This window comes from Xenopus laevis, chromosome 8S, assembly GCF_017654675.1.
Source record: "Xenopus laevis strain J_2021 chromosome 8S, Xenopus_laevis_v10.1, whole genome shotgun sequence".
NCBI lineage: Eukaryota > Metazoa > Chordata > Amphibia > Anura > Pipidae > Xenopus > Xenopus laevis.
Window position 1 is genome coordinate 83,704,806 of NC_054386.1, and position 144,179 is coordinate 83,848,984.

The 144,179-nt window shown below is 40.3% G+C and overlaps 5 protein-coding genes and 1 long non-coding RNA gene across 6 annotated transcripts in view; 3 read left to right on the top strand and 3 right to left on the bottom strand.

Moving 5' to 3' along the window:
• The first annotated feature begins 20,584 nt into the window (after window positions 1-20,584).
• LOC414539 (putative Kunitz-type serine protease inhibitor) lies at window positions 20,585-44,750 on the top strand. The gene is made up of 10 exons (XM_018233292.2): window positions 20,585-21,189; window positions 31,800-31,862; window positions 34,855-35,013; window positions 37,127-37,180; window positions 38,536-38,706; window positions 38,913-38,960; window positions 40,659-40,712; window positions 41,534-41,704; window positions 41,911-41,958; window positions 43,362-44,750. The coding sequence occupies exons 1-10, from the start codon at window positions 20,835-20,837 to the stop codon at window positions 43,529-43,531; spliced, it is 1,293 nt and encodes a 430-aa protein (XP_018088781.1). The 5' UTR covers window positions 20,585-20,834; the 3' UTR covers window positions 43,532-44,750.
• Window positions 44,751-47,636: 2,886 nt separating this feature from the next.
• On the bottom strand, window positions 47,637-53,075 carry LOC108700255. Its single transcript, XR_001932969.2, has 4 exons — window positions 52,921-53,075; window positions 49,210-49,399; window positions 49,040-49,084; window positions 47,637-48,254 (listed from the first exon to the last, which is right to left on the bottom strand). It is a non-coding gene; the product is annotated as an uncharacterized LOC108700255 (long non-coding RNA).
• A 4,245-nt stretch (window positions 53,076-57,320) lies between these two features.
• On the top strand, window positions 57,321-62,678 carry c19orf33.S (chromosome 19 open reading frame 33 S homeolog). The gene is made up of 4 exons (XM_018233294.2): window positions 57,321-57,451; window positions 60,418-60,542; window positions 62,119-62,190; window positions 62,433-62,678. Exons 1-4 carry the CDS (start codon window positions 57,367-57,369, stop codon window positions 62,556-62,558), a joined length of 408 nt encoding a protein of 135 aa, XP_018088783.1. The 5' UTR covers window positions 57,321-57,366; the 3' UTR covers window positions 62,559-62,678.
• A 4,994-nt stretch (window positions 62,679-67,672) lies between these two features.
• Window positions 67,673-80,347, bottom strand: yif1b.S (Yip1 interacting factor homolog B, membrane trafficking protein S homeolog). Its single transcript, XM_041575286.1, has 8 exons — window positions 80,196-80,347; window positions 78,406-78,632; window positions 77,132-77,236; window positions 76,602-76,680; window positions 74,799-74,856; window positions 72,715-72,870; window positions 71,263-71,356; window positions 67,673-70,165 (listed from the first exon to the last, which is right to left on the bottom strand). Exons 1-8 carry the CDS (start codon window positions 80,221-80,223, stop codon window positions 70,010-70,012), a joined length of 903 nt encoding a protein of 300 aa, XP_041431220.1. The 5' UTR covers window positions 80,224-80,347; the 3' UTR covers window positions 67,673-70,009.
• Window positions 80,348-88,158: 7,811 nt separating this feature from the next.
• Window positions 88,159-110,151, top strand: kcnk6.S (potassium channel, two pore domain subfamily K, member 6 S homeolog). The gene is given in 4 exon segments (NM_001096874.1): window positions 88,159-88,416; window positions 92,685-92,998; window positions 106,084-106,479; window positions 109,716-110,151. Coding segments are annotated over 3 exon segments (927 nt in total). The 5' UTR covers window positions 88,159-88,416; window positions 92,685-92,691; the 3' UTR covers window positions 109,940-110,151.
• Window positions 110,152-132,518: 22,367 nt separating this feature from the next.
• Window positions 132,519-144,179, bottom strand: part of LOC108700257 (zinc finger FYVE domain-containing protein 1) — a 17,664-nt gene continuing 6,003 nt past the window's right edge. Inside the window, exons 5-11 of the mRNA XM_018233295.2 lie at window positions 142,858-142,966; window positions 141,056-141,153; window positions 139,883-140,000; window positions 137,104-137,274; window positions 135,674-135,851; window positions 134,972-135,079; window positions 132,519-133,302 (exon numbers count right to left, since the gene is read on the bottom strand). Of these exons, the coding sequence (XP_018088784.1) occupies window positions 133,070-133,302; window positions 134,972-135,079; window positions 135,674-135,851; window positions 137,104-137,274; window positions 139,883-140,000; window positions 141,056-141,153; window positions 142,858-142,966 (1,015 nt within the window). The 3' untranslated portion in view covers window positions 132,519-133,069. The remainder of the gene's footprint in view (window positions 133,303-134,971; window positions 135,080-135,673; window positions 135,852-137,103; window positions 137,275-139,882; window positions 140,001-141,055; window positions 141,154-142,857; window positions 142,967-144,179) is intronic.

The following is a 144,179-nucleotide window of genomic DNA, read 5'->3' on the forward strand; positions in this document are numbered from 1 at the left end:
CCTGACGAAGGGGCCTTGGTGCTCTGAAAGCTTGCAATGTATTTTTATTGTTAGCCAATATAGGTATCACTATACCATTGTGTTTGTTTTGTATTTGTTATTTTTGCCACTGGCTTTCATGGTACCACACTTTTATTGCATTACCCTCATAATTTTCCATTGATTTAAAAAAAAAAAAAAAGAATATGTACGGTATATATATTACAAAGTCCTTAAATAACTGCACTCTGATGTATCAACTTGCGGGGTGCACGGTCAATCTTAAATACACAATCTGAGGGTCTGCTATAAGAAGCAAAATGTTGCTCCCACTAGCCTTAAAACAGATGCTCCTTTTTGAAGACAAGTTTTAGAGGCATGAAGAAGACACAAGCATACTATCACACTGACCAGGAATATTTTTAGCTTATTTAGCTCCCCAACACATTCTATGGTCAACTTTCTACTGATAAAATTGACTCTCCTGTGTGTGAATGTGATATTTATCTCATATAGGGATCTCTATAACAGCAAATAATGGTTATAATATAAACGTTGCCATAGATGAGTCTTACCAAAGTAGTAGGTGCACTGTCCAAAAATTTCAGCTAGGGGAGCAGGTGAGCTGTCAAAAAGAAAAAGAGGGACAGGCACCATAGACAAGGCAATTATGAAAAAAGGATAGGCACTAAAAAAAATGTGATCGACAAACTAGATATGTAGAATCAGAAATGTAATTTATTATAAAAGTTAAAAAGTACATGGTCTAATAGACTGATTACATTTTAACTTTTCAGCTATATGTAGAGTAGATTTTTATAGTACATAATACAAGTGATGAAAGGCTGACACTGCTGTGGAGATATGCAATAGATAAACAGGTTTCAGCAGTAGTGTAATGTTTGGGGCCCCCAAAATATAATTTCCCAAGGCCCTCCCGGGTCGTGCAAAATTGTGTATCACCTGCAGCTAGCAAAAAAAAAAAAAAAGCGAGTATCTCATGGTGCTCAAAAAAGTTTTGTAAAAAAAAATGTCTTCTCATATGAAAAACATTTCTGATGTCATTGTTATTTATAGCACCAGCATATTTATGCAGATCCCTGTCCTAATGGAGCTTACAATCTAAGGTCCTTGACATAGTCATACAATATAAACGTCTATACACAGAAAACAAACGGTAGCACCCTCCATTGGATGGAATGTGAAAAACAAAAAAGTGGTGTGTAGGGTCAACAGATATATAGAAAAGAAATCTATAGATCTATAGATAGATCTATATAAAGAAAAAGGCCTTTGACAAAGCTTGCGTATAGCGAGTGAAACACGCGTCAGGCGCTGATACCTTTTAGTTTATTAGGCAGGGTGATGGGAATTTCATTGGAAGGGTGGAACGGTGGATGTGGGTAGGCTTTGCACTGATTGGGTAGAACTCATCAGAGGTTATTGTAGGCAGGAGTTAGGTAACTCCAATAATGGCATCTGAGATGTCCGTACTAGCTAAAGGTGGCCATACACAGGGAGATCCACTCATTTGGCGATGTCGCCAAATGAGCGTATCTCTCCCCAATATGCCCACATTGAAGTGGGCGATATCAGGCTGATCCGATTGTGGGCCCTATGGTCCCACGATCGGATCAGAACGGATGTCAAACGGACGGTCTGATCGCGGAACCGCATCAATGAAAAGATGCGTCCGCGATCCGACAGGATTCTCTAACCTGCCCAATCCCCATCTACCCTATTTTCGGCCAAATATCGATTGGGAAAGCCCGTCAGAGGGCTCTACACACGGGTTGATAAGCTGCCGACTTGGTCTGCCAGCAGCTTTTATCGGGCCGTATAAGGGGGGCCTTTAGGGAGCAGTGCGGGTTGAATACAGGGCTGGCTCTCGGACGCTCACGTGTCACTCGCACACTGGCAGGGAACGGTGCGAGTGCAACGGAGTGCGGCATTTCGGTTACTTATGCGGTTTCCTGCATATTGGCAGGATTGATTTAATGCACGGCTTCTGAGGTGGTAACAATCATTTTAATGTTCCACTTTGATTCCAGCTCCCTAGCATTACCGTATAACTACTAGGGTCCTATTCCTACAATATCTGCAAATCCCCAATACCACAATAATAACCAAACACCACCGAATAGAGGATATGAAGTTATTGACTGAGATCAGTCACCCATTAATGGTTTATTCCTCTAGAACCCGTCTATAAGCTGCTGAACTTCAATTAAGCTTTCTCTCCTAACTGTATTAACCTTGTTGACTTCTGGACAGATTATTTTATTTTTCATGATTAAAGGTTAGGTTTTAATTACGTTCATATGGTGGGAACCGTTGACTGATACAGTGGGGGGGGTGCAAATATGTAGGTCAAACTTTTTCTTTATGCTACCTGTTCCTACACTATGAACAATTTTATCAGGTACCATTTAATCTACTTTCATTTATTTGGACTGTAAGAGGAATCTGCTGTGCCTGAATAACATTTACACCATCTATCTAGCCTTTTGCGTCTTTTGTACAATGGGTTGTCAGACAGGTGTATGTCGATAACTGGTTGAGTTGCCTCTTTGAATTAGCTACTAGCTCTTGCCTTCGGCATCAGATTTCATGGTTAGTATGATCTCTCTAGAACAAAAACAATCTAGTACATAATAAACTGCACGCTTACATCCCGCTTTGTCTATTTCATGGGAGCAGATTTTCACTGAATATACCAGGCCTTGTATAGCAGTCAGTTTTGGCAGGCATAACTGGTTTTATAAAAGTGACTAACTGTGATAACACTAGCTATAAAATGGCACTCAAGGTCACAGTATGGATGCCAATAGAGTTTGAGACTAAGTGATATTATGGCAGCAGAAGGTAAACAAGGTAATTTGCTTTTGCTGGCCACAGTAAAAAAACAACATGACCTACCATAAAATGATCAAGGAAATAGGGCACGGTGTGAGAAGTAGCGAACAATCATTGTCCTATTTAGGGTCTAACCAGGAATTAAGGTGGCCATCGGGGCTGCCATCAGGGGCGCACAGGGGGTACTCCGGTAGTGGGCCCGGACCTAAAGAGAGGCCCCTCTGTGCTGTACTTTTCGAAATTGCAGGGCCCCCCTTGACTGCGCGAAGCCCTACAGCCTCTTCCGAAGTCCTGAACTGCCGAAGTCCCGAAAAGCCGAAGTCTTAAACTGCTGAAGTCCCGAAGCCGCAAAAAGACCCGAAGTCATGAAAAGAGTCGAACTTGAAGTCCTAAAGCCGCGAAAAGACCCAAAGTCACGAAAGGAGCCAAAGTTGAAATCCTGAAGCCACAAGTTCAATTCTACTGAATACTGTTTTTTTTTTTTTTAAAACCCCCTAGCCACCAATGTATTATTTTAATACTCTATAAACCCCTGCCACCAATGTTTTTTTTAACAAAAATATTCTCTGCGGCCCCAATGTTTTTATTAACTTGTAAGGGGGACCCTGGTGCCAACATTTTTTTTAAATTCTGGGGGGGACCTGACCATCAATGGCTTTTTTAATTTATGTGCGGGGGGTGGTTTACAGTTTTTAGCGCTGATGTCTTTGTGTTCTTTTAACTGTAGTGTGGCGGGATCTGGAGTAGGGCTTGGGGTCCGGGGTGGGCAGGGCCTCAGGGGGCCCTGAAATTTTGTGATTTCTAACAGTGGCTCTGGTGGCCATAGACACATGCTGTATATATTATCATATGACAAAAGTTTTGTATGATATTCGGTGCTTGTATAGCAGCAGTTTTCCCTCTCTGTCTTGTTTGTTGTGCTCAAAGTGGAGTGTGCAAGTCAATAAATCGTCAAATGGCAATGTGTGCTTCTGAGGGAGATGAAAAACTAACTGCTACAATGAGAATTATAGGGAACACGTTTATACCAGCAAGGCTTTCTGCAGTGAAAAAAATTCCATGTTAACATTACCAAAACATGTTATTTCTTACTTTAGTGCAATACAATAATGCATTTAGGGCCCAGCCTTGCAGTGTTTTGTCACAGCAGCTCAGACTGCATACCTCCCAGCATTTGAAAAACGTAAAGAGGGACATAAATATCAAGCGCTCGTAGTGCTGAGGAAACATTTGACCACACCCATTTTATGGCCACACCCTCAAATGACCATGTCCATTTTACAAAATCGACAGGTTATGAAATTTGGAAGTTTTAGGGCCATGTTTTGCTACTGAAGGTGAACTTGCCCTTTAAGCTGTGAGTCTCAGTTTCCCCAAGAGACCTGCTTATTTATAATAGTTACAATTGTTTCTTTGCTTATCTTAAATTCTTACAAATGTATCAAAGTGCAGCTGCTCAGTGTTCTGGGCTCTCTGCTAAAAAGCCTCTTATTTTATTTAAGTTTCAGAAACTTTTTCTGGCATCAGTGCAGATCAAATGGAAACTCAGGACATTTTGGTAAGAAACCCAGGACTGTGGGCTGCTGTGACAATCTGGACTGTCCCGCAGAAAACGGACAGTTGGGAGGTATGGCACAGATGCATTTAAGTCTGTCACATTTGCAGTGGTTCTTATTGCCACTGTATCAAGCATTCCATGGCAAAAGTAAAAAGAGAAAATCCAATGTAGTTACTATAAGGTGATTCTATCAATGATAACACCAAAAATAAGGTCGTATTTTGAAAATTTCAAAGCACTTTAAACAGATAACTAGCATTACCTTACAGCATCTATTCCATTGTTAGTGTAAGAATAGAGGCCAGGAGGAAACAAACATGCTTTTGTCATTAATGTGGTTAACTATTATTAGTCATTGCCTGTGGGCACTTCCTGGTCACTGGATGGCTCTGTTGTGATGCCATTATTATAAATCACCTTTAGGGCAGAGACACACGATCAGATTCGGGGAGATTTAGTCGCGGGGAGATTTAGTCGCCCGACGACTAATCTCCCCAAACTGCCTCCCGCCGGCTAGAATCTAAATCGCTGGCGGGATGGCACTTGGATCGCTTCGTTTTCCGAAGTCGCCCGAAAAAGAGGAGATTTGTGGCTGGGCGACTAATCCCCCTGAATCCGACGTGTGTCCAGTGCCGGTTTTAGGCCGATTGCACCAATTGGGCCCAATCGGGCCCCGCGCCTGTGGGGGCCCCGCAGTTCCGCACCATTGCAGCTAGGCAAGAGGAAATAGGAAATGCTTTTACTTCCTCGTCCCCACCAATGATCACTTGTGCGCTTGACAGATCAGCTGTACAGATGTCCTAAAATGCTTTCCGTACAGCTGGCTCCGTTCTGGTTACTTCACATGCTGTGTGAAGCCCCCTCCTACCTGTGAATGTGATCTTCCTGTCTCCAGACTTGGCTGCGTCAGGCAAGAGTAAGTGATAAGAATATCAGAGGAACGGAAGAGCTGCAGTGATCGAATTACTAACTCGCTGACAGTGATTTAAACTTCCCGCCCACACATTGAGTCCTTATCTGAAGGGATGGGGAAGAATTTTCATCACTCCGCTCTGGAAAAACTTGTTGGCTAGTTACTTTCCTAAAATCTCTCTTCCCCCACCCAAACTGTCAGTGCAGGAAGAACTGATGCTGGTAAGAACTTCAGCTTAGATATGTGAAATTTATTTATTTTAATACACATTCTGAGGTAATTGTACAAAAAATAACTGTGTTCAGGGGGTATTATCTATGAATTTGTCACTGTTCAACATTGCTATGAGTTTTGTGGTATTTGTCCATGAAATTGCCACTTTACCACCTTGCTCTCCGTTTTCGGCCTATTTGGACATGTGATTGGCTCTGTACCACCCTGCTTTTAGTTCTGGGGGCATTTGTCCATGAAAGTGCTGCTTTGCCCCCTTGCTATGAATTCTGGGGGTTTTTGTACATGAAATTGCCTCTGTGCCACTTGATACATGTCACTGTGTTCATCCTGCTTTTAGTTCTGGAGTATTATACATGGAATTGCAACTAGGTTCTTTCTGCTAAATGTTTTTGGGAGTTATAAATAAAAATTGCATCAGTGGCTTTTTTCTCTAAGATTAGATTTGTGCTATGAAAGACTTAAAATAGTTGCTTAGATATCTATATATTCAATGTTTCTCAAGTGGGCATGGTCTAAATTCTACAGGAACAGTCCCCTAAGTTTGCTCATAGTCTGTACAGAGAGATCCCATAAAACTATGGCAGTATAGGTATTCCTCTGTACTAAGCACAATTCAGCAGGAACAGTCCCCTAAGTTTGCTCATAGTCTGTACAGAGAGATCCCATGAAATTATAGCAGCATAGGTATTCCCTGTACTAAGCACAATTCAGCAGGAACAGTCCCTAAGTTTGCTCATAGTCTGTACAGAGAGATCCCATAAAACTATGGCAGCATAGGTATTCCCCTGTACTAAGCACAATTCAGCAGGAACAGTCCCTAAGTTTGCTCATAGTCTGTACAGAGAGATCCCATAAAACTATGGCAGCATAGGTATTCCCCTGTACTAAGCACAATTCAGCAGGAACAGTCCCTAAGTTTGCTCATAGTCTGTACAGAGAGATCCCATAAAACTATGGCAGCATAGGTATTCCCTGTACTAAGCACAATTCAGCAGGAACAGTCCCTAAGTTTGCTCATAGTCTGTACAGCGAGATCCCATAAAACTATGGCAGCATAGGTATTCCCCTGTACTAAGCACAATTCAGCAGGAACAGTCCTTAAGTTTGCTCATAGTCTGTACAGAGAGATCCCATAAAACTATGGCAGCATAGGTATTCCCCTGTACTAAGCACAATTCAGCAGGAACAGTCCCTAAGTTTGCTCATAGTCTGTACAGAGAGATCCCATAAAACTATGGCAGCATAGGTATTCCCTGTACTAAGCACAATTCAGCAGGAACAGCCCCTAAATTTGCTCATAGTCTGTACAGAGAGATCCCATAAAACTATGGCAGCATAGGTATTAACTGTACTAAGCACAATTCAGCAGGAACAGTCCCCTAAGTTTGCTCCTAGTCTGTACAGAGAGATCCCATAAAACTATGGCAGCATAGGTATTCCCCTGTACTAAGCACAATTCAGCAGGAACAGTCCCCTAAGTTTGCTCACAGTCTGTACAGAGAGATCCCATAAAACTATGGCAGCATAGGTATTCCCCTGTACTATTCTTCCTACAACAGGAAGGTTTGAGGGTAGTTCTTTAAATAATGCACTCAATGGTTACATATACAGTGAAAATCAATATCTGTGGTGTGTTTTTTTTTGAACTCCATAAAAATAAAAATGAGTAATTTTTTTTTATAATCCATGGTTCTGCACACACATCTGTACAGTGGTCGCTAAAAGATGTACAAAATATTTTTTTGTGCACATAACCTAAAACAATTAGAAGGAACACAGTCCCCAACTGGCAGCACTTATGGGATAGAGGGAAAGGCAGTGACTATTTGCCACCCACCCTGGAACCCTTTGCCAGTCAACAAAACTCTGTCTAGGGGGCCCCACCAAAATAATTCAATTGGGCCCCGCAGTTGGTAAGACCGGCCCTGCGTGTGTCTCTGCCCTTAAAGGTAAAAACCAAATGACTATGAAGATTTTCATTCATCCAGGTCATGGTATATCTAGTATAGGTCAATTTAAAAACAACTGGACTTGCTGAGTAATCAATGAAGACGTTTCACTACTCATCCTTATTTTGATGTTTTTCTATTTTCTTTCTCTTTGTATTCCTTCTTGTTTCCTGTGATTTTCCCCATATTTTAATATTGGGACATTATTGCCCTGCTTTATATGGTTTATATTTGGTATTTGGCCATGTAGCCAGGAATTATTCATTTGGGCAACCAATAGTCCATGTCACCATCTACCATGGCACATCCTGGGTTTAAGGCAGAATTTCCAAACTATTATTCCTCCTCTCCTCACTCAACCTCTTTATTATCCTAGTCTTTTATATCTAGTTAATATATTCTTCCACTATTAAGCATTTGTTTCCCATAAAGAAATAGGGAATGACCATAAAATATGCTAAATGGTTAGATGCAAGAGGGCCCACTGTTTCCTGGGCCCACCGGGAGTTTTCCTGGTATCCCGGTGGGCTAGTCCACCACTGCTTCCTTATACTTGGGTGGATGCAACCAGGGCAGCCATCAGGGGGGGACAGGGAGGAGAGTTGTAGGGGGCCCGAGGGTAAGGGGTGATTATATATTTTTATATGACCACATTTATATGAGAACAGCCTATTCCAATGACGGACAAATGGTTATGTGTCAGAGTGTAAGAATAATAAAGTCTAATAACAAATGCCCCTATCATTCTGACTCAGCAATAACCAAATGCCCAAGGCAGGAAAGGTGAAGGGAGGGGTGATGTTCCCCCATTTATTTATTCTCTTATTAATGACACCCAGTGATGAGAGGTCACTTTGTAAGTTACTGACAGAATTCAGAGTGTCAGCAGATACTAGATGAGGCCCCTTTTTACAGAAGTGTTTTCTTCATTTGCTGATTCCTCCCTGTGTCTGCTTTTAACAGATAAAGAACTGCAAGGCTGAGGGACAGTTGTAAGCGGGAAACTATTTTCAGTGCAATATCTGTAGCTAAGAACATCAGTCCTCTTCCAACATTTTGGGAGGGCTCAAGTTATATAACGTATGTATGTGTTCTCCCATTTTAATCTATAAAAGCTTGTGAAAAGTGGAGTGTCTTTGGCAAAATGCTCGTGGGACACTTCGGTGTAACATGATCATTTTCCCAAGGCAAAACCATTAAAAATTCTTTGTTAAACTCAATAAACCTCATTTTATTTGAAATAGCCTTATCTCAATGTTTTGCCTTCCATATAACGAGGTCATAGCAATAAAATTATCAACAGGGGGGGCCCGGCCATGCTGCACTTTCTTCAGGAAGGCAGGGCGGGAGCACAAGGAGAGATATCTTCTGTCCATTACTTCCCCTTATTGGTCCCTGAGTTTACTGAGTCACTGCTCAAGGATTAGATAGCTGAGGTTTGAACTTCTCCTCCAGCTCATCCAATCACCATGCAGCTTTACCAGGACTTGAAATTCTGTGACCAATAAGGGAAGAAAATGCTGTCACTGGAAGAAGATGCAGCCACCTGTGCTCCCCTCCTCCTTTCTGTAGTTGGCATCTCACTGACAGCAGGTGGGCCACACTAATGAAGTAAGTGCAACATGGCAGGGCCCCCCTAAAGGTAACCCTTTGTGGTCCCTGTTGTGTGGTGGGGCCCTGGGCGCCAAATTCTTTTTAAACTTCTGAGAGTGCAAGTTTTTTTACATGGACTTTTTTTCCCCATGTGGGGTCCTAACCACCAATATATTTTAATGGGGGGCCCTGACACAAATGTTTTTTTTTTAATGGGGGGGCTGCCCATAAATATTTTTTTCAATGGGGGGGGCATAGCCACCAATGTTTTTTGGTTTTTTTTTAGTGTGTGGTGGACCTGTGAGGTGGGGAGGGCAGACCTGTTGGTGGGGCTTGTGGTGGGTGCAGCCCAGGGGGTCCAGGAAATGTTTTCGTATGGGGCCCTGCGATTTCTGATGGCGGCCCTGGATGCAACACAGGGCTCCTCTTCTGTCCTCCTTTTTCCTAGCAGTGTAATGTGTTAATGTATTTTCTATATTGTAGAATCCAGAAATACCCTGTATCATCTGTATCACTGAATCTGTATTGCTTCACATATTTCCTGTGAGGATTACTCACCCTGGTGGCCTAGTGGGGGCCCCCACCATGCCCAGTGTTAGACTGGGATGTCAGGGGCCCACCAGAAAACCTTAGACCGTGGGCCCACTTTCCAAATTTTTATTTGTCTTCTCTTCACTTAACATCATTATTCTCCTAATCTTTTAGATCTACTTACTATATTCTTTATTCATTAAGCTTTTTTCCCCATAAAGAAACAGGGAATGATCATGAAATAGGCTTAATGGTTAGAAGCAAGAGGGCCCACTGACTCCTGGGCCCACCGGGAGTTTTCCTGGTATCCAAGTGGGCCAGTCCAACACTGGCCACGCCAGTCTTTCTCCTCTGATGCGCCTGTTCCTAAGGGTGCGAAATTTAAACAAATCTAAAGCCGCAAAAAGTATTTTTACACTGCCTGTTATAGGATCTTTTTCCTCGTGCGTTTACTGGTGCCTCTGTGCTGTATAGCTTCTGTGATCTGATATCTTTTGTGACCCCTGCCTGTTTTTGGACGATTCTGCAATCCTGACCCTGCCTGGTAACCAACTCTTCTATTCCGTATCCCTTCTGATTGATCTGCTGGTTTGACCCTTGCCTGTTTGACTCCGATTGAACTCTGCCTGCCCCGACCTGGCCTGACCTGTCTATGCTTTTCTGTCTACGCCTTGTACTGCGACCTTCTGCCCAAAAGACTTCTGCTGTACCGTCGTGCCCCTTTGCTCGTTCAGAACCCTTCGCTTGGCACCTCTCTTATTTAAGACCTGGCGGCATCTGATTAGCCAAGGGCTCCTCCCGATGTGAAAGGTGGCTGTTAAAGGCGGAAGCAAGAGCAGAGAACAGGGTGCTTAGCATTGGTTCTGAATTTAGGGTGCCGACTGTGACATTTCCTTGACCAACAAGTAAGGTAACAACTTAAATTATACAATTTAACCTCATTTAATTTTAGAAATAAAGATGTATTTAAGATGTATTTAATTTTGAGCCTAATGTCACCCTCTTTGCAATTTTGGTCTAAGACGGACTTTATCACACTGTTCCCTAGGAGCAAAAAGAGGGGTACCTACAATGTTCATTATAATTGTTTAGGTCATCTTTAAAAGTTTTAGTGATGGTCATAGCCTGAAATGTCTGAAAAACCATGATGAGTAAAAATGATAAAGTAACAGAAACCACTTGTTCTTTCAGGCACCACAGGGGTGGGATAATCCCTCCGTAGAGGTAATCTCCTTTCAGAGGTAATGACTTTAACTTTTGCATGTGAATAAGGGTAGAGATTACAGTTTAACAGAAACATCAATCAGCTGCCCTGCATAGAATACACAGTTAACTCGCTTGATTGATGTAACCAAATAAATTACTACAGCTGGAAGTTCCAAGGACTTTACCCATTGATTTGCATTCTTGGGAAGTATGAGTAATTATAGCTGTTGTCAGTTGCACGTGCTTTATTTTCCTTCTTATACTGTTTAGCTCTCTGATTTAAGTGCATGTTTATATTTGTCGATACATTTAGCTACATCCAGATGTGTCAGGTCATATGCCAATGCCCATTCATTTGAGTGTAAATAGATCCATATCTAACATGCTTATATAGAATGGTATTTCTAAACATGCCTGAGCCTGAGCATTTTTCTTTAGTTCCGTGCTGCCGTTGTAGTCCCAAGGATCCTTTGCACAGATGGGGGTAAGTTAATAAATTTCCAAATTTTCTCATTTTAGCAAAGCAAGTTGACCAAACTCCTGTCCACTATTTTACCCTATTTATCAATGGAATAATTTAAAAAATTTGGTGCGGGAAAAGACTCTATAAACTCTAGATAAAACTCTAGATAAAATTGTGAAAAACTTCTACATGACCTCAGCAGGTTTGAGATGGAGTATTGGCCAAAGGGACCAAAATTTGTGATTTTCATGTCTCTGCCTCTGTTTGTGGTATTTAAAGCAGTGCTTTTTGGCTACTTTTCACCCATCTCCCCTTAACCAGGTTGGGAAGATGTGTTAGAAGAGGGTAGAAAAGTGAATGACTTAGGGAAGAGTGAGGGAAGTCTAACAAAAAATATAAGCACTGTGAATGAGAAACTATAAATGAGAAACAAAAAAGAAAAAAAACCCTCAAGAAATGGAGGTTAAAGGAGAACTAGAGATTTGAAAGTGGAATGTCTAAAGTTTCCTAATAAATGGAAAGCCTCATTTTAAATGCATCCATTCTCTCAGTGCTGGGGGAACTGGTGCTTACTAAGTTTGTTTTGGGTGCCACTGCCAAAACACTTAGGTAATAGAGTGTGCTTATTCATACTGTATATCCTGTGTTACTCATAATCATCACTATTTAACAATGTTATTGTAACTCCTGAGTTGTCTATATGGGCATTGTAAAAACATCTGATAGTATTGTTCAGCAGTGGATTCCATCTTTCACAATTGGCATGTGCTATTATATGATGATGTTATGATGATGTATTTGAGCACCAAAGCCAACTACAAATATTTTACATTGTAGTCACAAAGATTACTGCAATTTAAAAGCAAGCTGGCTACATCAATTATGAATTTATAATTTTTAGATTGTAAGCTCTTTTGGACAGGGTCCTCTTTGGCTAAGGCCACACAGGGGCAAAAAAATGCTAGTCAACATCGCTGGCTGATTTCTGCCCTACCATGAGCAGTAGTGTCGGGATCCAGAAGATCTGGCTCAAGCTGAGCCGACATCTCCCCAGGCCTGTGCTTCCACTCCGGCGTTTGTTGCGGTTTCGAGCGCGTGTCCTGATGCGCGCGTGTGTTTGGACGCGGGCGCGCATTTACGTGCGCACGCGCGTTCCGACGCGGGCGCGCGCTCTGACGCGGGCGCGCATTCACGTGCGCGCGCGCGTTCTGACGCAGGCGCGCGTTCTGACGCCAACATGCGTCCTGGGGTTAAAAGGTCACTCCGACCTAGGCCCAGTGCGAGGTGATCGTCTTACTGACACTAAGCGTTTATTACTGATGTTATTCTGATTTCGACCACGGCTTGTTACTGACTACTCTTCTGATTGTCCCTGGATTCTGTATTTGCTCGTCTGACTTCGACCTTGGCTTCGCTGACTACTCTTCTGGATTTCCCTCAACTGGTACCTGCTTATTGATCCTTCCCTGTGTATGACCCGGCCTGTTCCTGACTTCGCTTCGTCTCCTGCAGATAAGTGCTAGCCCTTATTACGAACTGTTATTTCTGTGGGCTCATCTAGCACTCCTGCTATTCCTTATCTGGGAACGTCCTGTCTCAACCCTCAGGGCGTAACTCAGTGGGAAGCGTGGGGGAGGCTCTTACCTTCGGACTCGCCTCGACTCCTGACAGTATCACCTCGCCACGGAGTCCGAAGAACCAGCTCTTTCCCCTTTAGAAATTGTTGCTCAGCAATTAGCTGGTCTTACTCGGGCTGTTCGTGATTTACAAGGGGGCTATCAACAACTACAGACCCAGATGCAAGACATGACTGTTGCTGCCGCTCCTTCTCCTGGCCCCCAGTGTCGGTTGCTTACCCAGGAGTAGTTTCTTCGTCCACACATCCGACGCCCGAGCCCAAGATACCACTCCCTGAACGCTTTTCTGGAGATCGAGCTAAATTCAGGGCTTTTGAAAATGACTGTCGACTCATGTTTTCCTTGAAAAGTCAATCTTATGCTACTGAACAAATCAGGGTGGGAGTGATTATGTCCCTACTATCCGGAGAACCCAAGACTTGGGCCCATCGTCTGTTTGAAACCCAAAGCCCCCTATTGGCGAGTGTGGACATATTTTTTTCAGCTATGGCTCAAATATATGACGATCCTAAGAGGTCCGACACTGCTGAAACTATAATCCGGACTCTAAATCAGGGCAAACGCCCAGTTGAAGATTATGTGACTGATTTCCGCACTTATGCCACCGACACCGAGTGGAACGACAAGGCCCTCAGACATCAATTCCGCTTGGGTTTGAGTCCTACTCTGAAGGATGAGTTAGCCAGAGTAGGAATACCTAATTCATTGGAGGCCTTGATCGACCTGTGTGTGCAGATTGATCGTCGTTTAAGGGAGAGACGCGCAGAGAGAGCTGCAACACCTTCTTTTGGAGCTTCCTGGGTACTTCCTAAAGCCCCTCTGTCTTCATATGTCTCTGCAACTTCGTCATCCATTTCCTCCCCTGCTTCTTTAACAACTGTCCCTGAACCCATGCAGATTGGACTTATGAGAACAGCTATCTCTGCCCAGGAGAGGTCCCGCAGAAGGGAGAACAATTTATGCCTCTACTGCGGTCTGTCTGGCCATTTCTTGAGGAACTGTCCTACCCGACCAGGGGGTAAGCATATTCTTCCGACTTATTTTCCATCCTCCTCCTCTCGAGAATTGCCTATGCTCATTGTCCCTATTTCTCTACAGTGGCCCCAAGGGTTCCTAGAGAGTAAAGTCGTCATAGACTCAGGAGCCTGTGGTTGTTTTGTCGATAAAGAATTTATTAAAGCTCATAATATTCCGACCCGACCCAAGACTCAACCATTTCTGGTGAGGACAGCAGATGGCTCCCAACTCTCCTCCGGACCAGTGTTGTTAGAGACCACACCACTGATTGTTATCACTGACTCTAATCATGTTGAGACTTTATCTTTTGATGTGGTGTCCTCTCCTCTTTTCCCGTTAATTTTTGGGTTTCCATGGTTGAAATTGCACAATCCTTCAATAAATTGGAGCACTGGGGTACTACAATTTTCGTCTGTGGCTTGTGTTTCTCATTTCTTCATGCCCAAAACCACTTCTAAAGCATTTGCTTTGTGTTCATCTCAAGATCCTCGTTTACAGGCCATCCCTTCATTTCTTCAGGACTACATAGATGTTTTTGATCAAAAGGGAGCTGACACACTACCTCCTCATCGAATTTATGATTGTCCTATAGATTTGCTTCCAGGGGCTCCAATTCCTTTCGGACGTATCTACCCTCTGTCTGAGCCCGAACTTTCGGTCTTGAAAGATTATATCAACGAGAATGTGGAGAAAGGGTTTATTCGTCCTTCCACCTCACCTGCAGGGACGGGTATTTTCTTCGTAGAGAAAAAGGATCATTCCTTACGGCCCTGCATTGATTACAGACACTTGAACCAGATCACTGTAAAAAATCGTTACCCGTTACCCCTCATTCCTGAATTATTCCAAAACCTTCGTGGGGCCAAGATTTTTTCTAAATTAGACTTACGAGGGGCGTATAATTTGGTAAGGATTCGGCAAGGAGATGAGTGGAAGACGGCTTTTCGAACCCGTTTTGGACATTATGAGTACCTCGTTATGCCATTTGGTTTATGCAACGCTCCTGCGACTTTTCAGCATTTTGTTAATGATATTTTCCGAGATTTTTTGGATCAATTTTTGATTGTCTATCTAGACGATATTCTAATTTTTTCTTCTTCCAAACAGGACCATGAGATGCAACTAAGGAAGGTTTTTAACCGTCTGCGAACTCATCGTTTATATGCCAAACTGGAGAAATGCGAATTTTGCAAGTCTTCAGTGGAGTTCCTGGGGTTTGTGATCTCTTCTGACGGAGTTTGCATGGACAAGAAGAAGGTGTCCGCTATTCTTGATTGGCCTGTTCCTTCTTCTCGGAAAGCAGTACAAAGTTTCGTCGGGTTTGCGAATTTTTATAGAAAGTTTATTAAGGACTTTTCTAAGATTATTGCACCTATCACTGATTTAACCAGTTCCACTAAGCACTTTCAGTGGACTACACAAGCTCAAGAAGCATTTGATCAATTAAAACATCTGTTTACGTCTGCTGCTGTCTTAAAGCATCCTAACCCTGTTCTGCCTTACATTCTAGAGGTTGATGCATCTGAAACTGCTATTGGTGCTATTTTATCCCAAAGGACCGGCGATAACAACGCTCTTCATCCTGTGGCTTTCTTTTCTAAGAAACTCTCCACCTCAGAGAAGAATTATGATGTTTCTGACCGAGAACTCTTGGCCATTAAAGCAGCATTTGAAGAATGGCGTCATTTGCTGGAAGGAGCATCACACCCGATCATTATTTTTTCAGACCATAAAAATCTGGAGTATTTACGAACCGCCAAACGTCTCAAACCAAGACAAGCCAGGTGGGCATTGTTTTTTTCTCGTTTTAATTTCCATATAACCTATAGGCCTGGCTCTAAGAACAAGAAAGCTGATGTTCTTTCACGGTTACACAGTCAGGAAGAGGAACCTTTTCCCCCGGATACGATTCTTCGTCCCCAGAATTTCTTTCTTCTTCAGAGTGAACTTTTTTCAAAGATCAAGGAGGCATCCTCTTCTTTATCTCCACACGGGGAGTTGCAAGCTTGTGATGGGTTATTTTTTTTGAAAGACAAAGTCTTCATTCCAGAAACACTTCGCTTAGAGACCCTAAAATTTCTTCATGATCACCCATTGGCGGGTCATATGGGATATGTTAAGACTTTAGATCTTGCTCAAAGGTTTTTCTTCTGGCCTCACATGGCTAAGGACTGCAAGGATTATGTATCTTCTTGTGAGACTTGTGCTCGGTTTAAAGATTCACATGTTAAACCCCTGGGGCTGTTACGTCCTTTACCAGTGCCTACTCGATTGTGGGGTTCCATTTCCATGGATTTTATTGTAGAGCTTCCTCCCTCGCAAGGATACAATACAATTTTTGTAATTGTGGATCGACTCTCCAAGATGGCACATTTTGTTCCCCTCTCCGGAGTACCTTCTGCACCTTCTACGGCTGAGGTGTTTATTAAGGAAGTCGTCAGACTCCATGGAGTGCCAGACGAGATTGTGTCGGATCGGGGAGTACAGTTCACATCTAAATTCTGGAGGGCATTGTGCAAAGCTTTAAAGATCAAGATGGCTCTTTCCACGGCTTTTCATCCACAATCCAATGGGCAGACAGAGAGGACTAACCAAACGTTGGAACAATATCTACGTTGTTTTTCATCTTTCCTCCAGGACAATTGGAGTGAGCTGTTACCATTGGCTGAGTTCTCCTACAATAATGCCCTTCATTCCTCCATCAAGCAAACTCCTTTTTTCGCTACTTATGGTTTCCATCCGCACGTGCTTCCTAATCTTCCTAAAGGTATAGAGGTGCCCGCGGTTCAAGAAAGACTTTCTTTTCTTCTGGACAATACCCTAAGAATTCAGCAAACAATGGCCCAAGCACAGAGCAACTTCAAGGATTTTGCTGATCGTAAGAGAAGGAAAGGTTCTGAGTTTCGAGTTGGAGACCTGGTGTGGTTGTCTACCCGGCACATCAAACTTCCGTGTCCGTCTAAGAAGCTGGGTCAACGATTTCTGGGCCCCTTTCCCATTATTCGACGTGTGAATGAGGTAACTTTCAAACTTAAATTACCTGCTACTTACAGAATTCACCCTGTTTTTCATGTAGCCTTATTGAAACCTGTGGTGAAGAACACCTTTTCGGGAAGAGACCACAGTCCTCCAGCTCCAGTAACTATTGAAGGTGTTGAGGAATTCGAAGTGGAGGCCATCTTGGATTCTAGGTACCGGCGAGGTCGTCTTCAATATTTAATCCAATGGAAAGGTTTTCCTCCAGAAGAGAATTCATGGGAACCCGTGAGTAATTTACATGCTCCTCAACTTATTGAGTTGTTTCATAGATCTCATCCTAACAGACCGGCTCCCACATGCACCCGGAGGTTGCATTTTGAGGGGGGGCAATGTCGGGATCCAGAAGATCTGGCTCAAGCTGAGCCGACATCTCCCCAGGCCTGTGCTTCCACTCCGGCGTTTGTTGCGGTTTCGAGCGCGTGTCCTGATGCGCGCGTGTGTTTGGACGCGGGCGCGCATTTACGTGCGCACGCGCGTTCCGACGCGGGCGCGCGCTCTGACGCGGGCGCGCATTCACGTGCGCGCGCGCGTTCTGACGCAGGCGCGCGTTCTGACGCCAACATGCGTCCTGGGGTTAAAAGGTCACTCCGACCTAGGCCCAGTGCGAGGTGATCGTCTTACTGACACTAAGCGTTTATTACTGATGTTATTCTGATTTCGACCACGGCTTGTTACTGACTACTCTTCTGATTGTCCCTGGATTCTGTATTTGCTCGTCTGACTTCGACCTTGGCTTCGCTGACTACTCTTCTGGATTTCCCTCAACTGGTACCTGCTTATTGATCCTTCCCTGTGTATGACCCGGCCTGTTCCTGACTTCGCTTCGTCTCCTGCAGATAAGTGCTAGCCCTTATTACGAACTGTTATTTCTGTGGGCTCATCTAGCACTCCTGCTATTCCTTATCTGGGAACGTCCTGTCTCAACCCTCAGGGCGTAACTCAGTGGGAAGCGTGGGGGAGGCTCTTACCTTCGGACTCGCCTCGACTCCTGACAAGTAGCCTCCCCTCTGCATCAGCAGATTTCGGCTTGAAATGCGGAGACTCGTGGTTCTGCTGCAATCTGCCAAGTCTGTTCACACGAAGTTGAATTACGACTAGTGGTTTTCTGCCCTCATGTGGCCCTAGCATTAACCTCTGGTTATTGGTTGTTTTATATGTATTTTTTAATGTTCAATATATACACTCATTTATTGTACAGCGCCATGGCATATGACGTTGTTTTATAAATACATGTTAATCATATTGTTGAGCACAAAGATTTATGATTGGTTTGAGATCTATATGGCATTTTATATAGTCTTGTTCTTTCCTAATAATGTTGAATTCTTGTATTGTTTCATCCACAGGGCAGTTCTAAGTATACAGCTGAAACCACATATTAATATCCCTTTAAGACATTTGCCCATTTACTAAAGGAGGCATAAACCATTGTGCAACACTCAGAATTGGGTCAAAATTTTGTGCACGACAGTTCAGGCTCAAAGCTTTATGGCAGTTAGTAAAATGAAAAAAGAGCATGGAGTGGGAGGCACATGGTTATTTATTTACATGGCCCTTATTTGCACTGTGGTTTTAAATTAACCACACAGGGCATAATGAAGAAGCACATCTCTGTTATCCAGAAACCCATTATCCAGAAGTTACCAGGAAGGCCGTCTCCCATTTTATCTAAATAATCCACATTTTTAAAAACGATTTTCTTTTTCTCTGTAATAATAAAACAGTACCTTGTCCTTGATCCAAACTGATATATAATTCATCCTCAGTGGAGTCAGAACCAGCCTATTTGGATTAATTTAATGTATAAATGACTTTCTAGTAGACAAAGTAAGTAGATCCGAATTACAGAAAGATATGTTATTCTGAAAACCCCCAGGTCCAGAGCATTTTGGATAACATTCCTATACAATATATGCCTGTTCAGCAGTGTCAGGTATACAGGACAAGGCTTCCTAGTTTATCTGCATACCTATTTACGTCTGCAAGTACAGTTGCAGTCCCTGCAATTTCCCAGCAGTCAGTTGCATAATAAAGGTAATGTCACACCTGGAGATTCGGGGAGATTTAGTCGCCCGGCGACTAATCACCTCTTCTTTGGGGAAACTAGTCTCCCCGAACTGCTTCCCCGTGTCTTCCGCCTGCTACAATGAAAAAACGCCTGCAGCATGGCACTAGCAGGGCTTCCTTTTCAGAAGTCACCAGAAGTTTCCTCATGAGGCAACTTCAGGAAACGAAGTGCCGCGAGTGCCATGCCACAGGCATTTTTTCATAAGTATATGGCTGATGTGACTGGGATTCTGTCATGATTTTTATGATGTAGTTTTTATTTCTAAATCACACTGTTTACACTGCACAAATTCACTCAACAATATAAAATGTCATTCCTGAACCAGCAAGTGTATTTTTTTTAGTTGTAATATTGGTGTGTAGGCGCCATCTCAGGTCATTTTGCCTGGTCATGTGCTTTCAGAAAGAGCCAGCACTTTAGGATGGAACTGCTTTCTGACAGGCTGTTGTTTCTCCTACTCAATGTAACTGAATCAGTCTCAGTGGGACCTGGATTTTACTGTTGAGTGTTGTGCTTAGATCTACCAGGCAGCTGTTATCTTGTGTTAGGGAGCTGCTATCTGGTTACCTTCCCATTGTTCTTTTGCTGGGGGGGGGGAGAGTAAAGGTGTGATATCACTCCAACTTGCAGTACAGCAGTAAAAAGTGACTGAAGTTTATCAGAGCACAAGTCACGTGACTGGGGGCAGCTGGGAAACTGACAATATGAAAAAAATATGTCTCTTTTGAGAAACAGATTTCAGTGCAGAATTCTGCTGGAGCAGCACTAACGGAAAACTATACCCCCAGAACAATGTATGTCTCTATAAAAAGATATTGCATAAAACAGCTCATGTGCAAAACCCTGCTTCATGTAAATAAACCATTTTCATAATAATATATACTTTTTTAAAAGTATGTGCCATTGGGTAATCCTAATTAGAAAATCGCCATCTTAAAAAATAAGGGCCGCCCCCTGGGATCGTACGATTCACTGCGCACACAAACATACCAAAGAAACAATACATTAGGTCACATGATCCAATTAAACAACAGAGTTGTGTCTTTTGCTTCCTCACTTCTTCCTGTTACAGTTAGAGTTGTAGTATTTCTGGTCAGGTGATCTCTGAGGCAGCACACAGACCATCACAAAATGGTGGTTCAAGGCAAGAGATGTAAAAGGGCAATATTTACTTAAATATAAATACCAATTTGGTAAGATTCTTTTATATGCCACTTAATTTGATATAAACTATCTGTTGCTCAAGTATTCATTTTTTGGGTATAGTTTTCCTTTAACCTATGCTTTTTGAAAAAAAAAAACCAATTGTTTTCTCATGACAGCATCCCTTTAAGTTAATGTGTAGCAGAGTTGATGACACACTTGTAACAAAGCTACTGCTGGGACTCTAAAAACTAATCCGCACTCAGCCCGCCCTCCCACTGACCGACACCAGTTTCCCATGAGCACATGAGCAGCTTCAGGAGGCGGGGAAAGCAGCAGGTAAACAGGAAGTTGCCAGTGCTGCTCCTTGTGCTTCACCTGTGCGGTGGGCGGGGCGTAGATATACGGGGGGGGGACGGATTGTGAGAGAAATAGGAACTGGAGAGAGTGAGAAGAATAGTCGGAGGAAGTCGGGCTAGCGGGTGTCGCGCACCATTTGGACCTATTGATCAAATCAACCGAGTGTGTTTAGGGAGGAGGAGGATCGCGACTTCTTCTGCGACCGAATTTCAGTAACTGAGGCGCATCAGAAGTTGTATCGAAGATAAACAAACAGCTGACTCGTTTGGCACGCCTACGAGGATCGCTATGGCCATGGCTGTGTGCTTGGCCGGGCTCTTGTTGCTCATGTTCCCTTTAGCGCACCCACAGCAGCCGCCATGTGACGGATACGAGGTTTTGGATGGGCTGGGGGTGACTGATGCCAGGGCAGAGGCTCCGCGGATAAACAATTTGCTCAACTCCTCGGGGGACGTCAACTCCGATCAGGAGTGTTGGGCCCTTTGCTGCTCCACCGAGCGCTGCGAACTTGCTGAAATGTCCGACGGAATCTGCAAACTCTTCAGCTGTTTGTACAGTGGCCTCAGTGTGTGTCAGCTGGAGCCCAAAGATGGAGCCCGAAGTTATCGCAAAAAGGACATCGGACCAACACCCACACTGAAAGGTAATAGAACCTGCAGCAGGTGACCCAGGGCATTCCATTATCTTCACTTTATTAATTTAATACCCCAGCACTTTATTATAATACCCAGCACCAGGGCATGTCATTATTCTCTTTACTTTGTTATAATACCCCAGCACCAGGACATGCCATTATTCTCTTTACTTTATTATAATACTCCAGCACTTTATTATAATACCCCAGCACAAGGACAGGCCATTATTCTCTTCTGTTCACTTTATTATAAAACCCCAGCCCCAGGGCATGTCATTATTCTCTTTACTTTATTATAATACCCCAGCACCAGGACATGCCATTATTCTCTTTACTTTATTATAATACTCCAGCACTTTATTATAATACCCCAGCACAAGGACAGGCCATTATTCTCTTCTGTTCACTTTATTATAAAACCCCAGCACCAGGGCATGTCATTATTCTCTTCACTTTATTATAATACCCCAGCACTTTATTATAATACCCTGGCACCAGGACATGCCATTATTCTCTTTACTTTATTATAATACCCAGCACCAGGGCATGTCATTATTCTCTTTACTTTGTTATAATACCCAGCACCAGGGCATGTCATTATTCTCTTCACTTTATTATAATACTCCAGCACTTTATTATAATACCCCAGCACAAGGACAGGCCATTATTCTCTTCTGTTCACTTTATTATAAAACCCCAGCACCAGGGCATGTCATTATTCTCTTTACTTTATTATAATACCCCAGCACCAGGACATGCCATTATTCTCTTTACTTTATTATAATACTCCAGCACTTTATTATAATACCCCAGCACAAGGACAGGCCATTATTCTCTTCTGTTCACTTTATTATAAAACCCCAGCACCAGGGCATGTCATTATTCTCTTTACTTTATTATAATACCCCAGCACCAGGACATGCCATTATTCTCTTTACTTTATTATAATACTCCAGCACTTTATTATAATACCCCAGCACAAGGACAGGCCATTATTCTCTTCTGTTCACTTTATTATAAAACCCCAGCACCAGGGCATGTCATTATTCTCTTCACTTTATTATAATACCCCAGCACGAGGGCATGTCATTATTCTCTTCACTTTATTATGATACCCCAGCACCAGTGCATGCCATTATTCTCTTCACTTTATTATAATACCCCAGCACTTTATTATAATACCCCAGCACCACAAACTGGATGTCCCCTCCCCATTAGGCAGTGGAGAACTGTACAGGCCAGACAGTCAGGGTAACTGAACTACACATGTCAGGAAAGCAGTGACCCCTTTGGTGTACAAATCCGAGGAGAAGACTTGGCATGGCACATTTTTATTTTCTACACAAACTGTTATGTGTGGAGGTTAGAAAAGGCTCTGATTTATATTTTCTAAAAATTCCTGGGGATTCCAGACCATTGACTTTTTCTTGTGAGACTGAGTGTGACTCACATGACTTGTGCAACCGGAAAAGTAGCACTCATTTTGCTCCTTAAACCTCGTGCATTGTTTTCTTGCGAAATAATTACCATTTTGTGGTGTCCCTTATACTTCTCAGATAGGAAAGTGTCAGTATCAATATAAATTCTTCCTTAAAAACTAATATTACTAGTAATAAGGTCAGGGTCATGCAGTGCAAAAACACAAACTGCAGAGGCAAAGCATTGGGGCAGATTTCTGGGAAAAAAATACCACCAGATGGCAACCCTATTTGTTCCAGTAATGTGAAAGTATGCATCTTTGCTCCAAAATCCAGAGGGGTCAGAGGGCAGAGGAAATGATGATCACATTTTTCCACTCTGCTGTATCAACTGCATGCCCCAGACCTTAAGATAAAAAGCTGCAGACAGACCGAGTCGGCAATTTATTGGCCCGTGTGTAGGGCCCTCCAACGGGTTTTCCCAATCGATACTGGCCGATGTCGATCGGGCATGGTTAAAAATCCAGTCGGATCGCAGGCACAGCTCGTTGATGCGGTCTTGCGATCCGACCGCCCGTATTGGCTACATTATGATCCGATCGTTGGGCCCTAGGGCCCCATGATCAGATTAGCCCGATATCGCCCACCTCAATGCGGGCACATTGGGGAGAGATCCACTCGTTTGGCCTGTATAGGCACCTACTGTGATATGATCTTTTTTTCCCTGAGGACCAAACGATCAGATCAGCACAATATCACTCAACACATGATGGGCACATCCGATAAAGATCCACCAAACCACCAGATCTTCACGTGTATGGACAGGGCCAAGAATAATGGCCATTAAAACATCCCTTTCGAAGCACTTTGGTTGATGCACACAGAATGATGACAAGCTAAGCACTGTGTAAAAATGGAGTGTTTTGGCACAAAGGTCTGTACTTTATGTCGTCACTCTGTGTTCCTCAGCCAGGGCATTTTCCTTGTATACCATTTTTGTCTGCTGCTTCTGTTTTCTACTGGAGAGAAGCTGCTGACAAATCTCTAAGTTTGCCATAGCCCTAAATCCTGTGGCATATAAACACATAACTAAGCCCGGCCCGGGCGCAGGATGTGCACACGGGGCCCCCCTCTAGACGCTCGATTTTCTTACCTTGGGCACTGCGCTCGTGATTTCCGGCAGGCCCCGAGGGAAAGCGGGCCCCTGGTGCAATTGCACCCCCTGCTCCCCTGGTAGTTACGCCACTGGTGGCACGTGTTGTGTCTTTCCCAGCACCCAGTAAAATTTGCAATGTGTGAATAGTAACCTGAACTGATAAATTTTATTTCACCTGAAATACTTCACCCTTTTTTACAGTCATCGCATCAGCTCCAGCCTTTGTCTTCTTGGCTGCCATTTTTTTGTCCCATTACTTCCTGAAGTGACATTTGCTAGTCTTAGATTCATCAGATATCACACTGTGTTCGCTATAGAGTCCTTTTGGCCCTCCCAGTGTTACAGTGCAAGCTAATGGGCTTATGCAAGATTCCCAACTGCTACATTTGCTCATGTTGATCAGTGACCACATTGCTCCGGGGGGGGAGAGTGGGAGTGAGACCAGACATCATCCACAAGGCAAAAATATTGGCCTAATGTGCTAATGTAGCCTGCAGAAACTGACTAGAAGGGTACAGACTATGCTATTGAGAATTATTTGAAGTGCCCTATCCTGTTGTGATGTTGGGACTTAGGATGGGCGAATTGAACCCATTTTGCTTCGCCAAAAAATCGCCAAAATGCATTAAAGTATATGGGCGACAATTTTTTTTTTTTTTTGTCGCCCGCCTTTTTTTCTCCCATTGAAGTCTATGGGCATCATTTCCGCGGCGTAACACGGCAAAGAAATTCTGCTGCTGAGGCTTTTCTAGTACAAGCAAGGAATTGTTTGCCTCCATATGTATGGGAAGGTGACATGCCTTTTTCATGTGTTTTAATAGACACTGTGACACAGAGCTTTACTTTTATAGCAAACAGGAGTCTTAAAATAATTTAACAAGCAAGGGCTCACACAAATTCTGCTTGCGAGAATGTATAATCTAAGGCTAGTGCCACACGGCGCGATTTCGCCGCGATTCTGCGCTGGGCGAGTTGCGAGTCGCTGCGGTTTTTAAGCCGAAATAGCTTTGTTAACTTTGGCGCTGGCGTCAATGCAAATCGCGGCGAAATCGCTGCGCTAATTCACACGCGGCGATTCTTTTTCTACTGTCGCCCGGAAACGCCCAGCGAGGCAACTTCGGGCGACAATAGAAAACGAATCGCCGCGTGTGAATTAGCGCAGCGATTTTGCCGCGATTTGCATTGACGCCAGCGCCAAAGTTAACAAAGCTATTTCGGCTTAAAAACCGCAGCGACTCGCAACTCGCCCAGCGCAGAATCGCGGCAAAATCGCGCCGTGTGGCCCTAGCCTAAAGGGTTAAATATGTCCTAGTGTAATAACATTTAGCAATCAACAATAGATCAAATCTCTGCTATGAGTTACTGCACTGGGGCTAATTTGATCACTGTAAATAAGCCCCATTGTCTTGCAAGCCTTGTAGCACTCCACCCATCCTTTGCAATAAGATTTTTTTTCATTATCTTTGGCAATGGCACACCGAGTTGGAGCAAGAGGATTTTTATTTGTATTTCAGTACTCCCACCTAATTATACTATCTTCATATACCACCATCAACTGTTCGATTGGTCTTCTTTTTGTGGTTTTTGTTAGAGTCCTACATACCCTGTTAAAGAGCCAGATGGAATGGAAGATGTATAATAGATGACCTGAACAGAAAGATAAAGAAAACACCACACATATGTAGCCTTACAATAGTATATCTGAATTTTAGTTACCAAATGTGACTGACCCTGGCAAGGAAATTTGAAAAGTGAAACAAAAGGTTCTGAAATCTTGCTGTGATCAAAATCTTAGTTCTCTTATAAAGGTAAACCTTTTACATTGCTTTTGTTTCATATCAAAAGTTGTACCTTCTAACCTTTGCAAGAAGAGAGGATTTTACAGTTTTGGAAAAGTGGCAGTATAGCAAGGCACATAAAAATACAAATATTGACCAATGGTGAATCTTGCAAAATACCAACAGCTAACATCATATTAAAAGTTTGTTAATGAGAACTTCAATTAAAATGTATTCTGTTTTGCATAAATAAAAAGAGTAATTCTAAGGAACTTAGAACTTCTAATTTGAAGTAGTTATTTGTTAATGTAATCGACATTAAGGGCTAGTCCACACGAGGAGATTCGGGGAGATTTTGTCGCCTGACGACTAATCGCCTCATCTTTTGAGCGACTATCTCCCCGAACTGCCTCAGCGTTTTTCCCCATAGGCTACAAAGAAAAGTCGCCTGCGCTAATGTACACGCGGCAATGCGTTTTCAATAGTCGCCCAAAGTTACCCTAAAACAGTACAGGTATGGGATATATTATCCATTATGGGATCTATTATCAAACTATTGAGGATTTAACTGTTAAAACTTGGTTGCTTTCCTCTTGAATTTAATCTTATTGTAAGACTACCAACTTTAAAAGTATACTGTCATGGGAAAAATGTTTTTTTTCAAACCGCATCAGTTTATAGTGCTGCTCCAGGAGAATTCTGCACTGAAATCTGATTCTCAAAACAGAAAACAGTTTTTTTTATATTTAATTTTGAAATTTGACGTGGGGCTAGACATATTGCCAGTTTCCCAGCTGCCCCCAGTCATGTGACTTGTGCTCTGATAAACTTCAGTCACTCTTTTTACTGCTGTACTGCAAGTTGGAGTGATAACGCCCCCTCCCTTCCCCCCCCCCAGCAGCCTAACAACAGAACAATGGGAAGGTAACCCGATAGCAGCTCCCTAACACAAGATAACCGCTGCCTAATATGATCTAAGGGTGGTGGCACACGTAGTGTTCCGGGGAGATTAGTCGCCATGCCTTCTTGCAGGCGGGATGGCACTCTGATCGATTCGGTTTTCGGAAGTCACCCGAAGTTTCCTTGTGAGGAGAAGCGATTTGTATGCCATCCCGCCGGCGAGTCGTCTTTTTGACGACGGGGAGGCATTCCGGGAGATTAGTCGCCTGCCTGGGCTGCTACCACCCTTAAAGGGGAAGGAAACCTCGTCGGCGCTAACCCCCCTCCCGTGTATTGCCCCCCCTCCCTCCTCCCCCCTGGCCTACCCCTCCCGCTGGGCAAATGCCCCTAACTTGTTACTTACCCTTCTGCGCAGGTCCAGTCCAGGGAGTTCACAGGCGACATCTTCTTCCACGCGATCTTCTTCCTCCTTTGATCGGCGTTTTGGCGCATGCGCAGTAGGATCGTTTCGCCGGTACGGATCTACTGTGCATGCGCCAAAATTCACGCGCATGCGCAGTAGATCGTACCGGCGAAATGATCCTACTGCGCATGCGCCGGTCAAAGGAGGAAGAAGATCGCGTGGAAGAAGATGTCGCCTGTGAACTCCCTGGACTGGATCTGCGCAGAAGGGTAAGTAACAAGTTAGGGGCATTTGCCCAGCGGGAGGGGTAGGCCAGGGGGAGGAGGGAGGGGGCAATACACGGGAGGGGGGTTAGCGCCGACGAGGTTTCCTTCCCCTTTAAGCAAATGCTGCTTTCAATAGCAATTGCATTTACAAAAAACTTTTAAAGCACTAATAATTTTTAATAAAGCCATAATGGAACGTTGCTTTAATTGTGTTTTCTTTTATTAGGCAATTTTTATTTTTGGGTTGACATGTTCTTTAAATAAATCTTAACGATTTATAGTTCAGAAACATGAGCAGCATTGCATTTGATCTAACCATGTCCTTTTTCAATCAAAATACTGTTTGCAATCCTACTTTCACATGTGACAGGAATAGAATAAATAGTGCCTCGGTCATATTAATTATGATGGTAACTCTTGTGATCATGATTTCCTTTTAGAATCAACTTTGTGATCTCGGCGGATGCAGAAAGAGTAGAAAATTATGTAAAAATGACATGGCAGGTTTTCTTTGCCGTTATTTGCTCTTTGCTTCCCTTTGAAGTATTGATTTTCATGAGCATTTAGATTTGGTTTAATGGATTTGCATTTTCACAAAAGCAGTTGGCATGTATAGGAATGAATCTGTTTTCCCAGGGCACAATCTTATTTCCCAATTTAAATGGATATTGTGTATTCCACTTCTAAGGGTCAGGGCACACAGGCAGATTCAAGGAGATTAGTCGTCCGGCGACAAATCTCCTCTTCTTCGGGGCAACTAATCTCCCGCTAACTGCTTTCCTGCTAAAATGTATATCGCCGACGGGCTGGCACTCGGAGCAATTCGTTTTCCGAAGTTGCCTCACAAGGAAATCCCATTGGGTGATGTGAGAACTGCATTGGGGTGTTGACTCTTCTTACAGGTCTCCATAGACACAATATTGATAGAGAAAGTAATCTAAACTTTTAGACAGTAAAGGTGGCCATACACGGGCTGATAAAAGCTGCCGACAGACAGTGTTGGCAGCTTATTGGCCCGTGTATGGGGGCCCCCGACGGGCTTCCCCGATCGAGATCTGGCCGAAAGTCGGCCAGATCTCGATCGGATGGGACGAAAAATCCAGTCGGATTGCGGCCGCATCTATTCGTTGATGCGGTCCAGCTATCCGACCGTCCATTACTATTAGGATCCGATTGTTGGGCCCTATAGCCCACGATCGGATCAGCCCGTGGGCATATCGACATCGCCAAACGAGTGGATCTCTCTGTGTATGGCCACCTTAACTTAATTTTTTTTTTTTTACTGTAGTGAAAAGATCCTGAACTAGCACTTCGTGGCACTGCCAGAACTCTGGTTTTTATTTTAATGTGTCAAATCAAACTGAACAAACTAGGACACAATGTATTTAGAATACACTACCCTATTGTAACAAGCCAACTAGTTCAGATAACAGTTGTAACAGTGTAGCTAAAACGTAACCTTTAATACATGTTCCAATTTAAAACTTGCTGCCCAGACCAACAAATGTGATTTTGCTTGCTTTGCTTAACCTTTCTCCACTTTTTACCCTGTAAAAGATTTTTCATAATGCATTGGTTTAAACAATAGTTGTTGTTCTAGAGTTTATGAAGTATTCATGTGGTGGAACTATAGGTACTATCCCATTTAGCAGAAAATGTACATTCCTAACCTATAACTACATATTTTTTCCCTCATCGTGGTGAACTATTGTCTAATGCACATGGGGTGGTTTGATCTTTGTTAACTTCATTGGGATCAAAACATCTTGACTAAAAAATACCTTGCCATAAAATACTGAGAATCTCCTTTGTTAAAACACTCACATTTCATAACACAATTCGCAAATGCAGTCCTCCGTATCGCCTATGGCAAAATATGTTCTGGTGTTTAGTAGCTATGACATACTTTGTCATTACCCTTATATTCGTTAGTGTTCATATCCGTAACCTGGACAAGGGCTTTATGATGCTGATGTTCTGTTCTGGAGGGCATCAGTGGCCAAACACCCCATGTGCAATTATCTTAAAACTACATTTTGGAAATTATAATCCACACTTTTGTGTAGGGTCAGACTGGGGGATCCAGACCCACCGAGTTTTTTTTCTGGTTTTCCGTCAGCCCAGTCCGACCCTGCTTTTGTGGATATCTGTTAACCCTTACATTCACTTTTTTTTTATGTAGTTGCTCTTCTATAAAGGTACACTATTCATGTTTGTGGCAGCCTGGTTAATTGTCCCTATGCAATCTAGTCACTGGTCTGCATAAAACCAGTCTAACCTGTCTTATGAAATGCCACGAGCCTTCTGCCTGAATGTGACTTTACAGTAAGTACCAACACCACACAAATTGTTCAGTTAGTCACGTCTGGGAAATGGTAATGCGCTGTGATGGAGATATAGGTCAGAGATTGTGATCTATGCTTATTGAATTTAAGGTATTTCACGGGCACACAGGGTAATTTGAAGAGTCTCCCGTAGCAAATTACCATTCCGAGGGTTATTTTTTCTCCTCAGATTTGACTCTCATTAAAGGAAAAGTAACGTCAAAAAATTAAAGTGTTTTTAAGTAACAAAAATATAATGCAGTGTTGCCCTGCATTGGTAAAACTGCTGTGTTTGCTTCAGAAACACTAGTATTGTTTATATAAATAAGCTGATGTGTAGCAACGGGGGCAGCCATTCAAATGAGAAAAGGCTCAGGTTACACAGCAGATAAGCTCTGTAGAACATAATGTTATCGTTTATCCACTATTTAACCTGTGCCATGTAGCCTTTTTTAAATTTCTGCCTTTGCTACACAGCAGTTTGTTTATATGAACTATAGTAGTGTTTCTGAAGCAAACACATCAGTTTTACCAGTGCAGGGCAACACTACATGATATTTTCATTACTTTAAAACACTTTCATCTTTTGGTCTTACTGTTGCTTTAACTTGATCCTTAAAGGGGTTGTTCACCTTCCAAACACTTTTTCAGTTGTTTTCAGATTGTTTGCCGTAAACAAAGACTTTTCTCAATTGCTTTCCATCTTTTTTTTTTTTTTTTTTTTTACCGGTTTCCCAAAATTAAAGTTTAACATTTTTCTGTCTCTAGTGTTTCTGTCTGGCAGATCAGTAAGCCAGATGCAGATTCTGAAGTTACAATTTGCTGCATTTAGTCAATACATTTAGTTAATACATTTCTCAGCAGTATCTGTGGAATATTAGCAACTATTGTATCAATACTAACGGCTGCCTTTAATTACACTCCAGGATGCTGCTCAGCAGAGACAAACCAGAGCTGCTTTAGAAGGTGAAAAATGAAACTTTACACTTCAATAATAGAAAAACGGTCACAAATAGAAAGGAATTGGAAAAGTCTTTTTTGCTGCGTTTTTGTATGCAAGCTGAAAAAAAGAGGATCCACTCCTACCTGTAGCTTTGTTTAGCTCCACAGACAGGAACTGGGTCGGCCTGCAACTACACTGAGCAAATTTCGGTCAAAATTGTTTTCACATTTTGTTTTTTTTTCAGGTCAAAGTTTGCTCGGTGTAGCTGCACAAAACACAGCCTGGAAAAAGCAGATCATCCACTATGGGATTGTCTTTAGGGACAATTTCCAAACCCCCTTTGGGTAAGGGAACACTGGCAGATTCGGGGAGATTATTGGCCGCGGGGCGACAATCTCCCTGAACTGCCTTCCCCTACCTTCCCGCTTGCTATAATGAAAAATCGCCAGCAGTATGGCACTCGCAGCTAGTTTTCTGATGTCGCCCGAAGTTGCCTCAGGAGGAAACTATTTTATGATTTAGCCAAACGCTTTGTGAAAGTTTCGGCCAAATACCGACTGAATCAGAACCCTAATATGCATATGTAAATGAAGGAAATCAGGGGAAAAGAGAACCGCATGTGGTTAATAACATTTTTGACTTCCTTGTTTAGGTGACGAAAAGTTAGGATTTTTTGGATTCATTTTGGCCAGGCACTTGGATTCATCTGAATCCTGTTGAAAAGCCCAAATCTTAGACTAATCCTGTATTTGGTGCATCCCTAGTTACAATGCATTTATTTTAAAGTGTGATTACTATTTGCAAAATTGAAAAACAAATTGCACTCCAAATCATAGATTAGGGACTATCTGAAAAAATACATAGCCAGTATTTGAGACTAATAATAAAACAAATTTTTGATGTGCTTTTGGATCACATTAGCTATACACTAATATCAATAGTATAATACAGATATGGGACCTGTTATCCAGAATGCTCAGGGCCTGGGGTTTTCTGGATAAGGGATCTTTCCGGATCTTCATAATTAAGTCTACTAGAAAATCATGCAAACGTTAAATAAACCCAATAGGCTGATTATGCTTCCAATAAGGATTCATTATAGCTTAGTTTAGATCAAGTAAAAGCTACTGTTTTATTATTACAGAGAAAAAGGAAATTTTAAAAATTAGGATTATTTGGTTAAAATTGAGTTTATGGGAGATGGCCTTTCTGTAATTCAAAGCTTTGTAGATAACGGGTTTATAGATAACCGATCATACCTTTAGTAGAAAAAAATACCGCGCTCGTCAGGAATATGTGCATAAAAATGTATTCAAGAAAATCAATATATACAAGTGACCATATAAAGAAATGTGCAGCTTGCCGCTATTTCATGGGTGGGTAGAGTACGATGTAGAAGCTATTTTCATGTTCTGTGTTTGTTTCCTACAGCTGAACTGTCCAATGATATCTTGCCACCAAGTAAATCTGTGGTTGAAGCAAATGTGGACCAGGGTATGTAACCGTTATGTAAAACTGAGCCTTTGTCTAATAGGTGATTTTTAATCCTATGAAACTGTAAAATTTGCATTTCACCATCTTCTATAGTTGCATTCATGTGTCCTGTAAACTCATTTACCTTCTCCACTCAACATTTTTACCTCTGTATTCTGCCACTCCTACAGTGGTAACCAATGTGAGTCTCTTCGCCTGCTTATTTACAGCTCAGGACATTTCTATAAATGTAGTCTGGAAGCAAAAGGGCTGTAAAAATGTATATCTCCATCACTTGTTTCCCACCTGGCTTATCCCTTTTCCCAGTTAATGTCTATTTAAAACCAAGAATTTCCAGAAATAGATCCTTTGCTACCTGTTTTTATATTTCACTGGATCTTATGAGAGAATTTGTTGGTGTTCATGTAAGGAGGCAGTTGTGTCATCTAGAAAACATGTTAACCATGTGAGATAAGGGTGCAAAACACTTTAAAGGAGAACTAAACCCTAAGAATGAATATGGCTAAAAATGCCATATTTTACATACTGAACTTATTGCACCAGCCTAAAGTTTCAGCTTTTCAATAGCAGCAATGATCCAGGACTTCTAACATGTCACAGGGAGTCACCATCTTGCAAAGTGTCTGTGACACTCACATGCTCTGGGCTCTAAACAGCTGTTGAGAAGCTAAGCTTAAGGGGTCATTGCAAATTATCAAGCAGAAAATGAGGTTTGCCTTTAATATAAGCTGATGCTACAGGGCTGGTTATAAGATTCTGGTGCTAGTTGCGCTATTTTCTGTGCTGCCATGTAGTATTTATATGTATTAATTACTAATCAGCCTTATATTGTGACATTTCTATTCTACGTATACTGTATATTGTGAGTGGGTCCCTAAGCTCAGTAAGTGACAGCAGCACAGAGCATGTGCAGTGAATCAGCAGAAAAGAAGATGGGGAGCTACTGGGGCATCTCTAGAGACAGATCTTTACTGCTAAATGGCTGTGGTTGCCTTGGGCTGGTACTAAAGCCCAAAACATAATGTACTACATGTCTTGCCTACTTCTTAAGGTAGGCTTTAGTTCTCCTTTAAGGGGTGCTTTTATGAAGGCCAGTTAGAGTTGGTGTGTGAATGCTAATTTGATGGTATTTGTAAATGCCTGGTGAGAACAGAAATGCACATTTATTTGAAGTTCTACTTAACCTTGGAACTATTGCAGAATGACTAGTGTGACAATGCTTTTATATAGCCTACCTTGTTGTTAGTATGGGGCAGTGTTTGAAAACGCTTATCTAAGGAAATATGAATGGAACATTATTTTACTGAATAGGGCTTATTCTCCCAGAGGCTAGCAAAATGTACAATACAAACTGTTTTGTATTTCTAATACATAATGGCTGAATGTTTTCATACAGTCCGTAAAGGAAACTGCACTCTAGACCACTTCATATGTCAACATGGCTGCTGTTTTATTTCTTCCCAGAAATGTGATGGGTCAAGCCCCGCAGACCCTGTAGTAATGGAGGGCCCAGACTGTAGGGTCTGCTGTATAGTGGACCCCACCATCCCCTTATGACTGGCTGGGGTCCCAGTCTTTCATTGCTGGCAACTGCTTCCCAATGTTGAAATATATATAAATATCTTATAGGGGCTCCCTTTCCTAGCAGATGTATTAGAGCTCACTCATATAATGAATTCCAGTACAAACACAATCACTGCCTTTTGCACAAATTATGTATGTAGAGAGACCGGATTTTATTTTTATTTTGATAGAGTGAGCTCTAATACAACTTCTAGGCTTAAAGGGATACTGTCATGAGAAAAATTTTTTTTCAAAATGAATCAATTAATAGTGCTGCTCCAGCAGAATTCTGCACTGAAATCCATTTCTCAAAAGAGCAAACGGATTTTTTTATATTCAATTTTGAAATCTGACATGGGGCTAGACATATTATCAATTTCCCAGCTGCCCCTGGTCATGTGACTTGTGCTCTGATAAACTTCAATCACTCTTTACTGCTGTACTGCAAGTTGGAGTGATATCACCCCCTCCCTTTCCCCCCCCCCAGCAGCCAAACAAAAGAACAATGGGAAGGTAACCAGATAGCAGCTCCCTAACACAAGATAACAGCTGCCTGGTAGATCTAAGAACAACACTCAATAGTAAAAACCCATGTCTCACTGAGACACATTCAGTTACATTGAGAAAGAAAAACAGCAGCCTGCCAGAAAGCATTTCTCTCCTAAAGTGCAAGCACAAGTCACATGACTTGGGGCAGCTTGGAAATTGACAAAATGTCTAGCCCCATGTCAGATTTTAAAATTGAATATAAAAAAATCTGTTTGCTCTTTTGAGAAATGGATTTCAGTGCAGAATTCTGCTGGAGTAGCACTATTAACTGATGTGTTTTGAAAAAAAACATGTTTTCCCTTTAAGGAGCCCCCTATAAGATAAGTTGGATCATTCATCTGACACCCAACTGCTGTATGAAGACAGAATGAAGAGAAACAGATGCTGAGAGAGGAATAGTGAAGATGATAAACTTGATTATTTCAGAAACCGTACAGAATTTTTAATTGATTGTATTTAGAAAGTTTATTTCAGTATGCTGAAGCTTATATTACATTTTCATTTTTGCAATAGTTCCCCTTTAATGTGTCCATAAAGGGCCAGTATATGTTTCTTTTGAATATTTAGAACAGGCGTGGCCTGCAGGCTAAATATTGCACTGGGGCCATTTTTGTTTTTGCTCCTCCGCTGCACTAGTGCTTTACTTCATTATATGTATAACTATTCTTCTTTAAGTATATTATTAAACCAAAAAGTACTACACTGAATACTTGGGCAACCACATGAAAGAAGTTGGACATAATGGCATATTATTATTAGTAATTATTTGTATAATTATTCTTGTACTGATCTAAAAAAACTAAATCTTTTGGCTAATTCATGGTTTGATATATATGTAATCACGAGGACCTAAAGTGGTATGTCCTGCCTTTACTTCTAGCCTGTACTGGGAATGGGGTAACCGGTATCTGCCGAGCTTCCTTTCCTCGTTGGTACTTTAATGCTGAATCCCAGACTTGTGTATCCTTCACATATGGTGGATGTGGTGGCACGGAAAACAACCATAAGTCTGAGAAGGAGTGCAGAGACAGGTGTATCGGTGAGTTAACATCTTGTTGTCGTGCATGAAGCCGTCTGCCTTTTTATTCTTTTTTTTTTGCCAATAAACTGGATTTGTAGTGTGTGTGTGTGTGTGTGTGTGTGTGTGTGTGTGTGTGTGTGTGTGTGTGTGTGTGCACATGCTACTGAAGGTTCAGATGCATCAATCAGTTTCCTTTAAAGGAGAAGGAAAGGTTAAAACTAAGTAAGCCTTATCATAAAGGTCCATCTTAATATACCAGTAAACCCCCAAAGTAGTGCTGCTCTGAGTCTCCTGTCAAAAGAAACACTTCATTTCTTTCCTTCTATTGTGTACTCATGGGCTTCCGTATCAGACTTCCTGCCTTCAGCTTAAACCTCATTGCCCTGGGCAAGAGCATGCTCAGTTTGCTCCTCTTCCCTCCCCCCCCTCCCTTCTCTACTGTAATCTGAGCCCAGAGCAGGGAGAGACTCAGGCAGGAAGTGATGTCACACCATGTTAATACTGCAGCTCCTATCCTTAACAAACAGAGAGAGCTTCTAGAGCTTTTTACTCGGGTATGGTAAAACATTCTACAGAATAAATATAGCATTCTAGCTTGCACTATTGGCAATAAAATGCCTCCGTAGCTTTCCTTCTCCTTTAAATGTGTGGGGGGGGGTGTTTGAAGGGAAGGCGGTTTTAATGTGGTAGGGAATAGCAGGAATGGACAGAAGATTGAGAAATCTCTTGGATTAGAAGAGAAACAAGGCAAAGGAGGGATAGTTAAATAGTTTATTTTGCTATAGGTTGCTGTGTCATTATTACGGCCTTAATTATGAATATTAATGAGGAGAAAAGGTTAAATCACTTGGGGGGGGGGGGGGGTAGGCAATGATTATAACCCCCTTACCTGATACCCCTGGTTCTCCAAAGAGAGACACTCGATTAGAAGTACCAGGGCCGGTGCTGGTATCAGGTAACTGATTATAATTATTGCCTACAATAAGGAGTCTAAGAGGAAAATAATAAGAGTGTAAAGAACTGTTTCTAAAAAGAAATAAATATGTTGGGTTTGAATAGAAACTCAGATGTAATGCATTGTTCTCCCTAGAGGAGCGTGGGCAGGGAAAAAAGTTTTCTTCTAGCAGGAGAAGAGCTGGATAGAACTGGGTAGAACTATCATTAAAGGGATATCCACAAAAGCATAACTTAAGCTTTTTGAAAAGTAAGCAATATTTCAAGCAACTGTGCAATATACATCATTTTAAAAAATATGCAGACTTTTCATGATTTTTAATGGTTTCTGACAGTTCCCTAAGCCTCGCCCCCTGCTCTCCTGCTGATCTCTCTGACTACTTTGCTGAGCTGGCTGACTACTGTTACTTTGTATCAGCAGCCATCTGTCCTCAACCTGCATCCTCCAAACCCCACAATTCCCTGCACATGTGATTTCAATAAGGAACCGAACATCACAGTGCACTGCATTGTGGGTTATGTAGTCCCTGCATGCTGTCTGTAAGCTGTGGAGAAGTTGTTAGAATTTGTAACATCAGTGTTTAGTCCCTCCTTCCCTGCCAGGATTTCAAATGATGCAGAAAGAGAAGAACTGTTAAACAGCTGGATTTCAGCATATAAATGGCATTTATTCATACTTTTTGAAGAAACAGGTAACTGTGATGGATATATTAGGGGTTTCTGTGTTATGTGGGCCTCTTTATCAAATTTTGGTTTGGAAGCCGGAGTTCCCTTTTAAATAGTAGAACAAAATTCACCGGCACACAGAGAGAGTGCAGCAGGGAGATACCATATGTGTTTAGCGGAAAATCTGTAACGTTTCATGGCTACACCCCGTCAAGCGTAGCTCCAAAACGTTGTAGTCTTATCTCTAAATAAACACATAAGGGATGTCCCTGCTGAACTCACTCTGTGTACTAGTGAAGTATGTTCTCCTATACTTCAGGGGGTGCCAATCCCTCCATCACTGAGCACAGAGCGCCTTATAATTAGGGAAGGTAAGGGTGTTGTGAGGGCCTCTCTCACCAATACTATCCTTTAAATAGTGTCATTTTTAAGAGAACACTGTATGAAAGCATATGTTTTAATGTCTTCATTATCTGCACTTATTTTTCTTTCTTTTCCACCTTCGTCTTAGTTTCCAAGCCAGAACCTGCAAAAGTTCAAGCACCAAAGACTGTCAGCTACAGCGGTTTGTATACTTGTTAGGGTGATTTTTGACAGGGGACAGGGTCTTTTTTTTTATCATAAACTGGCATTTCATATCTTCGAGTCTCCTTGTTTGTTTGTGATGGGTAGTGTCACACAAACACTAATGAATCTAAGTCAGATATCTGAGCTATTGCTCAGCAAGTTTTGAACCTTAACTAATCACCTTATCTAACCGTAGCAGCACATAACAAAAGACTGCAGTATATGGCCCGGTGTTTAGGATACTGACTAAATAGGCTTTTGTCAGACTTTTGACTGTGTATTTCTTGTTTAGTCACAGGGTTTGGTGGTTGAGAAAATTATCTCGCTGATAGGAGTTAAAATCAAAAAGGACGTTATTCTGTGTTTTTAAAATAATGGACAGGCATCAGTTACAGATGTAATTCCTGCTCTATGACATGTGTGGCACCTGACGCATTTCATGCCTCTTTGTGGCACTTCATCAGAGGTGAGGTGCTGTGTTTTTAAAGGGATACTGTCATGGGTAAAAAAAATTTACATGACTGGGGGCAGCTGGGATATTGACAAAATGTCTAGCCCCATGTCAGATTTCAAAATTGAATATAAAAAAATCTGTTTGCTCTTTTGAGAAATGGATTTCAGTGTAGAATTCTGCTGGGGCAGCACTATTAACTGATTCATTTTGGGAAAAAATGTTTTTCCCCATGATGGTATCCCTTTAAGGTAAATATCCAATACACCTAGGATATCCTGTGACCTCACCTCTGATGAAGTGTCAGAAAGAGGCATGAAATGCGTCAGGTGACTACACATGTCATAGAGCAGGAAGTACATCTGTAACTGATGCCAATACAATACACCTAGGATATCCTGTGACCTCACCTCTGATGAAGTGTCAGAAAGAGGCATGAAATGCGTCAGGTGACTACACATGTCATAGAGCAGGAAGTACATCTGTAACTGATGCCTGTCCATTATTTTACACACACAGAATAAAGTCCTTTTTGATTTTAACTCCTATCTGCGGGATCATTTTTTCACCCACCAAACCCTGCGAATGGAGACCAGTAGAAGTGAAAAGCCTGCATAGGAGCAAGCACAATGGAAAGGCGGTCACTTAGACTTGAACATGTAAGTTTTTTGATTATTTCTTGTTTAGCCCAAACATACAAAAGTGGTCCTGCTGCAATTTCCAATGTTGAAGTTGAATTCAGAACACAAGAGTTACTGGTGTATACAAAATAAAATGCAGGACTGTGGACCATCCATTGCCAACGCAAAGCTTTGACTAGATGCCCAAATACTTTGTTATAACCCAATTATGCCACCATGGTGGGCTAAGCCTCATGAAATATCTTTGATTCTTGATGCTAGAGTACTGCGCAGCACCAAGTCTAACTGGTCCATGCCGTGCATCATTCAGCCGCTGGTATTATGATACAACATCTGGCCAGTGCGCTACATTCACTTATGGAGGATGTCGTGGAAACAAAAACAATTACCTTAGTGAGGACGACTGTGTGAAAAATTGTGTTGGACGATCAGGTAATAAATCAGTTACTTGTTGTTCACTGTGCCAATTTGTTTGTTCCTTATTCCCCAGATGCAGAGCTTCTCCTTTCTTTTCCTTGATATTTGGGCTTTAAGCACTTGTACTGCAGCCTTGTCCAAGCCAAGATCTGACTGAATTTGACCATTATAGCTGGGAAATTGATCATTTTAAAATGCTTTCTGATTTTGCTTTTTTTCAGATGATGATCACACTTCAGAGCAAACTGTGCTTCACCGATACACGACTGGTAAGAGTAGCCCACTATTGTTATTGGGCAATGTGTAGTCTGTTTTTCCAGCCACTTTCTGCTTATATTGCCTGTTTGCAGGAGAGTAACTACAGAGGAAGCAGACCCTGCGGCTGCAGGGGGGGGGCAGTAGTATAGGTGCCCTGTGAGGTCCTTATTCGTATACAATTTCAATAAGTATTGGTAAATCGGGTCAATCTCTAGACATTTTGGGGCCTGAAAAAAAATTGCCATGTGGCCTAGATATATCTAGTTACGCCAGTGCCTGTTTGCCCTGTTGCCTGTATCCTTTCTGGCATTCAGTGGTGACCTTTTGCATTACAAAATAATCTTCAGTTTAAACACATTGTACAATTATGTTTCTTCTTTTTCCACAACTTGTAAGGCTACTACTTCATCTTGCACTTAAAGAAATTCTGTATTCATTTTATGGTATCGTTTTTTTATCACTAAATTACACTGTATACCGTTTAAGTAAATTCAGTCTACCATTTAAAATGTTATTCTTGAAGCAATAAAAGTATTTTGTTTTATCTGGCAACGCAGCTGTCACAGCTCTGGACTTTGAGACACTCCACTAAGGAGGAGGCACTGTTCCAGCTCTGGCAGGAGGTATTGCAGATGGAGCTCCCCCCAATACATGCCTTATGAGACCATGAACCCAAGGTGTACCAAACCTGCCAATAACCTGATACTAATATCCCAGAAATATGCTCTTACTAAAGCTTATCATATAACTAAGCAAAGAAGCTGGAACAACTTACACCCACTGTGGCTGAATAAAAACCTAGCCCCACTTAACAAACTAATCCCACCTAACACCTGGCTGGTTGCAGGGATTTATATGCTGGGGCAGTGGACCAATCAGGGTATAGCCTCCCTCTCCCATCTAATGGAAACCTACTCCATCCCTTCCTCTCAATGGCTTACTTAACACAAAATATGAAGGGCTGTGCAGCAGACCCTCAACTACAGGAGTAGTCAACTGGCAGTATCCCCAGTAGTGGAAGTGCTTATGCAGGAGCAAACTGGTCACAAAACCGCCATGTTTTTATAGGGCCCTGATAATACCCATAGTGCAAAGAACCCAGCTGAAAGCAAGGGACAGGTGGGAGGCCAACATTGAACCTATAACCAATGACCAATGGAGCCAAGTGTTACTTACTCCCCTGATAATCTCTCCTATATATAAGTACAGACTACTGCAACTGTATTTCACACACAGGGCTTATTATACGAGAACCCTCTTGCACAAGCTAAATGCTGAGATTTCTCCTATGTATTTAAGGTGTAACCTGGAAGATAGGACAATACTACACACCTTTTGGTCTTGTAACAAAATAAAACCATTCTGGATGGCAATACAGGAGAGAATCACTAAGTTACTGGGGTTTGAGATAGAACGTTTGACCCAAAATGGTACCTTATGGGAATAGACCCCCCCACTCGGTTAACCCGTCCGGCCAAAAAAATAGTACGTAAATTGCTGTTTCATGCGTTCAACAACATCTTTCCATTTGACAGTTGTGAATTCTGGAAACTGTGTAACTTCATGTAAACTAATGCAAGAGATTGATATGTTGAGGCTGACTCTATGCTTAAATGTCTAGTTAATGCACCGCTGTACTAAGTCAATGTATTGTCTCTGTTGTTTCATTATCTGCACTTATTTTTCTTTCTTTTCCACCTTCGTCTTAGTTTCCAAACCAGAACCTGCAAAAGTTCAAGCACCAAAGACCGGCAGCTACAGCGGTTTGTATACTTGTTAGGGTGATTTTTGACAGGGGACAGGGTCTTTTGTTTTATTATAAACTGGCATTTCATATCTTCGAGTCTCATTGTTTGTTTGTGATGGGTAGTGTCACACAAACACTAATGAATCTGAGATATGAGCTATTGCCCAGTAAGTTTTAAACCTTAACCAATCACCTTCATCATCATTTATTTATATAGCGCTGTCAAGATATGCAATGCTTTGCCTCCTTATCTAATCTAATCGATAACCGTAGCAGCACATAACAAAAGACTGCAGTATATGGGCCAATGTTTAGGATACTGACTATATAGGCTTTTGTCATACTTTTGACTGTGTATTTCTTGTTTAGCCCAAACATACTAAGCATATGGATCTAAACTTTTATATTGTGGGTCATCATGATCCCCTTTAAACCATAGCAATTAAAATTAAACATTTCATTGGCTCATGCACTCATTCTGGGTTTCCCATCACATGCAGAAGCACATTGGTGTACTTTTAAAAATGTTGTACATTATTGTGACGCCTACACAACAAAGTGTCGGCACAGCACAACCAACATACGGCAGATACGCTAAGGGGTAGCTAGGGGAATTTAGTGGTCTTCCAAATGTGGTCCTGCTGCAATTTCCAATGTTGAAGTTGAATTCAGAACACAGGAGCTACTAGTGTATACAAAATAAAATGCAGGACTGCGGACCATCCATTGCCAACGCAAAGCTTTGACTATCATAGATGCCTAAATACTTTGTTATAACCCAATTATGCCGCCATGGTCGGCTAAGCCTCATGAAATATCTTTGATTCTTGATGCTAGAGTACTGCGCAGCACCAAGTCTAACTGGTCCATGCCGTGCATCATTCAGTCGCTGGTATTATGATACAACATCTGGCCAGTGCGCTACATTCATTTATGGAGGATGTCGTGGAAACAAAAACAATTACCTTTCTGAGGACGACTGTGTGAAAAATTGTGTTGGACGATCAGGTAATAAATCAGTTACTTGTTGTTCACTGTGCCAATTTGTTTGTTCCTTATTCCCCAGATGCAGAGCTTCTCCTTTCTTTTCCTTGATATTTGGGCTTTAAGCACTTGTACTGCAGCCTTGTCCAAGCCAAGATCTGACTGAATTTGACCATTATAGCTGGGAAATTGATTGTTTTAAAATGCTTTCTGATTTTGCTGTTTTTCAGATGATGATCACACTTCAGATCAAACTGTGCTTCACAAATCCATGACTAGTAAGTGTAGCCCACTATTATTATTGGGCAATGTGTAGTCTGTTTCTCCAGCCACTTTCTGCTTATATTGCCTGTTTGGAGGAGAGTAACTACAGAGGAAGCAGAATCTGCGGCTGCAGGGGGGCCAGGAGGTATAGGGGCCGTGTAAGGTCCTTATTCGTATACAATTTTGGGGGCCTGAAAAAAAATTGCTGTGTCGCCCAGTTATATGTAATTACGCCTAGGGATGCACAGAATCCACTATTTTGGATTTGGCCGAACCCCAAAATCCTCTGCGAAGTTTTGGCCGAATACCGAACCCCCAAATCCTAATTTGCATATGCAGGTTAGGGGTGGGAAGGGGAAAACATTTTTTACTTCCTTGTTTTGTGACAAAAAGTCGCACAATTTCCCTCCCTGCCCCTAATTTGCATATGCAAATTGGGATTTGGTTCGGCCAGGCAGAAGGATTCGGTCGAATCTGAATCCTGCTGAAAATGGATGAATCCTGACCGAATCCTGGATTCGGTGCATTCCTAGTTACGCCAATGCCTGTTTGCCCTGTTGCCTGTTTCCTTTCTGGCATTCAGTGGTGACCTTTTGCATTACAAAATAATCTTCAGTTTAAACACATTATACAGTTATGTTTCTTCTTTTTCCACAAATTGTAAGGCTACTACTTCATCTTGCACTTAAAGGGATTCTGTATTCATTTTACGGTATCATTTTTTATTACTCAATTACACTGTATACAGTGCAACTCATTCAGTCAACCATTTAAAATGTTGTTCTTGAAGCAATAAAAGAATTTTGTTGTAGTTGTAATATTGGTGTGTAGGCAGCCATCTCAGGTCATTGTGCCTGATCCTGTGCTTTCAGAAAAAGCCAACACTTCATAATGGAACTGCTTTCAGATAAGCTATTGTTTCTCCTACTCAAAGGAGTCGTGGTGGGATCTTAGAATCAAACTTGACTAGCCCCTTGCCAGACTAAAATATTTAACTAAAAAATCTGTTTGCTTTTATGAAAAATGGTCATCGGTGCAGAATTCTGCTGGAGCAGCACTATTAACGGAGGCATTTTGTGGCTGCAGGGCCCACTGCTTTAGGGAAAAAGAACTGACAACAGAATATAGGTGGCCTGGTCTACAATACATTACAGCATATGGAACTTAGACTGGTGTCCTTCCAAGAGCTGTTTGGAAGGCAAAACAAGGGGTGGGAATTAGATATTTACTTAGCTTTAGATTTGGATGGATTGTCTGCTTTACACAAGCCTAATATTATTAAAACACTAATATTATTAGTAACTAAACAAATTTGGATCTGTGCTCATGATGACAACTCTCTGGTACATCTAAAGTGTTACAGGATGTGTAATTTTTTATTTGCTAACCACAATATGTCTGCTCTTTTTTTTTTTAGCTGTGGTGCTGCCTATATTACTTGCTATGCTGGCTGGGATCTTGCTTTTTGCCATGATTGTGTTCTTTGTCAAGATGGCAAAGAAGAATCAACGGGATGCAGCACTCGGAGCCATTTGGAGCCCCATTGATGACAAGGAATGCTTGATGAACAATGCCTACACCATCTAAACAAAGAATTAAATATCCAAGCTAAATACACTCCATAGTTGTAACGGTAAAACAGTGTATCATTTTGCAGAGAGGGACATGTAGGCAGAACCCACTGCATGATTTCTAGATTTTACTTACCTGGCATTATATTATTGTTTTCCTCTCCTGGCTATATAAAAGCAAGTACGTTTTATTTAAAAAAAAAACATCGAACATCCACTCCAATACAAAGTTATGTTAAAGAGTTTAACTATAGCATTCTGTACTACTATGTAATAGTTCTAGATTATCATTTATTAATGGATCTGAAACTTGAATAACTCATTGGGGGTCATTTAGCAACACTGGGCAAATTTGCCTATGGGCAGTAACCCATAGCAACCAATCAAATTGCTGCATTCATTGTTCTACTTGCAGCAGGCTTTAAAAAGGCAATCACTGATTGGTTGCTATAGGTAACTGCCCATGGGCAAATTTTCCCAGTGTTGATAAATGAGCCCCATTGACTTTGTTGTTGCTGGAAAAAACATTTTAGATCAAATGGCCACAGTTTGTTATTGGTCTGCACACAGATTTCTAGCTAAATATTTTCTGTTCTGAATTCACTAATGTACAGAGCCTCTAATACTCAATGTTGCTTATATAGTGGTTTCCCCAAAAAAATTTTTTTGCACTGAAGTCCCTGGCATGTGACTGCCCTTCAAACTGCAGCACGTTGGAAATTCATATTTTATAGCTTTTTGGATACTTTCTTAGCAGTCTCTTAAGTTCTACCAGTCTAACAAAATACATTTTTCAAATATCCAAGTTCCATAAACTAAGAAAAACTGGTGACAACCGCCTTTGTTCCAAGAGCAACTTGTTTTTTATATTTTCTGCCCATCAGCGCTGTGGATGCTAAGGCTTAGTTCTTGTTTTGCTTTGTTCTCATTTTATTATGTAGATCTGTCACAATTTTTAAATTAATGCAGATATTGTGTATTTCTCCTTGTGGGTAGTTAACTTTGGCAAGGAAACATTGCCACGTCCAGAATGTCACTTGAAGGACTCAAGAATGGGGTCTTTAAAACTTTATCCCAAGTGCTTTTCTTTTTCTTTGACAGTCTTGATTTTGGTGAGATTTTTCAATCATAAATTTGTATTTGGTTACTGACATAATCGGGTTGTTTGTTTTTAAGACGCACTATTGTTATTTTTAATGCACATCTTGTATCTCCTAATAAAAGGTTAGTCTGGATATAATTCTATGCTTTCTGCTGTTTAAGTTAAGTATAAACAGGTTGCAGCACAATTGGGCTACAGTTTTGTACTGAGAGAGATGCATCCTATATATATAGTCCATCAAGTTCAACCCCTCCAAATGAAAACCCAGCATCCATACACACACCCCTCCCTACTTTCACATAAATTCTATATACCCATACCTATACTAACTATAGAGCTTAGTATCACAATAGCGTTGGATATTGTCTGTCCAATAAATCATCCAAGCCATTCTTAAAGGCATTAACTGAATCAGCATCACAACATCACCCAGCAGTGCATTCCACAACCTCACTGTCCTGACTGTGAAGAACCCCCTACGTTGCTTCAAATGAAAGTTCTTTTCTTCTAGTCTAAAGGGGTGGCCTCTGGTACGGTGATCCACTTTATGGGTAAAAAGGTCCCCTGCCATTTGTCTATAATTTCCTCTAATGTACTTGTAAAGTGTAATCATGTCCCCTCGCAAGCGCTTTTTTTCCAGAGAAAACAACCCCAACCTTGACAGTCTACCCTCATAATTTAAGTCTTCTGTCCCTCTAACCAATTTAGTTGCACTTAGTCTCTGCACTCTCTCCAGCTCATTTATATCCCTCTTAAGGACTGGAGTCCAAAACTGAACTGCATACTCCAGATGAGGCCTCACCAGGGACCTAAAAAGAGGCAGAATTATGTTTTCATCCCTTGAGTTAATGCCCTTTTTTAAACAAGACAGAACTTTATTTGCTTTAGTAGCCACAGAATGACACTGCCCAGAATTAGACAACTTGTTATCTACAAAAACCCCTAGATCCTTCTCATTTAAGGAAACTCCCAATACACTGCCATTTAGTGTATAACTTGCATTTATATTATTTTTGCCAGAGCACATAACCTTGCATTTATCAACATTGAACCTCATTTTCCAGTTTGCTGCCCAGTTTTTCAATTTAGACAAATCACTCTGCAAGGTGGCAGCATCAGTCCACAAAATGTTGTGCAATTTCTCCAGTCAATATGTTCTTTGGCAAATTGTAATCTCTTCAGCAAGAGATGGGACTTCTTGCCAATAGTTTGGCTTCACATAGGTGTCTTCAAATTGTAACAGTATCACAGGTAACTTTAGACCTTCTTTCATCTTCCTGGAGCTGATCATTGGCTGAGTCACTTTGGCTATTCTATCCATTCGAATAGTAGTTTTCAGTTTTCTTTAAGTTTTGGTTGCTATTTTAAAGCATGCGAGATCATTTTAGCAGAGCAGCCTATCTTACAGACAAGCATTTTTAGCTGCGCTCCACTGCATTCCGGTTTCATGCGTTCAGCCGCAGGGGAGCGCAGGAGTAGATGCACTGAATTATTTTCAATGGGGCTGTACTCATACAGACGCATGTAAGTGCGATTGCAGGAAAAATTCAACATGCTGCATCCCAACCTGCGTTTGGCGCGGTACAGCCCCATTGAAAAGAATTCAGTGCGTCTACTCCTGCGCTCCCCTGCGGCTGAACGCATGAAACCGGAACGCAGCTAAAAACACTCTGTAAGAGCCCTAAGGGCAATGACAAGGTGCTATTTGTTGTGTGCATTTTGTCAAGGCTGCAAAATGTGAGAAAATACTTGGACAATACTAAAGGGCATATTTATTAAGGGTCGAATTTCGAATTGAAAAAACTTCTAAAATTAGAACTGAAATTAAGTTGAAGTATTTTTTTGGTTGAATAGGTCAGTTTTCTATCGAAAAGGGCCGAATTCGAATCGAAAGAATATAAGGAATAGCGCATTCGATCGAATTCGGTTTTTCCCCAAAAAAAAAAACATTGATTCAATGGACTCTAAATAGGTTCTAACAGGTCCCCCATAGGCTAAAACAGCAATTCGGCAGGTTTTAGATGGTTAATGGTCGAAGCTGAATTTTTAAAGAGACCGTACATGATAAATTTCGATATTCAAAATTTTTTTTAATTTTAATCTAATTTGGACTATTCCCTAGTCGAAGTACACAAAAAATAGCTCGAAATTCGATTTCTTTTTAATTCGAAAATTCACCTCGACCTTTGATAAATCTGCCCCTTAGTTGATACATTAGGGGTACAGGGTCCTGGAATGCTTATTGTGCACTTAAAAGGGTAGTTCACCTTCCAAACACTTTTTTTCAGCTCACTTGTTTTCAGATTGTTCACCAGAAATACTTTTTTTTCCAATTGCTTTCTATCTTTTATTTTTAACGGTTTTTCCAAAAATTACGTTTAAAGTTTAATGCTCGTGCCTGCTCAGCAGGGACAAAGGTAACTTGTATCAACTAAATGTATCAATTTAGAACAATTAAAGCAGGGGTGCCAAAAGGTTGATCAGGATCTACCAGTAGACCTTTAGCTGGTGATCCGTAGATCTCAAGACACTGTCAACAAACAGCTTGTCTAAATCATTCTTTTCATTCAGATATTTATCATAATAATAATATAATACATTATAAATGATTACATTCTTAAATATAGCAATATAACTTTTCCCATAAATCAATAATATTTAAGCAATACAAAATGCTAACAATTCTATTATGGATGTAGATCATAATGGGACAACATTATGAAAAGTAGACACCACATTAGTAAAATATGGACACTCCTGAGTTAAAGAGTCAGCGACCCCCTCCCAGAGCTGCTTTAGAAGGTGAAAAATAAAACTACACTTCAATATTAGAAGAACAGTCACAAATAGAAAGTCATTGAAAAAAGTCTTTATTTCTGGTGGACAATCAGAAACCAACTGAACTGAAAAAAGTGTTTGAAGGTGAACAACCCCTTTGACCGAAAACTGACCCATTATATGAATATACCTGACCTGGTAAGTAGTATATATCGTTTCAGAGAGAAATAATTCATACACGTTAAATGAAAATACAATTTATTTTTAAAATATATTCACACTTAAAAACGTTAAATGGTTTAAAACAATGACACATGGCACGGGGTAATAAAAACTTGAATATATATAGGATTGATTGATATCCAGCAAGGCAGATTCCAGGGTTCCATTCCAGCCATCACATCCAGAGATTCAATATGGCAGTCAGAATATGCCAGCGACATTTTAAGGCTTCTGTTAATGACAGGACATGTCACTAACAGTGGTGGGAGTCCAAGTCGTGCAACTAAAGCATAAGCACGGCCATTTAAAGCTGAAGTTCATTGGGTTCCAGACTTCTCCTGATTCACCAGCAGCAGTTCTTGGGCTTTCTGACCATTCAGAAGTCTTCCCAAGATATAAAACAGAATTTCGCAGGCAGAACAGTATCTTCCCAACCGGTCAGGGATGTCTTGCATACCTCATCCAAATTTACTTTTATAACGTCATTAAAAAGATTTAGAAAATACTATGTTTTTATATTGGCACATCATCCGTTTCTTTCCTTTATCCAATATCAGTCCACTGTCCTGATCTTCAAGTATTTTGAAAATAATCAGTCGGCACCAGTGAAGTATAGGGCTACCTCGAAGAGTTAAATCTGTTAAAGACAAAATAATTACTTGCATTAACCTGTAACTCATAAAGAATAAGTACTTCTGCAGAATAAATATCTTAATGGGATTCTTATTCTGATTTTCATGCTATAGTTTTTATTTCTAATTTACACTGCAAATAATTCACTCTACAATATAAAAGTTAATTCCTAACCCAACAAGTGTATTTTTTTTAGTTGTAATATTGGTGTGTAGGCTCCATCTCAGGTCATTTTGCCTGGTCATGTGCTTTCAGAAAGAGCCAGCACTTTAGGATGTCACTGCTTTCTGGCAGGCTGTTGTTTCTCCTACTCAATGTAACTGAATGTGTCTCAGTGGGACCTGGAATTTACTATTGAGTGTTGTTCTTAGATCTACCAGGCAGCTGTTATCTTGTGTTAGGGAGCTGCTTTCTGGTTACCTTCCCATTGTTCTGTTGTTAGGCTGCTGGGGGGGGGGGGGGAAAGGGAGGGGGTGATATCACTCCAACTTGCAGTACAGCAGTAAAGAGTGACTGAAGTTTATTAGAGCACAAATGACATGACTGGGCACAGCTGGGAAACGGACAATATGTCTAGCCTCATGTCAGATTTCAAAATTAAATATAAAAAAAAAATCTGTTTGCTCTTTTGAGAATTGGATTTCAGTGTAGAATTCTGCTGGAGCAGCACTATTAACTGATGCGTATCGAAAAAATTTTTTTTCCACATTACAGTATCCCTTTAAAAGAATCTAAAACATGTGGATTTATTATTTATATTGATTAAAAATATCTGCTTCTTTTACTCACGTAATCATTATGTACATGATCTGGTCAGGATGGGTGATGTAAATCCTGGTGAGAGAACACAGAAGAGATTTTATTAATACAAGCAAACAGGGAAGCAGGAGGTCCAAGAGTTTATTTTTAACTCTCCCTCCCAAGTTATTTTTTTTCGCAGGTTCAGAAGTCTAACAAACCTTTCTCCCCACTGATACATTGCTCGATCTTGGAATAAATGGCACAGGAACAGCCACATACTGATCGTCTCCAGCCAAAATATGACCACAACAAACCAGATGGAGGACAGCAGAAAGAATTCACACACCATCTTGTTTCCAGTCCCCTTACCAAATCCAGGCTTTTTCTTCACTTGCCCCCCCAGAGATCCTGAATATTAAAAGATAAAGAGTTAGAAGATTAGTCGCCTATAATTATATGATGCTTGAATTACACCGATCGAGTGGCTGAAGGAACTGGCAGATCAATCTATGTCACCAACGCACATAAATTAGGAACTGGAACTGAATGGGTGACTTAAGCTGCCACAGACGCAAAGATCCAATCGTACGAATCAACAAACGAATCATCGTACGATCGGACTTCCCCATCTCCCGACCTGCCACTAACCATTCACATCAAATTAAGTACAAAAGAACAGATCAGCCGATGTTCTGCCCCTGACAGCAATAGTACGAAAGTTATGTCCGACCAAAGTTAGTGACGAAAAATGTCGGGACTCTCCACACACGGTCCTAAAATCGTATGAATTGAGGATCTTTGTGTCTATGGCCAGCTTAAAGGTGGCCATAGACTCAAAGATCCGCTCGTTTGGCGACATCGCCAAACGAGCGGATCTTTCCCCGATATGCCACTAACTGCATGGCTATATCGGGGGTAATTCGAACGTTCGGCCGTATTACGATGCGCCAAGGGGCTAAAAATCAAACCTTCCCGATCGATATCGTGGCCAGATATCGATCAGGAAGACCCGTCGGAAGCCCCCATACACGGGCAGATAAGCTGTCAAATTGGTCTAAACGACTGATATCAGCAGCTTTATCTGCCTGTGTATGGCCACCTTTAGTCTCAAATACATTAAAGGGATACTGTCATGGGAAAAAAAAAAATTTTTCTTCAAAACATCAGTTAATAATGCTGCAACAGCAGAATTCTGCACTGAAATCTGTTTTTCAAAAGAACAAACGTATTTTTTTATATTTAATTTTGTAATCTGACATAGGGCTAGACATATTGTTAGTTTCCCAGGTGCCCCCAGTCATGTGACTTGTGCTCTGATAAACTTCAGTCACTCTTTACTGCAAGTTGGAGTCATATCACCCCCTCCCTTTCCCCCCAGCAGCCTAACAACAGAACAATGGGAAGGTAACCAGATAACAGCTCCCTAACACAAGATAACAGCTGCATGGTAGATCTAAGAACAGCACTCAATGGTAAAATCCAGGTCCCACTGCCGCACATTCAGTTACATTGAGTAGGAGAAACAACAGCCTGCCAGAAAGCAGTTCCATCCTAAAGTGCTGGATCTTTCTGAAAGCACATGACCAGGCAAAATTACCTGAGATGGCGCCAGGAATGGTTCAGGAATTTAGTTTTATATTGTAGAGTGAATTATTACCAACGTAATTTAGAAATAAAAACAACACCATAAAAATCATGACAGAATCCCTTTAAGTAACTAACCTAAAGTGTTTTTAGTCTTTATTTGATTCCTATTACATTTAAGCATGTGCCCTGAAGCAGTTTGCCTGAAAAGACAAGATCTACACATTTTAAAAGATTGCCCTTTAATTGGGGGGTGCTAATGGGGAGCGAATGCAAACCCTGATACAAGCCTCCTCGAAACACCAAGTACAGAAAGGTTTACCCTAAAGTGAAACATCCACAACAGTGTAATGTCGACTTGGCACTGGCAGGAATATTTTTTGTAATGTTTACAGTGGTGCAATGACTGTAGCGATGGGATCCAATGTTCTATACCAGTCAGACACTGTTTGTAAGGAAATAACATGGTCGCTCTGTGCTTGTGTGGCTTTCTCCCAAAAACATACAGACAGGCTCCATAGTGTGTGTGTGCGAATGAAGCATCATTTTTGTAATGAATAATAACTCCTCAGTCTGACTGAAATTTGTATAGTGAGCTGGGACACTGATTAGAAGCTGTACGGAGCTTGTGGAGTGCTAGCTGCTCCAATGTAGTTGTGTACGTGTTCTTAAAGGACCAGTAACATCAAAAAATTTAATTGTTTTAAAGTAATCAATATATAAAGCAGTGTTGCCCTGCTCTAGTAAAACTGCTGTGTTTGCTTCAGAAACACTACTATTGTTTATATAAATAAGCTGCTGTGTAGCAATGGGGGCAGCCATTCAAAGGAGAAAAGACTCAGGTTACACAGCAGATAAGCTCTGTAGAACATATTGTTAATTATTTAACCTGTGCCATAAAGCCTTTTTTCAGTTTCCGCCATTGCTACACAGCAGCTTATATATATATATATATATATATAAAAAAAAAAAACACAATAGTAGTGTTTCTGAAGCAAACAGGTCAGTTTTACCAGTGCAGGGCAACCGTACATGATATTTTCATTACTTTAAAACACTTTCATTTTTTGATGTTACTGTTCCTTTAAAGGGGTGGTCCACCTTTAAGTTAACTTTTAGTATGTTATAGAATGGCTAATTTTAGTATAGTTTTTGAATTATTTGGATTTTTTTTTTTAAATTCTTTCCATCGTTCAAATGGGGGGGTCACTGACCCCCATCTAAAAAACAAATGCTCTGTAAGGCTACAAATTGTTATTGTTACTTTTTATCACTCCTCTTTCTATTCAGGTCCTCTCCTAGTCATATTCCAGTCTCTTATTCAAAACAGTGCATGGTTGCTAGGGTAAATTGGACCCTAGCAACCAGATTGCAGCTATTGCAAACTGCAGAGCTGCTGAATAAAAAGCCAAATAACTCAAAAACCGCAAATAATAAAAAATGAAAACCAATTGCAAATTGTCTCAGAATATCCCTCTCTAGGTCATACTAACAGTTAATTTAAAGGTGGACAACCCTTTTAATAATTAAAGGCAGATTGCAAAATGTAAGCTTCTTAGGATAAATACACTAAATATGTTTAAACATTACGACAGAGCCTTTGTATATAATACAATACAATCATGCATTCACCAAGTGCACATTGAAATAGACATTTATTTCTGTTTATAAGATCATCCCTGCATCTAGACACACACACACACACACACACACACACAAACATACAAAAACACACACACACACACAAACATACAAAGCACACACACACACAAACATACAAAAACACACACACACACACACACAAACATACAAAGCACACACAAACATACAAAAACACACACACACACACAAACATACAAAGCACACACACACACAAACATACAAAAACACACACACACACACACACACACACACACACACACAAACATACAAAGCACACACACACACAAACATACAAAAACACACACACACACACAAACATACAAAGCACACACACACAAACATACAAAAACACACACACACACACACACACACACACACAAACATACAAAGCACACACACACAAACATACAAAAACACACACACACAAACATACAAAGCACACACACACACACACACAAACATACAAAAACACACACACACAAACATACAAAACACACAAATACACAAACATACAAAACACACACACACACACACACACACACACACACACAATGCTTCCCACGCCTCTAGACATCCCTGTTTACCCCTAATCCCAAATAACATTATATCAGAGTAAAAAAAAAAGGCCAATGCTTTTTGTCGAGCAAGCCGCTCTAGGCAGATGCTGAGCAGTAGCCACTCACCAAGAAAGGGATCCCCGGTGGATCTATGGGGGTACGAAGATCATGCTCCTATTCCAAAGCATATACCTCTGCTCCACAAGAACAAACACTTCCGCCTTAGACCACGCCCCGGTCTATACGATGACGTCACGCCACCAGCGGCTTTTTCTGTTTGTTGTCCCTCAGCTTTGCCTCTTTGGTCACGTACCACGTTGGACGCAGCGGGTGTTATTTACCTTGTAAACAGCGTCTCTGGGTACAGTGTATTCTTTATGAAACAAAAGCTCTGCTATAGGGAAAAAAAATGAATTTGTTCCGGCTCTAAATTTCTACTTTTGAATAGAGTTTGGATCCCTCTCACTTATCAAACACTTCCATCATGTTCTGGGAATAAGTGGTTGAACTGGGCTTTGGCAGCATTATTATATGTTTATATAATAATGCTGCCAAAGATAAAATGGTGTTCAATGTCGTTTAATGGTTTTCTGGCATAAACAGATTTCCATATTTGTTGTAATGCTACTTTTGTGAATTCCCACCACCTGTTCTTGATTTACAATCCTCCATATCGACTCGTCATGAGCTGCATGCTGTAAAAAAAATCCTGCAAGCAAGATAATACTAATAAGATGTCGCTGACAGCATTAAAAAACATATAAAGGGTTAGGCTGCAGTGTTACTGTTATCCATATTTTGTATAGTTTTTTTGTATTTGAGCCTTTATTTTTCTGATTTCCAAAACAGCTGTCAGACTGTAGGTAATTAAACCCTAATAACTCGATCGCAGTTTCATTTATAAGCGTTCAAGCCTACGAAGCAAATAATCTGTTCTTTTGTACTTTATTTGATCGGAATGGTTAGTGGCAGGTCGGGAGATGGGAAAGTCTGATTGTACGATAATTCGTACGTTCGGATCTTTGCGTCTATGGCCAGCTTTCGAAGACTTGGTCCATTACACAGTAGGGCTCTTACTCACGAGCGGTTGTAGCTGCGCTCCCCTGCGTTCCATTTTTCTGTGTTCAGCCGCAGGGGAGCGCAGGAATAGACGCATTACATTTTTTCCAATGGGGCTGTACTCACACAGGCGCGTGTAGGCGCCGAACGCAGGTTGAGACGCAACATGCTGCATTTTTCCTGCGTTCGGCGCCTACACGCGCCTGTGTGAGTACAGCCCCATTGGAAAAATGTAATGCGTCTATTCCTGCGCTCACCTGCGGCTGAACGCAGAAAAATGGAACGCAGGGGAGCGCAGCTACAACCGCTCGTGAGTAAGAGCCTTAAGGATTATCTGTTCTATTTATTTGTAGGCACTGATTAGACAGCTGAAAGCTTGAAAAAAAAAATATATAACTGAGCCCTTAAAAAGAAGACAATCTGTTTTCCAGCTCAGAAACAAGAGGAAATTATATTTTAGCAGCATACCAAACGTAATGCCCTAAATTAAAAAAAAAATACAGGAGTCATAGTGAAAAAGTATCTCAGATTAGACAAAGCTGGCAGTGGAAAAGAAGGGAGATAATACAGTAGAACCATTCACTCCCTGTTGCCCTGCAGAGGTAAAGTTACTGTGCCAGCCCACATTGCACCGAGGGAAAAGGTCACTGTCTTTGTTGGATTCTTCCACTCCTTGAAAAGATATGACTAATTGTTTGGTTATCAATATAATGAGTTCAGCGCACACAAACTGTACAGATAGAGGATTTATAGCAGTAAGAATGGCATGGATTAAGGGTGTAACCAACTAATACAATTCCAATTCCAAGAGAAATATAGTTGTTATTTATCTATTTTGTACTTGCACCCAGTGTTTAAGGGCGGTGGCACACGTAAAGATTTGGGGAGATTAGTCACCCATTGACAAATCTTCTCTTCTTCAGGCCACTAATCTCCCCAAAATGCCTTCCCGCCGGCAAGAACACAAATCGGTACTGGGATGGCAAACGAAAGAGGCAGCTTCGGAAATGTATGCCATCCCGCCGGCGAATTGTATTCTTGCCAGCGGGAACCATTTTGGGGAGATTAGTCGCCCAAAGTAAGGGGGGTTTTGTCGCTGGGCGACTAATCTCCCTGTCTGACAATACCGTAAAGGGGTTGTCCACCTTCCAAACACTTTTTTCAGTTCAGTTGTTTTCAGATTGTTCCCCATAAACAAATACTTTTTTTGGTTGCTTTCCATCTGTTATTTCTCTGGTTTTCCCAAAACTGAAGTTTAAATTTTAATGTTCGTGTCTCCAGTGTTTCAGTCTGGCAGCTCATTGATCCAGGAGCATCTGAACTGTTGGGGTTGGATGGCTTTTTAGCAAGTGAGGGTTATGGGGTTATACAGGGTTATGGGAGATAGCTCATAGTACAAGTTGATCCAGGGACTGGTCCGATTGCCATTTTGGAGTCAGGAAGGAATTTTTCGCCCTCTGAGGCAAATTGGAGAGGCTTCAGATGGGTTTTTGCCTTCCTCTGGATCAACTGGCAGATAGGTAGTTAATAAAAAAAAAAAAAAAAGGTTGAACTCTTTTTTCAACCTAACTTACTATGTTACTATGTTACTAATTTGCTGCATTTAAGTTGATACAATCAGTTGATACAATTCTCAGCAGCATCTGTGGAATATTAGAAACTATTGTATCAATTCTAACAGCTGCCTGTAATGAAACTGAGGGATTCTGCACAGCAGGTCTAAAGATAACAAATGTATCAACTAAATGTATCAATTTAGAACAGTTAAAGAGTCGCGACCCCCTCCCAGAGCTGCTTTAGATGGTGAAAAATGAAACTTTACACTTCAATATTATAAACGGTCACAAATAGAAAATAGAAAGTAATTGGAAAAAGTCTTTATTTCTGGTGAACTGTCTGAAACCAACTGAACTATAAAAAAAAAGCATTTGACGGTGAACAACCGCTTTAAACACATGGAAATGCACAGGGATCTAGCAACTTCTATGCTCCCACGGCATCTTGAAAAGTTTAGTAGCTAGTTTTTTTCTCTTTTACTGTAAAATTGGACTTAAAATATATCTGTGCTATCAGGGCCGGATTTCAGCAGCAGGCACCCTAGGACGCACAGTCCTAGCGCACGCCGCCGGCACCACTCTAGCTAGAGCAGACGCACCGGAGCACTAGGGAGCTGCACGTCCACTTCCAACTTGCTACCCTAGGCCTGGGCCTTTGTGGCCTCGCCACAAATCCGGACCTGTGTGCTATCATCTTATACTATGTACATACATACTGTATATGAGTCCTTTGTTATAGGACTTGAGTGTCTAAAGGGGTGTCTATTGAAATACATGCTTCAGACTTGGCCCAGAAGGTATATGTTCCAAGGCAAGGGCTTTCTCTCAATCAACCTTCAACCACTCGCCAACTGCACCCATGTACGCACCTACTCCCCGGTAGCAAGCTTCCTTGCTGGTCTCATTAGTGCTCCTGACTAAAGGGCAAGTGAGCATGATCCTTCTGCTTGTTACATTATTGCTGGGGTTTAATCATTTTAAAATTGTCCCAGAGCTCCTGAATAAAGGGAAATTTTTCTCCACCTTAGTGTAATGTATCGTGTAGCTGAGAAGTAGCTTGTGTGACCCTACACAAACACACAAACAGTATTGTTAAATATTTCTGATCATTTTACTGGCTAATAACGTTTTCTAGCAGTGTTGTCCCTTAACTGAGCCTCTTTATTCAGCTTTATTTAGGATAATGCCGTCTCTGTGTAATCGCAGGTAGCAATGCCCAGCCAACCCTCTATTTGAGGAATGTGATGTTTGTAAACCATCTGAGAATGGAAGCATACTACCAGACAGTGTGCTGTGCCTTATTTTTGGTGATTACTATTTGCCTACACGGTTAAATATTGATCCCGTCTGACAGTTATTCATTGTATGCCAACTGTGTGATGAACAGTGCTGCATACAAACTTATATAATATAGAGAAAAATAGAAGAAAGAAAAAGAAAAAAAAGGCAAAGAAAATCATATATGGGGGCTTAGGGTAATATTCAAGTAACATATCTAAAAGGGGGGTCAGGTGTTGTGTCAAATACAGTGTGAGTCAACTTTCAGGGAAGCAGGAGAACCAGGAACTCCATGTCTCAATATATTTCAGGTAATATTTTGAGATATCTGAGTATCTCTTGTTATTTACAACTGATCGTTATTCATGTTTTATATGAATACCATTTGCTAGTCTAAGTTCCAGTGTTATAGAAGGTGAGCATTATCCCATTTTAATCATTGTTTATATGTACCTGATGTAGTTCCCAATAAATGATTTATCTCCCTGAATGATGTCTGCACATTTGCACAATAATCTGCCTGTCTCTACAGACTGTAACCAGATATTTTTAGCTATGTTGGAAATAACACCTGGTTGATTCGTGTTTCTCTGCATACCTCCAACAAGAAACAACTCCACCCCTCTCCCCCACCTAAATCTCATTCCAGATCATAGTCCATGGCACACCCATCTCTGAAATGCCAGCTCCCAAAGCGAGTAACAGCAATTACGCTCTGCATCCCTCCCAGGCAACACTCACCATGGACTTCAACTTGGCTGCAGGTAAAGAATTACAACCTGCTCTTCTATCTGCTGCATATCTCTTCAACGTTTATTCCTGTTTAAAAATATGTACATTACTTATTGCTTGTTTTCTAATATCTGGTCTACATGGCCATTTTCTTACCCGTGACAAGTTTATGTTTCAGGGCAAAAAATGCACTGATTGTAATGAAACGATGGGCTGTAACGTCTTCAAACAATGTTTTTTTATTTGGGACAGTTTCTCTAGTTTCTCGACTGTAGTAATAAGAGTGACATGTCGAAAAATGCTATCCCTATTGGGGTAAAGGGAACTAAATATAGTGAAATGTCCATTCCTAAACTTGTTCTGATGACACTGACATGATCATGGGTCAATTGCTAAAGACTGAAATATATTAGACACGGTGCCATATCAGTTTAAACTACAGCTAAAGAATTTTGGCAATGCCATGTTTAATTGCCATATCAATTCAATTCTTACATGTTTAGGGAACTGTGCTTCTTCCTGGGGCCAAAGTATATTACTGTCAGTGGCATATTTATGGGTCAGTCCCATTTAATCCTACTGTTGAATTATAAGAATGTTTTTATCAATAAATAGATATTTATTGATTTTATGTCATTCCCTTTTAATATCAAGCTGAATTAAGTGCATTTATACAACAAAAGAAATAATAATAATATAGTGAATAAAGTACCCCCTCTTGTAAAATATAAGGATATTAGAAGTTACTGAGGCGTTTCATGACCATATAAAAACACGAGGCGAAGGCCGAGTGTTTTTATACAGGTTGTGGAACTCCGTGGTAACTTCTACTATCCTCATAGTTTGCAACTGGGGGTACTTTATTTATTATAATACACAAGTTTCAGTGAGTCATGTGACAGAAATGACATCAGAACTCACTGTTTATAACTGATGACATCAGAACTCACCGTTTATAAGGATATAATTTACAGGATATTCATGGCTTTTGTGTATTATATAGTGAATAAAGTACCCCCTTTTGTAAAATATAGGGATATTATAAGTTACCGAGGAGTTTCATGACCATATAAAAACACGAGGCCGAAGGCCGAGTGTTTTTATACAGGTCATGGAACTCCGAGGTAACTTCTAATATCCTCATATTTTACAACTGGGGGTACTTTATTTATTATAATACACAAATTTTAGTGAGTAATGTGACAGAAATGACATCACTACTCACTGTTTATAACTGATGACATCACTACTCACCGTTTATAAGGATATAATTTACAGGATATTCATGGCTTTTGTGTATTATAAAGAGATTCTGTCATGATCATCAGGCCTCAACGCGCTATCTTCAACGGTAATGCAGAAAACACATTTCGTGGCTCTCTGCCTCTTCATTAGAAGCTTCAGATGAAGTGGCAGAGAGCCACGAAACGCGTTAAGCGGGCAGCCCCTATGGGAGATATGCTGCTGTGAATTCTAATGGATGTTTAGTACATTTTGGATTTTTTAATCTGATATCCTGGCTCTACAGTGCTCCATTTTTCTACATAAATTTCGTCTTGTGTGACTGCAGGGCTGTGATTCTCTGCACTGTGCTTCTGGCAGGGATTATTAGGACACGCCCACCCCTCATTGCCTGCCCCTCCTCTACGCCGTAGGCATTTGTGTTTTTTGAGTTATTTTGCTGTCTATTCAATAGCTCTCCAGTTTGCAATGTCAGCAATCTCTTTGCTAGGGTCCAAATTACCCTTGTAACCACGTATTGATTTGAATGAATATATGGAATATGAATAGGGGAGGGTCTGAATAGAAAGCCGAGTAAAAAAAAAAAAAAAGTAGCAGTAACAATAAATTTGTTGCCTTACAGAGCATTTGTTTTTAGATGGGGGTCAGTGACCCCCATTTGAAAGCTGGAAAGAGTCAGAAGAGAAATGCAAATAATTCAAAAACTATACAAAATAAATAATAAAATATAACTTAAAGGTGAACCACCCCTTTTAAGGAATTGTACAGTATAAAAATACAAACTGGGTAAATAGGCTGTGCAAAATAAAACATTTTTCTAATATAGTTAGTTAGCCAAAAATGTAATGTATAAATACTAAAATGACTGGATGTCTAACATAATAGCCAGAACACTACTTCCTGAGGGGGGCACATGGGCCATACCAGTTGCTTTTGAATCTGAGCTGAATGCTGAGGGTCAATTACAAACTCACTGAACAGAAATGTACCATGTGCCCCCCCTTCAAGTCACTGACTAACTCAGAGTTATAGAGCTGAAAAGCAGGAAGTAGTGTTCTGGCTATTATGTTACACATCCAGTCACTCCAGCCTTTATACATTACATTTTTGGCTTAATAACTATATTAGAATTTTTTTTTTATTTTGCACAGCCTATTTATTTACCCAGTTTTTATTTTTACACTGAACTGTTCCTTTAACTAACATCAAAAAAATGGGATCTGAGATTATTTCATAATGTGACAGGTCCCCTTTAACACACTGTAGAGGCATCAAGGTGAATTTTAAAGTTATGTTAATGTATATGAATGAGTTACAAGATCTTACTTGCAGCCTGCAACTTTGTACTAGATTTGCCATAGGCTCTAATTTACTACCTGCCTTCTTTTGTTGGTGCTATGCAAATGACGTGTGATGCTAATACAATGATCCTCCCCATTCACTATACTCTCAATAAATTAGAAATCAGAACTCATCTGCAGATGCCATTTTTTTATTATACAAAAACTGAGGATGAAGGGGCAGAGCCTGATGATGTCAATCACCATGGATCAAACTTTTAATTATAACTGAAATGAAGTTAGTTGATAATAGTCTGCATTTCTCTGCCACTGAGGCAGAAGGGAATCCTGTTCATCTCACCCATTTGGAATAAATGCACCACTGTATCAAAACTCATTCAATACATTATACTGTATATAAGCAATAAAGAATAGTGCAGTGAAGCTGAGCTTTTATATAAACTCTCTCTTCACAGCCGTGGACCCCAAAAAATGTCAAGTGACTCCAAAACAGCCTTGTCATGGAGATGTGAAACATGATCATAAGCATGGACCCCATGGACACGGAGGACATGGAAGTAAACACTGCAAGGGCCATAAGGTACCGAAATCACCGCTATTTATTACACCAAAGGTTGTGCTATAATGAAAGTTTGTGATTCCCCACAGCACTTGAAAGACATGAAGTGCCAACATATTTTACAGCACTTTCCAGTAATGATTTGGCAAACTTATACAAACGGATACACTTTTCTGCTGCTTCCAAAAGTTTAAAGTAATTGTTCAGTATACAAATAAAAACTGGATAAATAGATACTGTAGTGTTTCTAATATAGTTAGTTAGGCAAAAATGTAATGTATAAAGGCTGGAGTGACTGGATGTCTAACATAATAGCCAGAACACTACTTCCTGTAGTGATGTGCAGGCTGGCCCGATACCTGCGGGTTGGGGCCGACCTCACACGCTTCTTCGCGGTTGCCATCGTCAAATGCCGGCTTCCGACTTCTGGGTTCGTCTTCTATAGAAGATGCACCTGCTCACACCTGTCCCTTTTGTGACATCCGCAGGGTCTATAAAAGCAACCCAGAAGCGAGGATACGTCGGGTTAGGGTCGGGTGTGGGTCAGCGAAATCCCGACTCGCACATCACTAACTACCTGCTTTTCAGCTCTCTTGGTGTCCACTGATTGGTTACCAGGCAGTAACCAATCAGTGACTTGGGGGAGGGCCACATGGGTCATAACTGTGAATCTGAGCTGAATGCTGAGGATCAATTGCAAACTCACTGAACAGTTATGTCCCATGTGGCCCCTCTTTAAGTCGCTGACTAACTCAGAGTTAGAGAGCTGAAAAGCAGGAAGTAGTGTTCACTTCTATTAAGTTACATATGTATATAAATCAAAAGCATGCACAACATCTCACTTAAAACATTTATTTGTGCAATTCAAACTACAATTCACATAAGCCTTCAATGGCATGACAACATTACACACCACAGTGCAGTGTCTCCCCCCCAGTCTGCCTACCTTATGTTCAGCCACACCCTCCTGACGTGTTTCGCGCTATTGGGTGCTGTCTGTTGATTTATAGACAATATGTGATATTGGACCTGTGCACAGCTCTCACTGGGAGATAGCATACACCCCTTAAACCTAAATTGTGTGGATTATTATGTTAGATATCCAGTAACTCTTTATCCAGCTACAGTCTTTATACATTTATCTATATTATAAACATTTTTTATTTTGGACAGGCTAATTATTTATACAGTTTTTCTTTAAACACGGAACTTTTCCTTTAAACTTTGCAGTAGATGGGACTGGAATGGAAGTGAATGAAGAAAAAGATGTAATAGCACCATCTAGTGTAGAAAGACAAATATTCTATTCAAAAGTAATTGATGTTAAACGCCACTGCTCGCTTGGGCTAGATTTTGGCTGGAAAATGAGCTAAAAAAAAAGTGGGTAAGGTTATAGACATGATGTAAGACATGATATGTGACAGATTCAAGAGGGTCTTGAATGTTCTTTCAGGAGTTTTGTCAGGCACACGAGAGCCAGGGATTTCTTTGATGTCACCATAGTTTTATATTGCAGGACTTATTAATCTCTCAAAATGTATAGGCCTATAAAAGAAACCATTTTTTATCACTGAAATCTTATTTTATACTGCGGCAGGGTGACCATGGACATTCTAGCAGTGATTCCAGCAGCTCAAGCAGCTCCAGTGGAAGTGAATGTGAGGGAAAGGTAAGTACAAGATACAATTGTACTAGTAAAAATACGGAGCCTCCATAAGTATTGGGACAGTTAGGTCAAAATTGGTATTCAAAATTTGTATAATCAAGCAACTTTGATCTGACAGGTGAAAAAAAATCACACAAAGCTGGCATTCCCCATATTTTTCAAAGGCAGCAGTAGGGGGAGAAATTGGGTATTACGATTAAGGGTAGGTACAGTGTGTGGGTAATGAGCTGTTCTTTCTGCTGCAGCCCCATGGAGAAGGCCACACACACAAGAAGAAGGAAAAGAAGCAGCACAAGGAGAAAAAGCCCAAAGACAAGAAAGAAAAAAAGGAAAAAAAGGAGAAAAAGGAACACAAAGATAAAAAGCACTAAACTTAGGCAGCACAATGAATGGGGCACTGAAACCGAAATACACATTGATTTATATGAAATAACTTCTTTTAACATTTACAAATATACATGAACTTACTGCACCACAAGCCTAATCAAACAAATAATTTATGCTTTCAAAGTTGGCTACAGGGGGTCACCATCTTGTAACTTTGTGAAACATCTCTGCAAGACTAAGACTGTGCACATGCTCAGTGTGGTCTGGGCTGCTTAGGGATCGTCATAAACAAAGCTGCTTGAGTTCTGCATGGCTGGGAAGTAAGGCGGGGGCTCCCCCTGCTGTTCATAAGTATGATTGTTTCCCTGATCAGCAGTTAGGGACCATCTGACAATTCCTATCCACAGCAGTAAATGAAGGGAGAATTTCACTGCATACAGTCAGGTTTCTTATAAAAACGGTACACATTTTTTAATTAAGGTAAATCGGAGATTTAAAGGGCATGTAAAGGCAAAAAATAAAATCCCATTTTACTTTCTTTAATGAAAAAAAAACCTATCTCCAATATACTTTAATTGAAAAATGTGTACCGTTTTTATAAAAAACCTGACTTTATGCAGTGAAATTCTTCTTTCATTTACTGCTGTGGATAGGAATTGTCAGACGGTCCCTAACTGCTGAGCAGAGAAACAATCATACTTATGAACAGCAGGGGGAGCCCCTGTTTAACATAGTTACAAGATGTTGTGGTGGTGGTGACCCCCTGTAGCCAACTTTGAAAGCATAAATCATTTGTTTGATTAGGCTTGTGGTGCAGTAAGTTCATGTTTATGTTTAGTATACAAAATACAGCAGTTCTAGCCTTATTCTATTTTAGACGTTACTTTCCCTTTAAGTTCACTTTTACTACGTCATAAATGGACCTATTCTAATTAAATCTGAATTAATCCTCATTATTTAATCTGTATGGTTTTGGAATTATTCATGCTCTTTTTCTGCCCATTTTCAGTCTGCAAGTGATAATGAAACTGAACTAAAATCTAGATGTAGGGGGGTCACTGAACCCAGTATTGACTGAGGATTTAAATGAATTGATATCCCTGAATAAACTTCATCATGTTCCTTTGGTCACAATGTTTTATGCTTTCTAATAACCTTCTTTTCGTAACCACCATTTGAACTTCTTTCTATGTATCTCTGTTTTGTTCAAAAACTTAAATAAAATACACGCTGGGGAAAAATATATTAATAGGATTGTTTTTTATTGATCCTCGTTCTGTCTAGCCCATCTTCAGTCCCTGTGTGGCTTCCTAAATTCTGCCTGGTTGCTAGGGCAAATAAGCTCCAGCAACCAAACAACAACTAAAGGGACTAAAAGGATATACCAATTTGTAATAGGAGAAAAGAAGTAAAACCCCCTTCTTTCCAAACACCCAACCAATTATTTACTGACCAGTGCTTTTGTGTGATAAATATCTTATTTATTTTCAGGTGCAATTAATTAATAAGTTATCAGCTACTCAATTAATTGTGAATAATATTAAAAGTGCTTGTGCTTCCACTTGATTGCGTATTGAAACGCCTAAAGGACAAGTAAAGGCAAAAAAATAAAATCCCATTTTTAGTTTCTTTAATGAAAAAGAACCCTTTCTCCAATATATTTTAATTTAAAAATGTGTACCGTTTTTATAAGAAACCTGACTGTATGCAGTGAAATTCTTCCTTCATTTACTGCTGTGGATAGGAATTATCAGATGGTCCCTAACTGCTGATCAGGGAAACAATCATACTTATGAACAGCAGGGGGAGCCCCCGCCTTACTTCCCAGCCATGCAGAACTCAAGCAGCTTTGTTTATGATGATCCCTAAGCAGCCCAGACCACACTGAGCATGTGCAGGGTCAGGCAAAGATGTTTAACAAAGTTACAAGATGGTGACCCCCCTGAAAGCATAAATCATTTGTTTGATTAGGCTTGTGGTGCAGTAAGTTTATGTTTATGTTTAGTATACAAAATACAACATTTCTAGCCTTATTCTATTTTAGACTTTCCTTGTCCTTTAAGGGCTCTTACAGACAAAGCGTTTTTACCTGCGCTCCCCTGCGTTCCGCTTTTCTGCGTTCAGCCGCAGGGGATCGCAGGAATAGACGCATTACATTTTTTCCAATGGGGCTGTACTCACACAGGCGCGTGTAGGCACCGAACGCAGGTTGAGACGCAACATGCTGCATTTTTCCTGCGTTCGCCGCCTACACGCGCCTGTGTGAGTACAGCCCCATTGGAAAAATGTCATGTGTCTATTCCTGCGCTCCCCTGCGGCTGAACGCAGCCATCTGTAAGAGCCCTAAAAATGCTTTGTGCTAAATAAATAAATATAACAATTCATTAATTAGAATTAAATTAATCATGAATCAATCACATATGAAATTAATACAATTAAAGTGCTGGTGCTGAAACTAATTGCAATCTCAGATTGCCAGTGTGCAAAAAGTTAATTATAATTGGTTTTATAAAAAAAACAGCAGAAGCTGTTGGGTGTTGGAAAATTAATTAAAATTAGTTTATGAGTTAAAAGAGTGAAGAATAAGGGGCAGATTTATCAAGGGTCGAGGTGAAAATTTGAATTAGAAAAATCTGAATATTCAAGCTAATTTCTGTGTACTTTGACTAGGGAATAGTCCAAATTCAATTTGAATTAAAAATTCAACTTCAACCATTCACCCTCTAAACCTGCCAAATTGCTGTTTTAGCCTATGGGGGACCTTCTAGAACCAATTTGGAGTCAATTGGTCTACTTTGAAAAATCAAAGTTTTTTTGGAAAAACTTTGAATCGAATTTGAATGATTGTGCCGTTGCTTCGATTCATACAATTGGAATTCGAAAGAAAATGGCAAATTCACCCGGAAAAAAAAACTTCGGGTTGGTTTTTTTTTAATCGAAATTCAAAGTTATGGGAGTTCCCATTACTTCGAAATTTGACCCTTGATAAATCTGCCCTTAAGTGTTTGGTTGCATTTGGGGTATCTTTTTGGAACTTTGTTTTCTAGGATCCCATAATTAGTATAAGCAGGAGAAACAGGGTGCTCAGTCATTGTTTCTTCGAATTTTCTTCCATCCTGTTTTAGGTTTCTTCACCTTTGAAGGATTAGGGTTGGTCTATATATATTTATTTTTAAGTTTTTATTAATGCTTAAACAGTTACAACAAAAAATAAAACAGATTAGATGAGTAAGAAGAGATGAATAGGACAGAGATAAGTAAGGCTAAGTAAGCATTTGCGAGTCATATCTATTTATACAGACTGGCCAAGCCAAGTGTTCCAAATTGCATTAAACTTAGCTGGGCATCCTCTAGACAAGTAGACCAATTTTTGTTTGGGTAACATGTCATTAATTAGTTTTTTCCAGAGGGTCAATGCTGGAGCAGATGTGGATTTCCATGTCACCAGTATGGCTTTCTTTACATAGAACAATAACTGGAGGTAACATAACCGCTGGTGTGACGAGAGACACAAGTCTTCCAGAACGCAGAGTAAACATACTTTCTGACATTGGATGTTGGCGAGGGCCAGTTTCTCATCAAAATTGCCTGATGACTGGGCATTCCCAAAAGACGTGAAGGAAAGTGCCCACCGCTAAGATGCATTTGGGACATGTATCTGGTATCTGGGGGTACAGCTTGGCCAGCCTGTGAGGTGTTAGGTAGGTCCAGTTAATGAATTTACTTGGATAAGCCTGTCACTGACTTGTTTTAAGGCATCTACCCACATTTCATCCTCCGGGTCTGATAATTCGCTCTGCCACTTCCCTTTAGTCTTAGCCAATGGATCACGGTTAGCTTGTCACAGCAGAGTATAGAATCAGGACAGTGATTTTTTTAAGTCCGGTCTATGAAGGCAGGCTTCCAGGGAAGTCTCAGATACCTGCAGTGGTCTGGCTGGAAACTGGGTGTAGAAGGCATGTCTAAGTTGTAAATAGCAGGAGACAGCCAAAAGACTTCTCTAAGAGTTACAAAGTGATTTAAATCCACATCTGTTACTATGTCCCTTAATATTTTAATATCTTTGTCTGCCCATTGAGGGATGGTCTATATTTTTATAAGCATATTCCACTGTGGTGGCAGATGAAGACTGGAACTTTTTTTTGAGTTTCACTGAATAGGTCCTACCAGTAACTTACTTTTGGTACCTCGGTATAGAGTCCTGCACGGAACCAATTTCTGCGACACAAACTGCAACCTGCATATTTACCCACTTTGATCCACTACCAAACCCGGACCCCCAACTGCCTTATCTCCAACCCAACCCGCTGACCACCATCAAACAGGAAGTGATGGTGCTACAAACCGGAAGTGACATCCTCAAAAGTGGGCAGGGACAGAAACAAGTTTTGTAAAACTTTAAAAGGAGTAAAAGGACAATATTACATAAGATAATAAATTTAGATCTATACCTGCACCTGAAAATCCTCCCCTCATTCTACAGGGTGCCCGCTTTTTTTGTGGGTAATCCGCGGGTAGCCGACTCGCTGCAGGACTCTACCTCGGTATGGCAAATTCTTACCTGTGCTGCTCAATTGCTCTTGGCCAGTAAGTGAGCCTCCTTCCCACACACACAGCTTTATGGCCTCCTGTCCCTAACCATGACTGCTTCCAAGCACAGTTTGCTTCTAAAACCTCATTGTTATGCCCTGTGGACTTGTGTTTGCAGTGCTGAATATGTATTGCATAATAATTTGGACTAATAAAAAAAGGTTACTTGGACAGAAATGCTCTAGAACAGGGATCCCTAACCTTTAGAACCTGAGCAACACTCAGAAGTAAAAGGAGATGTAGAGCAACACAAGCATGAAAAATGTTCCTGGGGTGCCCAATAAGGGCTGTGATTGGCCATTTAGTAGCCCCTATGTGGATTGTCAACCTACACTGAGACTCTGTTTGGTAGTACACCTGGTTTTTATGAACCAAAACTTGTCTCCAAGCCTGGAATTGAAAGATAAGCACCTGCTTTGAGGCCACTGGGAGCAACATCCAAGGGGTTGGAAAGTAACATGTTGCTCACGAGCTGCTGGTTGGGGATCACTGATCTAGAACATATGAACACAGTCCGGTGTGCGTAAATCTAGTAATAAACTCAAGATATTGTACAATGTTTCCTTGGTATCAAGACAAAACTTTTTAATTTAAAGCGGAGACATGATACAGAATATTTGAACACAAAATGTAAGAAACATCATGCATATCTAAACCTACCTTACAAGAATTTTTTTAAACGAAAAAAAAAATATTAAGGCCAAAATATTGGAATTTTCAAAACAGGCATCATAGGAGGTTATATTTAATTCCCCAAATCTTTAAGATGCAGTTTCTCTGTCTTGTAGCGATGATAATGCTGTAGTAATGAGCAGGTCAGGCTTTACCCAACTTGCAACCGCCCTCCCTCCAGCTGCGCCCGCCTTCCTTTTATAGACCCGCCCCACCGATGAAGTCACAAAACGGTCGGGCGAGCAGGCGCATATGTATAAAAGAAGAAGCCAGAAGTCGGCAGTGTAAGGTGGCAGTTGGGGAGAGCAGGAAGAAGAGCTCTGCCCTGTGAGGTCGGCCTGAACCTGCCCGGCCCGCACCTTCACTATAATGCTCATAAATACTAAATACATTTCAGCAGAGTTTTTGCTAAAACCAAATATATTAGAAAAGTCAGGCGAAGAAACCCACCCACAGCCTCATATACACTATATTAAGCTGAAAACACTCAAGGATAGTACATTCCCCAAAAAAGAAGAACGTCTTTTATGGACATGGGCTCCGTCTATTCAAGTCCAGATGCAGGAGAATGGGTACAAATTGCAGACTAATATGGAGGACAGCACTGGATTGGCTCAGTGAGTTTTTATATGCTGAAGATACGCAATAGGTCTGCTAAGAAATGAGATAAAACAAATCATCTTACTTACTTAGAACAGGAACTGCAATGGCTAAAAACTAACTGCTCACTTTAACAGTAAAGCAATGAGATATCCATCCGTTTTTGAATATCACAGATTTTCCCCATTTCTTTTCCGATATTAGTTGAAATAAATAAAAAGCTAGACAAGCAGAGTGTACAGGTGCCTGAAGAGAAGGAGTCGGACGTAGGCCTGACATGTACAAGCTAAATGTGTGACTGTCCATTTCAAAGGTCTAACCACAAACAACAAATATGTTGTTTTCTCCATTACGTCAATACGTGGAGATATCGTTCTTTTACAGGCAGATTTACCAAGGGTTGAATTTCAAATTCAAATTTTCGAGTTTGTTTTATGGCCAAAACGGTCAAATTCAACATGGGAGTTGTTTATTTTCGACTATTCGCCACCTAATACCTGCCAAATTACTGTATAAGTCAATGGGAGAGGGTCCAGGGATCAATTTGGAGTTTTCTGCAGCAGCTTTCCTGACATTTGAAGTTTTTTTTTCAGAGAAAAAAACTCGAATCAAGTTTTTAAAGGTGAATTCAACTGTGTTCAAAAAAGAAAACCCCTACCTCCCACCTCACGTAGACCACCCTCCCTCCCTGCCCAACTGCGCCCCGGGAAATGCCCCTAACTTTATACTTACCCCTCGGTGCAGATTCAGGCATCGGAGTTCCATGCAGCCATCTGCCTGGTCTTCGGTAAGCTGAGTCGGAGACCGGCGAAGTGTCGCAGGCGCAGTCGCAGCAATTCACCGGTTTGTGACAACTGCGCATGCGCTGAAATGGACGGAAATTGCTGAAGTGCCGGAAGAAGACATGGAAGATGGCTGCGTGGAATTCTGATGCCTGAATCTGCACCAAGGGGCTAAGTATAAAGTTAGGGGCATTAACCAGGGGGGCAGCTAGGCTGGGGGGGAGGGGTCTAAGTGGGGTGGGGGGGGTAAGGTTTTTTTTGGAAAATGCTTGAATTCTCCTTTAAAACTCTATTCATATTCGATTCAAGGTTTTGGTCGATCCTTTTCACCAGTGTTTAGAAAATTCGTTGTTTTTTTTTTTTAAATAAATTAATTCGTTTTTTTTTTTTTAAAAAAAAATACATTTTTTCACTAAACTTCCATGAATTCGAACTTTGAGCCTTGACAAATCTGCCCCTTAGTGTGTGAAAACAATACCCATATTTCAACCTTGAGGGCTTGTTAATTCAAGATGATTGTTGTTTTATTTACCGGAGTATTAAAAAAGGAGGAGCGATGCTTGTTCAATGGGGATAATTGCAGTCATTTCATATGCTGTTGGGAGTGATAGAACTAATAACGGGGCGTGGACGTCCTTGCAGTGGTGGACTGATAAGGTACCAGTCAATGTTGTTTCTGAAGAAGGATCTAATCCTTGTAGACAAATGGTACAGGATCTGCGGCTCTCAATGTAAAACATATATAATGATAAACAACATCATAGCAGGACCTGGGTGACAAGGGCCATATTGATCCATGCCGGTGTGTGGGTAGGTACCCCCTCTTCTGGGCACACCAGGCAGGTAAGGCATCATCTCACTAAGTGATAGGTCAGCCAGTACATGAAGATGGGCTGCACAGCAGCAATAGCCATTGTAAGGTACATACGCAGCTGGTTCCTGGCTCCACGAACCAAAACACCTTCAGCTGCAGCCTCAGAGAGGATCTTCAAACGAAGGGTGCGGATCTGAAAAGTCAAAGCATATTAATAGGAATCAATAATATTTTGCAAAGCTGCCAGTTTAATAAAAAAAAAATCGTAATCCACCTAGAAGTCTCTCCATTACCTACAAACTGAGTTCTGTAAACAGTTGAGTATTATTTCACTGTCCTGCAGACAATGGGGCAGATTCACTAAAGGGCGAATTGTCGCCATCGAACGTTTCAACAGGTGAAAATTGCGTCCTGGGTGCCGAACACTGGCGACTTTTTCCTAGCGTTGCTTCGGAAGTGCAAGCGTTTCAAATCAAAATGACGCTTCTGCCTAACTTCGTTAGTCCTCTTATGCTTAGGTCAATTTGAATAGGGCGGGTACATTAAAGTCCTATGGACGTCTTTATTAGAGATGTTGGTGTAAATACTTGAAGTGACCACTTTTTATTCAGATTCTTTGGACATTTGTAATAAAGACCAAATAGATCCTCTAATGCCCTACACATGAGCCCACCCTAAAATGAATGTTCCCTCAAATATCTGGGGGAAAATGTTAACACAAAAACGTTTAATAGTTAGGACTTTTGCAGGCAATCCCGCTTAAAAAAAGGACAAGTCGCCAGCGTTTTTTACAACTTTAATGCATTTCCGGCAGACAGGATATGATGTCACTGACATAAGATCAAGGAGGATGTAGCTTTTAGCAGTTTGCCTGGTCTGAGGTGGCGAAGTCAACTCTGGCGAAAGAGGTAACGCTCAGTAAAATTCACACTTTTGCGGAGTAATGACTGTTCGCCAGAGCGAAAAGTTGCCCGGCGATAGAGTGCGAATGAACGCTAGTATCTCATTCACTAGTGAATTGTCCTCTACGCCTGTTAGTAAGCGTTGTCCACGCGGATGGGATTTCTGGTGAATTTACGCTAGCGTTAGCCACTTCGCCCGTAGTGAATCTGCCCTAATGACTGCTAATGAAACAATGCAAATATCAGTTGTGTATTATGGACAAAAAACAGTGTAGTACAAAAACACCACAATTTGCTTGGTATATGGTGGACCTAGAATAATGTAATATTGGATTTATGAGGCTGATGTAATGATATGCTCCACTGGAAATGAACAAAGATCACTTACCATGAAAAAAACGATAGAGATACAGCACCAGGCGAGTACTATGTAGTATCCGGTTTTCCCAAATAGAAGGCCAGAAATAACACCTGAAATCATCCTGCAACAAACACAAACAAAAGATGTTCAATAAGTGCGATTGGCAGGGATCAGAAACCCAGACTGTGCCTCTGAAGGTGGCCATAGATGCAGAGATGTCGCCAAACGAGCGGATCTCTCCCCTATATGCCCACATTGAAGTGGCCGATATCGGGCTGATCCAATCGTGGGCCCTAGGGCCCAACGATCGGATCATAATGGATCTGATAAGGGTGGTCGATCGCGGGACCACATAGATGCGTCCGAGATCTGACAGGATTTTTTAACCTGCCTGATCAAGATGTGCCCGACTTTTGGCCAAATATTGATCGGGGAAGCCCATCGGATGGCCCCACACACGGGCCAATAAACTGCCGACTCTATCAGCAGCTTTTATCGGCCAAGTGTATGGGGGCCTTAACTTGCTAAAGCCTTAGTTACCCATCACTGTAAATATATTATCAGTTGAACTGGAAACTGCCACTTATATGACAGAGCACTTTGCTGCAGAGTCTCACATCCCCTTTGTATTATATCGGTGCTGTTTGTATAGGAGTGCAGGTCTCAACAAAGTTATGAGATTCAAGATCAGAAAAGTATGGACCGCACCCCCAATAAAAAAAAAGTTTCTCCTGTATTATTTTGTCATTAAAAAAGATTACAAAAAAGCATGTAACGCATCAAAAGGGTAAAGTGTACAAGAAAAGGCCGATTCAGCAAGATTAACTGAATTGGCCTTTTCTTGTACACCAACTTTTTGAAGAATATTACCGCATCCACGACGGATGTGCAGACAGGAATATTGGCATTAAAAAATGTTTTCAGCTGAATTGGTTCATAGGTATAAGTCAAAAACTGACTTGGATGTAAGCGCATCAATGCCTGACACGTTTCGGACTCACTAGTCCTTAATCATAGGCTCTAATGAGTCCGAAACGTGTCAGGCAGTGATGCGCTTAAATCCAAGTCAGTTTTTTTTTTATTGGAGGTGCGGTCCATACTTTTCTGATCTTATTTCTAATAATGCACTTATTGTTACTTATTAATGCAGTGACCCCTTGTTTGTTACTACTAATTTATTGTTTTGCTGAACAGTGCTTTGCCCTTAAGGAGCGCTATACAAATAAAAATATACATACTAGGGATGCACCAGGATTCGGCCTTTTTCAGTAGGATTCGGACGAATCCTTCTGCCTGGCCGAACCGAATTTGCATATGCAAATTAGAGGCGGGGAGGGAAATTGCATGTGTCTGTCAGAAAACAAGAAAGTAAGAAATGTTTTCCACTTCCCACCCCTAATTTGCATATGCAATCACAATTACACATTGCATAATGTAAAATTTGTACTTATCTGCCAACCTACATCCGCTGGGACTTACCCCACATATTTATATCCGGTGAAAGCAACAAGATCCACTGTGGTAAGATCTGTATTTACAGTCACTAGGTAAAGGCTGAGGAGGATTGCAAGCACCTCTACAATAAGCCAAGCAAGGGCTGAACTGGCCTGCATGCCCAGGATCTCTGGTGAGAATCTGTAAAGAAGAATTGTTTTCTTTATTTCCTGATATGTGTATATAGTGCCAACAAATCTCTGCATCACTTTTACATACATTACAGCACTCTGTCGTATGAATAAAGTCTGTCAGTCCCCCTCCATAATGTCTAGTGGAGCACTAAATCCTAATATTGTCCGATTCAGATGAATCGTTTGGCTAAATCAACCTCTTGGCCTCGTGTAAGTTTTCTGTGCATTTAAATTCTGAAATTCAAATTAAGGGGCAGATTTATCAAGGGTCGAATTGAAAATTCGAATTCCAAATTTCTAATCTTTTACGGTCAAAACTGTCAAATTCGACTATGGAGTTATTCAAATTCGATTTGAGTTTTTTTTAAAAATTCAAAATCGATTTTTGAGATGTATCATACTCTGGTCCTTTAAGAACTTGAATTTGACTATTCGCCACCAAAAACCTACTGTTTAAGTCAATGGGAGAGGCCCAGGGATCAATTTTGAGTTGGTTGCAGCCTTTGGAGATTCAAGTTTTTTTAATCAGATTCGAGTTAGAATTAGATTCGAGTTTTCTGGTCAATTCCATTCTACCGAGTTTAAAAAATGTGTTTTTTTTGGATAAATTTAGATTGGTTGAATTTCAGATTTATAAGGGGAGTTTTAAAACTCACATGAATTCGAAATTCGACCTTTGATAAATGTGCCTCCCCGTGTTGAACATTAAAATGATATTTTAATATGCAAAATATGATTTGGTTTCAGAATTCAGCCAAATGTTTAGCAGAGTAGTTGGCTTTGGTAAATTACTACTCATAACCATTTAAACTCATTTACCATTTAAAAAATCAGCAAAAAAAACCCCTCTAATAATAGTATCCAAGCTGCAAATGGTATGTATGTTCAGTGAGCATTGTGCAAACAGGACCCTAAATTCCTTATTGATGTGACAAAAACACAACTTGTCTCAAAAACTCTATTCATAGTTTCAGGGCACATTTACTGCCTGAGGTCAGACTCGCTGTGCACAGATCTGTAACTAATTTATGAAAAACTAATTTACATAGAGGTGAGACTCATTAGTTTAAATGGAATTTGGTGACTTGAAATGTTTGCAGTGCTTTTTTTAGCATCTGTATAGGGTACTGATAGTAATGAGTTTTTGCTCTGTCATGGTTCCTAGTTTTTCTGAGAGTGCTATAAGTAAAGTTACTAACCCAATATGTTTTGTATATTTTTTAAAAATGCTGATATGAAATGAAGTAACATGTACCATCAACTTTAAAGGGATTCTGTCATGATTTTTATGGTGTAGTTTTTGTTTCTAAATTATACTGTTTACACTGCAAATAATTCACTCTACAATATAAAACTTAATTCCTGAACCAGCAAGTGTATTTTTTAAGTTGCAATATTGGTGTGTGTAGGCCCCATCTCAGGTCATTTTGCCTGGTCATGTGATTTCAGAAAGAGACAGCACTTTAGGATGGAACTGCTTTCTGACAGGCTGTTGTTTCTCCTACTCAATGTAACTGAATGTGTCTCAGTGGGACCTGGATTTTACTATTGAGTGTTGTTCTTATATCTATTATATTGTGTTAGGGAGCTGCTATCTGGTTACCTTCCCATTGTTCTGTTGTTGCTGCTGGGGAGGGGAAAGGGAGGGGGGTGATATCACTCCAACTTGCAGTACAGCAGTAAAGAGTGACTGAAGTTTATCAGAGCACAAGTCACATGACTTGGGGCAGCTGGGAAACTGACAATATGTCTAGCCTCATGTCAGATATCAAAATTAAATATGAAAAAATCTGTTTGCTCTAAATGGATTTCAGTGCAGAATTCTGCTGGAGCAGCACTATTAACTGATGTGTTTTGACAAAAAAATGTTTTCCCATAACAGTATCCCTTTAAAGTTCATCTTATAATATCCAGAACCGTTATAACTTCACATACCTGCTCTGTGTCCCCAGTGCCAAGCCAGCCACCAGAATATATGTGACAAAAGCCATGACTGTAGAGAAAAATAATATATATTTAAAGACAGCATATGGCTCTCTTGCCACTCATTTTATTGCTATAGCTTTTACTATAGGTTACTATATTATTATAGCTAGTCTAGCAGGAAAGGCTTCCTATGCAAATTGCTCTGGATATGGAATAGGTTTCACTTTAACCCATACAATTTTATTAAGGCTGACCCCATTTTTGTTGTTTCACACGAGAGATCGGCACATTATAAACAGTTTGCAGAAATTGGCCAAACCTTTAAATTTCATGAAACCTCTAAAACCCAAACTGCATGCTAGCTTCTGAATTACTCCTCAGGTCTAGGTACCCCCAGCCAGTTTTTCATGTGGTCAGGTTATTTTATCCCACCTGATGAGTGCTAAGAATATGGGTTCTATAGTTACAGAAATAGTAAAATTTCACATTATTTAACAATAGATCCATTGTAGCAATGTACCCATGGCTGTTTAAAGGGTTTGAATCAGCTGCAGTTACATTTAAATGATATTGCTGGTGAGGATATTTTGTAATGTTCAGTTCATCTGCCATAGTCCTTTTCCCCATGATTGTGTCCGTCACAAGCCACTTGCAGATACTGACTATACTAAGGTTGTGCTGTGCTTTAAACCACCCATTAATGTGTGGGTTGGCCAGCTAACAGAATTACACTTTAAACTGGAAATGTATAGTAAAATGCTAGAAGTCCAAGAGGTGCTTCATATTGTTGCAGACCAAGGACCCAGTTTAAATGAAAACTTTACCCCCAAATGAATGAATGAAGGGCATGTAGAGTCTAAAATAGATTAAGGCTAGAAATGCTGTATTTTGTATACTAAATATAAACATGAACTTACTGCACCACAAGCCTAATCAAACAAATAATTTATGCTTTCAAAGTTGGCTACAGGGGGTCACCATCTTGTAACTTTGTTAAACATCTTTGCAAGACCAAGACTGTGCACATGCTCAGTGTGGTGTGGGCTGCTTAGGGATCGTCATAAACAAAGCTGCTTGAGTTCTGCATGGCTGGGAAGTAAGGCGGGGGCTCCCCCTGCTGTACATAAGTATGATTGTTTCCCTGCTCAGCAGTTAGGGACCATCTGATAATTCCTATCCACAGCAGTAAATGAAGGGAGATTTCACTGCATACAGTCAGGTTTCTTATAAAAATTGTACACATTTTTAATTAAAGTATATTGGAGATTGGTTTCGTTTTCATTAAAGAAAGTAAACATGGGATTTTATTTTTTTGCCTTTACATGCTCTTTAACAGATAGTTGATATCATATAAGTGGCATATTAAAAAAATCTTACCAAACTGGTCTATATATTTAAGTAAATATCGCCCTTTCACATCTCTTGTCTTGAACCACCATTTTGGGATGGTTTGTGTGCTGCCTCAGAGATCACCTGACCAGAAATACTGCAGCTCTAACTGTAACAGGAAGAAGTGTGGAAGCAAAAGACAGAACTCTGTCTGTTAATTGGCTCACGTGACCTAACATGTTTGGTATGTTTGTGTGCACTGTGAATCCTACGATCCCAGGGGGCAGCCTTTATTTTTTTAAATGTCAATTTTCTATTTAGGCTTACTACTAAAAAAGTATATTATTATGAAAATGGTTTATTTACATGAAGCAGGGTTTTACACATGAGCTGTTTTATGCAATATCTTTTTATAAAGGCCTACATTGTTCAGGGGGTGTAGTTTTCCTTTAAGAGTAAGTATTTACATGCTTTGAAACACACCTGGAATGTAAAGATCAGGAGCATTGATGTCAAATCTTGGAGCCACAGGGGTGTCCTGTTGGTATCTCACTTCCCAATCCTGCAATGTAACAAAAGTTACAAATATGCCAGAGATGGAGGATAGTGTATTTCTAAGCATTTATTAAAACAAAAAATAAGAATACAAGTAAAGCTGTACCCTCTTTGATTGCCAGACTTTAGCAAACAGCATTTGCAGTTGTAAGCCAAAAACAGGCTGAAAAAAAAACTCACTCACATTCTATCCATTCCTATGGGATTTTAGAAGACTAATTATCAATGGGTGAAAATTGGAACTCACCATTTGATAAATACACTTTCAAAAATCCCATAGGAATCAATAGAATGTGGGTGAGTTTTTATTGATTAAAAGCTGAACTCACATTTCATAATTCTGTCCCAAAATGTACAAGATAAGCTACTATAGAGCCTCCCATGTATCATTATAAAACAGGCACTATGAACAACTATCAAACTTTCAGCAATCGAAATACCATGAAAGCAATTTTTACCTGGTGCATGTAAGGAAACATAAGCAGCCCAATCTTCTTACCAACGTAAACTGTGTCAACCGCAAAATAATATTTAATTTTGCTCACTGGGATAATCCGGTCGATCTTTAAAGGAAATGGCAAAAAACAAAATATTGCGTTAATTAACTATTTACAAGACTGGATTCACATAGCTCTGAGGCCTGATCTACTGTCAACATCACTACGTTAACCGCATTAATACATTAATAGGGATGCACCAAATCCACTATTTCGGATTCGGCTGAACCTCTGAATTCTTTGTGAAAGATTTGGCTGAATACTGAAACTAATTTGCATATCCAAATTAGGGGTGGGAAGGGGAAAACATTTTTTACTTCCTTGTTTTGTGATAAAAAGTGACGTGATTTACCTTCCCTGCCGCCAAATTGCATATGCAAATTAGGATTCAGTTTGGCCGGGCAGAAGGATTAGGCCAAATCCTAATCATGCTGAAAAAGGCCGAATCCTGGCCCGACTCAAATCCTGGATTCTGCGCATCCCTACTTCTAAGACTTATCGGAAAGACCACAACTATTTTATTCAGGGTTCAAGTGTGATATATTACAGTATATTACAGTAGACTGGTGGTCAGGGCCTCCCTACAAGTTAAAAAAAAAAAATTGGTGACGAGGGCCCCCATATAAGTTAAAAAAAAAAAAAAAAACATTGGCACCAGGGCCCCCCTTACAAGTTAAAAAAAAAAATTGGGGCCCCAAAGAATATTTTTTAAAAAAAACATTGGCGCCAGGGTACCCTTTACAAGTTAAAAAAAATTGAAGCCCCAGAGAATATTTTTAAAAAAAAAACATTGGTGGCAGGGGCCTATAGAATATTTAAATAATACATTGGTGGCCAGGGGATTAAAAAAATACAAATTGATGTTCAGTAGAATTGAACTCGTGGCTTCGGGACTTCAAATTCGCCTCCTTTCGTGGCTTTGGGTCTTTTCTTTGCTTCAGGACTTCAATTTGGGCTGTTTTGGTGGCTTCGGGAGTTCGGCGCATTTCAGCTGTTCGGGACTACGGAAATGGCCGCCGATTTGGCACTGCCGGGCCCCCCTTCAGGCCCGGGCCACTTGTACCCGCCCTGATGGCAGCCCTGATTTCATGTATACATTTTCATTTGAATAAAGTCATTATTTTTAAATTTTTTCTAGTAGCCAGCCTATTTCATGTTTATATAAACAATTGTTCTTTCATATTTAAGGAATTGGCTACAGCTATAAATTCACATCCATTTTGCAGATCACTTACATTCTTGTCCATCATTTCCTTTCCCTGACTGGCCAAGCTGCTGCCATAGGCCATAGCAAAGTTGGACATGGGTTCTGACAAAAAGGCTTGTGCCGGGATACCCAAAGCTGGGGATGAATGGTTGGGATACTCTCCTCCATGAGGAACAGGCCCTCCGCTTGTGTCATCAAACAGCTGGTGGGGGGTCGACACATTTGGGTTGGAGCCCCTTGCGCGTCTCTTGGGGGCTGATGAAGAGAAAACATGGCAGGAAGATCACTTAACAGCAAGAGAATAGGTGCAGAGAGAAATGAGAAACAATATTTATTTAGAAATAACAAAACAATGCAGAATGATGTCCAGTTGGATACAAAAGTGAGTGTAACACGATTTATACTGTTAGCTTGGGGATGCCTTGACATGTACACAAGCTGCTGAATGGTGGGGAACTTTCAACTATGCCGTGCGTACAGGACTGGCAATCTGTGGGTTCTGGCAAATGCCAAAGGGGCTGCTATAAGGTGCCGTAGAAAGTCAGTAATTAGTGGGCTGGTGGGGTCTGTTTGGGCCTCTTTGTGGGCTGATTGGGCCAGTCCGGACCTGCGTGCGTATTATCCAAACTATTAGCCTGCAATTACAATTCAGCAGCCCTGTCTCCTAGTCTTATACTTGCAGAGATAGACTCTTGGGTGGTTCACCTTTAAAGGAGACATTTTGTGTAAAAAATAAGTGTACCAGTGCATTATACTCATTTAGATGTAGATAGAAGAATTGTGCATAAAAAAAGTAGTGTTTCAGAATGATTTATTGAATATTTCTGCAAAAACCCTAATAATCCCTCCCTTCTCTTCCACTTCCTGCTCCCTGAATTCCCAGGCTGTGCAGGGGAGCCGGGGGCTCTCAGATCCAATCAGCAGCTAGCAGGACCTGATGGGGAACTGAAGCCTGTCTGTGCTTGTGTGACTGCAGGGCTGTGATTGGCTGTCCCCCTCCTACTGTACTTCTGGCAGGGACCGTTAGGAAACGCCCACACTTCATTTTAAACACCCTATTAAAAATCTATAGGGAGCTCCAATAAAGGGGCCATTTTTAAAGAAAATATAAATTTATAGCACCATGTAAAAAGCAACACCATATATTACTAATAATTGCCTACAAAATTACTTCTTTTTTCATTTATCCTAAATGTCTCCTTTAAGTTAACTTTTAGTATGTCCTAGAATGGCTAATTTTCAATTGCCCTTCAATTTTTCTTTTTTTATAGTTTTTGAGTTATTTGCCTTTTTCTTTTGATTCTTTCCAGCTTTCAAATGGGGGGGGGGGGTCACTGACCCCGTCTAAAAACAAATGCTCTGTAAGGCTACAAATGTATTGTTATTGCTACTTTTTATTACTGATCTTTCTATTCAGGCCCTCTCCTACTTATATTCCAGTCTCTGGTTTAAATCAGTGCATGGTTGCCAGGGGAACTTGGACCCTAGCGACCAGATTGCTGAAATTGCAAAATGGAGAGCTGCTGAATAAAAAGCAAAATCAATAAAAAAACTAAAAATAAAATATTAAAACCGATTGCAAATTGTCTCAGAATATCACTCTCTACATCATAATAGAATTTTATTTAAAGGTGAACAACCCCTGCTGCCCTACCAGTGCTATATGCCAATATACAGCCCCTTCTATGTCAAATGAACAGAATTATTTCATCACATCTGAATAACTGAGCTTTAATTGGAAACCACCAATAAATCCTACTCCATCTAAATACTAATATCAGCCCCACTCAAATGTAAGCTGGTGCAAGTCCCACTCACGGGCTCTGAAGCTGCTCTCCTGGTTCATGGCTGCAGTCTGATGACGCGTCTGTGCCGCCTCCTTGTCACATGCAATGAAGAACCAATCAGAAGTCCAGGAACAAAATTGTCTTGTAGCGCAGAGATCAATTAAGATAGTTGAAAAAAAACCACGAAAGACGTATGTGATGTGGCATAGGGTGTCAACGCAATGGAGGGGGGAGGGGAGCTGGTGAAAGACACGTCAATTGATTGGGCGGGACTTTGTTGGCTGGATACAAAGTTGAGGCGTGTTGGCGTTGGCCTGGCATTATGTAAAGGCATTCGCCGTTTGTTTGTACTGCTGTGTGACCCGTACTGTCTTTACACACGATTACGCGTCCACGTCCATTGTCATTTCAGTTACTTTGTGGTGGTTCGTCTCATTTCCAATAAACATAATCGTTTTGGGTCAAACAGATGTCATTTGTTTTTGTTTTGTTTTTTTACATTTAATGACCTTTAACCTCAAACCAAAAACATTTATTTACATAATGAGGAAAGAGTCATTCTAGGCAAGTGTCCAGTATACATTTATCTATACTTTCAGTTGGCTTCAGCTAAGAGTAGGTTTGCTACCTTTTTTGGCAAAAAAATACCAACAATCCCATACCTCCCAACTGTCCCTTTTTCGGAGGGACAGTCCCTCTTTTGACAGCTCAACCCGCAGTCCCTCATTTGTACTGGAAAGTCCCTCTTTTCTCTGCACTGAACAGCCAGAAAAAGAAACAAAGTTTCTCACTTAATTGGCTTTTAGCAGAGAGACCAGAACAGCTAACAGGTGCAAATAAGATACTTTGTAACAATTTTGAGACACAAAAACACAGTTTAGATAAGGAGAAATATTTTCAAACTTTCATAACCTGCCAAATTTTGTAAAACAAACATGGTAATTAGGGGGTGTGGCCACAGAAAGGGGTGTGGTCAAAAAAATTGCTGCGCTACGTGCGGGAAAAAAAATTTTGTCCCTCTTTTTACTTCCAAAATGTTGGTAGGTATGCAATCCTATATTTTTATGGTTTTTCCCTATTAATAACATTGTCACCAACACCAAGCAGTGTTTTTACCTGCCAGGCCGGTAAAATACTGGGCAGATGGCAACCCGAGCTAAGAGTAATTTGTAAATGTCATTTCCATTGAAAACAGTATCTGGGTTCTGACTTCTAAAGTAGGGCCGGTATTTTACTGGCCTGGCCGGTAAAACTGATGGTAGATCACAATGTTATTAATAGTAAAAAAGATAAATATATAGGAAGGCCGGTTTTTTTTCCAGAAAAGGTGGCAACCCTAGTTGCCATTAGGGATGCACCGAATCCAGGATTTGGTTTGGGATTCGGCCAGGATTCGGCTTTTTTTCATTAAGATTCGAATTCTGCCGAATTCTGTTATATGCTGGGTGCAGATAACATTGGGGGTGAGGCAGTGATGTAGGAACAGGCATGATGACATCAGAGGTGGGCACAGTGATGTTGGTGGAGAAATGATGCTTGATGCCAATGTTATAAATAGGAAAAAACGGTAAGAATATAGGAAGGCGGGTATTTTTTTCCAGAAAAAGTGTCAACCCTACTGGAATGCCAGGGGTTATGGTTGCCACCTTTTCTGGAAAAAAATTCTGGACTTCCTATATATTTATATTTTTTCCCTATTAATAACATTGGGATCAACTATCATTTTTACCGGCCAGGTGGCAACCCTACCAGGGGCCCACCAGAAAACCTTAAGCTGAGGGCCCACTTTCCAAACTATTAAACCTCCTAAACATTTAGCATTAATATTAGTATTAATATTAGTATTAGTAATAGTATGACTAAACATTTAGTAGAAGAAACTAAAGCCTGCCAGAAAGCAGTTCCATCCGAAAGTGCTGGTTCAGTACTGAAATTTTATATTGTAGAATGAATTATTTGCAGTGTAAACAATGTAATTTAGAAAACAAAAACTACATCAAAAAACCATGACAGAATCCCTTTTAAGTAAACCTGTAATTTTGCCTTGCAACCTTTTTGCTTTATGTACTAATAGCATATTTCAGGGTAAGTTGGTAGTTGAAGTTTAAGAGCATCACTATTTTAATCTATAATTAATTCATTTTGACTGAACTATCTGTTAGAGAATGTGCACAGGCACTAATAATACCATAAGATCAGGGGATGGCAGAAACGATAGATCCAGATGTGGAAGGCTCTGGAGAATAGAGCACTCAACTGATTTCTAGACCAATGTTTCAGTGTTTGTGTGTGAAGCAGTCCAGTAATTTCTCATTACACCAGACTTTCTCATTCACTGGGAATTGTGATACATTAGTGTTAGATCAGTTCTTCAGTGATGTCACACAAAGAGGTCTATGTAGTGCATAAGCAGCATGTGTCTCCATATTTTCCATGAGACAGGCATGTTGTAGATAAAACAACTACAGTATTTAAAGGGACAGTAAACACATAAAACAGTTTTGCTAAACACGAGTACAGTAAATAGAACCAGTGTTGGACTGGCCCACCAGGATACCAGGAAAACTCCCGGTGGGCCCAGGTGTCAGTGGGCCTCTTGCTGCTAAACATTTGGCCTATTTCATGGTCATTCCCTATTTATTTATGAGAAAAATAGGCTTAATAATGGAAGAATAGAGTATATTATGTAGAGACTAGGAAAATAAAGAGGTTGAGAGAGGAGGTATAATAGTTTCGAAAGTGGGCCCTCAGCCTAAGGTCTCTGGTGGGCCCCTGGCATCCCAGTCCGACACTGAATAGAACTTTATTTAGAACATATGCTTTAATAATATTTTTTTTTTGCCGCTATAAGGTGCTAATTAAATATCGTGTTTTGTTGTTATTTTTTTAACACTGGGCTTCAAACCCCCCCCGCCTTTATAAACAGGGTCATTTGTTCACGCTTCTTTATCTCCCTTTAAGCAAACAACCCCTCCCTTTCTTTGGCTATGGCCAGACGGGGGCGGATATCAGCCTGCTGAAATCCGATTTCAGTCCCCGATGGTTAGCAGAATCCTAATCTTGGTGCCAAAAAGCTGCCATGTGTGCTGCACTTTTAGAGGGCAATGGTTCCTGGCAAAAGGCAAAGAACGCTTATGTCAACGTTGGGGTTGATTCTTGACCTGCACTTTTCTGTAGGCTGAGATCAAGCCCCCCCTGTTTGCTGCTGGCCTTTGAGCAGCTCATTATAAGAGGGCCTCTCATTGAGGTGGTAATTAGTTTTATCAGCAACGTCGCAGTTCAGACGCACATGGAGGAGGCGAGGTGGCCGACCAGGTTGCTTTGGTTGGCTTGGCCTGCCTCTGCTCCATAATGCTTTTCTTATCACTGAATGTTTTTCACTGGAGTTCTGAAATCCCAGGGAGTTTGCCTTTTTTATATACAACAAATATAGAAGATAGAAGCAATATTGGAACTCCCCTGTTATTAGAAGTTATTGTCTGCAGTAATAGAGTAGAAGAGTAAACTTTTTGCCAACTTTTATTTCAGGTACCCCTCCCCTCCCCAAGAGTGTTTTGGACAGCTAGGGTTTATAATTGGGAGGGGACATGCATTTTCCTGTCAGTTCAGTAACTGGCCAGTGGTGGCAAGGGTTCCTTAGTCTTTAAAGGGGAAAGCTACCATATGTTCTGCCTCTTTTGGTTCCCTCTATCTGGTGGAAGTTGAGTGCTAAAGGACCTGAGGCAAAGGTAGGCCTTAGACGGTGACATAAGTGCAAGCAGCTCAGACTGGGGTTGCTGCCTCAGAAGTCTCCTGGGACCCCAGCTGCAAAGACCCCTCTGACCGCCTCCAGCCACAGCCCCCCTGCTCGTACCTTTTCTTCACTCTGTAGTGACAGGGCCCAGGGAGGGAGATCGGGACAGTAGCAGGGAGTGCTTCTGGGCTGGCAGGGCCCACGAGAGCCAGGGACCCCGAGAGCCAGCGACCACGAGAGCCAGGGCCCATCTGTTTTTTTTCCAGTGTCCAGAGTGCCAGTCCAGTCTGACCCAGAGTGCAAGTGTACAAATTGTAGCCAGATATTGCATATAAGTGCCATTCAGCCTTTAAAACAGAGAATTATTTATAGGTGTATGTTATTTGGCTGGGGCTTAAAAGCTCCCTGCTTTCTCAGTAGAGCTCCCGAGTGAAGGATAAGTGGACTATGGTCTTACTACTCACATTGGTTACATTGGTTGCTGGGGGACTACATTGTTAAATGTACTACAAAATTAAAATGATCGTGTAGAACTCACGTACAATGCGGGGCCTTGACATGGCATGTAAGCTTACATATTTTGACCAAAGTGTGGTACTGACCCCTCATTTTTTTGTAATAATTTTTAAAGGCAAACCGTGTGCTGCCAAACTTTCTTCTATTTCCTGAGTGCGAGGAAGTTTGTAATAGCTCCCTCTAGGACAGGGATCTCCAACCTTTTGAACCTGTGAACAACATTCAGAAGAAAAAGGAGTTGGGGAGCAACACAAGCATGAAAAATGTTCTTGGGGTGCCAAATAAGTTCTGTGATTGGCCATTTGGTAGCCCCTACGTGGATTGTCAACCTACATTGAGGCTCCGTTTGGCAGTGCACTTGGTTTTTATACAACCAAAACTTGCCTCCAAGCCTGGAATTCAAAAATAAGCATCGGTTTTGAGGCCACTGGGAGCAACATCCAAGAGGTTGGAGAGCAACATGTTGCCCACGAGCTACTGGTTGGGATCACTACTGTAGGAGTAAGAGGCAGGATCAGGGTAGTCAGTAGAGCACTAGTCAGTATTTGAATTCAAGAGGTCAGGCTAAGGCAGTGATCCCCAACCAGTGGCTTGTGAACAACATGTTGCTCACCAACCCTTGAATGTTGCTCCCCAACCCTTTTATGTTGCTCCCAGTGGCCTCAAAGCAGGTGCATATTTTTGAATTCCTTGTTTGGAAGAAAGTTTTGGTTGCACCATGAAAACCAGGTGTACTACCAGTCCACATATAGTCTACCAAACGGCCGATAACAGCACTTATTTTGTACCACCAGGAACATTTTTCATGCTTGTGTTGCTCCCCAACTCTTTTTTTATACCTGAATGTGGCTCACCAGTAAAAAAAAGTTGTGTACCCCTAGGCTCCAGCAAATTCCTGAAGTAAGAAACCGCTGTGAGGATCTGCTAGCAGTGGCGACTGGTTCACCAATCTGTAAGTACTACCTTTGGTGAGTTGTAAACCCTATAGCTATAATTGTAAGAGTACCATTCGAGGGATGAATCTGTCTCAAGCATTTATGACATAATTGTTGTTTGTACAATCTAAGCAGCACCCAAAAAAGATTGTGTAACATCCTGAAAAGAAAGAGTTATCATTTTTTAAGAAGGACTGGTGCCCAAATTATTTGAAAGATCAGCTTTGTGTGTGTGATTAATTCTTCTGCCAATAGTACCGCGAGAGCCCTCTTGAGTAATAATCACATGTAACAAATTCTGTGTTGGGAATTGCAGGGAGTTATCTACTTACTATCTTATTACTGTTGGATCTTTCTCTTAAGATTTATATTCTTACTATAAAATACCTATAATTTAATATTAGGGGCAATATGTGTCTACCACTTAATCAATCGTTATAGAAAGGATGTTGTGTAGCAAGAACAAAAGTGTTCACTGAACTAGCGATGGGCCCCACAGGACCCACTGTGACGCTAAAAGCGAGGAGCGGGAGGGGGGCGGCATTGGGGCTGCCCCAGAAACGCCCCTGTTTCAATTGATGAGCTGCTGGGGGTGGGACGGGGTTATATCACTCCAACTTGCAGTGCAGCAGTAAAGAGTGACTAAAGTTAAATCAAGTCACATGACTGGGGGCACCTGAGATACTAACAACATGTCTAGCCCCATGACAGATTTCAAAATTAAATATATAAAAAATCTGTTTGCTTTTTTGAAAAACAGATTTCTCTGCACAATTCTGCTGGAGAAGCACTAATAACTGATGCTTTCCCTTTAAGCCTTGGTCCACCTTTCATAATACCTGTTTTCCAAAACCCCCTACTTACTGGGTTACAGATTTTATAGTACAAACTAACAATTTCTAGACTGACAAGATCACACGGCTCTTCTCACCCCCCCCCTTTGCTTTATAATGTAATTTATACTTTATTTAAGCAAGGCCCTCTCCCTTTTATGCATTTAGCGCTATGCAAACTTCGCAGTGTGTCTGCTTTAGTAAGATTACATTGTTTGTAGATCTAAATTGTTATATCCTATGTGTATAGCCTAAAGATCTTCTAGTGACAATGGTGCTTGATGAATAATAATTATATTAACAATTACCTTACTACCTGCGTATAGAATTGCTATTGTACTTTATAGACTGGTTTACTGGCCACCTCGTTAAGGGGCCCTTTTTTGTACATGCATTTGTATAATTTGGTGTATTTACTCTTCTCCCATTCAACAGAGCACCAGAATGTTTTCGTTCTGTAAATATTTGTTACTACTAATAACAATGATAATGGGTGCAGGGAAGATGGGCAAATATAGTAAGATATGTTATGTGGTAAAATCACTTTTATTTATTAACATGTATTTTTAGAATGTTATTTGATGGATACCCCTGACGATTACAGCAGGTTAACCGTTTTTTAAAGGGGTTGTTCACCTTCTGTAATCCAAAGTTGATTTCAGATGGTTCACCATAAACAAAAACTTTTTTCAATTGCTCTCCAAGTTTTATTTTTTACAGTTTTCCAAAAATTTAAGTTAAAGTTTAATGTTCGTGTCTCTGGTTTTTCAGTCTGGCAGCTCAGTGATCCAGGTGCATTCTGAACTGTTATAATTTGCTGCATTTAGTTGATACATTTCAATTCTAACAGCCGCCTTTAATGAAGCTCAGGGATTCTGCTCAGCAGGGGACAAACATAAATGTATCAACTAAATGTATCAATTTAAAACAGGTAAAGAGACGGTGACCCCCCTCGATTCTAACAGCTGCCTTTAATGAAACTCAGGGATTCTTACAAAGATAACAAATGTATCAACTAAATGTATCAATTTAAAACAGTTAAATAGTCGGCGACCCCGCCGACCCCAGAGGTGCATTAGGAGGTGAAAAATTAAACTTTACACTTCAATATTAGAAAACTGGTCACAAATAGAAAATAGAAAGTAATTGGAAAAAGTCTTTATTTCTTGTGAACTGTCTAAAACCAATTGAACTGAAAAAAGTGTATGACAGTAAACACCCCCTTTAATATATTCGTCTTGAGCTGAATGTGTGACCATCATTTATGTGACAAAGTGGTCTTGAAGCCAAGATGTCCAAAAACTGAAGATTTTTTCTTTTTTTTCTGTGCCTAGGCTGCTGTTTCTGAGATATGGTACAAATATTTCAGCATGCAATATGGAATCAAAACATATCTCATTGTTTTTAAAGAAATGTTGTGTTAGCTGTCCATTTAAAGATACAGTTCAGAGTTCAAACCTGTTGGACAAGGACCGTGGCATTGAGCCGTGGCAGTAGCCTAAATCAGCCTGTGTCTATCCAGCTCAGCTATAACTTGTCACCCTCACCCACGACATGGACTCAATTCTCTAGGATTTTGTTCAACAGTGTTTACAGAAGCTGCTACTATTTTATCCTGCAGTGCAAGTAATAAGGTACGTGGCATAGAGTTGCTTTGCCTGAACTGTGTCTCGTTTGCCTTGTTCCTCATGCTGAAACATGAAAACAATCCAAGTGAGTTAGTCACCGTAGGAACGGTGGAATACTGTCAAACCTAGGAAATAAAAATACAGATTGCTATAAAGTTGGTGTTGCTTCAACAAACTTCCTGTGCGACCGATGAATATTTCTCTTTTGTGACTCCCACAGCCTTAGCAAAAGCTAAGTTTCTCACCTCCCCTTTTGTTTAACTGCCTCTCCCCCTCTTCTCCTCCTCCCTTTCAGAAGTATTGCTCTGTACTCCAGTTCTGATAGCTAGCTTCAGTTCTCTGACTGTCTCGCCCTGTCTCAACTGCCTCAGGAAGTCCCTGCTTTTCCTCCCAGCTAAAAGTTTTTGTTTAGAGAATAGAAAGTTGTGGAGGGAAAGAGGCAAACAGGGGAAGCAGAACACAGTAACAATCCGAAATACATACAGTCTGAAAGACAAACACGGTCGAGAAGGTCTTAAGTAAGGAACTTCAAGAAAGCCATATAGTCGGAATTGAAAAGAGACCATCTTTACCAAAAACTCAACAGAGACACCTTTAGACTAATCAGGTAAGTGAAATGCTTCTCTTAATAAGTATATATACCATGTTATTCATATGGTTTCTTTATTTTTTGGAAAAAACACTTAGGTATAGGCTAGTCTTCACAAAGAGCATAATCTGCATGTGCTCTGTTATAAATAAAATAGCCCCAAGTGACAGGGTTATCATTTGGAATGTTTGCTTTGTTTTGGTGTGGATGTTTGCATGCCTTTACTTAGCAAAAACATTTGACATAAGCATCTTTTAGACATTGTATTAAATTCTGCTGCTTTCTGGATCTGTAAATCATGAATTTGTCCTAAAGACATCCCCAGTGGTTTATGTCATCTAAAGAGAACCTGCAACAGAATAGGCTATTGAGACAAATTGCTATAAATAAAAAAAAAAATCCCGCACAGAAAAATGTTTGTTCTCCTAAGGTGCTTTCCTATTTGAAAAACAGACACGGCACTTATGTGCATGACTCCAACCATCCAGGGTGAGGTTCTGTTTTTTCATTGGGTCATCTTCTAAAAATTTGCAGAGGCACGCCACTGTTATTTTTCTATTAAATTATTCAACAAGGCCAGGAAGCAAATTAAGCATCAGAGATGATAGCATTTAGCCTGATAAAACACCTAATGTATATTTTCCTTTTAAAGGGATACTGTCATGGAAAAACATTTTTGTTCCAAAATACATCAGTTGATAGTGCTGCTCCAGCAGAATTCTGCACTGAAATCCATTTCTCAATGAGCAAAGAGCAAACAGATTTTTTTATATTCAATTTTGAAATCTGACATGGGGCTAGACATTTTGTCAGTTTCCCAGCTGCCCCAGTCATGTGACTTGTGCCTGCACTTTAGGATGGAACTACTTTCTGGTAGGGATGCACCAAATCCACTTTTTTGGATTCAGCCGAACCCCCGAATCCTTTGCGAAAGATTCGGCCAAATACCGAACCGAATCCAAACCCTAATTTGCATATGCAAATTAGGGGTGGGAAGGGCAAAATATTTTTTACTTCCTTGTTTTCTGACAAAAAGTCATGCAATTTTCCTCCCCACCCCTAATTTGCATATGCAAATTAGGATTCGGATTCGGTTCAGCCGGGCAGAAGGATTCGGCCGAATCCGAATCCAGCTGCAAAAGGCCGGACCCTGGCTGAATCCTGAACCGAATCCTGGATTCGGTGTATCTCTACTTTCTGGCAGGCTGTTATTTCTCCTACTTAATGTAACTGAATCAGTCTCAGTGGGACTTGGCTTTTACTATTAAGTGCTGTTCTTAGATCTATCTTGTGTTAGGGAGCTGTTATCTCGTTATCTTCCCATTGTTCTGTTGGGAAGGGAAAGGTGATATCACTCCAACTTGCAGTACAGCAGTAAAGAGTTACTGAAGTTTATCAGAGCACAAGTCACTTGACTGGGGGCAGCTGGGAAATTGACAATATGTCTAGCCCCATGTCAGATATCAAAATTGAATATTTGAAAAATGTATTTCAGTGCAGATCTGCTGGAGCAGCACTATTAACTGATGTGTTTTGAAAAAAACATGTTTTCCCATGACAGTATTCCTTTAAGGTACATTGTGGTCTAGGTGGGCCAGGACAGTAGCGTAACTAGAGGGGGGCGGGTCCTGGTGCGTGACGCATGGGCTGCGGGGGGGGCCCTGAGCGGGTGCGGGTGCGGGCCCTGGCCCACTCGCACCCCCTGCTCCCCCGGTAGTTCCGCCACTGGGCCAGGACAAACCAGCAGACATGTCACCTGGATGTCTCTGCTAATATTATGTATTTCATCCCAGAGTTGCTGTACCATAAATTGTTGATGATGGCATCATACATGCCACCCAATGCTTGTCTACTTTTATCTACTGCACTGGCTATAGGCCAGCAATAAGCAGGTGTGGCTGGCAAAATGTTTCCTTGCATTGTTCACCAAAGTGCTAGGGTTGCCACATGATCCCTTTTAACATTGTCTTCATATGAAAAGGCTGATTCGTTATTAGCATAAATGCATGCTGCAGACTGCACTGATTTCTATGCAGCTGTGAAACAAATGTATCGATACCAATGCTAATGTGCTCAGAAACTACCCCATAAGCTTGCGCTGAAGTCATCGGCAAGTACTTGAACCAGCCCCTTGACAAGCTGAGATGAAAGCTTGCATATTAAATAAATATTTTCACTTTATGGCCACTTTACAGATGAGATGGCAGCCCTGCTCCCACCATATATGGCTGCATCCAGGCGTCAAATCGTTAATTATTTTGGCAATTTTCAGCTTTTGAATTCGAGCGAAAAGTGGTGGTAAATTTGTATTTATCTGACTGTTACAGCTGTTTCTTTTTGCTCAGCAGTCATTCTAATAAATGATGTTTGTGCTGTTATGAATGATGCTTTTTTCTTTCCAGCTGCCAGAAGTTTTAGGAACAGGGGTTCTCAGACTACACCTTTATACCAGACAAGGGGTTCCTGTAACATTTCAGTAGTATGCAGTTCAGTTGCTTTGACCCTGCGAAGATTACCTTTCCCTTACATACTACACACCAAAATATTTAACATGTATTTTTATTTATTCATATTTGACTACAGTCTTCTACATTATATTAACTCCTGTTCATTAAAAATGTCATCAGGACTAGGTGTTGTCCTTTTAATAAATAATACATTTTCTCTCAGTGTAGCACAATTCTTATTTTTATCGCAATATAATCGTATCCTGGCAATACAAATACCTAAACATGTCTAGAAGTGCTTTATTTATATACAGAACTTATTTTACCAGCCCAGAGGTTCAGCAGCCCTATAACAGTAATGATGAATGCCTTCAAAAGGTGTCCAGAGCAGCTCATTTGATCTGGTTGGGCTGTCTTTTGCATGCCAGTGGCACAAGTTTAGAAATGATAGTGCTTTCCCAATATTGCATATGCCTCCTAGCATTCATTTCACTTGTATCTACCTGTTACAAGGCACATGAAACAGATTTCCATATAAAATGCACACTTCAGCATTGTGGGGAAAATACTCTCACCAGGGAAACTCAAATGCACCAGTTCTACTGAGGAAGGAGTGAGTAATAATTACATTGGGTGTGCTTGTTCACTGGCTGAAACCGATCGAAAATTAACTCTTTGAATTTTTGAACTACATTTGATTTCTCCTGTGTGTGTATTTGTGCGATTTAGGCAGTATAAACTTATTGATTATTGTTTTGTTCCATATTTTTGCATTGTAGAGCACTAGTGGAAAATTGGTTTGTTTTTCACTGAAGTATAAACAGGGTCTTTTTTCAAAGGGAGATACAATAAGTAGCTATAGATACAAACCCAACGTTTCCCTAAGAGACACACTGCTATTCCGGGAGATTAGTCGCCCAGCGACAAACGATTCTTCTTTGGGAGACTACTCTACCTGAACTGCCTTCCCGGCGTCTAGAATGTAAATCGCCGGCGGGGTGGCACTTGGAACACTTCGTTTTCTGGAGTCACTCGGAAACATCAGACGACTTCGGAAAGCCGTGGGAAGGCAGTTTGGGGGCAATTAGTCACAGGGGCGATCCTGGCCCCTCTCCGCTGCCTGAGGCAGCTTGGTGTTGCTGCCGCCCCCCTCCCCGGTGCGCTCATCTTTTTAGTCTGGGGGGTCCACGAGGGCGGCGGAAGGGGCCAGGACAATAGCGCAGAGAGAATAATTGCGTTCTCTGCGCTAGGAGAGCCGAATTTGGCTCTTAAAGTACCAGGAACGGCATTTTTACCGCCCCTGGTACCTAGTGGGACGCTTCCACCTGAGACGAGTTGCTTAACTTGCCTCATTGGTGGAGCGCCCCTGATTAGTTACCCGAAGAAGAAGCGATTTGTCGCTGAGTGACTAATCTCCCAAAATAGCAGCATGTGTCTCTGCCCTTAAACAAAGAGCAGCTAATTATACTGCGTGCTAACCTGTGAAATGGTAATTTGTCTTATCAGCTCCTTCTCTTCTCCATAGAACTAGGAAGTGGTTTATTATTATTATTTGAACTGCTTTCATTTTATTCTTTAGTACAAACAAATAAAAAAACGTAGCTATTAATTAAGAGAAAATGCAAAATGTATTTTAACACAAGCCCTACACAATCTCATGTTCAACTATGCAGTCCTTTTAATATACCTTGCCTTATATGGATTTCTGTTTTAATGCTGGCATGGCAGAATTGTTTACTTTAGCAGAGGCCTGAAAGTGTTGTAAACTAAATTTATGTTAGCAGTCGCAGTAGCAAACTTTCTGAAATAAAATCAAGTATTCTCTGTTTATTTCCATAGCCCTGCCATGAAATTCTGGCTGTTACTCACGCTACTTGTGTGTGTCTATGTGATCTACCTCCTGCTGGGGGCCTTGGTGATTTCAGTCATTGAGTCGCCATATGAGGCCAGCCTGCGAGATGAACTGAGACAACTCAAAAGTATCTTTCTCAATGAGAGCCCATGTGTTAATGTTAGTAGCCTGGAAGCCTTCTTGGAGAAAATAATCAATGCCAACAAGTATGGGGTGTCTGTCCTGCACAATGCTTCCAACGACAGCAAATGGGATATCGCATCTTCTCTGTTTTTTGCCAGTACTTTGGTGACCACTGTAGGTAAGTTTTAGGCCAGTTGACTTTGAGAGGTTTCTTTCTATATTTATAGTGAATAACATACCCTTTATTGCAAAATATAACTGTATTAGAAGTCAATGAAGAGTTTCATGAAGCTGATGGCCAAGTACTTTTATAAAGACCATAAAACTGTAAGACGGAGGATTAATTTTGTGAAACCAAGGTCTTCTATAACAGCTAATGGTGGGGGAGGATCAAGACTGTAGGTGAGACCAATGCCCAGGTCAAGAGGCAGGGAGGTGCTGCACATGAAAAATATGACTGGTGTTAAATAGTTAAGACCACATACACTGTTTGTTTATCTTGAAGTGGTATGGTGGCTTGCCAATTTTATGATCATAACTTTGTAACTAAAAACCCTTGTTTTCGAAAATACATGCATTTGCACAGATACTAAATTATTCATGGAACATGGGACCAAGGAAGGTGCATTATTTGATCCCCTCTCTTTTGAGTGCTTGTAGCCAATTTGGCCAGATCAACTGCACTTCCATTGTACTTTATATATTACTAAGCGCAGAGACACATGCAAAGATTCGTGGATGGCACTTGAATCGCTTTGTTTTCCGAAGTCGCCCGAAGTTGCTTCACAAGGAAAACTTTGGGTGACTTGGGAAAACGAAGTGCTCCCAGTGCCACCCCACCTGCGATGTAGAGTTTAGCTGGCGGAAAGGCAGTTCGGGGAGATTAGTCACTTGAAGAAGAGGCGATTTGTCGCCGGGAGACTAAATCTCCCCGAATCTTCGCGTGTATCTCTGCCGTAAGCCTTGGAGTATTCCAACAATTCCCTTTTTGTGTACTTCATTTTAATATACAGTAAATGTGATATATTAGTTAATATGCTCACAGCAATGTAATATTTGGCCAGGACTGGTGAATATATCATACAAAATGTGTTTTTTGTTTTTTTTTAATTGAAAAAAAACTTTCTGTCTACAAAGATGCTAATGTTGTAATCTGTAGGAGGAGCCTTTGGGGGAAAAGATTATGTATTTTTAAGGGGAAATAAATGAAAATAATCCTTATTAAGGAAGGGGAGAGTCACTCCCATTTAGTGAAGTGATCTTATGGCAATGACATGTTTAATTAATATAATGATCAGTCTCACGTAGGGAGTAGGGACAAAGGACCCTAAAGACAATTAAATTGGTAAAGGGTTAAAAGGTCATTTCCTTGTAGGAATAAGATGATGCAATTAAAGGATTCCAGCTAAGAACATTAGTTAGATTATGAGATATGGGGTTAATCCTTTCCAAACAAGAAATCCTACTAAACTTAAGTTCTCTCAAGCGAAATAAAATCCCAGTGGCAATGAAGCATATTAATGCAGCTTTACAAAGCCGTCTGCACCCTCCACACACACACACACACACCATTAACTCTTTGTCTGTACAGCCAGTCTCACAAACAACTTTTGGCAATTGGTGGCACATACAGCACTTGGCATGGCAACATCAATCATCCAATTGCTTCTTGGCTAAAGAAAGAAAACAGTATTTATATATTGTGCTGAATAAACCCATGTTTATCCCCTAGGCCTAGGGACTTTCTGAAACATTAAGATCTTAAACTGTTCAATCATCTCCTTGTGTTCAGGCAAAACAGCTTAGCTCTACAGTTTCATAATAGTATTAGGAAGAGTAAACACAGGAAGCCATATGATATCCTGGCCTGCAAAGACTAGCATGTACTCAGAGTTATGACATGCATATGCGCCAGCCTAGCCTAATTTCTAACCTGTTAAAGTCACTTGTTGGAATAAATGACATACTGAGAACAGTAGCTGATTGAAAAAATATATATTTTTTTAATAAATAGTGACTATTTGAAAGTGTGCTTATGTTAATATTTATAGATTGCTAACATTTTCACTAACTTCGAGTGAAGGATTCGAAGGTAAAAAACTTCGAATTCGAAGTTTTTTTGGGCTACTTCGACCATCGAATGGGCTACTTCGACCTTCGACTATGACTACGACTTTGAATCGAAGGATTCGAACTAAAAATCGTTCGACTATTCGACCATTCGATAGTCGAAGTACTGTCTCTTTAAAAAAAAACTATGACCCCCTAGTTCGCCATCTAAAAGCTACCGAAGTCAATGTTAGCCTATGGGGAAGGTCCCCATAGGCTTGCCTAACTTTTTTTGATCGAAGGATATTCCTTCGATCGTTGGATTAAAATCCTTTGAATCGTTTGATTCGTAGGATTTTATCGTTCGATCGAACTATCTGCGCTAAATCCTTCGACTTCGATATTCGAAGACGAAGGATTTTAATTCCTAGTCGAATATCGAGGGTTAATTAACCCTCGATATTTGACCCTTAGTGAATCGCCCCCTAAGAGTTTTTGTTACAATGCCCCAACAGCTACTCTATTGTTCTTATTTCTCTGTCTGTGACTGTTAATGAGTCCACCAACAATGAACTTCATTGAATGGATAAATAAACATTGAGAATTCATAAGACATTTATCTTGACATATTAGGGCAGAGACACACGGTCAGATTTGGGGAGATTAGTTTCCTCGTGAGGCAACTTCGGGCGACTTCGGAAAACGAAGCTCTCCGAGTGCCATCCTGCCGGCGATTTTCATTCTAGCCGACGGGAAGTCGCAGTTCGGGAAGATTAGTCACCCCGAAGAAGGTCGCCGGGCTACTAATCTCCCCGAATCTGACCGTGTGTCTCTGCCCTAAGGGTGGTGGCAGACGTGGCTGCTGGGGGAGATTAGTCGCTTTTCTTCGGGTGACTAATCTCCCCTAAATGCCTTCCCGCCTGCTAGAATGTAAATCGCTGGCGGGAAGGCACTTGGATCGCTTCAGCTTTCTGAATTTGCCTGAAGTTTCCTCGTGAGGCAACTTCGGGCAACTTCAGAAAACCAGATATATATATATGGTTTATCACCCTGGAATAATATTTAGGTAACACCATAGTTTTTTTTTTCTGGGAAGTGCACTGCCATTTATTGATCTGTTGCCTTTTTACACAAATTGTGTTGGTACTATGGTACAACCTATGCCAGGCATAGGAAATATATGGCCTTATCTTACAGTACTTATAGCCTTGTTTGTATTAGTAATATTCTGTGGCAATATGTAGGGATGTAGCGAACGTCGGAAAAAAAGTTCGCGAACATATTCGCGAACTTGCGCAAAAACGCGAGCGGTTCGCGAACGGTTCGCGAACCCCATAGACTTCAATGGGAAGGCGAACTTTAACATCTAGAAAAGACATTTCTGGCCAGAAAAATGATTTTAAAGTTGTTTAAAGGGTGCAACGACCTGGACAGTGGCATGCCAGAGGGGGATCAAGGGCAAAAATGTATCTGAAAAATCTGCCTGTGTGTGCTTGGAAGAGATAGTGTAGGGGGAGAGCTGTTAGTGATTTCAGGGACAGATGATAGTAAGTTTGCTGGCTAGTAATCTGCTTGATACTGCTCTGTATTGGAGGGACAGAAGTCTGCAGGGATTTGAGGGACATTTTAGCTTAGGTAGCTTTGCTGGCTAGTAATCTGCTGTTCTCTTTAAACAACTGCCATACGTTGACCTTGTAGGCATTGTTTGCCCAGTTTTTTTGGACGCAGCCACTGAAGCACAGTTGCCAGAAAAAATATGCCATATAAATGCTGAAAATAGTCATTTTTCGCCATACGTTGACCTTGTAGACATTGTTTGCCCAGTTTTTTTGGACGCAGCCACTGAAGCACAGTTGCCAGAAAAATTATGCCATATAAATGCTGAAAATATAAATTTTTTTGGTTGCAGCCACTGAAGCACAGAGGCCAGAAAAATTATGCCATATAAATGCAGAAAATATGCATTTTTTTGGTCGCAGCCACTGAAGCACAGTTGACAGAAAAATTATGCCATATAAATGCTGAAAATATAAACTTTTTTGGTTGCAGCCACTGAAGCACAGAGGCCAGAAAAATTATGCCATATAAATGCAGAAAACATGCATTTTTTTGGTCGCAGCCACTGAAGCACAGTTGACAGAAAAATTATGCCATATAAATGCTGAAAATATAAATTTTTTTGGTTGCAGCCACTGAAGCACAGAGGCCAGAAAAATTATGCCATATAAATGCAGAAAATATGCATTTTTTTGGTCGCAGCCACTGAAGCACAGTTGCCAGAAAAAATATGCCATATAAATGCTGAAAATAGTCATTTTTTGCCATATACGTTGAGTCAACGTATGGCAAAAAATGACTATTTTCAGCATTTATATGGCATATTTTTTCTGGCCTCTGTGCTTCAGTGGCTGCGGCCAAAAAAACTGGGCAAACAATGCCTACAAGGTCAACGTCGTTGACCTTGTAGGCATTGTTTGCCCAGTTTTTTTGGCCGCAGCCACTGAAGCACAGAGGCCAGAAAAAATATGCCATATAAATGCTGAAAATAGTCATTTTTTTGGTCGCAGCCACTGAAGCACAGTTGCCAGAAAAATTATGCCATATAAATGCTGAAAATATAAATTTTTTTGGTTGCAGCCACTGAAGCACAGAGGCCAGAAAAATTATGCCATATAAATGCAGAAAATATGCATTTTTTTGGTTGCAGCCACTGAAGCACAGAGGCCAGAAAAATTATGCCATATAAATGCAGAAAATATGCATTTTTTTGGATGCAGCCACTGAAGCACAGTTGCCAGAAAAAATATGCCATATAAATGCTGAAAATAGTCATTTTTTGCCATACGTTGACCTTGTAGACATTGTTTGCCCAGTTTTTTTGGTTGCAGCCACTGAAGCACAGAGGCCAGAAAAAATTAAACCAGTAGGGTTTGCACCCTAGTTTGTAACGGTGGCGGAGGGAGGAGGAGGACGCTAAAGGACAGCTGTGTGTGGAGTCATGAGGCTTGAAGAGAAGGACAGCTGCATAGAAGTCAGAACAAGTCTTCCGGCGTGCAGTAACCCTCCGAGATCCACCCCTCATTCATTTTAATAAAGGTCAGGTAATCGACACTTTTGTGACCTAGGCGAGTTCTCTTCTCAGTTACAATCCCTCCTGCTGCACTGAAGGTCCTTTCTGAGAGCACACTTGAGGCTGGGCAAGACAAGAGGTTCATGGCAAATTGTGACAGCTCTGGCCACAGATCAAGCCTGCGCACCCAGTAGTCCAGGGGTTCATCGCTCCTCAGAGTGTCGATATCTGCAGTTAATGCCAGGTAGTCCGCTACCTGCCGGTCGAGGCGTTCTTTGAGGGTGGATCCAGAAGGGTTGTGGCGCTGCCTTGGACAGAAAAACATTTGCATGTCTGACGTTACAGACTGGCCAAAGGGCTTTGTCCTTGCAGGTGTGCTCGTGGCAGGATTACTGGCACCTCTGCCCCTGGAATGTTGATGAGTTCCTGAAGTGACATCACCCTTAAAAGCATTGTACAACATGTTTTGCAGGCTGGTTTGTAAATGCCACATCTTTTCGGACTTGTGGTATGTTGGTAACATTTCTGACACTTTATGCTTGTACCGAGGGTCTAGTAGCGTTGCGACCCAGTACAGGTCCTTCTCCTTAAGCCTCTTGATACGGGGGTCCTTCAACAGGCATGACAGCATGAAAGACCCCATTCTCACAAGGTTGGATGCAGAGCTATCCATCTCCGCTTCCTCATTATCAAGGACTGCATCATCCACGGTCTCCTCCCCCCAGCCACGTACAAGACCAGGGGTCCCCAAAAGGTCACCACTAGCCCCCTGGGAAGCCTGCTCCTGTTGGTCCTCCTCCTCCTCCTCCACAAAGCCACCTTCCTCCTCTGACTCCACTTCTGGCACCTCTCCCTGCGTTGCAGCAGGTGCCTGGGTTCGTTCTGGTGATTCCGACCAGAAATCGTGCGCTTCCAGCTCCTCGTCACGCTGGTCTACAGCCTCATCTGTCACTCGTCGCACGGCACGCTCCAGGAAGAAAGCGAAGGGTATTAGGTCGCTGATGGTGCCTTCGGTGCGACTGACCATATTTGTCACCTCTTCAAAAGGTCGCATGAGCCTGCAGGCATCGCGCATAAGCACCCAGTAACGGGGGAAAAAAATCCCCAGCTGTGCAGATCCAGTCCTACCACCCAGTTCAAAAAGGTACTCGTTGACGGCCCTTTGTTGTTGCAGCAGACGTTCCAACATAAGGAGCGTTGAATTCCAGCGAGTCTGGCTGTCAGAAATCAAACGCCTGACTGGCATGTTGTAGCGCTGCTGAATGTCAGCAAGGCGTGCCATGGCTGTGTAGGAACGTCTGAAATGGGCCGACACCTTTCTGGACTGGGTGAGAACGTCCTGGAATCCTGGGTACTTGGAGACAAAACGTTGGACTATTAAATTTAACACATGTGCCATGCAGGGCACATGTGTTAAATTGCCTAGTCTCAACGCTGCCAACAGATTGCTTCCATTGTCACACACCACTTTTCCGATCTGCAGTTGGTGTGGGGTCAGCCACCGATCGGCCTGTGACTGCAGAGATGACAGGAGTACAGATCCGGTATGGTTTTTGCTTTCCAGGCACGTCATCCCCAAGACAGCGTGACAACGGCGTACCTGGCACGTCGAATAGCCTAGGGGGAGCTGGGGGTGCACAGGTGTGGAGGAGGAGAAGGAGGACCCAGCAGCAGAGTAAGAAGAAGAAGAAGACGAGGTAGAGAGCGATGGAGGAGTAGAGGTGGTGGCAGAACCGCGTGCAATCCGTGGCGGTGACACCAACTCCACTGTTGTTGTTGAGCTACCCATTCCCTGCTTCCCAGCCATTACCAAGTTCACCCAGTGGGCAGTGTAGGTGACATACCTGCCCTGACCATGCTTGGAGGACCATGCGTCAGTAGTCATATGGACCTTTGGCCCAACACTAAGTGACAGAGATGCGGTAACTTGGCTCTGCACATGTTGGTACAGGTGTGGTATTCCCTTTTTAGAAAAAAAATTGCGGCTGGGTACCTTCCACTGCGGTGTCCCAATTGCTACAAATTTGCGGAAGGCCTCAGAGTCCACCAGCTGGTATGGTAAAAGCTGGCGGGCTAAGAGTGCAGACAAGCCAGCTGTCAGACGCCGGGCAAGGGGGTGACAGTCAGACATTGGCTTCTTACGCTCAAACATGGCCTTCACAGAAACTTGGCTGGTGGCAGATGACTGGGAATGGGAACAGGTGGTCAAGGTGGAAGGCGGAGTGGAGGGTGGTTCAGACGGGTCAAGGAGAGCAGAGGTAGAGCAGTAAGATGCTGGACCAGAAGGAGTGTGGCTTTTAGTTTGCCTGTTGCCTTTGAGGTGTTGCTCCCAAAGTGCTTTGTGCTTGCCGCTCATGTGCCTTCGCATAGAAGTTGTACCTATGTGGCTGTTGGGCTTACCAAGGCTCAGTTTCTGACTGCACTCATTGCAAATTACAATGCTTTTGTCAGAGGCACACACATTAAAAAAATCCCACACTGCTGACTTTTTGGAAGTGTGCGATCTGGCGGTAACAGTAGAAGTTGGCGGAGTTGGCGGTATTGGCGGCAATGGCGGGTGCGTTGGCCGGCTGAACACAGGTGCCGATACATGTTGTTGCCCTGCTGATCCCTGCGGGCTGTCCTCCCTGCTTCTTCTAAGTCTTATTCTCCTACTGCCTCTCTGACTCTCCGTCTCTCCATCTGAACTACCCTCCTCTTGCTCTCTTCTACTAGGCACCCACAAAACATCAATCTCCTCATCATCATTCTCCTCAGATGCATCAATTTCTTCTGACACATCACAGAAGGAAGCAGCAGCGGGGACCTCCTCCTCATCACTCATTATGTCCATCTCTATCGTGTTCTCTGCCAGAATTAAATCTGGTGTAAGGTCCTCATCTCCTTCATCTTCTTCTGGCAATAATGGTTGCGCATTACTCAGTTCAAGAAACTCATTGGAAAATAACTCCTCTGACCCCAGTGAAGAAGGGGCACCGGTGGTGGAGGAAGTGTTACGTGGGGTGGCCATAGCAGTGGAGGATGAGGAGGATGTTGTGGTAAAGTTAGAAACGGTAGAGGATGGGGTGTGCTGTGTAAGCCAGTCAACTACCTCTTCAGCATTTTGGGAGTTCAGGGTCATTGGCTTTTTAAAACTGGGCAATTTGCTAGGGCCACAGGATTGCATAGCAGCACGGCCCCTAGCACGGCCTCTGCGTGGCGGCCTGCCTTTGCCTGGCATTATTTTTAAAAAAACAACAACAACAACAAAAACTCAGTTGGTTTTTCTGGAAACGATAATACACACAGCTCGATGGCGGGTTGAAGAAAACAGTGTGCAAATAATGCCTACAAGGCCAACGTATACACTACTACAGCGGTGGATACGGATTACGTAAAATATATGAATGCTGCTTGAAAAAAGTGACTCCGGTGTTTTTTCTGGAGACGGTAATATTATGGATATTTAGACAGAATGGGAACAAGGTCACACAGCTCGATGGCGGGTTGAAGAAAACAGTGTGCAAATAATGCCTACAAGGCCAACGTATACACTACTACAGCGGTGGATACGGATTACGTAAAATATATTATGGCTGCTTGAAAAAAGTGACTCCGGTGTTTTTTCTGGAGACGGTAATATTATGGATATTTAGACAGAATGTGAACAAGGTCACACAGCTCGATGGCGGGTTGAAGAAAACAGTGTGCAAATAATGCCTACAGGGCAAATAATGCCTAAAAGGTCAACTTATACACTACTACAGCGGTAGTAAAATAAAAAAAAGTAAAATAAAAAAAAATGAATATTAAAAAAAAAAAATTAAAGTTGGTGCTGCTGAACTACTAGGAGCAGCAGATTAGCACACCAGTCCCACTCCCCAACACTGCTAGACTAATAGCACTGGGCTCTTATAGTAGTAGTAGTAGTAGTAGTAGTAGTAAAACAACAAAAAAATAAATAAAAGCAGTCCTTACAAGGACTACTGTTATTGCAGCAGTCAGCAGATGAGATCAGAAGCAGGACAGCTGCCCACTGCAGCTACATACAGAGCACTGCAGTAGAAGGTAGATTACTAGCCAGCAAAGCTACCTAAGCTTAAATGTCCCTCAAACCCCTGCAGACTTCTGTCCCTCCAATAACAGAGCAGTATCAAAACGATTACTAGCCAGCAAACTTTCAACTGTCCCTGAAATCACTAACAGGCAGCAGCTCTCTCCCTACACTATCTCTTCAGCACACACAGGCAGAGTGAAAAAACGCTGCAGGGCTTCGGTTTTTATAGGGAAGGGGAGTGGTCCAGGGGAGAGCTTCCTGATTGGCTGCCATGTACCTGCTGGTCTGGGGTGAGAGGGCAAAAAAAAGTGCCAACAATGGCGAACCCAAAATGGCGAACGTCGCGCGACGTTCGCGAACTTCCGGCGAGCGCGAACACCCGATGTTCGCGCGAACAAGTTCGCCGGCGAACAGTTCGCGACATCTCTAGCAATATGCAGCACTGTCTCCGAGGTGCTCTTTTCAAACAAAATCTTGTAAAATGTAAATTTATTTTCCTTTATAATATTATAGTCTTATAGACCTAAATAGGAACCGAAAAACAATACTGTGCCACAACATTACACAATAGCATGTATTTCAGCATCTTACTCTGTAATTAGAATTCTTTTAACTACCTGTCATGTATCTAATGTCTCAACTCAGTGGTCACAGAGGACAAACAGGGATTTGAATAACAGGTAATAAGTATGGGGCTTGAGGACTGACCATAATGAGAGTAACAGGTTTTTCTTTGTTAGTTGTTTATTTTTTTTTAATTAAAATATTACACTGTCTGATAGGGAGACACAAATAATTTATGCAGATCCTGTTCAGAGTTAGGCACTAGAATCCTGTTTGATGATCACTTTGGCACCTAGTGCTAAATACGGAAGTAGCGTGTGTGAAGGAAATAAACGAACGTGGCATTTTGTCTCCTTACTGTTGTGGGTGCTGAGAATAGCTGCAGGTAAAACACTCAAATCATATAAATATGTGTGGAGGCATTTTTAAGCTATTAAGGGGGATACTTCTTAAGACTACAATTTTTCTCATTATTTTAGAAATAAAAATTAGACATAAATCCCAACCACTATTTGACATAACTTACTAAAAAGAAAGTCAACCATGAAAAATGTTAATATACTTTTTTTTCAGTAAGCTGGTTTCAGTTTGTTAATTGGCTTGTCAGTATACAAGTAGTTCAGCCATCAGTGTCAGAGTCCTGTATTCTAGTGCTACAATTAAAGCCTAAATCACTTATTTAAAATCCTAAAACACATATTTATCTTCCAATCCTAAAACACATATTTACCTTTTACAAAAGATCACTTTGCAAAAAGATGTATTCATTTATTTCTGTGGTTAGAATCTAGATCTAATTTTGTATTTACTAAGCAGACTGTGGTATGGAATTTCTCTAACACCCTGATTTCCTGCCCTTCATTACCATAGCAAACAAAGTGACTGGTGTAATGGAAATCAGCATGTCCCTGTTTGATGGATATACATGTATCTGAGAAACTTACAATAAGGTCATTCATGAAAATTATTTGGTCTTTAACAATTTGTTTCACTTAAAAATGTGCTATTAGCAAAGAAGTGCCAAAGGTCTTGGGATTGTCTGGCACCTTACAGCAAGTGGTGCAGATAAAACACTAAAATGGAAGGCAGTATTAGAGGCCCATTTATTAAAGGTCGAATGTTAGTGGTATTAAGAGATTTTTGAAACCATGATTAAGGGGGTTATTTATCAAAGTCCGAATTTATCTCAATATTTTCTGCTACAAACCCCGAACAAATACACCTATTTATTATTACATTTTCCCAAAAATTTGCTTTGCGGGAAAAAAATCAGATTTCAAGATTTCTTCAGATTTTTTATCTGATTTTCATGATTTTTCCGTATTTTTTACCTGAAAACTCAGGAGCAAAAAGTCCAAAAATGTTGGGGTATTGCACGAAACCCAGCGCACATTGAAAAATCATTGGGACTTCTCCGATTGAATTATATGCAATCTCGACAGGTCTGAAATGCCGGGTTTTTCCGATTCGGACTTTCCATCCTCTGGGTTTAATAAATTCTGAAAAAATTTAGATTTTTTAAAAGTCCGATTTTGTAAAAAAAATCATGAATTTTGTAAATAACCCCCTAAATGTAATTTCTTTAAAACCAGGGATGTTGTGAACGTTTATTAAAAGAGCCAAATATAAAAAGCACTGATGGAAAATAATGTTTAATGATACGCTAAAAAATATGAAAATCCCTGAAACTTTGCAAATATTACTTTTGGCTTTAAGTCTCACCACTTTTTGACATTGTGAAAGGATATACTTTAATTCACTAGAATAATCCACATTATACATTCTGTTGGCTTCTGATATTAAACAAACTCAGTTTATTTAGATTGTAAAGCATGAGATATTATCACCACATTAGCATTTAACTAGTAAACATGCAATTGACAGGTCAATGTGTACTTATATGATTGAAACAGTATTTATTGTTTTCTTCTTCACAAGCAAATGTTGAACTTCAGTTTTATTTTTCAGAAATTAACAGCACTTATTTCATTACAACTTTTTTACCCATTTCCTCAAGTTACTCTTTATATGAAATCATTGAGACTGAGCGTGTGTGTTTGGTTCTAACCTTTATTCTTCATTGAATATTCTGTGTTTATAAAATAGTTGTCCTATGACTCACAATGTGACCATGGGTTATGTCCCAGTCCATCTGAATGCTGACATTTCATGATGTAGGACCGAGGCTTTGAGTCTCTTCCTTTCCTGGGATTGAAACTGTGCTCCGCAGGGTTAGAGTACACACAGGGGCATATTTACTTAGGGTCGAATATCGAGGGTTAATTAACCCTTGATATTCGACTGTCGAAGTTAAACCCTTCGACTTCGAATATCGAAGTCGAAGGATTTACCGCTATTCCTACGATCGGATGATTGAAGGAATAATCGTTCGAACCATTGAATCCTTTGAATTGAACGATTCGAGGGATTATAATCCATCGATCGAATGATTTTCCTTCGATCACAAATTGGCTAGAAAGCCTATGGGGACCTTCCCCATAGGCTAACATTGAGGTTTGGTAGGTTTTAGGTGGCGAAGTAGGGGGTCGAAGTTTTTTTTAAAGAGACAGTACTTCGACTATCGAATGGTCGAATAGTCGAACGATTTTTAGTTTGAATCGTTCGTTTCGAAGTCGAAGTCGTAGTCAAAGGTCGAAGTAGCCAAAAAAATACTTCGAAATTCGAAGTATTTTTTATTCTATTCCTTCACTCGAGCTAAGTAAATGTGCCCCCCAAATTTTGAATGGAATTTAGGTGATCATGAAACATTAAAAAAATAGATTTTTTTTTTAAAACTAATATCTTGCAGATCATGGGGATAATAGAGTGTTTTTAACGAAAAAAAAAAAATGAGAACTGTTACTGCAAGTGAATATCAAAGCATGTTTTTACTATGACAAACAAACAGGACCTTATTAAAGAACATATGTGCTATGTTGCACAAGTAACAGTAAATAATCAATTAATTTTAATCAGTCTACTACAAATTAGAAAATAAAATAAAATAAAATAAAAATCAGTTCAGTTGCTGTATATAACTGCACTTGTGCATATTTGTGCCTATGTTGGTGAGTCAGTTCAATAATCTTCCAGAATTAATCCTTGTTTATATTAACTGAAAGTGCTTGATGAACTTGTTTGTTAGCAATATATGCATTTTTATAAGAAGTGATACATTCCTTTATCGTTTTTATTGCTAAATGGTCACAGTTCTCCTAAGCAAACCTACTATATCCAGTATTGCTGAACAGAGAAGTGACAAAATATCCTGCTATCTGGCCCTGGCATTTCAAGTACACAGAGGCCCAAACAGCCCAATACATAGTGACTGTCTATGGCATTTTATAGCAGCTCCTCTTGTATTTGCCAGAACCCAGTCTGGCTAGAGAAGACAAATATAATCCATAGGTTTACTCATACAGAAATCCTGTGTGATTGTTTTTTTTTCTCTTGTTTTCAAATAAGAAATCAATATACAACTTCAAATAACAGATTTCCCTTTTTATTTTTAATCTAATTGATGTCTTTCTTTATTATTCTATAGGTTATGGATACACCACTCCCTTAACAGACTCTGGCAAAGCATTCTGCATTTTCTATGCACTCATTGGTGTGCCATTTACTATGCTGGTGCTCAGCTCATTTGTCCAGCGCCTGATGGTCTTGTTTACCCACAAGCCAATACACTACTTGCAGGTGCACAGAGGTTTGGACCGAAAGATGGTCACTCAGTATCACTTCTTTCTCCTGTTACTTATAGTTTTGGTTTTCTTCCTCATCATTCCATCTGCAATTTTTAACACCATAGAAACTACATGGAGTTTCCTGGATGCTTTTTACTTCTGTTTTATTTCCCTATGCACCATTGGACTGGGGGATTATGTCCCAGGAGAGCAGAATGACCAGTTGCTCCGGAAGCTCTACAAGGTGTCTGTGGCCTGTAAGTACTAAGAGCTGGATAAGTGGGGTGTGGTGTTTTCATAGGTTTATTTAAAGGCCAAGGCCTCAGAAAAATATGTGCGCAATGTATCTAGCATGTTTTATTAAGAACCAAAGGGACTGTGCGAGACTGTGCACCTTTTAAGGCCATTCTGTATTTTATGTCTGGAGATGGGTTCCAAACATCCAAGGCCCACCCACACTTGCTTATTGTATTAATTTCAATTGAAAACTTTTTTAATCCTATAACTCCGAAAACCTTGAAAGGGGTTTGAACTAGTATGAACTAGTTAAAAAAAGTTATAAAAAAATGTAATTGACTTATTATGGTTTGCTATAAATCGCTTAATTAAGGTATTATTGTACTGGCTGGATATTGCATTCAGTTCCTAAAACCTCACCTAATTATATTATAGTAAAACAGAATATATACAATGTCTAAAATATGCAAGAAAAAGTTGTTTTATATACCTACAAAAATTTTCCACAAGTTTTCATATTCATTTGGCCACTGAGGGGCAGATTTATCTATTTTCAAGAATAGCCCTTTTCCCATTTAGACCTCTAAAATATTTTTATTTAAATATATAAAATATTTTTATTTAAATATATGATATATTTTATTTAAATATATGTATATACTCGTGTATAAGCCGACCCGAGTATAAGCCGAGGTACCTAATTTTACCTATGAAAACCAGAAAAACTTATTGACTCGAGTATAAGCCTAGACACAACTCAGAAAAGTCTCAGAAATATCAAACAGTCGGTTTAATGTTAAAAATCAAGCCATGATGCTTGAAACATTAATTCATAGTACAATGATAAAAAAAACCTCTGGTAGATGAAATAGATATATTAAGAAGACAGCTGCCTTACCGGTAAATTTGCTCAAATGGGAGGGGAGAGTCAGGAAGCTGCTCCCTGTAGTAGGCGCTGATCGCCTTCAAAGAGTTGTTAGTGGGTGGGAGGGGAAGCTGCTCTCTGCTGCTGGGCCCCTTCAAAGTTTAATCGATCGCTGGGGTAGGGGCAGCCCGGAGATGCTGGCAGGCAGAAGGGGAGAGCCGGGGATACTGCTTCCTGCAGCCGGCGCCGGGCCCCTCCAAGATTTTTTGCGGGGGCCGGCCCAGAGTTGTTACGGCCCGGAGTTGTCGCTGAGCTGATGACGTCAGCGTGCGCACCACCGGCAGCGTGACACACACTCCTTGCGCTGTTGCGCTTTTCTTCGCGGCGTGTTTCTGGCTGGGAGGGGGATGTTCCTTGTTGGCTCCTTAGGATCGGGGTCCCATGGATGGGTTGCGGGCCTACAAATTCACCGGTAAGGCAGCTGACCCGCGTATAAGCCGAGGTAGGATTTTCAAGCACATTTTGGGTGCTGAAAATCTCGGCTTATACGCGAGTATATACGGTATTTTGTGTTTAAAAGAAGGTCTTTCTTTAGGCATCAGTTACTGTTTTTTTTTCACAAGCAGAATTTTTTTCCCACAATCCTGTTTTCTTTCATAAATAAAGTGCATGTTGCCTAAAACCTATTTTTGGAAAAACAGTAACTAATGCCTGAAATCCCATGTTAAAGAACTTGCTTCCGTTTTTTAGCCTTCGTATTCCCCAAAACTGTTCCTTACTGCTTTAATCATTGATGTTTCCAGTCAAAAATATAATCTTGTTTTAAATAAGACACTTTCAAAATACTGTATAATCAATTAAAAATTCTGTACAGTTTATGAAATAATCATGTTACTCCTCAGTATCTTACACTCAGCAACCTGTCACTCTCAATCAGGCCCAGATTTGTGGCAAGGCCAGAAATTAAATGTAGATAGTAGCATTTAAGGTTTCATAATTAGGTTGGGTGTCATTTTTATAGTCAAATTTAGAATTCTTATGGAGGCTAAAATTTTTATGCAGTATTTGATTTTTCAAGTATTATTAAATCAATACACTGATATTGGGTAAAAGGTTTAGCCATTTCTCTGTCTTGCATAAGAGAAATTCAAGCTGATAATTAAGCAGGTATTTTGTGGTCAGGTGGTGGTGGTTTATTCATCCAATATAACTATGAAGCTTTCATGTTAGGACATGCATGGCCATTTATAGAAAGAACCTGGACTGGTAGACAACCTCTTAAACTTTACACAACACCCAGAAAGATTCATAGGCCCCATAGGCTGCAAGTCATGTTGTCCTTGGTATCTAATTGCTGTATAAAATGACCTATATTTTGACTTTAGACATTAAAATGAATACATTTGAAACAAAACTCTAACACATTTAGTAATTAGAAAGTAATCTTAATGATTTAATGACCAATTTATAGTACTCTCACCTCTGCGCCCATTCTTGCTTCTTTTAACTTTATATTTCACCAACTCTTCACATCTGCTTGATAATCAAAAATACTTAAAGGAGAAGGAAAGGTTAAAACGAAGTAAGCTTTTATCAGAAAGGCCTATTTAAATACACCTCAAAGTAATGCTGCTCTGAGTCCTCGAAATAGAGAATTTCTTTCCTTCTATTGTGTACAGATGGGCTTCTGTATCAGACTTCCTGGCTTCAGCTTACACCTCTTTGCCCTGGGCGTGAGCATGCTCAGTTTGCTCCTCTCTCCATCTCCCCTTCCCTTTCCCTCCCTCCTCCCCTCCCTGCTGTAATCTGAGCCCAGAGCTATGAGTGAGCAGGGAGGGACTCAGGCAGGAAGTGATGTCACACCAAGCTAATATGGCAGCTGTATCCTTAACAAAGAGAGCTTCTAGAGCTTTTTGCTCAGGTATGGTAAAGCATTCTACAGAATAAATATAGTGTTATAGCTTGCACTATTGTGGCTAATCTATTGGTAATACACTGCCTCAGTAGCTTTCCTTCTTCTTTAAAACTATTCTATATTTTATTCTAGCAGACAGAAATACTTAGTTTTTCCTAGAAGAATGTACTTGTTTCCTGTATAAACCTGGGTTGCCATATTCCCAAACTTGCTGTGTGTTTGTTTTTCCGATAACTGAGAGAAGTAGTAGCAACAAAGCACATGGGCAGTATGTAAGACAGAGGAAAATATTACTTTCTGCTTTTGCAATATGGGGTTAGCAATAAATATGTGCAAGTGTGGTTTGTATACTCAATAAAGATTTTGCTGGTGTTTATTCAAAATGTTTTCCTTTATAGAAATTTCACAGCAACAAAATGTGTACACAACCATATTTTCTCTCTTACCTAATTTCTCTGAAATTTATTTTTCAACAGTCTACCTGTTTGTTGGCCTCATGGCCATGCTGCTGATTGTCCAGACATTCCACAAAGCTTCTGATCTTCATGGACTCACTGACATCTTTTACCTTCCTCGTTTGCAAGATCAAGATGACCAAGAACCCATCCTGGAAACCACTGACTACTCAACGAAAGACTTGGAACCAAAAAGACGGCTTGCAACAGAGTCCCAACCGGACTACTCATCTATCAATCGGTAACACCAGCTGGTGGCCAGAAACTTTCTATAGTTGCCTTTTAAGATTAATTGGATTGCTAACCTGTATTATGAATAACTGATGTTCAACCTCCACCCTGACTCTCTGATGACTAAAGAAAAATGACTTATCTCTCTTCAGCATGGATAGTCTATGGTTTAAAATGAGACCCTGTAACCTCATCAGCATAACTTGAGTAAAGTATCAAATGGTAACATGTTTTTAAATATAGCATGTTTCATATAATATAGCGAATAAAGTAAAATATAAGGATATTATAAGTCACGAGGAGTTCCATGACTTTGGCCTCATGCTTTTATACAGGTCATGAAACTCAGAGGTTACTTATAATATCCGTATATTTTCCGACAAGGGGTACTTTATTTATTATAATATACAGGTTTTAGTGAGTCATGTAACAAAAATGACATCATTAAGAGCTGTTATAAGAATATAATCTACTGGATATTCATGGCTTTTGTGTATTATATATTAGATAAGATGTGTCATTAACTTACAAAAAATCTACTTAATGCCATCCAACTGTATGGACCTGATCCTTTTTCTCAACACACAAGTCACTTTAAGAGTGCAGATAAGTAGTAATAGGTGCACAATTTACTTTTGGTCTGCCAACTCAAAAGCCATTCAGATAGTTGGTTTTATTGCTCTGCAGTAGACTAATACCGTATATACTCGAGTATAAGCCGTCCCGAGTATAAGCCGAGGTACCTAATTTTACCTCCAAAAACTGGGAAAGCTTATTGACTTGAGTATAAGCCTAGGGTGAGAAATGCAGCAGCTTCTGGTAAGTTTGAATCAAAAAATTGAGGGTTTCTGCTCCCATTGGAGGTGCCGGTGTCTTGTTTTTGGATGCCGGCCACCATTCTTGGACGCTGGCGAATATTCTTGGAGACTATTCTTGGACGCCGGCGACTATTCTTGGAAGCCTGCGACTATTCTTGGAAGCCTGCGACTATCCTTAGGCGCCGGTGACCGTTTATGCGCTTGACTCGAGTATAAACCGAGGTTGAGTTTTTCAGCATATTTTGGGGGCTGAAAAACTCGGCTTATACTCGAGTATATACGGTAAGTGCTGCTGATAATAGTGGGTTACTATATCTGGGGCACATTTTGACCCTCTTACATTTTTTCCCTATTTTAGACTATTATAAAGCCTATGTTTCTTAAAAAAACAACTTTTATTTAGAATAGCAATATGTTAAATGTAACCCAGGGGCAGGGATATATTTAATATGTTAAGTCAGTGTTTCTCCTGTTTCTGAACTAGCGTACACACCAAACAAAGCATTTGTTAATTTGTTGAATATATGAGAGTTGTGTAATTAGATGTTTTTTTTATAACTTGTACTATTGATGCAGTGCTATCTCCCAAATAGAGGACCTCAAATATAAGGAACAGACTTTAAAGGGTAGTAGTGCACATTTTCATAAAACTTAGATATTTAACATCATAGGGGAACCAAAACTGAAAAAAACAATATCTTATTGACCAAAATATTTTAAAAATGTTGTTTTTAATTAATAAAAAAAGGGATTTTCATATTAACAAAAAAAGACTGCTAGTGATGAGCGAATTTATTCGTCAACCATGGATTTTCGGGGAAATTCTGTATTTTTCCATGTGCAAATATTTTCACGAAACTGCGGCGGAAAAATTTGCTGAGAAAAAACGGCCATAAGAAAAAACACCCATCTTTTTATTTTCACTGAATGCAAAATATTGCATATTGCATGGCGCTCAAAGTAAATATTTGTTTGGAAATGTAAAATGCTGATTGCTTAGCTGTAGCACAATCCTTTGGGTCATTGCTCACATTATTAAGTATGTAATGAATGCTTTTCTCAAGTAATTTTTTATTCCTTGTAGTTTTCAGTAAACACATTTTTAAAAAAAATTCAATTATTCTTTGTTTTGGAGTATCTTTCCACAGTTATTCTTATTTCATGCCAAATTGTAAATTATTTTGATGCCCATTGACTTCAATGCGTTTTGCCCGTCACTAATAGTGACACGATTATGGTTTGTCCTACCTGGTATCTTAGTCCATCGGGTGACATCTGTTTAAAAAATTGGTATTTAAAAAATCTGCTTCTGAAATCTCAGTTTGGAATATTGAAAATTCGAGTACTTATAATGCTTATCACACAGGAAAGAATTGTAATTACCCCAATTTATCACTGCTGAAATTACCATTACACAACTCCAAATTTTAAGATGTTTGAGTTTATTGCCCTGTGATTTTTGTTTTGGTAACATGTTCCTTTAGGTACAAGATCGGACCTTAATCTGCATTGATTTTATATTGATATAAGGAGTGCTATCGTCTCATGTGTAATATTTGAGGGTTTGCCAAGCAAACATTTTTTCCTGTGAATTGTCTAGTAAGCTAAAGATTAATATACTACGGGTGACAGCTGTCAGCAACAAAGAGGAAATGACTGTTTGACACATACAAATTTTAAGTGTGAAATAACCATGAATACGCTGTTTTCAAATTCTCATGTGACTCGAAAACAGGAATACCAGGTTTCTTTTATTTCATTCAAAACTTCTACATAAAAACTGGTACTTAGGGATAGCAATAATTTCATAAAAAAGCAGTCCAGCTGTATAATCATGGGATATATGTATGTTTACTGCTCTCACAGGACTTCAACAAAGTGTGTATTTTATTTCAGTTCAGCAACAGTGACCTTCAAAAGGGAGCATCCTACACCTGACATATAAATGCCTGGGTATGCAAAAGTTTAAAAATGTATAGCCTGGACCTTTGTCAAAGGAAACAAAAACAAACTGTGCACAGTTTCTTTTAATTTCCCTTAAAGGGATACTGTCCTGGGAATTCGGCACTGAAATCAGTTTCTCAATAGAGCAAACAGATTTTTTTATATTTAATTTTGAAATTTGACATGGGGCTAGACACATTGTAATTTTCCCAGCTGCCCCAAGTCATGTGACTTGTGCTCTAATAAACTTCAATCACTCTTTACTGCTATACTGTAATTTGGAGTGATATCACCCCTCTCCCTCCCCCCAGCAGCCTAACAAAAGAACAATGGGAGTGTAACAAGATAGTAGCTCCCTAACACAAGATAACAGCTGCCTGGTAGATCTAAGAACAGCACTCAGTAGTAAAATCCAGGTCCCATTGAGACACATTCAGTTACATTGAGTAGGAGAAACAACAGCCTGCCAGAAAGCAGTTCCATCCTAAAGTGCTGGCTCTTTCTGAAAGCACATGACCAGGCAAATGACCTGAGATGGCGCCTACACACAAATATTACAACTAAAATTATACACTTGCTGGTTCAGGAATGAAATGTTATATTGTAGATTGAATTATTTGCAGTGTAAACAGTGTAATTTAGAAATAAAAACTACATCATAAAAATCGTGACAGAATCCTGTTCTTTGAAGTACAATAGTAAGAAAGGGCTACACTTTGGCCTATAAAACTGTATTTTTGGTGTCGAACTGTTACACTAGGGGCCCACCCAAAAACCTTAGACCAGGGGCCCACTCTCAGTACTATTATTCTTCCTCTGCTCACTCAACTTCTATTCTCCTAGTCTCTTTTCTTTACATACTATAATCTATTATTCCATCTATTTAGCCTCTTTGTTCTCATAGAAATATGGAATGGCCAAAAGTTTAGCAGCATGAGGGACCACTGACACCTGGGAGTTTTCCTGGTATCCAGTGGGCCAGTCTGACACTGTTTTTGGTTGTATCATTGACCCTTGCAACTAGACATTTGTTGATTATCAGAACATTGAAAAGAAGAAGGCTTGCACAAGTTATAAGCAATTCAAATAACAACAATAAAAATATAGCTTTAAGGATATTCAAATTTACTGTTGCTAGGATCACTGATCCTAGCAACCAGAGAGGAGGACTAAAGATACACATTAAAAAAAATACATTACACTTCTAGATTGTTCCAGCCGCATTTAGCAAAAAGTAAATTCAAAGAGAACTTTCCCTTTCTATTAATTCAGGTAATTCTATTCTTATTTATAACATAACAGTTTTGCTTTTCATCTTCTACACTTTCGTAACTTTGTTGATTTTTCCAGTTCAAGTAAGAAGCAAATGCAGGAAATTCCAATAACATGGATAAACAGCGGAATGAAACAATAGAATAAATGACTGAAAACACTGCCTACATAAGCACAACTTTCCTAAATGTCTGTATAAATATTATATTACTCTTTGCAAATTCTAAGTTACCAAGTCCCAATCCAGTATGTTGCCTTGTTATCTGATCTGGTTACCTAGTAATCAGACTGAGTTAATACACATGTGTAGAACATGCAACAATAGAGATGGCAAATGCACAACAGCTGGCATAAATAATCGGGGGCGACAAATCTCCCGTTGGCTACTGCCCTAAGACTATAATGATATATATATATATATATATATATATATATATATATATATATATATATATATATATATATATATATATATATATATATATATATATATAGTGAATAATGTATCCCTGTATTGTAAAATATATATAAAAGTCACCAAGGAGTTCCATGACCATAGCTGAGTGCTTTTATACAGGTCATGGAACTCAAGGTGGCTTGTAATCCTCATATTTTACAACACGGGGTACATTATTTATTACAGTACAGTTTCAGTGAGTCATGTGACAGAAATACATCACTAAACACCAATTATAAGGATATCATTTACAGTATATTTAGGGCTTTTGTGTATTATATACTTCAGTGAACCCCAGTGGCTTGTGTGCAACACGTTTCTCTCCGACCCCTTGGATGTTGCTCCCTTAAAGCTGGTGCTTATTTTCCAATCTCCAGGCTTGGTTGAAAGTTTAGCTGCATAAAAACCAGATGTACTGCCAAACAGAGCCTCCTGTAGACTGCCAGTTCACATAGACACTACTAATAGCCAATCACAGCCTATATTTGGCACCCCAGGAATTTTTGCCTGCTCATGGTGCAACTTTTTTCTACATTTGAATGCGGCTCATGGGCAAAAAACTTTAGGGACCTCTGATATACTTGTATAATTTCATGTGTTTCTCAGGATTCAGTTATTGGATGTAACTGTTGGGAAACAGGGAATGTCCCCTAGCAAATGGCCTTTGGTATAAGATACACAGTACCAGAGAAATAGACATCTGCCTTGAATCACTCAGCGATACATGGGAAACAGGCTATTATATTTTCCAAATAAATATTTTATGAAGTTTTTCTTGGGCTATTAAAAAATATGTAGTAACATTACAACATGTATTTTCATCAAGTATAACTATAGAAACAAATTTGAGGGCACATTTTCCAATTTCACAGACACAAAAACAAGGGCTTTCACTCCATGGGACCTGTGCACTTAACAGCTGGGACTGGCATCTTGTGCCAGATTAAAAAATAAGTTTTGGTAGAAATATGGTAGAATATTATTTACAGGTAAAGAATAGCCATGAAAATGATTAACTATATCTGTAAAGTAATGTGTACGTGCTATATAAATACAGGACATGAAAACTGAGTAGAACAATAGCAAAGGAATAAATTATTAATCTCAGAACATAACTCATTAATGTTTTGGGAAATCCCATGTGACTGTTGGTGATAAGGAAAGACAACTTATTTCAGACATAACACAACTGTTCGGTTTATCTTGAATTTGTTTATACTCTGTAGCAACTTTCCTGGACACTGACAATTAGTTCAGTTTATATACTCTAGAGAAACATTTTTTGTGTCCTGGGGCAAAAGTAACATATACTTAACCAGTGTCGGACTGGCCCACCCGGATACCAGGAAAACTCCCGGTGGGCCCAGGTGTCAGTGCCCTCCTGCTTCTAAACATTTGGCCTATTTCATGGCCATTCCCTATTTCTATGAGAATAAAGAGACTAAATAGATTGAATAAGAGATTATAGTATGTAAAGTAAAGAGACTAGGAGAATAGAGGCTGAGTGAGGAGAGGATTTATAACAGTACTGAGAGTGGGCCCCTTGTCTAAGGTCTTTTGTTGGGCCCCTGGTCTAAGATTTTTGGGTGGGCCCCTGGAGTCCCAGTCCTACACTGCACTTATCTGCTCACAATTATATGTCCCTAGGGGATTCTGCATAACTGGCCTATAGAAGGTAACAAACCAACAATACCAATACAAGACTGATAAACACATCATCAGCAGACATATTGATGTATATTGGTGTATTTCAGGTGCACCTTATGAAAGGGGTAACTGTATTTTATTAATACATTAGGAAGAAGTGAAGAATTCCTTAGGGTTCATCCACAACTGAAACAATTATGAAACCAGTGAGATACAATGTGTGATGGATATTTCCTCCCTGCGCAGTGACTCAGATGAGATGGAAGGCTGGGAAACTACATTGAACAGCATTGATTTATACACGAGATATGTACAGTACATTCTGCTGCAATTTAGAGTCTATGCACCTCTGTTGTTCCTGCCAGAAAAAAACTCCAGCTGCAACATCATTGTACATACAGTAAATGTGTACAAAACATCTCCATCAACTTAGGTGCCCCAGTGTATTTTATTTGTTCTCTGTTATATATCAATACATAATAGGCAACTGATAGAATAACTGAATATTCTAGCCACAGAGAAGACTCAGTTTTGGCTATTTATGTGGCTACACCTATTCTGAACTATTTTATAGATAAGACTGCAAACGCAGTTTATGTGACTACATGAAAATAATTTTGGAACTGGAGCCTGCTGCTTATGTAGTTATCATATTTGCAACCAGCCAGACCTAAAGTAAGTAATAACCAGCTGCTGCCTAGATGGAGGGAATTGTTTCCATTCAGAAGAGCATAAGCTTATTTATTTACTGGGTGCCAAGGTGAAAACATTAGATATCTTAAACTCTTTTACAGTGTTTATCTTGTAAGACGTTTGTCACCACGGATTAACTACACAAAGAATATTATTGTTCATGCAGGTTACACAAGGTAGACATGCAGGTAAAGCTGAGTGTGTGCCTGGGTAAACATGATATAACCTTCATTAACTGACTGCCCATTTCCCCTTTAGGGTGGTGACACACGCTAAGATTCTGGGGAGATTAGTCGCAAAGCAACAGATCTACTCTTCTTCAGGCGACTAATCTCCCCGAAAAGCCTTCCCGCTGGTAGAATGTAAATCAAAGGCGGGATGGCACTCAAATCGTTTCGTTTTCTGAAGTCGCCCAAAGTTTCCTTGTGATGCAACTACGGGTGACTTCAGAAAATGAATTGCTTTGAGTGCCATCCCGCCGGTTATTTACATTCTATCAGCCGAAGGCTTTTCGGGGATATTAGTCATCCGAAGAAGAGGAGATGTGTCGATGGGCGACTAATCTCCCCGGAATCTTATTGTATGTCACCACCCTAAAGGGGAAAGGCTTTTCGGGGAGATTAGTTGCCCGAAGAAGAGTAGATTTGTCGCTAGGCAACTAATCTCTCCGGAATCTTATCGTATGTCAGTACCCTTATAGCAACACTATAAATTGAACAAAAGTATATATTCATCTAGATACACTGGGGTTCATTCATGAAGTCAATAAAGTAGGCAAAGCTTTTCAAACCACTGAACCCCTATTTTCAAAACTGAGTTTAAAGGGATGGTTCACCTTTAAGTTAACTATTAGTATGTTATAAAATGGCCAGTTCGAAGCAACTTTTCAATTGGTCTTCGTTATTTTTTGTTTTTGAATAATTTGCCTGTATCTCCTGAATCTTCAAGCTTTCAAATGAGGGTCATTGATCCCATCGAAAAAACAAATACTCTGTAAGTCTGCACATTTAGGAGGTTATTTGTCAAAATCTGAATTTTTCAGATTTTTTAAATAAAAAAGTACGACCAAACTAGAATCCACGATTTACACTTATTTATCAATTAAAAACTACCAAAAAAATTGGATCAACAAAAACCACAAGTTTTTTCAGATTGTGGCAAGAAAACCACAAATTTTTGGATTGTCGTAAGACGCCTAAAAAGTCAGAATTTTTCATGAAATCTGCGTAAAAGCCAAAAATGTTCGGATAATCATACAAAACCCAGTGCAGACAATAATATCTTCAAATTGCAAATACGACCTCTGCCATTGACTTCTACAGGACCTCAACAGGTTGAAGATGGAGTATTTTCGGATTCAGACCTTTTGCAGCCTCATGGTATAATAAATCTTGAAAAATTTGAGGGTTTTTTTCCACAAATAATTCGGATTTTATAGTAAAAAAAACTAGACTTTTTAAAGTTTTTAGCATTTGGACTTTAATAAATAACCCCCTTATTGTTATTGCTACTTTTTATGAGTTATATTACTATTCAGTCCCTCCCTTAATTATATTCCAGTCTCTTATTCAAATCAGTGTGTGGTTGCTAGGGTAATTTGGACCCTAGCAACCAGATTGCTGAAATTGCAAACTACAGAGCTGCTGAATAAAAAATTAAAAATAACTCAATAAATGCAAATAATAAAGAATGAAAACCAATTGCAAATTGTTTCAGAATATCCCTTGCTACATATTACTCAAAGTTAATTTAAAGGGCATGTAAAGGCAAAAAAATAAAATCCCATTTTTACTTTCTTTAATGAGAAAGAAACATCTCCAATACACTTTAATTAAAAAATATGTACTTTTTTATAAGAAACCTGACTGTATGCAGTGAAATTCTCCCTTCATTTACTGCTGTGGATAGGAATTGTCAGACGGTCCCTAACTGCTGAGTAGGGAAACAATCATACTTATGAACAGCAGGGGGAGCCTCCGCCTTACTTCCCAGCCATGCAGAACTCAAGCAGCTTTGTTTATGACTATCCCTAAGCAGCCCAGACCACACTGAGCATGTGCACAGTCTTGATCTTGCAAAGATGTTTAATAAAGTTACAAGATAATGACCCCCTGTAGCCAACTTTGAAAGCATACCTCCTTCACATGCACAATCATATTCAGTCTATCTTTGTCATCATTTCTGTACTATCCCAAAATGACAGGACAGATAATAACAGGGTTAGAGTTGCTATAAATGTGCCTGGAGCCTGGTGCTATAATGGTTCCTCATTACTCAGTTGAGGGGCATTTCATTGCCTTACTCTGCCAATTAAACATTTTTAATTGAGGCTGACAATTATATTTTGAAGACTGGTACTAAAAGTGACACCAAATGCAACAGTAATGAAAGCAATTTTGTGCCATTATTGTTACATTAGAGAAACATCTGCTAATAAAACAGATACTATATGGAATGTTACACAGTGAAAGGCAGAGCAGAAGACGTTTGCAATCCTCACGCCACACACATAGTTTGTCTATGGAAAACATGGGTAAAGTCATGCAAATTATTTATGTCCCTGTGGCCAATTATTTATTCTGAACCATTGGTTTAGTAGCACAGATGCCTTGGGCCCCTTGATGATTGCGTGTGATTTTTGGCGCTAGGAATCTTTAATGAAACCCCCAATAAGTTTACTAATCACACAATGTTTTGTGGCAAAAAGGTTGGCAATCTTCATAAGGGTTTTTGTAACAAAGAAAATCTTTGGCAGCTTTTAGGTACGAACACATTTACTAGCATCATTATATGCACACATTAAAGGGCACCTGTTGGGTAAAAATGCTAAGCTCTGCATTAGTAAGGACATTAGGATAACAATCGTTAACATCATCTAGAGAAAGGAAGCTACAGATCTTCCCAAGGTCACCCTCTATCGTCGTCACATCCTTGTCCTCAATAATCAGGCTAAGGGTGTACCGACAATGGTGCCAGAATTCCATGCAATAATTGCCACAAAGTCCTGGAAGATCACGAAATGGAATTTTGGCATGAAAGGGTCCAGGGAACATCAAGTTCTCACATGAAGCAACCAGAAGGGGATGGTGCACAATGAGTGCACTGAGCTCCACTTTCTTCTATTACATTACTTCTGATATTTATATGGGGAAGCCCTGCTAAGTAATCATGGGTTTAATAAATGTGTCTGACATTTGCCTATTACATGGAACATATATAAAGCCTACTATCAGCTATACTACAAGCTGTAATTTTTGTAATTAGAAAAGGCTACTGAATTCTTTATTATTCATTATTTACGATGGCATCTTTCTGTGGATACTATGAGCAAAAGTGTTATACAGCTAATAGGGTTTTGGAAGACATAGTTAATATGATAGAAACAATTCACAGGGTAATGTTTCAGACAACACAGAATATGCTAAAAGTTGTCCCCTGTTACTATCACGTGCCTGACGCACACACCTGTGCCAACTTCTGGCCATGAAACTGGAGCCAACCAAAATTTCTCCTGGTACCCCCATGGTCCAGCCCAACCTTGGTCAGTATACATTTTATAGAAGCATTGGAAGCATTCTAGTAAGCCCAGTATTATAACCACATATTCATCTATTAGATAATTATATGGGAAAAGATCCATGCATTTCCTACATTGGTGGCTCCACATATATCATATAAAGTCATATTTTTGTGTAAGAAGGTCAGCCCTGTACAGGGACAAAAGGGGTAGAGCATGCCCTTTAATGCTCACTTGAAAATCAGATGCTAGGTGCAGAGAGCAGCATCAGGGGGTACAGGCCCTGTCCTTTCAGCCTACCATAGGGAATTTGAGCACACCCAATATTTTTTGCTCTTAAAGCTATTCCTTCCTTCATTACTCGGACACATCATGAGTAAAAGCATGATGTGTCAGAGTAATGAACATATTACTAGAGTAACAGCATAGGGGTAAATATTTTGTGACGACAATGACAAGGGTTGTGTTATAATATAGTGAATTAAGAACACCCTCTTGTAAAATATAAGGATATTATAAGTTACTGAGGCCAAAGGCTTTTATATAGGTCATGGAACTCTGAGGTAACTTCTAATATCCTCAAATTTTGCAACTGGGGGTACTTTATTTATTATAATACACACGTTTCAGTGAGTCATGTGACAGAAATGACATCAGAACTCACCGTTTATAACTGATGACATCAGAACTCACCGTTTATAACTGATGACATCAGAACTCACCGTTTATAAGGATATCATTTACAAGATATTCATGGCTTTTGTGTATTATAATGAGATATAACTGTCAAAATGATTAGGGGGCACATTTACTAAGCTCTAGGGATGTAGCGAACGTCGGGAAAAATGTTCGCGAACGTCCGGACAAAAATGCGAACGGTTCGCGAACGTTGCGAACCCCATAGACTTCAATGGGAAGGCGAATTTTAAAAGCTAGAAAAGACATTTCTGGCCAGAAAAATGATTTTAAAGTTGTTTAAAGGGTGCAACGACCTGGACAGTGGCATGCCAGAGGGGGATCAAGGGCAAAAATGTTTCTGAAAAATACATTGTTGACACAGCGCTGCGTTTTGTGCTGTAAAGGGCAGAAATCACACTACGTCACTCAGGTGGTGTTTCTGGACACGGAATGTGAAAAAGCTCACACAGCTATGTGGCACTTGTTTAAAGACTGGGCAAACAATGCCTGCAAGGGCAACGTATACAGTAGTGGATACGGAATATATTATTGCTGCTTGAAAAACGTCACTCAGGTGGTGTTTACGGACACGGAATTATTATTGTTATTATTTAGACAGAATGTGAACAAGCTCACACAGCTAGGTGGCATTACTAGCCAGCAAAGCTACCTAACCTAAAATGTCCCTCAAATCCCTGCAGACTTCTGTCCCTACAATACAGAGCAGTATCAAGTAGATTACTAGCCAGCAAAGTTACTATCAACTGTCCCTCAAATCACTAACAGCTCTCTCCCTACACTAGCTCTTCCAAGCACACACAGGCAGAATGAAAAAACGCTGCAGGGCTTCAGTTTATATATGGAAGGGGAGTGGTCCAGGGGGTGTGTGGGTGGTCCAGGAGGGAGAGCTTCCTGATTGGCTGCCATGTATCTGCTGGTCTGGGGGAGAAATGGCAAAAAAAAGCGCCAGCTAAGGCGAACCCAAATTGGCGAACGTTGCGCAACGTTCGCGAACATTCGGCGGACGCGAACGGTCGATGTTCGCGCGAATTAGTTCGTGGGCGAACAGTCCGCGACATCCCTACTAAGCTCGAGTGAAGGATTCGAAGTAAAAAAACTTCGAATTTCGAAGTATTTTTTGGGTACTTCGACCATCGAATAGGCTACTACGACCTTCGACTACGACTTTGACTCGAACGATTCGAACTAAAAATCGTTGAACTATTCGACCATTCGATAGTCGAAGTACTGTCTCTTTAAAAAAAACTTTGACTACATACTTTGGCAGTTTAAACCTACCGAGGTACAATGTAAGCCTATGGGGACCTTCCCCATCAGTTTTCTAAGGTTTTTTTGATTGAAGGAAAATCCTTCTATTGATCGATTACAATCCTTCGAATCGTTCGGTTCGAAGGATTTCATTGTTCGATCGAACGATTTTTCCTTCGATCGTAGGATTTGCGGTAAATCCTTCGAATTCGTAGGATTTTACTTCGTGGGTCGAATTTGAGGGTTTATTAACCATCAATACTCGACCCTTAGTAAATGTGCCCCTAGGTGTCAGTGAGATTGAATCAATCAGAACAGAGCAATTGCAGAGGGTTAATAAAAAAGCAATGTGAGATGAAAAGGTGGAGGAGTGAGTTACATGAGAAAAATAATGCGAGGGACACGCTGATGTACAGAAAATACACACTGCAGTGAGTAACTGCATGAATAGTAATTGCAATGGACAATTTAGTAACTCTATAAGTATGAAATATGAAAGAATACCTGGCACAAGATGTCCTGAATATAATCCTCGCAGGCTGCAACCCCTGAGTGGTCCAGGAAATCTGTGATATAATGATACCTGCTGGCAATTGCCTCATCCTGAGCAAAGTCACAGCATCCAAAAGAGGAATAGGCTGAGCAGAAATCCAGAGGTTGAGAGGGTTGGAAAGGGGGCTTGTAATGCAAACACTGCGGGGGTCCCATGACGAGGCTTGGCATTATAACCAGCATGAGCTTTAAGGTGAAAGTTGTCCAGGCTGGCATGCATGAGTAGGACGGGAAAGAGGATTATGGGAGAAGTGTCACTTCTGCTTCTCAGTCTTAGTTGTTTCTTATGATTTCTCCAGGTATGCATTGCATATACGCTATTTTTGTACTGTCTATCCTGTGTCTTGTCTCTCCTTGCAAACTATACTATCTCAATCTTCTCTTTAACTCCTTCTCTCTCCCCTTCATGCTTTCCTTTATCTTGGCTTAAATCACTCATTTTCTCTCCCCTCTTCCTCCCACTGTCACATTGTTCTTGATTCGATTTCTCATCTCTGTATTTCTTAATATCCTTATCCTTTAATGCTGTCAATTCACTCACTCTATCCTTTCTTCTCATTCCTATATTTCCCTCTCTCTCTGCTACAGCAACACATGCGGCTGTATAATCTGATCCACGTCCCACCCCAGCCCCTCTCCTTCAGACTCATCCCCTTCCCTCCCTCCTCCCTTCTAATCTCAGCATCAATGGTCTGATCACTCAGCATGAGCTTGGAGAAATGTGGATCACTGATCACCGTGGATCTGTCTTACCTGGCAAATCGGTTTAACTACTTTACTAAATATTCAGCTTTGTTATGAACCATATAGAGGGGCTTGGAGTTCTTTTGGTCCAAGAAGGGCAAAGCAGAGAGAACTATGTGATCTATTTAACTCATTGGGATTCTGAATGTTGTAGTTCAGTAACAAGAAAGCTTAAGTTGATGTATCCACATCCACAGAACAACAAAATAAGTTTAATAGGTTCAATAACATGAACCCCATCCTTAGACTACTGTGTGTGACGTACACCAGCAGATACAAATTTTGGGCCAGGAATCTAATTTGAAGTAACTGGATCTGGGACAAATAAAATCACAGTTGCGCTGGCAGCTGCCCAGAAATGTACTGATAAAACCCTCTGTTGTTGTTTTTGTGTATATGTATGCAGGCCGGATGATCCTTCTGCTAGTTACAGCATATACTAGGGATATCTGACAGTTCATTAATTGTGCCAGTTTGAAAGATCCCTCTACTCATTCACCATGTTGGCCAGTGTATGGCAAATCAGCAGGTGAGGAAGTGAAGAGGAACTGCAGCTTGGATATCAATATATGGCAACCTTTACATGTTAACCCTTTGAACACATAATTGCTTCTGTAATTAATATAGCAAATCATTTGACGACAGAACTTCCCATCGTGAATACTTAAAACTGTCTTCCAGCGTGGAGTTTCTGAAATACCTTCCTCTGCATGCATAATCAACTCCCTGATAATTATATTTAAAGTGGTCAGAGGAAACATCTTGCCTAAAAGAGCTGTCGCTTATGCATAATAAATGATTAAAGTAGGAAAGGAATTGCTGGAATGATTTGTGTGCTGTACATTTATTCAGGCACAAGCTTGGCTCTTCCATATGGACATGTGCACACTAAAAGGATTGTTTATAAAGGAGTGTAAAAAGCAAATATCAGAGATCACCACGTTAATGCCATAAAGCTTTTTAATTAAGCTTGGTGATTGCCAGGGGAGTGTAAAAAGTTTTAAAAGAGCATCCTTGCAGCAGGATCTTGACAAACTGCCAATCTGGGCAGCTAAGTGGCAAATGAGATTCAATGTTGATAAATGTAAAGTCATGCACCTGGGATGTAAGAATATCCAAGCCACTTATACCCTTAATGGAACTGCACTAGGCAAATCCATTATGGAAAAGGACCTTGGAGTCCTTGTAGATAATAAACTTGTCTGTAGCAAGCAATGCCAGTCAGCAGCATCAAGGGCAAATAAGGTCTTGAGCTGTATTAAAAGTGGCATTGATTCACGGCAGGAAGCAGTCATTCTTCCACTTTATTGAGCACTGGTAAGGCCTTGTATATAATATGCCGTATAGTTTTGGTCTCCAGTGCTCAAACAGGACATTACTAATTAGAGAGGGCCCAGAGAAGGGCAACTAAGAGAGCTGTGAAGATGTGGAATGATCTCCCTGAATCAGTTGTACAGGCTGATACATTAGATAGCTTTAAGAAGGGGTTGGATAGGTTTTAAGCAAGTGAGGGAATACAGGGTTATGGGAGATAGCTCATAGTACAAGTTCATCCAGGGACTAGTCATTGTCATTTTGGAGTCAGGAAGGAATTTTTTCCTCTCTGAGCCAAATTGGAGAGGCTTCAGATGGGGGCTTTTGCCTTCCTCTGGTTCAACTGGCTGTTAGGCAGATTAAAATAGAGTTAAAAGGTTGAACTTGATAAACGTGTGTCTTTTTCAACCTAACTTACTATGTATTATGTGTTGCCATCTGGATTTAGCCAATTGGCTAATGATGTAAAACAATATCATAGTTTTTAGATTAAGCTAAAGGCACATGGGCACTTTAGCTGCTGCTGCTTCTAGCAGTGAATGCTAAGAGCCCAATTTAATGTCCATGGAGGGAAGACAGACAAACTGTGGTGCCAGAGCCTAAAGGAACAGTTTGCCACCGCTGTTTGCTTGATGGCAACAACAGTCAAAGCACCCTGTGTGCCATAGCTTTTAGCTGGGTGTAAAAGTATCATTTTAAATATGCAGGTTAGCCAGAATAACTCTGTAATCAAGGTGCCGGCTTAAATCACACATACAACAAAAACAACACATTACACATTTAGCATTTATTTCACACCAACATTTTTGTGGCTAAAAATACTTGACACACATTTATAGGTATATTCTACTTTATTTAGGTTACTAACTAAATATATAAATGAAAAACTGCTTGAAAAGAGATGTATTTTAGGGGAGAAACTGTAAAAACGGAAGTGATGAATTGTTCAAAGCAGAGAAAAGGTGCTCGAGTGCTGATCCCAGTAATCTACCCAGTTACCAACCCCTTCTTCCTTGTTTGTGGCCAGGAGCATTCCTAGTTACTCATACTTATTTGCTAACCAAGTATTATGACTCAGTGACCCCTAAGAGTCAGGCCACACGAGCAGATTCAGGCGAATCTGCTCGTGTGGCCTGACTAATCTTCCCGAACTGCCTCCCGTCGGCGATTTAGATTCTAGCCGGCGGGAGGCAGTTTGGGGAGATTAGTCGCCTGAAGAAGGGGAGATTTGTCGCTCGGAGCACTTCGTTTTCCAAAGTTAACTCATGAGGAACTTCTGCCGATTTCAGGAAACAAAGTGATCCGAGTGCCACCCCGCCGGCGATTTAGTATATTCTAGCTGGCAGGAGGCAGTTGGGGAGATTAGTCGCCCTGAAGAAGAGATTTGTCACCGGGGCGACTAATCTCCCAGAATCTGAGCATGTGCCCTGACAATAAAACACTGCCTGGAGGCTAGATTGAGTCTTTGTGAGACAGGATAACATCTGAAGCAACATAATTTCCCTTGAGGTCACAGGAACAATGCATAGAGGAAAAGGCTATGGCAAAACTGGGCAGTTTCTACTGTATAAGCACAGGCTGAAAAACAGCATCTCCACTCTGATCAACTCTATGGTGTGTCTGCACTCAGAGACACTAAATTTGCCTAATTGAGGACACACAGAAATAATTTGGGTGTCTAAATTCTACAGTATGCATGTGTGTGATGAAATCTGTTCTGTGTATGTCTGCACCTAGCCTACAGTATATATTTTTATCATAGTTTAATTTATGAAAGCGGCAAGTAAATGCAACCATCACTGTTTCTGAATGCCATGCTCACCATATTTGATGATTCAATCGTGTTTACGCAATCAGAAACTCAGAAATAAGGTTTATTCTACAAAGGGATAGAGCATTGTGCACACTATCTGAAAACTTGTACAAAAATAAATGCATACAAATTTGTTTCCTTATCAAATGGTGCCATCTTCTTAACTATGTGCAGAACCAGATTATATATCTGCCCAGCTCTGCACTAATAGTGACAGTTTCCCTGCAATGCAGCCCTGGGCAAACTTTTACCTACAATGCCGTCCAGCATACATATGCAGAAAAAAGTGCTTGGCACAGAGAATTTTTTTAAAATCTAAGCACTAAAGTTTCTCAAACATTGTCCTTAAACTAGGGCATATGTTTATGGTGTAATCAGACTTGTTAACCCATTAGTTTCCTATCTCCAGAAATATATATGTATATGTAGTGCTGGATTTTGGATATTTCACAGTAAGCCCCATACACACAATGGGTTACCAGATATCTGCATTTCTATCAATGACAACTGTGAAGGTGCAAGCCTGGACAACAGTCATCCTGCCATAAAATAATCCTTGCAGCAAAAATAATGAGGGTAGTATGCTTGTTTGAATGGTCTTCCTCACGTGTATATAAAGAGCATGTATAAATACTTTTCTTTCCCATACCCTCTATTACACCTTTCCCTATCCCTTTCTTCCTTCCTCTATCCTAGTTAGTTCACTTTTTATTTTATACCTTTTAATTCCTTTGTAAATAAATATACCACTTATTTAAAGATCAGACTGCCTCAAGTCATTAGTCTGACACCCCATATCCAACAGTATATTTGTATTTACATAGCACTTGGGGGCCAATTGATTAACTTCGAGTGAAGGAATAGAAGAAAAAATACTTCCAATTTCGCAGTGTTTTTTTGGCTACTTCGACCATCGAATGGGCTACTTCGACCTTCGACTACGACTTCGAATCGAAGGATTCGAACTAAAAATCGTTCGACTATTCAACCATTCGATAGTCAAAGTACAGTCTCTTTAAGAAAAAACTTCGACCCCCTAGTTCGCCATCTAAAAGCTACCGAACCCAATGTTAGCCTATGGGGAAGGTCCCCATAGGCTTGGCTAAGTTTTTTTGGTCGAAGGATAATCCTTCGATCGTTGGATTAAAATCCTTCGAATCGTTCGATTCGAAGGATTTAATCGTTCGATCGAACGATTATTCCTTTGATTGTTCAATCTAAGTATTTGCGCAAAATCCTTCGACTTCGATATTCGAAGTCGAAGGATTTTCATTCCCAGTCGAATATCGAGGGTTAATTAACCCTTGATATTCGACACTTGATGAATTTGCCCCTAATTGTATAATTAATTAATTATTGTATAATAGCATAATAATAATAATACGTCTCTTTATTTCTATAGTCAGATCCCCATGACAGCATAGGCATATATTCCCTTGTATTAAATACAATCCTGCAAAAATCTCATAGTTAATTGTTCTTTTTCATACATCACATCATATCACCTTCACGGAATATGTCTGCTGTTATTTATTTTGTCCCATTCTACTGGGAGACCCAGAACTGTCCAGGTCAAATAATTCAGGCCAGGCTGGAATTTGATGCCAAATGGGCAACAGAAATGACACTTGAAACCAAAATTTGTGTTAGCCATTTTATAGTTCTGAACAAATATACTGTACATACTGGTATTGGTTTTCCACAAAACTACCAGAAAAAGGCTACCTATAGAATTCACACATAGGTATCACTGGTATAAAATATAGAAAATATACAGTAAGACTAACAGAAAGTCAGCATCTGGAAATGTCTTAAGGTGGCCATATATTTTAAAAAGATCTTTTCATTATCGTAAGACAAAGCTTATCCTGAAACAATTTGTTTACCAACTAAAAAGTGAGTTTCCAGCAATATCATCTGGTTGAAGCCAGGAAAACTGTGGCTAGTTGCCTAAATGCCTAATATGGCCCTTCAAACAACTGGACACAATGGATACATTTCACTGTGAACGATGAAAGTTTTCTAACCCGATCGTTTTTTTTACTCTGATTTCGCATGATAGATGCATGAACGTTCAGTGCCCACTAATTAATTTGACTAACTAATTGGTCGTTAGGGAGAGAAACATCTTAACATCTATGGCCACCTTTATACTTTATATACAGGGCAGCCATCAGGGGGGGGAGTTGTAGGGGGCCCGAGGGTAAGGGGGGCCCCCGCCACGCCGACCTGATTAGCCGGGCCCCCCATCTTTAAAAAAGCTGCTGACTTCGAGAAGGCATGGACGTTTAAGGGGTCCTGGCCACCAATTTTCTTATAATGTGGGGGGGGGCCCTGGCCACCAATTTTTTTCTCTCATGTGGGGTCCTAGCCACCAATATTTTTTAATGGGGGGGGGGCCTGGCCACAAATGTTTTTTTATGGGGGGCCCTGACCACCAATATCTTTTTATTTTTCATTAACATGTGGGAACCCGAGCCACTAATTTTATATTTGTTTTTATACTGTGTGGTGGGGAGGGCGGACCTGTAGGTGGGGCTTGCGGTGGGCGCAGCCCAGGAAATTTTGTTGTACTGGGCCCTGCGATTTCTGATGGCCGTCCTGTTTATATATACAGGTATAGGATCCCTTATCTGGAAACCCGATATCCAGAATGCTCCGAATTACAGAATGGCTGTCTCCCATAGACTCCATTTTATCCAAATAATCCAAATTTTTAAAAATGATTTCCTTTCTCTCTGTAATAATAAAACAGTAGCTTGTACTTGATCCCAACGAAGATATAATTAATCCTCATTGGAAGCAAAACCAGCCTATTGGGTTTATTTAATGTTTAAATGAATTTCTAGTAGACCTAAGGCATGAAGACCCAAATTATGGAAAGATCCGTTATCCAGAAAACCCCAGGTCCCGAGCATTCTGGATAACAGGTCCCATACCTGTACTACTATTAAGACAAGACATAGCCTGCCTACACAGCAACAAATAAAGAGTTTAGTTAAGTGAAAAGTAAGCAAAGAAAAAGCAAAACACTCAATAAAACAAAAGAGAGTTTATGAAAATCATCTAAGAAATAGTAAAATATACTACATAAACAGATTAAAATATAAATTACTCTGTAAATCTAAAAGAAAAAATCAATGTGTAAGGGATACCATTTATAATTCCCAAAAAAAGCTTTAGGCTCGTGACACATAGTAGGTATTTACAGTAGTCCCCGCTCTGGAGCTTACAAAGAAGAATGTGGCATAGTCCTCACAAAGAATATGACTGCATCTTATATGACTGCTTTATTATATGCTGTATCATGAAAAATATGGTCTTATAATACACAACAGCCATGGATATCCTGTAAATTGTATCATAAATGGTTATTGGTGATTTCATCAGTTATAAATGGAGTTTAGTGATGTCATTTTTGTGGTATGACTCACTTAAACTTATGTATTATAATAAATAAAATACCCCTTGTTGGAAAATATGAGGATATTAGAAGTCACCTCGGAGTTCTATGACCTGTATAAAAACATTCAGCCTTCGGCCTCGTGCTCAGTGACATATAGGGGCAGATTTATCAAGGGTCGAAGTGAATTTGAGGGAATTTTCGAAGTAAAAAAATTTGAAATTCAAAGTCATTTTTTGGATACTTCGACCATCGAATAGGATACTACGACTTCGACTTTGATTAGTAGTAAAATTGTTCGAATATTCGACCATTCGATAATTGAAGTACTGTCTCTTTAAAAAAAACTTTGACTTCAATACTTCGCCAAATTAAACCTGCCGAAGTGCTATATTAGCCTATGGGGACCTTCTATAGCAAGTTTTTTGAAGTCGAAGTAAAATCGTACGATCGTACGATAACTGTTAGAATCATTTGATTCGAGGGATTTAATCATTCGATCGAACGATTTTACTTCGACCGCAGAATACCCAAATTCGATGAAAAAAGTTTGAATTCAATATTCGAATTCAAAGTATTTTTTACTTTGAAATTCGACCCTTGATAAATCTGCCCCCTAATATCCTAATACTGTATTTTGCAATAGGTTGTACTTTATTCACAATATAATGTATACCTTATAACTCATGTTTATAAAGGTTAAAGGGGTTGTTCACCTTCTAACACGTTCAGTTAGTTTCAGATTGTTCACCATAAACAATTACTTTCCATCCATTTTTTACAGTTTCCCAAAATCAAAGTTTAAAGTTTAATGTTAGTGTCTCTAGTGTTTCCGTCTGGCAGTTCAGTGATTCAGGTGCAGATTCTGAACTGTTACAATTTGCTAAATTTAATTAATACAATTAGTTGATACATTTCTCAGCAGCATCTGTGGAATATTAGCAACTATTGTATCAATTCTAACAGCTGCCTGTAATGACACTCAGGGATTCTGCTCAGCAGGGACAAAGATAAGAAATGTATCAAGTAAATGTATCAATTTAGAACAGCTTTAAAAAGACATAAGAAAGTGAAAAATGAAATATTCAATATTAGAAAAACGGTCACAAATAGAAAATAGAAAAGTCTTTTATGTTTTATTGCATTTTGCAGCTCCTGCTAAAATGTATCAATGCAAATCTACTAATAATGAATAATGAGTGATGGCTCTATTATACTTTGTCAATAAAAGTTATTTAAATTAATTGACTTGCAAAAAAAAAAAAGCAATTGCAGTAGAGGTTGTAGACTGATAAAATCCTCAGCTACAAACAACAGGCTGAATCTCATTGTAGGTCCTGTGTGTAAATGCCCCACTGAAACACAAGTCAACCAATATAGATGAAACATTACCTACATAGCTGTAGGTGTAAAGCCATTTTTTCTATGTTTTCAATGTAGATTAGAAAACAAATAAAGTGCGAATACGCAGAAAAATAAAATGAATTCTACTTCTTAGCAGCTGTTTTTTTCCCCAAGTGAGCTTTGTTAAAGTGCTGAAAATATTCACATTCATGTTCATGTGAATAAACTGCCAACTGAACTAACACTTGAGGCCTCATTTACTAAACTATGAAATATTTAAAGGGGTGGTTCACCTTCAAGTTAACTTTTAGTATGTTATACAATGACCAATTTTAAGCAACTTTTCAATTGGTCTTCATTGTTTATTATTATTTGTGAATGATTTGCCTTCTTCTTCTGAATATTTACAGCTTTCAAAAGGGGGTCACTGACCACACCATCTAAAAACAAATGCTCTGTAAGGCTATTGTTATTGCTACTTTTTATTACACATATTTCTATTCAGTCCCTCTCCTATTTATATTCCAGTCTCTCAATAACTCAGTGCATGGTTGCTGGGGTAATTTGGCCCCTAACAAACCAGATTGCTGAAATTGCAAACTAGAGAGATGCTAAATAAAATGCTAAATAACGCAAAAACCACAAATAATACAAAATGACAACTGATTGCAAATTGTCTCAGAATATCTCTCGCTACATCACACTAAAAGTTAATTTAAAGATGATCAACCCCTTTAAAAGGGGTAGATGAAGATGTATCTTGATCTATAGGTTTTGCCCTGAGGCAATACTCTGAACTCTCTAATATGGAGCATAGAGAGGTGCACCTCCCTTTAAATGCAAACTGGTGGTGCTGCAGATTAGAGGTATTATTGACGTCAACCAATAGATTGTACAGTATGTCATTTAAATCTACAAGCTAAAAAGTAAGGATGCACCAAATCCACTATTCTGAATTCGGCCGAACTCCCAAATCCTCCATGACAGATTTAACCAAATACCAAACCAAATCCAAATTTGCATAGGCAAATTAGGGGTGGGAAGGGAAAAACATTTTTTACTTCCTTGTTTTGTGACAAACAGTCACAAGCTTTCCCTCCCTGTCCCTAATTTGCATATGCAAATTAGGATTCTGCAAAATCCAAATACTGCTGAAAAAGTCAGACTGGCCCGTCGGGACACTGGGAAAAACCCGGTGGACCCCGACTCTTAATGGGACCAGACCCCTCACCCGATCAAATTGTCCAATTGTAGATTGTTTTCTTTAGGCGCCGCGCAGCGTCATCTGCACATACACGCAGCACCATTCGTGCAGATGCACCGAACGCAGGTGTGCCAAGCAGCGCCTCCAAGCAGTCACAGTAGGGGGGGTCTGGGGGCCCTGGAAAGTAGTCCCGGTGGTCCCTGGGCCCCCCAGTCGGACCCTGGAATCCTGTATTCGGTGAACCCTACTAAAAAGCATCAGGGGTCACTAAGTACACAGAGTCCTGTGCTTACTGCCTGTGGGATTGGTAAATGAACCCTGTCGCCTTCACTAAGTATAAATTTAGGCAATGGAATCTCTAGGAATAAAGTCAGCATTCTCAATTCCAAAAGCAGGTGGCCATTTCATTAATTTGTTGCCACCAAATATTGTTCCAAATGAACACTTCTTTTCCACTTTTCCAGGTCTCTACACCTCAGAGCTCCACAGTCTTCTTAAAGCATGGGTTACATACTCTGACAGGGTGATGCCACCCTCGAGAAGGAACTGGCTGCCTGTTACTTGAACACGACTCACAGAAACCCTGTCCACATGACCTGCAGTGATGTTTTGATATCTTTGGGGTAAAAGGCTTCTTACACTCGTGGCACTCAAAAATCTCATCATCCGACACCCAATAACTCGGACGTGCAGCTCCTTTCATGAGTCCTGAGAACAACATAAAGTGACAAGGAAGGTAGTCTAAATAAGTTAGGAATTAAAAAATATGATATGAGTGAAGACTTAAAGGAACAGTAACATAAACATACAGTGTTTTAAAGTAATAAAAATATAATGTGTTGCCCTGCACTGGTAAAACTGGTGTGTTTGCTTCAGAAACACTAGTATTGTTTATATAAATAAGCTGCTGTGTAGCAATGGGAGCAGCCATTCAAAGGAGAAAAGGCTCAGGTTACACAGCAGATAAGCTCTGTAGAACATAATAGTGTTATATGTTATCCACTATTTAACCTGTGCCATATAGACTTTTTTCAATATCCACCATTGCTAAACGGCAACATGTTTAGGTGTTTCTGAAGTAAACAGATCAGCTTTACCAATGCAGGGCAACACTACAGGGCAGATTTATCAAGGGTTGAATTTAGAATTCGAAAAACTTCAAAATTCGAAATTCAAAAAAACCAACCGAAATTAAATCGAAGGTTTTTTTTTGGCCGAATAGGTCCGTTTTCGATTGAATTAGAATCGTACGGATCGAAGTAATAGCGCATTTGAATTGTTCGATTCAAAGTTTTTCCCCCAAAAAGCTTACATTTTTCCAAAGTCCACCAATTGACTCCAAATACGTTCTAGGCGGTCCCCCATAGGCTAAAACAGCAGGTTTTAGATGGAGAATTTTTAAAGAGACAGAACATGATAAATTTTGAAATTAGAATTTTCAAATTCAAATAGAATTTTTATTATTCCCTAGTCGAAGTACACAAAAAGCTCGAAATTCGAATTTTTTTAATTCAAATTTTCACTTCAACCTTTGATAAATCTGCCCCTACATAATATTTTCATTGCTTTAAAGAGATACTGACACCAGAAATTAAACTCTTTTTTTACATTAAACTCTCTTTTACACCTGTCTGGTGCCTCATGTTCCTGTATGAGGGAGCTGCCATATTTGTGCAGCAGGAGTCCATTAGCATTGGAGACTTTAACTGACAGACTGAGATGGGACAGTCAGGTTTACAAAACAGTCAGGTTTAGAAACTTCAACTAACAATTACTTAAAAAAACGAACTTCTCAGCAAAAAACGATCAACATGACCTATAGGTAACTTATAGGGGGTTATAACTGAAAGTCCGAATTTATCTCAATATTTTCTGTTACAAACTCCGATCAAATCTACACGGGTTTTTACGCTTATTTATTACTGCATTTTCCCAAAAATTTGCTTTTGCCGGAAAAAAATCCGATTTTTATGAATTTTTAAGACTTTTTCATCCAATTTTCACGATTTTTTCGTAATTTTCATCCGAAAACTTTGGGGTATTGCCCGATACCCAGCGCACATCAAAAAATCATTGGGACTTCTCCCATTGACTTATATGCAACCTCGACAGGTCTGAGATCCCGGATTTTCAGATTCTGACTTTTCCATCCTCGGGGTTTAATAAATTCCGAAACATTCATGATTTTTGCATTCAGAGTTTAGTAAATAACCCCCTTAATGTACATTCATATTTTAAAAAGTCGTTTTTTAGTGTCTGTATCACTTTAAAAGACTTTCATTTTTTTGTGTTACTGTTCCTTGAAATGAGCGTATGTCAGACAAATAAAAGAAGGTAATGAAGAATTTCATAACTGAAGTCCTAAAGCTAACATTACCTAGAGGGTATTCCAATACACGCGATACTTTATCAAAGGAACTTTGAGCCATCTCGGCCACCCTGCGAGGTAACAAATCCCTTCCATCATCTTCTGTTATGTCTGGACCTAAAATGACAATGGTTTACTCATGTTATAAAAATGAATATATATCCAAAAGAAACTGATCAGTCTTTATTTATTGCCAATATTACTAAAATATAGACACCAAAAAGCCTAACTCTGTCCTTTCAGTGATGGATTCCTGGCTGCTGGAACTGGGATTAACAAGACACAAAAGAATCATAAATTAGGTCAACAGATTCAGGTCAGATATTGTCCTTGCGGAATTTAATGACTCCCAGTCTGCTCAAGAGTCCCTTTTTCTTGGACATTACCTTTAGGATACAGCTCTGAAATGCACGTTCATTGTTATTAATAGATGAAACTATTTTGGGACCAGAAAATCATTAAAAATCCTTGTTATTCTTGATCTGTGCTGGTGAATCAGTCACCGTGCCACTGAAATTATAGCAATACATATTGCTCTTCAAAGGAATGGTTAAGGCATTGTTTGAATGTAACCTTATGCACATAGATCCAGTGATATATAGAAATACAGAGGTTTGGGGGAAGCAATTTCCTTTGCACTATTCGCTGACTAACTGATCACGGGTGAACCCGTTTATTTTACGTTTCTGGAAAAGGATCTTGTGTATGTACATTTAACTTTCCGCAGACTGTGGCATTTTTTGCAGACTCTCACAGGAGATAAGCCCCAGCCTCTTTCAGGAACGGGCATGGTTTTGTCTGAGCAGTCATGGCAGAATCCCTCTCCACAGGCTCGGCAGTGATGTCTCCGTTCAGCCATCGCAAAGGCTCTTGTGCAGCCATAACACTCCTTTAGGAAAAAAAAGTTGAGTCTTCAGGTTATATTAAAGGAAAGACACATGGGGTACATTTATCATAGTGTGAAGTTAGAGATCGCCACAGTCTGCTAGAGTGAAATACCGCCTCTCTCCATTAATTTCTATGGCATTTTTAAAGGCGTATTTATCAAATAGTGAACTTTCACCCTTTGATAAATACGCCTTTAAAAATTCCATAGAAATGAACTGAGAGAGGTGGAATTTCACTATAGCGGACTGTGGTATTCTCTAAATTATACCCCATAGAATGAAAGCATGAAACAAGTGAAATGAGGGGGTCATATAAATTGTTAGAAGACAGGGCACATGAACATTGTCTCAGAGTTTTTTCCCAGCCCTTCTCTTATCTCTTCTCCTACATTCTCTCTTCTATTCTCCAACTATTCCTCCAGTTTCCTTTGTTATAATGTTATAACCTTGTCAATTCTATTCTGTTTTGTCATTTGCTATACCTAGTTTCTTGAATGTATGCGTCAATTTCACTCACCATTTTTGTCTCTCTCAAACTGTTTGTGGGCATTCAGCCTGTTCTTTACTATGCAGTCATACTAGGTAATGCAGGTAAAGCCATGGAATTATCATAGGCCAGAGTCGTTTTCAAGGACACCCAGCCCTAATTCTGGGTATGTATTTTGGCTTAATCCCCTTGATTCTCCCACTAGTCCAAGCTGCATGGAAACTGCAAGGAGGAGAGAATTCCCAAGCCAGGAACCTTTCCCAGCATATAGACCTCATTGGTTTTTGGAATTCAGCCACACTTAGTACCTTTGGAACTGGTTTCAGGATAGTGAGTAGTGTTGTTTGAGTCAGAAGAGGAGGTCAGATAGGAAAGATTGTTTAGCAGCTTGGATTGTGTGGAACTTCAAGTATTTATTGTCTGGGTCACTGATTCCATACTGATTGTCTACTAGAAAAATATTTACTTTCAGCCATACAGCTCAGCATCTGTTGCATACAAATTCTAAGTGCAAACAGGGTATAAAATATACAACCAGGCCAAAATTAGAAATTATATTTGCTATTTTGTGTTATGACCTTTCTCTGTACTTTATGTGTGCCTGAGTGGTGTCTGTTTTTCTATATCAATGTTATTTTCAACACTGTGGATTTGTATTTGTGGAAGTACCATATGTAAATATACATTTCCATCTACTGAAAGCAAAATATATAAAGAGTTTAACTAAATTAGTTATTGGAAAGGGCCCTTGAAGCTACTTAACCTACTTTGATCTGCTGGTTGGGTCTCCAGTATGCCGGAGCCACCTGGTCAGTCAGCCAGGAAGTGACTGTTGTTTTGGGGCCAATGCTGTAGTCATTCACAGTCTGGACAATGATATTGACCCCATCCATTAAACGCTGAGCAGCATTATGATGGTCCATAGTGCATTCGTCATCCTGCGAGAACAAAATCATAACAGTTTACAAATGAGATTGTGGTGTTGGTTAAAGAAGCATACATTTTGGAAATATGACTATTAATATTTTCATTGATCCAGGTCATGGTATATCTAGTATAGGTAAATCTAAAAACCAACTGGACTTGCTGAGTAATCATTGAAGACGTTTCACTACTCATCCGAGCAGCTTCTTCAGTTCAACTGACGTGTGGGAAATTCTCGTCATATAATCTCTTCCACTAATCCAATCACAATGGCACATTTTATCACTTCAGAGAGGTGACTTCTGAGATTTACAGAGGTGTTGATTCTGTGTAGTTACTGTGATATGATTATCCAATGTGTCTTGCAACTCCTAGAAACAGGTGTTACTTGTGAGAGTTGCATGAATGGATGTGTGAAGTGTTCTGAAACTGCAGGGGTACAGATATGAGAACAGCATTGTATGTAGCAGACAGGTGGTGTCGAAGGCCCCCGCCTCTGTTTCTCCACCTTGACATGAATTTGCATCTTTCACACCTCATTCAAATCAGCGGTCTTCTTTATCCAAGATTTGGACCTTGCTATCTTCAGAGTGTCCCTTGTCCTTTAGGTGTAGAAAGACAGCTGAGTCTTGCCCTGCAGAGTTCTCCCTACTATGCTGAGCCATTCGTTCAGAGAGCAGTTGTTTTGTCTCCCCAATGTATAAATCAGTGCACTCCTCGCTACACTGGACTCCGTATCCCACATTGCTTTGTTTTTCTTTTGGTCTTGGATCCTTTGGGAGTACCAGTTTTTGTCTCAGTGTGTTGCTAGGTTTGAAAAACACAGGGACGTGGTATTTGTTGAAAATCCTCCTGAGTTTTTCTGACAGTCCAGCTACATATGGGATGACTACGTTTTGCTGACTATGTGTCTCTAGGCGGTTATTTCTATTGGTGTTCCTGTTGGGCTTGGTTGCTGCTGTTTTGACAAAGGCCCAGTCTGGGTAGCCACACACTTTCAAAGCTCCTCTGAGATGTTTTTGCTCTTTGTCTTTGGACTCTGTATCAGTTGCCACACATTCCGCCCTGTGGTGCAGAGTTCTAATAACACCCAGTTTGTGTTCCAGCGGATGGTGGGAATCAAACAACAGATATTGATCCGTATGAGTGGGTTTCCTGTATACTTCCGTCTTCAAGTTACCCCCCTCTTGGATACATATAAAACAGTCCAAAAAGGCAAGTTTGTTCTCTTCAATGATTACTCAGCAAGTCCAGTTGTGTTTTGATTTACCTCTACTAGATACATTTTGGAAAAGGGAGGGAAAGCTATTTAAAATACAGTCAGCTATATGATGTCTCACTAAGACTCACAGTACCTACATGTGCAACAGCCACTTGCCCCAATACAGAAAAGACTGTCCTCTCAAATGTATTTGCTTCTGCTACCAAAATTCTCTAGAGAAGTATATTTTTAAAAACCAGGAAACAACTTCAACTGATATATTAACATTATTCAGAGTCATAAACCACTGCCACCAACAAGTGGTATTCAGTTAAAAAAGCAAGAAAATAATTATACTCAAAACAAAAAACCATCACTATTGGCCAAACACATCACAGTAGTTAGTTCTATTGGCTTGGTTGAAAAGCAGATGTTGGTTGGTTTCAGGACCAGAATTATGTTTTTGGAAAATCTGCACAAAGGTATCTATTTTCTATATTATACTGCACTAAGGACACTTTCAATATGTCCTCTTTGTCTCAGACAATCTGTTGGAAACAGATTACTGGAGAAGGACAGAACTCTATGAGGGTTAAGGTAACTTCTGACCACCGGGTTTTTTCTCAGTGTCCTGTCGCCCCAGTCTGACCCTGGGTCTGGACTGGGAGTCAAAATAATGTTTGGCATTCCAAGTACACAGAGGCCAAAATAGTCATCCACCAGCCCACTAAATAATGACTGTCTATGGGAACTTACAGCAGCCCCTCTGGCATTTGCTAGAACCCACAGATTGCCAGTCCAGGCCTGTCAAGTATGCTCTGTGAGCTATATATGATTTTAGAAATGACATGTAACTTTGTTTACCTATCTATGTTTGCAATTTTGTATTGCATTAAAAATGATGTATTTACTTCATCACAGGTCATGGAAGGTGTAGTTGGAGGTTCGACCACTTCAAACAACATTCCCTCTGCACACTTTGTAAGATTTGCTTTATAAAGGGCTTTGTCCCCAAAAAGGCCGCTGGGATTTCAATTAAATAAAATGGCTTGCTCTTTTGGCAGAAGCATTCATGTGGAGTATGCTTATGTTGTTAACATTTTTGGAATATATTTGAGATCATATATAGTACATTGTATGTATATTCCATATGGTTTCCTCAATGGCACATGAATGTAGGCTCTATATCAACTCTCACTGATAGTCTCCCATTTAACTAAACCCATCCACCAGTGACCTTATTATCTAGTTCCCCTGAAGGCTTAAGCTTGCCATAAATTTGATCAGCCCCCTAAAATGCCAAGCACAGTAGAAAGACACAATGAGGTAGTTACACACATTTGTGTCATGCTGCCTTTGCCTGATTAAATAAAAAACAAGCATCTGAAATATATTCAAAGTAATATGAATTTTTTAACTACCAGGGACCAAACATGCCGCACTTCCTGCCGTACTATGGATCCATCAGGGTCTGTGTTCCCATACCAGTACTGTCGACTTCGGTAGATAATACCACACACACGGCACTCAAGGACATATCTGTGGAGCACATGCACATGAGGTCAGGCAGCGATGAAAGCAGATCGACTGTGGTTGCTGCTTCTACCAAGTATTCTACGTGTCTTTCTATAAAGCCAGTGGCTTGTAAAACTTTCATTGGGAAATCATTTTCTACTATATGTATAGCTGTGTTGTGAGGAAGGATTATAGTTAGTGCACTATAGTGAGATATGTTACAAGATTCAGGGGCAGATTTACTAAGGGTCGAATTTCGAAGTTAAAAAAACGCAGAAATTCGACCCTCAAATTGAAATCCTTTTATTTCGAAATCGAAGGATTTTTAGCGTATTCGATCGATCGAATAGAAATCGTTAGTTTGAATCGAATGATTTTTAGCGATCGATCAAAGGATTTCTATTCGATCAAAAAAATGTAGAAAAGTGCTGTGGAAGGTCCCCATAGGCTAACATTGCACTTCGTTAGCTTTCATTTGGCGAAGTATGAAGTCAAAGTTTTTTTTAAAGCGACAGTACTTTGATTATCGAATGGTCGAATATTCGAACAATTTTTACTTCAATCGAAGTCGAAGTAAATTTGAAGTCGTAGTATCCTATTCGAAGTATCCAAAAAATTACTTTTTTAACTTCGAAAATTCACTCGAGCTTAGTAAATCTGCCCCTCAGTGTCAAAAATGTGGTTAGTGCTAGTTGTGTAACACAATGAGGCTATGATATTATGTAAGAGTGAACACAGAAGTTACTTATGATAGTTAATTAGGCTTGGACTTGGATTCAAAATAGGCCCTGGCATTTCAGGAACACAGAAGCCTAAACAACACACACCAGCCCAATAAATAGTGACTGTCTATGGCAACTTACAGCAGCCTCCCTGGCATTTGCCAGAATCCACAGATTGCCAGTCTGGACCTGCATTTAATAACTACCTAATTAACGATTTACACATTCAGTCAACTCCAAGTGTTTTTTTTATTCTGCAACTGAGATGCATTAACCTGTATCACGAGTGGCTGATTTAATGGAACTCATATAACTCATGATACAATACAGAGTTGCTAATGAATATAAAATTCTTACCCAGACCAGGCATATTTTGCAAGTCCCATCCAGGGGTTGTCTTTAGAAGCAACAGTTTTAGGAATGACAATCATCTCTCTTCCCCCTTCATAGCATCTCTGTTGAGGAAACAAATGTGAGCCAGTAATTTATCTGTTTTGATCCCACACATTTAGGGGGTTATTTATCAAAGTTTGAATTTATCTCACTATTTTCTGAAAAAAACTCTGACCAAATCCGCCCAGGGTTTTTCAGCTTATTTATTAATACACTTTCCAGAAAATTTTTAGGGGGTTATATATCAAAGTCTGAATTTATCTCAATATTTTCTGAAAAAAACTCTGACCAAATCCGCCCAGGGTTTTTCATCTTATTTATTAATACACTTTCCTGAAAATTTTTAGGGGCTTATTCATGAAAGTCCAAATTTATCTCAGTATTTTCTGAAAAAAACTCTGACCAAATCTGCCCAGGGTTTTTCAGCTTATTTATAAAGACACTTTCCTGAAAATTTTGTTTGCGGGTAAAAATTCCGAAAAACCCCCAGATTTTTCGGATTTTTGCACGAAAAAACCTGAAAACTTCGGATTATTGCACGGAACCCAGCGCAGATCAAAAAATCTTTGGGATTTCTCCCACTGATTTATATGCAACCTCGTCAGGTCTGAGATTCCGGATTTTCGGATTCTGACTTTTTACATCCTCAGGGTATAATAAATTCAGTAAAATTAGTGGTTTTTTAAAATTCCATTTTTATACTAAAAAAACACAAATTTTTTGGATTTTCAGCATTAGGATTTTAGTAAATAACTCCCTAAATCTCTCACCTTATACTTCAAGACTATAGGGTCAGTTATTCAGGACAGTCTGAAAAGTGCATAACACTTACACGAAAGGGCACATTTACTATGGGTCGAATATCGAGGGTTAATTAACCCTCGATATTCGACCATCGAAGTTAAATCCTTCGACTTCGAATATTGAAGTCGAAGTATTTACCGCAATTCCTTCTATCAAACGACCTTCCCCATAGGCTAACATTGGTGCTCGGTAGGTTTTAGGTGGTGAAGTAGGTGGTCTAAGTTTTTTTTAAAGAGACAGTACTTCGACTATCGAATGATCAAAGTCGAAGTCGTAGTCGAAGGTCGAAGTAGCCAATTCGATGGTCGAAGTAGCCAAAAAAAACCTTCGAAATTCAAAGTTTTTTTCCTTCTAATCCTTCACTCGAGCTAAGTAAATATGCCCCTAAGTGTAATACAGGTGACTGCAATCTAAAAATGAAGTACAGAGACCTGTGTGCCCTTGCATTCTGCAATTCTGTATTAAGGGGTGGGTGGGGGAAAGCAGGCTGTCTTTTTAAACTTCTCTTAGGGCAAAGACACATGCTGCGATTCGGGGAGATGAGTCGTCTGCCAACAAATCTCCTCTTCTTCGGGATGCCTAATCTCCCTGAACTGCCTCCCCTGCCGGCTAGAATGAAAATCTCCGGCGGAATGGCACTCGGATCGCATCATTTTCCGAAGTCGCCCGAAGTTGCCTTACAAGGAAATGAAGCGCTCCGAGTGCCATGCCGCCGGCTAGAATGAAAGGCAGGTGAGGCAGTTTGAGGAGATTAGTCGCCCGAAGAAGGGGAGATTTGTCGCCGAGCGACTCATCCCTCCCGACTCGCATTGCGTGTACCCTGGACTGCTGCAGTTTTCAACAGTAACACTGGCCCAAGGTATCAGATAAGCAATTATAATAACTGGGAGGTGCCTAACAATTGACACCCACCTAGTGAATACAACTTTTTGTGTGTCACACACTGACACAAACTTGCTTACCTTACAAATGAGAACTTTATTGGCATATTCATGAGTATACCGACACAGACTGTTTGCTTGATGCGAGACTCCATCCTTTAGGTGGTTCATTCTATTCTTGCATCGAGAGCTATGAAATCAAATGACTATATTAAATGCAATCTTAAACTGTAATCTTAAAGAATAATGAATCATTCCAATGTATTATGTAGAGCTTTACAGATAATGCTTATGTTTTCATGTCTGCTCGTGTCCCAGTGTAACTCCTAGAACAACTTCCCAAGCACAGACAAACTGGCAAACCTATACTCAAATGTAACCATAAGTCATTAAACTTCCAGTTAGTGATGGGCGAATCTGTGCGAATTACAGAGAAGGTGGAAACACACGTGTGACAATTTTTATACATGCGACTATTTTGTCCAAATGCATTAAAGTCAATGGCCGTCCAAATAATTTTGACGAGCGAAAATATTTATGCGCGCGACTAATCTGACGTGCAACAAATTTTTTTTGTCACGGCAGATTTTTTGACGGCAAATGTTTCCCGTAGTTTCACAAATTTATTCGCTGATGGCAATATGCAGAAATTCACCGCAAATCCATGCCTGCCAAATTTATTCGCCAATCACTATTGCCAGTATGTTTTTGCACCTTGGGAAAAATTAATAGAAAACCCACGGAGTACCAACATACTTTACCAAAATAAAGACCTGGTTGCAATCAAAACAACAATGCGACAACAATGCTAATTACTGTGCCACTTCTGGAAATGCAGTCGATATTGTATATACAGAAATAGATCCATAACAGACTGCATTGATAAACTTGCTATGCTGCATTAATATTGCATTTAAAGTATATATTTACAGCGGTATGATTGGCAGCAGCCAATGCAATATACAGGTAAAACAACTTACAGAAAATGCTTGACAAGAATGATATACAGATTGCATTTTTAAGGAGCTGCACATATAAATAACTTATTAATTAAGGAATTACTTGCTAATAGTAATCAGAAATTAATTACTATTAATTGAAGGAATTATTCTGAAGGGTATGGAGTCAGAAACATTTCTAGTGGGATAGGCTAAGCATAGCTCCTTGCATTCTGCTGTTTGGGTTTAATTTCACTATTTGTTCAAGTGGAACTGGTCCAGACAAAATAGTTATTTATAATGTTACCCTATATTTTTCTTATTATACCTTGTTTTCCACTGGAACATGAGACATTCTAAAATCTCATGCTAACAATACTGATCTAAACTTGAAATTAGGGGCTGATCTATTAACAACTAAAAAGCGGTACCAATGCATGCATTTTGCAAACCAGATAGCAATGA

Coding starts and splice junctions, on each gene's coding strand:
- LOC414539 (XM_018233292.2), top strand. CDS start 20,835: ATGGCCATGGCTGTGTGCTTGGCCGGGCTCTTGTTGCTCATGTTCCCT. Junction 31,863..34,854: donor TGAAGCAAATGTGGACCAGG/GTATGTAACCGT, acceptor CTTTACTTCTAG/CCTGTACTGGGAATGGGGTA. Junction 37,181..38,535: donor AAAGACTGTCAGCTACAGCG/GTTTGTATACTT, acceptor TCTTGATGCTAG/AGTACTGCGCAGCACCAAGT.
- c19orf33.S (XM_018233294.2), top strand. CDS start 57,367: ATGCCAGCTCCCAAAGCGAGTAACAGCAATTACGCTCTGCATCCCTCC. Junction 57,452..60,417: donor GGACTTCAACTTGGCTGCAG/GTAAAGAATTAC, acceptor CTCTCTTCACAG/CCGTGGACCCCAAAAAATGT. Junction 62,191..62,432: donor GAAGTGAATGTGAGGGAAAG/GTAAGTACAAGA, acceptor TTTCTGCTGCAG/CCCCATGGAGAAGGCCACAC.
- yif1b.S (XM_041575286.1), bottom strand. CDS start 80,223: ATGAACCAGGAGAGCAGCTTCAGAGCCC. Junction 74,857..76,601: donor TCCTGATCTTTACATTCCAG/GTGTGTTTCAAA, acceptor TTTTCTCTACAG/TCATGGCTTTTGTCACATAT. Junction 70,166..71,262: donor TCTCTATCGTTTTTTTCATG/GTAAGTGATCTT, acceptor TTGACTTTTCAG/ATCCGCACCCTTCGTTTGAA.